Source organism: Triticum urartu, chromosome 1 (assembly GCF_003073215.2).
Source record: "Triticum urartu cultivar G1812 chromosome 1, Tu2.1, whole genome shotgun sequence".
Lineage (NCBI taxonomy): Eukaryota > Viridiplantae > Streptophyta > Magnoliopsida > Poales > Poaceae > Triticum > Triticum urartu.
Window position 1 is genome coordinate 205,624,490 of NC_053022.1, and position 144,179 is coordinate 205,768,668.

At 46.0% G+C, this 144,179-nt stretch overlaps 1 protein-coding gene across 1 annotated transcript; it reads left to right on the forward strand.

Moving 5' to 3' along the window:
* Positions 1-66,572: 66,572 nt before the first annotated feature.
* Positions 66,573-67,537, forward strand: LOC125554069 (probable calcium-binding protein CML18). Its single transcript, XM_048717686.1, has one exon. It carries the CDS (start codon positions 66,656-66,658, stop codon positions 67,172-67,174), a length of 519 nt encoding a protein of 172 aa, XP_048573643.1. The 5' UTR covers positions 66,573-66,655; the 3' UTR covers positions 67,175-67,537.
* The last annotated feature ends 76,642 nt before the right edge of the window (positions 67,538-144,179 follow it).

Below are 144,179 nucleotides of genomic sequence, written 5' to 3' on the forward strand. Positions count from 1 at the left end.
CTTTTGCATCGAAGTATGAGTGCGATTATCAGTATCTGCAAAATTCTTTGCAAATCGTGTCACCGGGCAATCAAATGACAGCTAATTTCTGCGTCCCGGATATTACTATCACGTTGGGCGACTACAAATTTCTAGCTTCTCCTATTGTTCTGGGCGACTCGGATACTGATCTTATTCTCGGGATGGATTAGCTTTCTAAGCACAAGGCTCATCTTGATTGTTCTGTCAGGCAGATTCAATTGACTCATTCGTCTAAGGATGTAATTGTCTTTGCCGCTCGTGATGATACCATCCGTCTGTTTTCTCTCAATGAGAAGGGTGAACTGGATGCTATCTCGCAAATCCCAGTTGTTTGCGAATATCAAGACGTCTTTCCAGAAGAGCTTCCAGGAATGCCTCCGCACCGGCCAGTTGAATTCGTCATCGATCTTGAGCCTGGCACGGAAGCAGTTTGCAAGCGTCCTTACAAGCTCGGACCTGAAGAGTTGAAGGAGCTGAAGAAGCAACTCGATATTCCAGAGCGAATGGGTCTCATCCGACCTAGTTCCTCTCCGTGGGGTTGTGGTGTTCATTTTGTGAAGAAGAAGGATGGAACGGACCGACTTTGTGTTGACTACCGTCCGTTGAACAAGAAGACTATCAAGAACAAGTACCCACTTCCCAACATCAACGAGCTATTCGAACAACTCAAAGGTGCCCAAGTATTCTCCAAGCTTGCTCTCCGTATGGGTTATCATCAGATTTGTATCCGTGAGCAAGATATTCCCAAGATGGCTTTCAGGACAAGCTATGGTTCATACGAATACACTGTCATGTCTTTTGGCCTCGTCAACGCTCCTCCAACTTTCTCTCGCATGATGAACTTCATCTTCAATGCCTACACCAATGACTTTGTTTTGGTCTATCTTGACGACATTTTGGTCTTTTCGAAGAACAAGGAAGATCATGCCAAGCACTTGCGTTTGGTACTCGATAAGCTCAGGGAACACCAGTTCTACGCCAAGTTCTCAAAGTGCGAATTTTGGCTCGATGAGGTTCATTATCTTGGGCATATCATCTCTGCCAAGGGCATTGCGGTGAATCCTGAGAAGGTGTCTGCAATTGTGAATTGGGAACCACCTCAGGACGTGAAGCAACCCTGTAGCTTCCTCGGTCTCGCAAGCTACTGTCGAAGATTCGTTGAAAACTTTTCTAAGATCACGAAGCCTCTCTTAAATATTCTCCAGATGCACGTCAAGTACGTTTGGTCTCCAGAATGTGACACCGCTTTCAACACTTTGAAAGAGAAATTGGTCACTGCTCCAGTTCTGACTCCTCCTGATGAATCCAAACCGTACGAGGTCTTTTGCGATGCTTCTCTCCAAGGTCTCGGTGCAGTGTTGATGCAAGAGAAGAAAGTTGTGGCTTATACCTCTCGCCAGTTGAAGCCCAACGAGAAGAACTACCCCACTCATGACCTCGAGTTGGCGTCAGTTGTGCATGCTCTTTTGACTTGGAGACATCTCTTATTGGGAAGAAAAGTGGACATCTTCACTGACCACAAGAGTCTCAAGTACATCTTCACTCAGCCTAATCTCAACCTCAGGCAGACTCGATGGGTCGAAATGATTCAAGAGTATAATCTGAGTATCGAGTATACTCCAGGCAAGGCCAATGTGATTGCTGACGCATTGAGCAGGAAGGCTTATTGCAACAATATAATTCTCAAGCCTTATCAACCCGAGCTTTGTGAAGCTTTCCGCAAACTTAATCTGCAAGTTGTTCCTCAAGGTTTCCTCACCAACCTTCAAGTCTCTCCTACCTTGGAAGACCAGATTCGCCAAGCCCAACTTCTTGATGCTATGGTGAAAGTGAAGATTGGGATTGCCAAGAGTCAACCCAAGTACAAATGCTACCGCCTTGACGACAAGGACACTCTCTTCTTCGAGGATCGTATTGTTGTACCCAAAGGTGACCTCCGTAAAGTGATCATGAACGAGGCTCACAATTCCCTCCTCTCCATCCACCCTAGGAGCACGAAGATGTATCAGGACCTCAAGCAGGCTTATTGGTGGACTCGAATGAAGCGCGAGATTAATCAATTCGTGAATGAATGTGATCTCTGCAGAAGAGTGAAGGCAGAACACCAAAGGCCAGCTGGTCTCCTCCAACCTCTTGCCATTCCAGAATGGAAGTTTGACCACATTGAAATGGACTTCGTGACTGGGTTTCCAAAGTCCAAGCGTGGCAATGATGCTATATTCGTTGTCATCGACAAACTCACTAAAGTGGCTCACTTTCTGCCTATCAAAGAGTCAATCACTGCAGCTCAATTGGCGGAACTCTATACCTCTCGAATTGTCTCTCCGCACGGTATTCCACAAGTGATCTCTTCAGACCGTGGCAGCATCTTTACCTCCAAGTTTTGAGACTCTTTTCAAAAGGCCATGGGCACCAACATCCGCTTCAGCACAACTTTCCATCCTCAAACTAGCGGTCAAGTCGAGCGTGTCAACCAAATTCTTGAAGATATCCTCAGGGCTTGTGTGATCTCCTTCGGCATGAAGTGGGAGGATTGTCTTCCTTATGCTGAATTCTCCTACAACAACAGTTTTCAAGCAAGTTCGGGCAAGGCACCATTTGAAATTTTGTATGGCAGGAAGTGCCGTACCCCTCTCAACTGGTCTGAAACCGGTGAACGTCACCTTCTCAGAAATGACTTAATCACAGAAGCAGAGAAAATGTGCAAAGTAATTCGAGATAACCTCAAAGCAGCCCAATCCCGCCAGAAGAGCTACTATGATAGTAAGCACCGTGATTTGGCCTTCGAGATCGGAGATCATGTTTACCTCCGCGTCTCTCCTATGAAAGGTACTCGACGCTTCGGTATCAAAGGGAAGCTTGCCCCCAGATACGTGGGACCTTTCAAGATCGTCAGCAAGAGAGGCGACCTCCCCTATCAACTCAAGCTTCCTTCAAACTTTGCAAATGTGCATGACGTATTCCATGTCTCTCAGCTCGGAAAGTGCTTCAAGACTCCTGACAGCACCATCAACTTCGAGGACATTGAGCTCCAAGAAGATCTCTCTTATCGTGAGCACCCCGTTCCTATTCTTGAAGAGACTGAACGCAAGACTCGCAATAAGTCAATCAAATTCCTCAAAGTCAAGTGGTCATACCATTCCGACCGCGAAGCCACCTGGGAACGCGAGGATCACCTCCGTTCTGAGTACCCGGCGTTCTTCCAGTCCTAGATCTCGGGACGATATCCTTTCGTAGTAGTGGAGTTTTGTAACACCCCGGATGTAATTTACCTATATGTACTCCAACTCTTGCCGTTTCCGGCGCTAAGTTATTTTATTTCCTCGGGTTCGGGTTTTTGTCTCCGTGTGTTCTTGTCGTTGTCATGAATATCATTTCATGTCATCATGTGCATTGCATTTGCATACGTGTTCGTCTCATGCATCTGAGCATTTTCCCCGTTGTCCGTTTTGCATTCCGGCGCTCCTATCTCCTCCGGTGGTCCTTTCTACCTTCTTTTCATGTGTGGGGGTTAAACATTTCCGGATTGGGCCAAGACTTGCCAAGCGGCCTCGGTTTACTACTGGTAGACCGCCTGTCAAGTTTCGTACCATTTGGGCATCGTTTGATACTCCAACGGTTAACCGAGGGACCGAGAAGGCCTCGTGTGTGATGCAGCCCAACACCCTTCCAATTTGGCCCAAAACCCACCAAAAACCTCTCCTTCATCTAGGGCGTTTGATCACGATCGCGTGGCCGAAAACTGTACCTCATTTGGACTCTCCTAGCCCCTCCTACCTATAAATATAGCTTCTTCCAGAAATTTTCGGATCTTCCACCCCAAAACCCTAGCTCCCCTTCCTCTCCGCGCGCCGGACACGTCCGCCGCTCCGCCTGGACCAACCGCATGCCGCCACGTGGGCAGCCGCGCCCACATCGTCGTCGGCCCGCCCGGGCCCAAGGCCGGCCCTCTCCTCCCGCGCCCGGGCCCCGCCTTCTTCCTCCCGAGCGCCGCCCGCGCCTGAAGCAGCCTCGTCGCCGACGCCGCCTCCGCCTCGACGTCGCGGCACCTCCGCCGCCCGCCAGTCACCGACCACCGCCCGGTCGCCGCCGCACCTTGGCGTGCCGGCGCCGCCACCTCGCCGCCTGAGGAGCTCCGGCAGGCGCCCTCCTCACCAAGTCCCCCGATGAACTCCGGCGAGCTCCCCGGCCAACCTCGAAGTGTGTGCGCCTAGATCTGGATTCGGTTGCTACAGTAAACCCTAGGGTTGACCCCGTTTTTCCCCCAAGTCTGCATATTATTTTGCATTCTTGTTCATGCCGTAACTCCGCATCCGTAGCTCCGTTTTGCGCGTGTAGAATATCAAGATGTTCGGCTCAGAGAGTACATCATTTCACCTCATTGCATCATTTTCATTTGAGCTCATCTCGATGCCCGAAATGCTGTTGGAAGGGAGCTATTTGAGATAATTGTCAGATCTGCTGCACCAAATAGCTATTTGTCATTTTTGCCATGATTAATGTGTGCATGATATGCTCCTGAGCTTTACATGTGTTTTGTTATATGCCATGCCATCTTTACAGAGGTGCTTACCATGTATTTTTGTGATATGTGTGGTGACTAGCACAAGCTTGCAAAGTAGTGCATTCGTTAATGCGGATTTCAGGGACTTAGAAATTTCACAAAGTCCTTGATCTGTTTTTATCAATATGCCATATGTTCATGTTGTTTCCTAGTGATCCGTGCCTCTTTTGAGGTTGATCAGTAAGGATGATTTGTTACTATTGTGGTGCTCTATCCGTCCATGTCTTTGTTTGCAATTATGGAGCACCCTAGCTTGAGTCAATCGAGCTCTACTTTTGCTATTTCGTGAATCCTGGTAGATTGTTGACTCGTTAGCGATTTTGCCGAGGATGTTGTTGTTGATCTGTGCATGCTATGTTGTTGTTCTTGCCCTGTAGAGCTTCTATGATATGTATTCTTGATGGGTGTATGCTTAGTTTGTCATGCCTTGCTCTGTAGTGAGTGCATCGAGCTCGTAAACATGCCTATTCGTTAACAAATTTGCATGTTCCAGTTTTTCTCTAAGTCTGTAACCTGATTATGTTTTTGCCATGTTCACATGCTTGCAATTGTATTTTCGAATCCCTTTTGGCTCAAGGTCACTAAGGGACTTTTGTTAAGTGCTTTGAGTAGCTTCATGTCATGCCTTTCTTTGCCTTGTTAAGTTCCTGTAGCACATAGTTTTCATGCTCCAAACCTGTTATCATTTGCATTTTTGCCATGCTTGTTTGAACCTATTAATGTATGAATTGGCCGTAGCTCAGTGTTCATATTTTGTCAAGAATTATGAGTGGATCCCTTCCATGTATTGTGTTGCCATGTTTGAGTGCTGTAGTATAATTATCTTGATGCATTTAGATGGCTACTTGTGTATCGCAGACCGGTGCCATATTTGTTTTGCTTGCCATTTCCAAACCGTGCATCCGATTCCGGTGGTCTTTATATCGATTTCAACCGAAATCACCTAACCTTTCCAGTGGCACTCTTGGATTTCCAGGTTGAGGCCAGGTTCAATCATTCCTTGTCAAATCTTGCATATGCATCACATATTGCATCCCGCATAGCATACCATGTTTGCATCTTGTTTTGTTTGAGCTTTCCACGTGGTTGATTGTGTTCCTTTTGCTTGTTTGTCTTGTTTGGGTAGAGCAGGGAGACGAGTTCGCTAATGAGGAGCCCGTTGAGTTTGCTTTCGAGGATCCAATCAACTCTGAGAACTTTGCAGGCAAGATGATCATACCCTCGAAATCACTTCTATCTTTGCTTGCTAGATGCTCGCTCTTTTGCTATGCCTATGCTACGATACCTACCACTTGCTTATCATGCCTCCCGAATTGCCATGTCAAACCTCTAACCCACCATGTCCTAGCAAACCGTTGATTGGCTATGTTACCGCTTTGCTCAGCCCCTCTTATAGCGTTGCTAGTTGCAGGTGAAGATTGGAGATCGTTCCTTGTTGGAACATTGGTTAGTTGTTGGGATATCACTATATTATCTTGTTATCTTAATACATCTATATACTTGGTAAAGGGTGGAAGGCTCGGCCTTTTTCCTAGTGTTTTGTTCCACTCTTGCCGCCCTAGTTTCCGTCATATCGGCGTTATGTTCCCAGATTTTGCGTTCCTTACGCGGTTGGGTGATAATGGGAACCCCTTGACAGTTCGCCTTGAATAAAACTCCTCCAGCAATGCCCAACCTTGTTTTTACCATTTGCCACCTAGCCTCTTTTTCCCTTGGGTTTCCGGAGCCCGAGGGTCATCTCCCCCGGGGCCAGTGCTCCTCTGAGTGTTGCTCCAAACTAGAGTCCTGTGCAGCGCCCCCTCAGGGAAACTCGAGGTTTGGTTTTAGTTGTATGGAGAGCTCATTTGAGTGTGCCCTAAGAACAAGATATGTGCAGCTCCTATCGGGATTTGTCGGCACATTCGGGCGGTGTTGCTGGACTTGTTTTTATCTTTGTCGAAGTTGTCTTGTAGAACCGGGATACCGAGTCTGATCGGAATGTCTCAGGAGAAGGTTTATCCTTCGTTGACCGTGAGAGCTTGTGATGGGCTAAGTTGGGACTCCCCTGCAGGGATTTGAACTTTCGAAAGCCGTGCCCGCGGTTATGGGCAGATGGGAATTTGTTAATGTCCGGTTGTAGATAACATGAACCTTAACTTAATTAAAATGAATCAACTGCGTGTGTTACCGTGATGGTCTCTTCTCAGCGGAGTCCGGGAAGTGAACACGGTGTTGGAGTAATGTTTGCCATAGGTTGTTCTTTAGTTCTTCATTCGTGCTTTGCCTTCTCTTCTCGCTCTCTTTTGCGAACAGGTTAGCCACCAAATATGCTAGTCGCTTGCTGCAGCTCCACATATTACCTTGCCTTACCTATAAGCTTAAATAGTCTTGATCGCGAGGGTGCGAGATTGCTGAGTCCCCGTGGCTCACAGATTACTTCCAAACTAGATGCAGGGCCCGATGATTCCGTTCCAGATGATGCGCTTGAGCTCAAGTGGGAGTTCGACGAAGATTCACGCTGTTACTATGTGTCTTTCCCTGATGATCAGTATTGGTGCCCAGTTGGGGCGATCGGGACCGTGTCGCATGTTGGGGTTGATCTTTTATTTTGGTACCGTAGTCGGACCATGAGTGTATTTGATGATTGTAATGCTATTTATGTACTTTGTGTGACGTGGCGAGTGTAAGCCAACTATGTACCTTTTTCCCCTATTATCTATTTACATGGGTTGTTGTGAAGATTACCTTACTTGCGACATTGCTTTCAATGCGGTTATGCCTCTAAGTCATGCTTCGACACATAGGAGATATAGCCGCGTCGAGGGCGTTACACATTACCTCAACCTGGGTACATGCACGTGGAGTTCAAAAAGTCAAGTCTCCCTGATAGGTAAAGAAACCCAAGTTCGAGTTTATCCCTTTTCGTCTCTTGCAGGAAAATAAGCAGGACCTATGCAGAAAGATATTAACCCTGGAGTGGGAGATTGATGATCTGAGGGATCAAAATGCCGTCCTCAAGCGCAAATTAAGGGAGAAGCCTAAGCCATCAACTAAGCCAACATCACCACCACCTTCTTCACCGACAAAGGAGACATAATCACATGGGTATGGGTACTCCCCTTGGCAACTGCCAAGCTTGGGGGAGGTGCCCCGGTATCGTATCACAATCACAACTCCTATCTTTACCATTTTTCTTAGTTCGATCCTAATAGTAGTATCTTGATCTAGTGGAGTAAAGTTTATGGCATGAACTAGTTTTGAGTTTGCTTTATGATCTCTCTTTGTAATCGAGTCCGTGAGCTATATATAATAAAGATTAGTGTTGAGTCAAGGGCTTGATTATTTTGCCATGATCTTGGGTGAATAAAAGAAAAGAGAAAAAGGAATAAAAAGAAACAAAAAGTTCATATTGATCTTATTGAGAGTAATGACTTCACATAGAAAGAGTATGATGATTAAAAGTTGTTGGGAGTTGGCAGACATAGCTTTGGTCATTTCTGCAATTAATAGGAAGTAATAAGGAAAGAGAGGTTTTCACATATAGATATATTATCATTGACATCTTTTATGATTGGGAGCACTCATTAAAATATGACATGCTAAAGAGTTGATGTTGGACAAGGAAGACAACGTAATGAGTTATGTCTTTTTTATATCTGAGATAAAGTATGTTGTCATGGATCCTCTAACTTGTTGAGCTTGCCTTTCCCCCTCATGCTAGCCAAATTCTCAGCACCAAGTAGAAATACTACTTGTGCTTCCAAATACCCTTAAACCAGTTTTTCCATGAGAGTCCACCATATCTACCTATGGATTGAGTAAGATCCTTCAAGTAAGTTGTCATCGGTGCAAAGCAATAAAAATTGCTCTAAATATGTATGATCGATTGGTGTGGGAGAAATAAGCTTTATACGATCTTGTGATGTGGAAGTAATAAAAGCGACGGACTGCATAATAAAGGTTCATATCACAAGGGGCAATATGAAGTGACGTTCTTTCGCATTTAGATTTTATGCATCCAACCATAAAAGCGCATGTCAACCTCTGCTTCCCTCTGCGAAGGGCCTATCCTTTATTATTATCTTCTACCTTATGCAAGAGTCATGGTGATCTTCACCTTTTCTTTTTCATTTTATCCTTTGGCAAGCTCAGCAGGTTGGAAAGAACATGATATATATATATATATATATAATTGGATGTAGGGGAGCATGAACCATTATTGTTGACATTACCCTTGCGGTAAAAGGTTGTGGGGCAAAACTATAAGCCCCTATCTTTCTCTGTGTCCGACTAAAACTCCGTAACCACAAGTATTGCGTGAGTGTTAGCAATTATGAAGGACTAGATGATAGTTGAGTATGTGGACTTGCTTTTTAGCTCTGACATAGACTCTTTCAGATGTTATGATAAATAGCAATTGCTTCAATGACTGAGATTATAGTTTGTCGGATCCCAATAAGGTTTATGATTTAAACTTTTGCATTGTGAATAGATCATCACTTGAACATAAGTAATCATATGACAAAATCTATATATGTTGCTGTTATGAGAATAATCATGATGCCTTCATGTTCGTATTTTATTTTTATCGACGCCTCTACCTCTAAACATGAGTACATATTTATTTTTATCGGCTTTTCGCTTGAGGACAAGAGAGGTCTAAGCTTGGGGGAGTTGATACGTCCATTTTGCATCATGCTTTTATATCGATATTTATTGCATTATGGGCTGTTATTTCACTTTATGTCACAACACTTATGGCTATTCTCTCTTATTTTACAAGGTTTACATGAAGAGGGAAAATGCCGGCAGCTAGAATTCTGGGCTGGAAAAGGAGCAAATATTAGAGACCTATTCTGCGCAACTCCAAAAGTCCTGAAACTCCATGGAACATCTTAAAATAAATAAAGAAAAATCCTCGCCAAAGATGAAGGCCAGGGGGCCCACACCCTGCTCACGAGGGTGGGGGGCGCGCCCGCCCTCCTAGGGCGCGCCCCCTACCTCGGGGGCCCCCTGGTGGCTCTCCGACGTCCATCTTCTCCTATATGAAGTCTTTCGATGAGAAAAAAAATAGGGAGGAACTTTTTGGGACGAGACTCCGCCGCCACGAGGCGGAACCTTGGCGGAACCAATCTAGAGCTCCGACGGAGCTGTTCTGCCGGGGATACTTCCCTCCGGGAGGGGGAAATCATCACCATCGTCATCACCAACGCTCCTCTCATCGGGAGAGGGCAATCTCCATCAACATCTTCACCAGCACCATCTCATCTCCAAACCCTAGTTCGTCTCTTTTATCCAATTCCTATCTCAAAGCCCGGGATTGATGCTAGTAGGTTGCTAGTAGTGTTGATTACTCCTTGTAGTTGATGCTAGTTGGTTTATTTGGTGGAAGATCATATGTTCAGATACTATATGCATATTATTACCCCTCTGATTATGAACATGAATATGCTTTGTGAGTAATTACTTTTGTTCCTGAGGACAAGGGAGAAGTCTTGCTATTAGTAGTCATGTGAATTTGGTATTCGTTTGATATTTTGATAAGATGTATGTTGTCTAGCCTCTAGTGGTGTTATGTGAACGTCGACTACATAACACTTCACAATTATTTGGGCCTAGAGGAAGGCATTGGGAAGTAATAAGTAGATGATGGGTTGCTAGATTGACAGAAGCTTAAACCCTAGTTTATGCGTTGCTTCGTAAGGGGCTGATTTGGATCCACATGTTTCATGCTATGGTTAGGTTTACCTTAATACTTTTGTTGTAGTTGCAGATGCTTGCAATAGATGTTAATCATAAGTGGGATGCTTGTTCAAGTAAGAACAGCACCCAAGCACCGGTCCACACACATATCAAATTATCAAAGTATCGAACACGAATCATATGAACGTGATGAAAACTAGCTTGACGATATTCCCATGTGTCCTCGGGAGAGCTTTTCCTATTATAAGAGTTTGTTCTGGCTTGTCCTTTGCTACAAAAAGGATTGGTCCACCTTGATGCACTTTATTTACTTTTGTTACTTGTTGCTCGTTACAATTTATCTTATCACAAAACTATCTGTTACCATTTATTTCAGTACTTGCAGAGAATACCTTGTTGAAAATCGCTTATCATTTCCTTCTGCTCCTCGTTGGGTTCGACACTCTTACGTATCGAAAGGTCTACGATAGATCCCCTATACTTGTGGTTCATCAGATGTATGTTGTCTCTCCTCTAGTGGTGTTATGTGAACGTCGACTACATGACACTTCACCTTTATTTGGGCCTAGAGGAAGGCATTGGGAAGTAATAAGTAGATGATGGGTTGCTAGAGTGACAGAAGCTTAAACCCTAGTTTATGCGTTTGCTTCGTAAGGGGCTGATTTGGATCCATATGTTTCATGCTATGGTTAGGTTTACCTTAATACTTTTGTTGTAGTTGTGGATGCTTGCAATAGACGATAATCATAAGTAGGATGCTTGTCCAAGTAAGGACAGTACCCAAGAACCGGTCCACCCACATACCAAATTATCAAAGTACCGAACGCGAATCATATGAGCGTGATGAAAACTAGCTTGATGATATTCCCATGTGTCCTTGGGAGCGATTTTCTCTATATCAGAATTTGTCCAAGGTTGTCCTTTGCTACAAAAAGGATTGGGCCACCTTGCTGCACCTTATTTACTTTTGTTATTTGTTGCTCGTTACAAATTATCCTATAAGAAAACTATCTGTTACCACTTATTTCAGTACTTGTAGAGAATACCTTGCTGGAAACCGCTTATCATTTCCTTCTGCTCCTCGTTGGGTTCAACACTCTTACTTATCGAAAGGACTACGATAGATCCCCTATACTTGTGGGTCATCATTCCACAGGATCGAAACCTGACTCTGATGTATACCCCTATTTCTAAAAGTTCTTCCTCATGCTTGGTTTCGTATGTAATCCACGAGCCACCTTCTGAGAGATCACCAATTCTGGTATCAGACAAAATACTTATTCCCGTCACTCTGAAACCCTTTCACACTCTGTTTCAGGCAACAAACTATTGCCTACCCGATTGGAGCTTCTTATTGCACCTGCTTACCTTGCTCTCGATGGCTTTCTTGAATTTCAAATCGAGAGATTCCTCTTTGCCACATTCACTGAGATAGTCCCCAGGTAAGTATCTTGTGTTGAGCTCCATCCTTCCCGAGTCTTTCCCCCTTACTCCACCCCTTAAATCTCGGTACAAGATTTGTTGTAGTGGAGGAGATTTGTAACACCCCGAGAATCATGCTACAGTAATATCCCCCTAATGGTGGCCATGTCATCGTGATTACTATGCAGCTTGCCGCTTGTCCAAAAATCAAAGCCTTTTTCAATTTTAAAATAAGTCAAATAAATTATTTTCTTTGAGCGGTAAAACTAAAATGTTCACCCTATCCTATAAATTTCCCCGATCACTGTCTTGTTGAAACCAACCTCTTCTGAATTACCAAAATTCCCATGGAAATTAATTCAGTGCTCCAGCAGCATTTAAATTGGCCTTTTCAATTTCTAAAATTGATTAGGCAACTCCCTTTGACCCCAAACTTTTTGTAGCAGCTCAAGGTATTGTGTTAGCTTTATGTGCCAAGTTTTATTAAAAACAAAACTCATTTGGTACTAAAAGAAAAATGCAAACCAGGAGCAAAGGCAAAACAGTTAAGTAAATAAGAAAAAGGGGGGAACCTATCACTCACAGGAGCAGGCAGGACAGCCGTGGCGCCATCTCCATGGCAGACGCCACACGTCGAGCATCCCCGGCTCCCATGCCCTATATGGTTGCGCTACAGCCCTCCCCGCTCGCCCTAATGCAGCCCGCATTTCCCGCTTCTTCCCAACACCCTTGTTGCTCTCCCCCGCCCGCGTCCGAGCTCAACAGAGCGTCACCGTCACCCCACCGTCGTCGACCATGTGCACGGATGACTCCTCATGCCATGGGAGGTTGTCCTGGAGGTCCACCGGTGTAAGCTTCATCGTCTCCACCAACGGATCGAGGCGTATTAACCGCATCGACGCCTATCATGGCCTCCTTCCCCGAGCATGGTCGCCGGACGCCGTCCTTCGATCCACTGCTCCAGGCCGCCGTCGAGCCACCTCGAGCTCGTCCACGACTCCTCTGGTGTGAGCCGCACCGATTCCCCCTGCTCACCCCCTCTTTCCATCGCTGTAGACCGTGTACGCCTCCTCCCCTGTTCGCCCTGCTCACTGTGGCCGCCCCCGAGCTCCTGCACACCTTAGGCGCCCCTACCCGTGTCTGTGGCCGCGCGGCGCACAACCTGTGTGCCCCTCGCCTGGCCACGCCCCCGCCGCTGCTCGCCAATTGCCGTTGATGTTGTTGTTCCCGCCGGCGATCACTGCGACTTCTGATGTCGCCCCTCGCTGCTGCTGATGCTCGCGCCGCCTAGCTCGCCGCTCCCCCGCGCCGCGCCGCAGCGCCCGCGCCCCCACCCGCCGCGTCTGCGCTCGTCATCGCCCAAGGCCGCGCCCCTGGCCGCCCCTTCCCCTCGCCGGGCTTCCCCGCCACCCGGTGGCCTCGGCCGCTGCCAGCTACGGCGCCTCGACCTCTCGCCCGCGCCGGCGTAGCCCCGGTCCGGCCACCGTGCACCCTGCTTCCCCTGCGCCTTGCCGCCAAGCCCCACGTCGCTCCGCTCACCTGCTCCGCGTGCCCGGCCCGCTCTGGCACCACCCTCCACCGGCGTCGCCCTCCGCCGGTGCCGCCGCACCGCCCACCACCGCTGCCGTCGTGGCCAGCACCTACCGGCGCTGTTGCGCCCTTCTGGGTAGGCTCCCCGTCGCCTAGGTGGGTTTGCCCGCACCCAGCTCCACTCCACTAAAGCCAGCGCCCGTTAGGCCCCTCGGGCCTATGACATATGGGCCCCACGCTGTTGTTTAGATAAAAAAAGAAATGTAAAAAACATATTAATAAAAATAATTAATTAATTAGTTAATTGCTTAATTAACTTAATTAATTAATATTAATTAAACTACTGAACTAGATTAGTAAATTTAAACAGTAGTTAGATAACGGTGTGCATGACAGGGGGACCCCACCCCGTGTTGACCAGTCAAATGTTGACTGGTCAACTGGGACCCCCTAGGCCACCTGTCAGCCACTGGGTACAGTTCTGTGTACCCTCTGCTGGGTGCATCTAGCATTTTAGCATTTATTTTCGAATTATTAGTAATTTCAGAATATTGCTAAAACTTCAGTAAATCGTAGAAAACAAACCGTAGCTCGGATGAAAAAGTTTTATATATGAAAGTTGCTCAGAACGACAAGACGAATCCAAATAGGCGGTCCGTTAATATGTCACATGCCCCTAGCATGCCGAACATGGAACATTCCCCCTGCGGTCCTCTGTCTGACACAGGTCCGGAATCGGGAAAACATTCCCGATTGACTTCCCTTTCACCGGTATCGTGTAGCACCGCGTTAGAACATGTCTAGCTCTGCCTATTGTCCTGTTATGCACTTGATTGCTATGTATTTACTGTATCTCCCCCCCTCTTCTCTTCGGTAGACCCCATGACGATGTTGATGCTCCTGTGACCGATGACCCCTCCTTCTCGTCTGAGTGACCAGGCAAGCAACCCTACCCCCTTGAGCATTCCAATATCGCCCATTTCTTTCACTCTCATGCTTGCATTAGAACTGCTACTTCTTTATGTATGATCCTACTCTGATGCATAGCCTGTTTTTGTTACCTGCTTTCTTACCTTACATGCTTATTCTAAACTGCTTAGTATAGGTTGGTTAGAGATCCATCAGTGACCCCATGTTGTCCCAGTTGCCTCGCTTTATGTTCGACGACTCGATCAACGTGATCGACGTCCAGGCCCCGACACCGCACATCACCCCCCTAGTTATACGACTCTGCAGAGTTACCATCGAGTGCCGAGGGTGGAACCTCTTACATCACTCCTGATGAGATCTCTGTATTGTAGCTATATGGTCGAAGTCATCGAGGGTGATTTCCTCCTTAACCACTTCTGTTACGGCTCTGTCGTGCAACCCCTCAAGTGTGAACCTCGAGGGTGGATCCTCTTACGTTCACCTTGATGACAACATCGAGTGGAATTCACCGGGGGTGATTCCTCGGGTTTTCCCCTTGGTGTTAGACACATAGTTGGTATGGTTACTATGACATTGCACTGAGCCATGTTACTAAAGATGGGTCATCCCTGAGGGGTACCCGCGCGAGCTTAATAGCGAGTGATGTGGAGTCGGGTTGACCTGGAAGGTGCTCGCAAGATACTTACGAGGCGTGGCCGGGCATTCTTAGCCCTTGCCGCAAGTACTCGAGACGAGGCAACGGGGTCACATCGATCGTGAGTCTCTGCTCGTTACCGCGTGCTCCTAATCCACTGCGGTTTGGATATTTGATCAGAGGGTACTCTGGCCTGATAGCACTAACCATCACTTGGGCATAGTTTGGGCGTTCTGCGTCGTATGCATCAGCCGATGCTTAATAGACGTCATGCGATTGAGCGGCGCGCGCCGGGTTGGACTGGTAAGCTCCTGCCTTTTTAAGGAGGTAGCTAGGTCTGCTCACCGGCCGCCCACGCAACATGCAGGAGTTCCCGGGGTGATCGCCCAAGACCCCTGGGGGCATAGGTTTAGTCCGGCGTGCTTGACCTCTCTATTAAGCCTAGGTCGGGTTGCGGCGTATTGTTTGGCCGAGGCCGGGCATGACCTAGGAAAGTGTGTCCAGCCGGAGTTAATCGAGCGTGGTGAGTAAGTTGGTGCACCCCTGCAGGGAAGAAAACATCTATGGATAGCCTGTCCTACGGTAACGGACAATTGGAGTTGTATCCTGATCGATACAACTAGAACTGGATACTTGTGATGAGAAATGAATGGATATGAGAAATGGATAGTATGGCTCTGGGATTGCTTTCTCGCAGGGAGTCAAGAAAGGATCTCTGGCCGAGGTTGATAACACTTCTACTACTTTACTTTATGCTACTCTACTCCCTCCTGTTGCTGGAAGATGGTTGGTTCCAGAAGATGCTAGTCTTCGATAGGCTAGGCTTTCCCCTTCTCTTCTGGCATTCTGCAGTTTAGTCCACAGTATAGCCCTTATCCTTTGATACAGATGCATACTTAGTTTAGATCTGATGTAAGTCTTGCGAGTACTTTGGATGAGTACTCACGGTTGCTTTGCTACCTCTTTTCCCCCATACCTGATTGTTGCGACCAGATGACGGATCCCAGGAGCCAGACGACACCACTGATGATTACTACTACCCCGAGGGTGCCTACTACAACGTGACGGCCGCTGATGACTTGCAGTAGTTAGGAGGCTCCCAGGCAGGAGGCCTTGCCTTTTCGATCATAGATGCTTTTGTGCTAACTTCTTAAGGAAAACTTGTTTAACTTATGTCTGTTCTCAGATATTGATGCTTCCGCTGACTCTTGTGTATTCGAGCTTATGTATTCGAGCCCTCAAGGCCCCTGGCTTGTAATATAAAGCTTGTATTATTTTAATTTGTGTCTAGAGTTGTGTTGTGATATCTTCCCGTGAGTCCTTGATCTTGATCGTACACATTTGCGTGTATGATTAGTGTACGATTGAATCGAGGGCGTCACACAGCCCCTACTTTTTATTTACGTGCACTTTATATTCTTGCAAACCTATCCAAAAACACCTACAAAGTACTTCTAGTTTCATACCTGTTTTAGGTAAAGCGAATGTCAAGCGTGCATAGAGTTGTATCAGTGGTCGATAGAACTTGAGGGAATATTTGTTCTACTTTTAGCTCCTCGTTGGGTTCGACACTCTTACTTATCGAAAGAGGCTACAATTGATCCCCTATACTTGTGGGTTATCATATGATTAAACAAGAAAACTTCAATGCTTATGTTGGTAGACAATTGATACGTAATGCTTATATGATTGAACACTTGAGTGATTATATGTCTAGAGTTAAAGGTGAACTGAAACTTATTAGTAAACATGCTTCTATGGTTACCACTCAAGTAGAACAAGTACTTAAAGCTCAGAATGATTTTCTCAATGAATTAAATAATAAGAAAAATGATAATGTTGTTAGAGTTGTGACTAGAGGGGGTAAAATGACTGAGGAACCTTTGTATCCTGAGGGCCACCCTAAGAGAATTGAGCAAGATTCTTAGAGAACTAATATTGATGCACCTAGTTCTTCTAAGAAGAAGAAAAAGAAAAATGATAGGACTTTTTATGCTTCTAGTGAACCTGTTGTTGACACATCTTGAGAATCCCAATGATATTTCTATTTCTGATGCTGAAACACAATCTGGTAATGAACATGAACCTAGTGATAATGTTAATGATGATGTTCATGTTGATGCTCAACCTGGCAATGACAATGATGTAGAGATTGAACCTGCTGTTGATCTTGATAACCCACAATCGAAGAATCAACATTATGATAAGAGTGACTTTGTTGCTAGGAAGCATGGTAAAGAAAGAGAACCATGGGTTCAGAAACCCATGCCTTTTCCTCCTAAACCATCCAAGAAAAAGGATGATGAGGATTTTGAGCGCTTTGCTGAAATGATTAGGCCTATCTTTTTGCGTATGCATTTGACTGATATGCTTAAAATGAATCCTTATGCTAAGTACATGAAAGATATTGTTACAAATAAAAGAAAGATACCAGAAGCTGAAATTTCCACCATGCTTGCTAATTACACTTTGAAAGGTGGAATACCAAAGAAACTAGGAGATCCTGGAGTACCAACTATACCATGCTCCATTAAAAGAAATGTTATGCCTCTATCTTTATCTCGTAGACTTGATTTGAATAAGTTGACACCTACTGAAATATCTTTGCAAATGGCAGATAAATCAACTGCTATACATGTCCGTATTTGTGAGGATGTGCCTATTGTGGTTGTAAAGGTTACTGTTTTAACGGACTTTGTAATTCTTGATATTCCCGAGGACGATGGTATGTCCATTATTCTTGGAAGACCCTTTTCGAATACTGCAGGGGCTGTTATTGATTGCGACAAAGGCAATGTCACTTTTCATGTTAATGGTAATGAGCATACGGTACACTTTCCGAGGAAACAACCTCAAGTCCACAGTATCAATTCCATTGGGAATATTCCAACAATTACTATTGGAGGTTTTGAATTTCCTCTTCCTACTGTCAAGAAGAAATATGATATTCTTATTGTTGGGGATGTGCATATCCCCGTTGAGGTAACCTAGTGTTATTAAAAAATTCTCCGGTTTCATGTTATTCGGAAAAGAGTTTGTTAACAAGACTTGATCAACCTTGTTAGTGGATTCCTTTCGACGAGCATGAGATGGATGAAGTTAGAAATCACAACTCTCTGTACCCTCTTTTTACTTTATGTAATTTAGATTAGATAAAGCAAAATTAGTATTTTCTGTCTGTTTTCTGAATTACCCTTGCAATAAAAAATACCCTAAAGTAAAAGTTCTCCAAATGTCATGAAAATTTAATATGATTTTTTCTAGAATATTTAAGAATATTTGGCACTGAGAACACACCAGGAGGACCCACCATATGCCCACGAGGGTGGAGGGCGCCCCCTGCCTTGTGGACCCCATGTGGGACCCCTCCACTTATTCTTTCACCCAGTTACTTCGTCTTCCTCCAGAAAAAATCAACCACCAGCTCAAACCCGAGTTCTAGCTCATCTTGCTGCCATTTTCGATCTCCTTGCTCAAAGCTCCATTCACAAAACTGCTTTGGGGGATTGTTCTTTGGTATGTGACTCCTCCAATGGTCCAATTAGTTTTTGTTCTAGTGCTTTATTTATTGCAAATTTTTGCTGCTTAGGTGACCCTGTTCTTGAGCTTGCATGTCAAATTTATGTGGTCAAAAGTAGTTTCAATGCATGATATGGCCTCTAGGCACTTGTGGGAGTAGTTGCTATCAATCTTGTTGAGTTTGGTTCACTTTTATTTTGAGTCACTAAAAATTTCAGAAATTTTTCAAAGGAAATGATGAAGAGATTGTCGAGGGGCTCTTCGAGCCGGAGCTCGAAGGATAAGCAAAGTGAAGAGAATAAGAAGCCCAAATATAATCTCCCTCGTACTGCGGAGGTTCAGCCGTGTGAATGGACTTGTAATGAATTCTTGAGATCAGCCGGGATTCATGATGACTTTTATTATTTGGTTGAGAATGCGGGCCTCATCGACTTCCTCCGCGACCACGCGAACAGTATCTCCTACTCACTAATATTTTTGTGCCAAATTTTCATTTCCATGCTAGGAGATCGCCACTTTTGGTGGATTTTTATTTATATTATGAGTTTAAGGAGATGTCACTTTATGATTTTTGTGCGGTTTGCAAGTTACCCTTTGCGGGCAGCATAGAGGAACCACATCGTAATGATGTGGAAAGATTTATTGATATGATTGTTGTAGGCGAAACGAGGAAATTTTCCGATGCAAGAATTACTAGCATACATTTTCTTGTTCTATGTTACTTTGCAATATTTGCTAGTAGATGCTTGATTGGTCGTGGGAACAGTGGAAACCTTAGTGCCCCTGACATTGTTATTTTGCGTCATGCCTTGTTTCGTGATGCTACTTTCAGTTCAGGAGCTATTGTTGCTAACCGGTTAAATCTGAACCGTACGAAGGGTCCCATCTTTGGAGGCATCTTTTCTCTGCGCCTTGTTGCACACTTTAACATACCTATTAGGCATTTTGAGAAAGAAGAAAAGTGGCTGCCTCCTATTTTTCTAGATTATAAGAGTATGGTAGCACATGATTTTATTGTTAAGGATAAGAAGAAGATGCTTAAATATATATTGATATTTGATAAAAATTATTGTGAGATTATTACCTTGCCTGCGCCCTCTTTGTTTAACATATTTTCAGGCACATACCTCATCTGGCCGGAGGCCGTTTATGCATACTGGAGCCTGACACCAGCTCCAGAGCCTGAGCCGGAACCACCACTTGACCCATATCGACAGTCTGTTTATCAGTGGAACCCGTAGGAGATCGCCAACCAGTGGCACCCAGACGACACTCCTCCGCACATCGGAGAGGGTCACTTTGATCCATGGGCATAGACCAACTTAGGCCAAAAGCCTAAGCTTGGGGGAGTACATATTTCTCACCGACATTACATTCATGTTCACACACTCATGTCAGTTGTCGGTTCTCATACTTTTTCATTGTACTATCCATGGTAGTTTATTTTATTTTTCATCTTTCCTCTTGTGTGTTTGAAAAACCTTAAGAAAAACCAAAAAAACTAAAAGAAAACCCAAAAAGATTTCTCATTCTTCTTTTGTTTGTTGGGAGTTTTCCCGTGTAAATAGTTTTGTTTCTTTTCTTTTCTTTGGGGGTCGAGAGGAGAAGACCATGATGAAAATGTTGAAGTGGCTCTCATATGCATTATTATTGATTTAACCAAGAGCCCATATTACCTTGTCTTCTCCCTTGTATCGAATGCTTGCAGATTCCAGCTTAGTCTAATGCACGTGCACTATTATTATTATTATCCACACCGTTCAGTCGTGCAAGTGAAAGGCAGTAATGACGATAGATGATGGACTGATTGAGATGAGAGAAGCTGGTATGAACTCGGCCTATCTTGTTTTTGTAAATATGATTAGTTCATCGTTCCTGATTCAGCCTATTATGAATGAAACATGTTTGCAATGACAATTAGAGATTATAGTTGCTCATGCAATGCTTAATTATCTAGGAGTGTATAACAGTTTACCATGCATGCCAACATGCTATTAAAATGGTGTAGGATCTAGAAGTAGATGTTTCTAGAGGGGGGGTGATTAGACACTTAGTGCTAAAGTTGCAATTTTTAAGCTTTTTCGGTTTAAGTGGAGTTTAGGCACAATTTCAACACACACAATACATATCAAGCAAGCATGCAAAGAGTATATGAGCAGCGGAATGTAAAGCATGCAACTTGCAAGAATGTAAAGAGAAGGGTTTGGAGAATTCAAATGCAATTGAAGACACGGATGTTTTTTCCCGTGGTTCGGATAGGTGGTGCTATCCTACATCCACGTTGATGGAGACTTCAACCCACGAAGGGTAACGGTTGCGCGAGTCCACACAGGGCTCCACCCAAGGGCAACGGTTGCGCGAGTCCACACAGGGCTCCACCCACGAAGGGTCCACGAAGAAGCAACCACCCACAAAGGGTCCACGAAGAAGCAACCTTGTCTATCCCACCATGGCCAACGCCTACACAGGACTTGCCTCACTAGCGGTAGATCTTCACGAAGTAGGCGATCTCCTTGCCCTTACAAACTCCTTGGTTCAACTCCACAATCTTGTCGGAGGCTCCCAAGTGACACCTAGCCAATCTAGGAGACACCACTCTCCAAGAAGTAACAAATGGTGTGTAGGTAATGAACTTCTTGCTCTTGTGCTTCAAATGATAGTCTCCCCAACACTCAACTCTCTCTCATAGGATTTGGATTTGGTGGAAAGAGGGTTTGAGTGGAAAGCAACTTGGGAAGGCTAGATATCAAGATTCATATGGTAGGAATGGAATGTCTTGGTCTCAACACATGAGTAGGTGGTTCTCTCTCAGAACATAAGAGTTGGAATGATGTGTGTGTTCTGATGGCTCTCTCAACGAATGAGAAAGAGGTGGAGGGGTATATATAGCCTCCACACAAAATCCAACCGTTACACAGTTTTCCAATCTCGGTGGGACCGAATTAATAAACTCGGTCGGACCGAAAATGTAAACCTAGTGACCGTTAGTGATTTCGGTGGGACCGACTGGATCAACTCGGTGGGACCGATGTGCTAGGGTTAGGGTAAATCCAAAACTCGGTTTGACCGATTACTCAAACTCGGTGGGACCGATTTGGGTAATAAGTGAAACTGAGATTTGGTCAAGCAAACTCGGTGGGACCGATTGCATATCTCGGTGGGACCGAGAATATTGCAATGGGTAACAGAGAGTTTGCAAGCCCATCTCGGTGAGACCGAGATCCCATCGGTGAGACCAAACTGATTAGGGTTTGGCAGTGGCTTATGACAAGTGAAACTCGGTGGCGCCGGATAGGAAGAATCGGTAGGACCGAGTTTGGCTTAGGGTTTAGGTCATATGTGGATATGGGAAAGTAGTTGAGGATTTTGGAGCATATCATTAAGCACATGAAGCAAGAGGCTCATTAAGCAACACCTCTTCCCTCCTTGATAGTATTGGCTTTTCCTATGGACTCAATGTGATCTTGGATCACTAAAATGTAAAAGTGAAGAGTCTTGAGCTTGAAGCTTTAGCCAATCCCTTGTCCTTAGCATCTTGAAGGAGTTCCCACAACCTTTAGTCCATGCCACTCCATTGTTGAACTTATCTGAAACATGCTAGATAGAAGTGTTAGTCCAACAAGAGATATGTTGTCATCAATTATCAAAACCACCTAGGGAGCACTTGTGCTTTCAATCTCCCCCTTTTTGGTAATTGATGGCAACATACATCAAAGCTTTAGATAAAGATATAAAGAACAGCAAGTAAAGCTTTGGAAGAACATGTAGCAAGCATAGGCTCCCCCTACATGTATGCACTCATGTAAATATGAAATATAGAGGCACTTGTGCTTTCAATCTCCCCCTTTTTGGTAATTGATGGCAACATACATCAAAGCTTTAGATAAAGATATAAAGAACAGCAAGTAAAGCTTTGGAAGAACATGTAGCAAGCATAGGCTCCCCCTACATGTATGCACTCATGTAAATATGAAATATAGAGGCACTTGTGCTTTCAATCTCCCCCTTTTTGGTAATTGATGGCAACATACATCAAAGCTTTAGATAAAGATATAAAGAACAGCAAGTAAAGCTTTGGAAGAACATGTAGCAAGCATAGGCTCCCCCTACATGTATGCACTCATGTAAATATGAAATATAGAGGCATGCGAGAGCATAATCATGACAGAGTAGGCAATGTGTTACATGTATCTTGGCCATATGCATCAGAGCAAAAGATTATCAAGGAAAATACCTTCATGCTCATGAGTCCTTCTTGCAAACAGTATGTACATAAGCAAGAACTCCTCATACTCATGATTTTGATGCATATACTTACCTTGTGGTCTCGAGTTGGCTTAGGATGGAATGAACCTGCACAAACAAGGTTAGATAACACAGGTACGTCCACTAGCCAGAGCAAACAAAAGAAACCACAAGAATACCAAGACTGGGATGACATGTAGAGAGTGAGTACAAGGTACCACATTGGATTCAACATGTCCCCAAGAATAAAGATATGCAATGAATTTGGCTGATTTCTTTTCCCTTAGGTGTCTTGCTCCCCCTGAATCTTACATGGGATATTGGGAGAAGATAGGAAACAGAAAATCAGAGCTGAAGGATATGAATAGAACTTAATTCAAATGAGTTCATATGAACATGTCTTTCCCCCAAAAAACATGGAACATGTCTTTCCCCCAAAAAGACATGTGGCATCTCTCCTCTTGAACATCAAGCATCTGGGATCCTTGAGTATTTTCTCTCCCTAGAAATCTCTCTCTCCCCCTTAACAACATCTGGGATCCTTGAGGTCTCTCTCTCCCCTTAATACTTTCTCTCTTGTAGGTTTGGTCCTTGAGACTGTTTCTCTCCCTTGATGTGATCTCTCTCTCCTACAAGCTTTGATGTGATCTCTCTCTCCCCCTTTGACATCAATTTCCAAGAAGGCTTTTCCTGGAATCCGTCGAATAGGTTTGGTCCTTGAGATTCAGCACAAAGCAGAGGATAAAATTGTGATGCTTGTGGAGGACAAGATTCATTGAGTGGAGCTGGATCAGAAGAAATGTAGAACAAGTGGCAAACTGTTTTTCTGATTGCAAAGTCGGTGGCACCGAGTGGCATATTTCGGTGGTACCGAAAAGATTCGGTTGGACCGAAATTTGCAAGTCGGTGAAACCGAGTTTACACAGAGAAAAACACTTGTCACCTCAGCTCACTAGTCAAGTAAGATCTCACAAAGATTTGCAATGAATTAGCTGAAGGATTTGCAAGGAATTTGATGCAGAAATATGCAGAACAAGAACAAAAAGGAAAAGAGTGAAAGTTTCTAGATGAAGTTTTTTTTTGTTTGAGAGAGAAGGAAACAAATATGCAAGGAACAAATGCAATAACTCAGAAAAGAACACAAGAGAGCTTCATCTAGAATTGGGCGGTGACATAGTCACCTATGTTAGAGTATATTGACTTAGGAGTCAAGTGAGGACACTTGATCATAGGTCATACTCATCGTTTAAGCTCAAAATGGGGTTACCATTTTTCGTTTAAGCATCTTGATGTATTCACATCTTGTTGAGTTGCTTTGACTCATGTCTTGGAGTAAAGCTTCTCTAAGATGGAATGACATACCTTGGGTGGTGATGTGGTTCTTGCTCATGTAGTTGAACTTGTGTGGGTGCTCAGGGTTGATGTAGTTCATCAAGAGTTGGGATCACCACTTGGAGTTTGAGTTCATCTACCTACATGGGTTAGTTCTTGCAAGGAAGAGCACTTGTGTATCCAAAAATGACAATCATGAAGCTTAATATAGAATTTGTCAAAGGATATGTTTGAATGGTTTTGTGCTTCCTTGTCTTCAACCACTATTGTGTAGAGTCTTGGTCTTGTAGAGATTGCTCAAGATGTGAGTGAGTCGCAATCTCATGGAATTAGATTCAACCAAGCACCTACATGGGTTAGACAACATGCAAGGTGCAAATATATCCAAGACATAAGATAGTTATCATAAGAGATACATCATGGATTAGTCATAAGCTCATGTCTTGCATGTATCCAATGGAGTTTCTACTCCAAGTTCGAAGCATCAATGATGTTCAATTCTCCTCTCAACCTGCAAAACACTTTCTCATCAAGCGGTTTAGTGAATATATCCGCTAATTGCTTATCGGTGCGAACATGCTTAAGATTGATGTCACCCTTAGCAACATGATCTTGAATGAAATGATGATGAACTTTAATATGCTTAGTTCGAGAATGTTGTACAGGATTATGACCAATTTTGATAGAACTTTCATTGTCACAAAGCAGTGGAACATGTTTCACATAAATCCCATAATCTTTAAGAGTTTGGGTCATCCAAAGTAATTGAGCACAACATGAACCAGCGGCAATGTATTCCGCTTCGGCGGTGGATAAGGATACCGAGTTTTGTTTCTTGGAAGACCAAGACACAAGAGATCTACCAAGAAATTGACAAGTACCCGAAGTGGACTTTCTATCAACCTTGTCTCTGGCATAATCTGAGTCAGAGTAGCCAACAAGATCAAAAGAAGACCTCTTAGGATACCAAATGCCAAAATTTGGTGTATGGATTAAATATCTCACTATCCTTTTCACAGCCTTAAGATGACAATCTTTAGGAGCAGCTTGATATCGTGCACACATGCACACACTTAGCATAATATCGGGACGTGAAGCACATAGGTATAATAATGAACCAATCATAGAGCGATAAACCTTTTGATCAACCGGTTCATCATCTTTGGTCAAATCATTATGTCCACTAGTAGGCATGGGTGTAGACATACCTTTGCATTCTTGCATATTGAACTTCTTGAATAAATCCTTGGTGTACTTTGTTTGAGAGACAAATGTACCTTCCTTAGTTTGCTTGATTTGCAACCCAAGAAAGAATTTGAGCTCACTCATCATAGACATCTCAAACTTCTCTGACATTAGCTTTCCAAACTTTTCACTAAAGAGAGGGTTAGTTGAACCAAATATGATATCATCAACATAAATTTGGCATACGAATAGTTCTCCATTAACCCTTTTAGTAAAAGGAGTAGAATCAATTTTACCAATTTCAAAACCACTTGTAGTAAGGAACTTGGTCAAGCATTTATACCATGCTCTAGGAGCTTGTTTAAGACCATAAAGAGCTTTGTGAAGTTTGTAAACATGATTTGGTTTCTTAGGATTGATAAAGCCGGGAGGTTGTTTGGCATAAACTTCCTCCTCTATTTCACCATTTAGAAAAGCACTCTTAATGTCCATTTGGTACAAGGTGATATTATGGTGATTAGCATAGGCAAGTACGATGCGAATGGACTCAAGTCTAGGAACGAGAGCATATGTCTCACCATAGTCCATACCTTCGACTTGTGTGTAACCTTGGGCGACGAGACATGCTTTGTTGCGAACCACTTGTCCATCTTCATCTTGCTTGTTACGAAACACCCATTTGGTACCAATGATGTTGTGGTTGTTGCCGGGCTTCTCGACCAATGTCCAAACTTGGTTTCTCTCAAAATTATGTAGCTCTTCGTGCATAGCGTTTATCCAATCCGGATCTTCCAATGCTTCTTCAACCTTCATAGGTTCAATGCTAGAGATAAATGAATAGTTTTCACAAAAGTTAGCTAAACGAGTTTTTGAGCGAGTGATTCTCCCGGTTTGTATATCATTGAGGATTTGCTCGACGGGATCATCTTTGGCAATTCTTGCTCGAACTCGTGAGAGCTTTTGCTTGGGTCTTCGTTGAGCATCTTCTTCATCTTGTTCTTCTTCTTGGCCTTCTTCATTGTTGACGTCGTCGTTCTCTTGTCGTGGTGGAGAAGGAGGTTGTTGATGTTCATCTTGACGTACTTCCTCGTTTTCTTCATCTTGGTGTGTCCCACTTGTGGATGCTTCCGTGTCGATTCTTGGTTCACCTTGTCGTGAAGTAGAAGCTTCCACTTGGACGGATGAAGTACTCTCCTTCACCTCCGTTGGACGAATTTTGCCAATGGACAAGTCTTGAATTGCTTCTGAAGGGTCTTTGTCTCCTACATCAATTGGCAATTGCTCTACTTGCGAGCCATTAGATTCATCAAACTTCACATCTACCGTCTCTTCAACCTTTCGGGTGAAATTGTTGTAGACACGGTAAGTGTGAGAGTTTGATCCATAACCAAGTAGAAAACCTTCATGAGATTTAGGAGCAAACTTTGAACGATGATGCTTATCAAGAATGTAGCACTTTGAGCCGAATACTCGAAAGTATCCAACTTGAGGCTTGTTACCGGTGAGGAGCTCGTATGTCGTCTTGCCGAGTAGCTTGTGAAGATATAAGCGATTTGTTGCGTGACAAGCTGTCTCAACCGCTTCTGCCCAAAAGTGCTTTGGCGTCTTGTATTCATCAAGCATCGTTCTTGCCATTTCGATGAGCGTCCGGTTCTTCCTCTCAACAACTCCATTTTGTTGAGGTGTGTATGTAGCCGAGAACTCGTGTGAAATCCCTTCTTCGTCAAGAAAGGTGTCCACATTTGCGTTCTTGAACTCCGTTCCGTTGTCACTCCGAACCTTCTTGATCTTCACATCAAACTGATTTTGGGCTTTCCTAGCGAAGTTTCTGAAGATCTTCTGGACCTGCGACTTGTCATTAAGAAAGGACACCCACGTAAATCTTGAAAAATCATCAACTATAACTAGACCAAAAGAATTTCCACCGAGACTCTTGTAGGCATTGGGACCAAAAAGATCCATGTGAAGCAGCTCGAGTGGCCTCCTTGTGGTCATGATGTTCTTCACGGGATGTCTTCCTCCAACCTGTTTACCTGCTTGACAAGCACTGCAAAGTCTATCCTTATCAAATATGACATCGTTAACTCCAAGGATATGATTTCCTTTAATAAGCTTGTCAAGGTTTCTCATGCCAACGTGACCTAGTCGTCTATGCCACAACCAACCTTTTGAGGATTTAGCAACAAAGCAAGTTTTAGGTTGTGCCTTCTTAGAGAAATCGACAATGTAAAGATCACCTCTGCGCATACCCGTAAAGACCATTTTGTGATTGTCTCGACGAAATACTTGGCAATCTACCTCAGTAAATAGGACATTCAAACCGAAATCAGCAAGTCTAGATACTGAAAGTAAGTTGTAGCCAAGAGATTCAACGAGCATGACATTTTGAATGGAACTATCATGTGAGATGGCCACCTTACCAAGGCCAACCACTTTACCCTTTGAATTATCACCAAAGGTGACATATTTTCGAGGGCTGTTGTTTTCAGCAAGCTCACGAAACATCTCTTCATCTCCGGTCATATGATCAGTGCATCCACTATCAAGAACCCATTCCTTTCCTCCTGATTCATATCCCCGAAGATTTGCCATAAGACCAAAATGTCTCATTGCATCATCAAGATCGAAGTCACTATCATCATCATCATAATATTCATGTTCATCATGATCTTGTGACTCATCATTTCCTAGAGAGGGTAATTCATTAGATAAATGATCAAAGTGGTTACTTTTATGAATTCTTATAGCTTTGAATATGATATCATTAATGATTCCAACATCTCCTTTAGCATGCTTAAGATTGGCAAGTTCAAAAAGACATTTACCAAAACTAGGATCACTAGAGTTCATCTTACTCAAGCCAATAGATTTATGGAGAATTTCATCCAAAGTTTTCAAGGAATAATTGGGAAATCGTTCCTCAAGAAATTTCCATATGGTATAGGCACAATTGTGAGTAGGCAAACTAGCAATCAAATTTTTGGGCAATCCTCTAATGATGAGCTCAATAGTTCTAAGATTGCGAATCATGTCAATATCTTCATCTAGGGTAGGATGCAAGGGATCAATATGGGGTGCACAAGGGCTAGCAATATACTTGTTCAAATGATATTGATTGAAGATTACAAGCATCTCATTTTTCCACTCATGAAAATACTTTCCATCAAGAATAGGCACTCTATGTCTAAGACTCCCTAAAGTAGACACATCCATCTTCCTCCAATGGTGATTAAACCAAGGCAATGGAGACCAAAGCTCTGATACCACTTGTAGGATCTAGAAGTAGATGTGTCTAGAGGGGAGTGATTAGACACTTAGTGCTAAAGTTGCAATTTTTAAGCTTTTTCGGTTTAAGTGGAGTTTAGGCACAATTTCAACACACACAATACATATCAAGCAAGCATGCAAAGAGTATATGAGCAGCGGAATCTAAAGCATGCAACTTGCAAGAATGTAAAGAGAAGGGTTTGGAGAATTCAAACGCAATTGAAGACACGGATGTTTTTTCCCGTGGTTCGGATAGGTGGTGCTATCCTACATCCACGTTGATGGAGATTTCAACCCACGAAGGGTAACGGTTGCATGAGTCCACACAGGGCAACACCCAAGGGCAACGGTTGCGCGAGTCCACACAGGGCTCCACCCACGAAGGGTCCACGAAGAAGCAACCACCCACAAAGGGTCAACGAAGAAGCAACCTTGTCCATCCCACCATGGCCAACGCCCACACAGGACTTGCCTCACTAGCGGTAGATCTTCACGAAGTAGGCGATCTCCTTGCCCTTACAAACTCCTTGGTTCAACTCCACAATCTTGTCGGAGGCTCCCAAGTGACACCTAGACAATCTAGGAGACATCACTCTCCAAGAAGTAACAAATGGTGTGTAGGTAATGAACTTCTTGCTCTTGTGCTTCAAATGATAGTCTCCCCAACACCCAACTCTCTCTCATAGGATTTGGATTTGGTGGAAAGAGGGTTTGAGTGGAAAGAAACTTGGGAAGGCTAGAGATCAAGATTCATATGGTAGGAATGGAATGTCTTGGTCTCAACACATGAGTAGGTGGTTCTCTCTCAGAACATAAGAGTTGGAATGATGTGTGTGTTCTGATGGCTCTCTCAACGAATGAGAAAGAGGTGGAGGGGTATATATAGCCTCCACACAAAATCCAACCGTTACACAGTTTTCCAATCTCAGTGGGACCGAATCAATAAACTCGGTCGGACCGAAAATGTAAACCTAGTGACCGTTAGTGATTTCGGTGGGACCGACTGGATCAACTCGGTGGGACCGATGTGCTAGGGTTAGGGTAAATCCAAAACTCGGTTTGACCGATTACTCAAACTCGGTGGGACCGATTTGGGTAATAAGTGAAACTGAGATTTGGTCAAGCAAACTCGGTGGGACCGATTGCATATCTCGGTGGGACCGAGAATATTGCAATGGGTAACAGAGAGTTTGCAAGCCCATCTCGGTGAGACCGAGATCCCATCGGTGAGACCGAACTGATTAGGGTTTGGCAGTGGCTTATGACAAGTGAAACTCGGTGGTGCCGGATAGGAAGAATCGGTAGGACCGAGTTTGGCTTAGGGTTTAGGTCATATGTGGATATGGGAAAGTAGTTGAGGATTTTGGAGCATATGATTAAGCACATGAAGCAAGAGGCTCATTAAGCAACACCTCATCCCTCCTTGATAGTATTGGCTTTTCCTATGGACTCAATGTGATCTTGGATCACTAAAATGTAAAAGTGAAGAGTCTTGAGCTTGAAGCTTTAGCCAATCCCTTGTCCTTAGCATCTTGAAGGGGTTCCCACAACCTTTAGTCCATGCCACTCCATTGTTGAACTTATCTGAAACATTCTAGATAGAAGTGTTAGTCCAACAAGAGATATGTTGTCATCAATTATCAAAACCACCTAGGGAGCACTTGTGCTTTCAAATGGTTGTGATATGGTATGATAGGGTGGTATCCTCCTTTGAATGATTCGTGTGGCTTGACTTGGCACATGTTCACGCATGTAGTTGAAACAAAATCAACATAGCCTCCACGATATTTATGTTCATGGTGGATTATATCCTACTCATTCTTGCATTCAGTGTTGATTAATTTTAATGCATGCTCATGACTGTTGTCGCTCTCTAGTTGGTCGCTTCCCAGTCTCTTTCTAGCGTTCACTTGTACTAAGCCGGAATACTTCTTGTGCATCCAACTCCATAAACCCCAAAAGTTATTCCATATGAGTCCACCATACCTTCCTATATGCGGTATCTACCTGTCGTTCCAAGTAAATTTGTATGTGCCAAACTCTAAACCTTCAAATGAAATTATGTTTGTTATGCTCGAATAGCTCATGTATTTACTAGGGTTGTCTATATCTTCCATTCTAGGCGGGTTATTCTCAAGAGGAGTGGACTCCGCTCCTCACTCACGAGAAAATGGCTGGTAACCAGGATGCCCAGTCCCATGCTTAAATTAAAATAATTGCAAACAAAACTCCCCCAAGATTGTTGTTAGTTGGAGGCACCTGTTGTTTCAGATAAGCCGTGGATTGATGTTTGTTGGTGGTAGGGGGAGTATAAACTTTACCATTCTGCTTGGGAACCGTCTATAATGTGTGTAGCATGGAAGATATCGAGATCTCTCGGTTGTTATGTTGACAATGAAAGTATACCACTCAAAATATTATTTATCTCTATTTCAAAACTGAGCTCTGGCACCTCTACAAATCCCTGCTTCCCTCTGTGAAGGGCTTATCTATTTACTTTTAGGTTGAGTCATCATCCTCTTATTAAAAAGCACCAGTTGGAGAGCACCACTGTCATTTGCATGCATTACTATTAGTTTACATTGAGTATGACTGTGACTGGATCTCTTTTACCATGAATTACAATTTCCAGTCAGCCCTTGATCTTCAGAGGTGCTCTGCATTTATGTTTTGCGGTCTTAGAAAGGGCTAGCGAGATACCATCTTGTTATATCATATTATGATTGTTTTGAGAAAGTGTTGTCATCCAAGATTTACTATTATTGCTCGCTAGTTGATTATGTCATTAATATGAGTAAACATGAGACCTAAATGTTATTGTGAATATGGTTAGTTCATAATCTTTGCTGAAACCTTGAATGCTGGCTTTAAATATTTACAACAAGAAGAGAAAACAGAGTTTGTAAAAGTTTTCTTTATCACTTTTAGTTTATCAACTGAATTGCTTGATAACAAGCAAAGGTTTAAGCTTGGGGGAGTTGATACGTCTCCATCGTATCTACTTTTCCAAACATTTTGCCCTTGTTTTGGACTCTAACTTGCATTATTTGAATGGAACTAACCCGGACTGACGCTGTTTTCGGCAGAATTGCCATGGTGTTATTTTTGTGCAGAAATAAAAGTACTCGGAATGACCTGAAAATCAACGGAGATTATTTTTGGAATATATAGAAAATACTGGCAAAAGAATCTACGTCAGGGGGCCCACACCCTGTCCACGAGGGTGGGGGCATTCCCACCCCCTAGGGCGTGCCCCCTGCCTCGTGGGCCCCCTGGTGCTCCACCGACCTCAACTCCAACTCTATATATTCACATTCAAGGAGAAAAAAATCAGAGAGAAGGATTCATCATGTTTTATGATACGGAGCCACCGCCAAGCCCTAATCTCTCTCGGGAGGGCTGGTCTGGAGGCCATTCAGGGCTCCGGAGAGGGGAATCCGTCGCCATCTTCATCATCAACCTTCCTCCATCACCAATTTCATGATGCTCACCACCGTGCGTGAGTAATTCCATCGTAGGCTTGCTGGACGGTGATGGGTTGGATGAGATTTATCATGTAATCGAGTTAGTTTTGTTAGGGTTTGATGCCTAGTATCCATTATGTTCTGAGATTGATGTTGCTATGACTTTGCTATTCTTAATGCTTGTCACTAGGTCCCGAGTGCCATGATTTCAGATCTGAACCTATTATGTTTTCATGAATATATGTGAGTTCTTGATCCTATCTTGCAAGTCTATAGTCACCTATTATGTGTTATGATCCATTAACCTGGAAGTGACAATAATCGGGATACTTACCGGTGATGACCTTAGTTTGAGGAGCTCATGTATTCACTAAGTGTTAATGCTTCGGTCCGGTACTCTATTAAAAGGAGGCCTTAATATGCCTTAGTTTCTAATAGGACCCCGCTGCCACGGGAGACAAAAGATGTCATGCAAGTTCTTTTCCATAAGCACGTATGACTATATTCAGAATACATGCCTACATTACATTGATGAACTGGAGCTAGTTCTGTGTCACCCTATGTGATAATTGTTGCATGAGGAATAGCATCCAACATAATTACCCATCACCGATCCAATGCCTACGAGCTTTTCACATATTGATCTTTGCTTAGTTACTTTTCCGTTGCTACTGTTACAATCACTAAAAAACCAATACTGTTAATTTTGCCACCGTTACCGTTACTTCCATACTTGTTTGCTATAAAATACTTTGCTGCAGATATTAAGTCTTTCAGGTGCGTTTGAATTGACAACTCAACTGTTAATACTTGAGAATATTCTTTGGCTCCCCTTGTGTCGAATCAATAAATTTGGGTTGAATACTCTACCCTTGAAAACTGTTGCGATCCCCTATACTTGTGGGTTATCACTCCCTCCTCCTTCCTTCCCCCTCAGGAAGTTATGGTAAGGGGGGCCGAATTGCACTAGGGCCCCAAGTACGATTCCTCCTACTTGGGCGCCCCCTTGGCTGCTCCCTCTCCCTTCCACCTATATATATGAGGGGGCAGGCGCCTAGAACACACAACAACATCTGTTAGCCGTGTGCAGCGTCTCCCTCCACAGTTTATGTCTCCGGTCATATTCATGTAGTGCTTAGGCGAATCCCTATGCAGATCACTTCACCGTCACCACGCCATCGTGGTGACAAAACTCTCCCTCGACACTTTACTGGATCAAGAGTTCGAGGGACATCAGCGAGCTGAATGTGTGCAGAACTCGGAGGTGTCATACCTTCGGTGCTTGATCGGTCGGAACGAGAAGAAGTTTGACTACATCAACCGCGTTGTCAAATGCTTCCACTTTCAGTCTACGACGGTACGTGGACACACTCTCCCCCTCTCATTACTATTCATCTCCTAGATAGATCTTGCGTGAGCGTAGGATTTTTTTTGAAATTGCATGCTACGTTTCACAACATCTTATAGGCAAACAAATTATCAAGACAAGCAAAAACTAGCATATGCAACGAAGAAGAAAGAAGCAATAGCAATCTCAACGTAACAAGAGGTAATTTAGTAACATGAAGATTTCCACAACCATATTTTCCTCTATCATAATAATTACATGTAGGATCATAATCAAATTCAACAATATAGCTATCACATAAAATTTTCTCTTTATGATCCTCATGCATGCAAAGTTGGCACTCTTCCAAAATAGTGGGATCAACATAAAACAAAGTCATTACTTCTCCAAGCCCACTTTTATCAAAAATTTCATAAGATTGATCAATCTCCAAAGTAGTGGGATCATTAATTCCTAAAGTTGACACTCTTCCAAACCCACTTTCAATATTATAGCAAACATATTCAACATGAGGCTTAAAAAAATTCAAGGTCATAAGAAGCATTATCACCCCAATCATGAACATTGCAGTAAGTAGCGGACATAGAAAAACTAGCATCCCCAAGCTTGGGGTTTTGCATATTATTAGCACAATTGACACTGGTAGAATTTATAACAACATCATTGCAATCATGCTTTCGATTCATGGAACTATCAAGTATGGCTGCAATAGCAATAATCTCATGTTTAACGTAAGGAACTATAGAAAATTCATCTCCATAAATATTGCCATCATGGCCATAAGAATAGCAAGCATCATGTTCATCAAGGGATATTTCAATCAAATCATCGAAATCATAATTATCTATAGATTCATGCATATCATTATTTTCTTCCAAAGCAATGGTCATTCTCTTAATAAATTCTTTGACATAGACATTATGAGCATAGTTTTCATAGCAATATTTAAGTATGACAAAATTTTCAGATTTGTCGACTAATATCGTACTTTTGAATCAAAGAAGTAACTTCATAAACACCCTTAAAAGCAACAAATTCTTCAATTTGTTCGATGTCATAGTAACTGTAAACACCCTTTTCATAAGGAGATAAGATTTCATTATCATTAAACTCACATAGGTAGGGAAGGTGTTTTTTAGGGTTCTTAGAGCAACAAGTAAAATCACAAAGTTCATAAAGATTCCACTCATAACATAGCAAACAATTTATTTGATTCCATAAGAGTCTCCCTTTTTCAGACAAATGATGACGCACAAAATGAGCATGCTCATCTAAAGATTTTACCTCAACTAGACTAGTTGGGGTCTCAGCACGAGCACATATGGATCAAAGATGATCCAAATAAAAAACTTTAAGTGGATCCATATCAATAGATTTTTAGCAAGCAAATAGAAGGCACATGGCAACATGAGCAAAGATAGCAAACGAGCAAAAAGGCATACGGAAAGAACAAAAATCTTTTGTGAAAATCATTTTAGAAGTGGGGGAGGGGAAAACGAGAGGCAAATGGCGAATAATGTAATGCAAGAGATGAGAGTTTATTATGGGTACTTGATAGGCTTGGCGTATATCTCCCCGGCAACGGCGCTAGAAATTCTTCCCGCTACTTCTTGAGCGTGCGTTGGTTTTTCCCTTGAAGAGGAAAGGGTGATGTAGCATAGTAGAGATAAGTATTTACCACGGTTAAGAACCAAAGTATCAATCCAGTAGGAGAAACGCGCAAGTCCCCAATCAATGCACCTGCACAAACAATCAAACACTTGCACCCAATGTAATAATGGGGTTGTCAATCCCTTTACAGTCACTTGCAAAGGTGAGATCTGATAGAGATAAATAAAACTAAATAAAAGATAAAATAGTTTTGAGTTTTTTGGTTTATAAATCTGAAAATAAAAGATTGCAAAATAGTAGGTCAGAAACTAATATGATGGAAAATAGACCCGGGGGCCATAGGTTTCACTAGAGACTTCTCTCATGAAGGCAAATAATATGGTGGGTCAACAAATTACCGTCGAGCAATTGATAGAAAAGCGCAAAGTTATGACGATATCCAAGGCAATGATTATGTAATATAGGCATCACGTCCGTGTCAAGTAGACTGACTCCTGCCTGCATCTACTACTATTACTCCACACATGCATCTAGAGTATTGATTTCATAAAGAATGGAGTAATGCCTTAAGTAAGATGGCATGATGTAGAGAAATAAACTCATGCAATATGATGTAAACCCCATATTTTTATCCTCGATGGCAACAATTCAATACGTGTCTCGCTACCCCTACTTTGTCACTAGGTGAAATCACGCAAGATTGAACCCAAAGCTAAGCACCTCTCCCATTGCAAGAAAAACCAATCTAGTTGGCCAAACCATACTGATAGTTCGAAGAGAAATACAAAGATACCAAATCATGCATATAAGAATTCAGAGAAGATTCAAATAATATTCATAGATAAGCTGATCATAAATCCACAATTCATCGGATCTCGACAAACACACTTCAAAAGAAGATTACATCGGTTATCTCCAAGAACATCAAGGAGAACATGGTATTGAGAATCAAAGATAGAGAAGAAGCCATCTAGATACTAGCTATGGACCCGTAGGTCTGTGGTAAACTACTCACGCTTCATCAGAAGGGCAATAGAGTTGATGTAGGTGCCCTACGTGATCGAATCGCCCTCCGGCAGGATGCCGGAAAAGGACCCAAGATTGGATTTCACGGGAACAGAAGGTTGTGGCGGTGGAAAAGTGTTTTCATGGATGCCTCTAGTGGTTCTGGAATATATGTGAATATTTTGGAGGAAGAACTAGGTCAGGAAGGTCACGAGAGGCCCACAAGGTAGGGGCGCCCCCCTAGGGCGCACCCTCCACCCTTGTCGCCGCCTCGTGGCTCTTCTGACTTGCACTCCAAGTCCCCTGGGTGTCTTATAGTCCAAGAAAAATTATCGTGAAGTTTTATTGCATTTGGACTCCGTTTGGTATTCCTTTTCTGCGAAGCTCAAAAATAAGGAAAAAACAGAAACTGACACTGGGCTCTAGGTTAATAAGTTAGTCCCAAAAATAATATAAAATAGCATATTAATGCATATAAAACATCCAAAACTGATAATATAATAGCATGGAACAATCAAAAATTATAGATACGTTGGAGACGTATCACACCCCCGGCAAAGATATGGGCCTTATGGGCCAAGAGAGGTAACACACGAGCCCACAAGGGGCTGGTGCACCCCTATAGAGGCCGGCCCTATGAGGAGGAGAAGGAAAGAGGGACTGAAAGGAAAGTGTGGAGTAGGACTATCCATTCCTTTCCTCTCCCCTCCTCTTTCCTTCCCCTTCTTCATACAAGGAAAGGGGGCGCAGGAGGGCAGGAGCCCTAGGGCCGGCGGCCAGCCCCTTGGGGTGCGCCCCCGTCCACTGTTTACTCCCTCGGTCATATTTTCGTAGTGCTTAGGTGAAGCCCTATGGAGATCACATCACCATCACCATCACCATGCCGTCGTGCTGCCAGAACTCATCTACTACCTCGCCGTCTTGCTGGATCAAGAAGGCGGAGGAAGTTACCGAGCATAACGTGTGCAGAACATGGAGGTGTCGTGCGTTCGGTACTAGATCGGTTGGAGCACGAAGAAAGTTCGACTACATCAACCGCATTGTGAAACACTTCCCCTTACGGTCTACAAGGGTATGTAGACACACTCTGCCCTCTCATTGCTATCACTACTAGGGAAAAGCCTAGCAGCAGCGCGGGTTTTCGGCCTTTTAGTAGCGCGGGGGCGGCGCTACTAATAAGGCGCTACAGCTAACGTATAGCAGTAGCGCTGGTCCACCCGCGCTACTGCTACACAAGTGTTGCAGCAGCGCGCTTAAAGGAACCTCGCTGCTGCTAATAGCTATAGCGCGCTTCCCCTGTGCGCGCTACTGCTACAACCGCGCTGCTGCTAACTTTTCTCCACTCGCTACTGCTAATTTTAGTAGTTTTTTGTTTTTTTCGGCATATTTGTTTTGTATTTGAACAGGCTTTATAGAAGAATCTTTAGCACATACAAATGTCATCATGATACACATACAAATGCCTGCGAGACCACAAATGTAATCATAGCATATACATACAAATAGTCTCGTCATAATCATCATCCAACACAAAGTGGTATCTTGTCATCATCTCGAAAATAGCGATACATGCAAGTCTCGAATACTTACAACTACAACGTCATTCATCTAAACAAAGGTATACGCGAGAAGAGCTATCACTATGAGTGAGAGCAGAACTATGCAGTACATGAGATGGCGGTTACGAGTCCTCTCTCGCGCTAGCGTGAACCTCAAGTAACTAGCTTCTCCTTCTTGTCTGCTTTTGAAGCCTTTATGGCTGGCATCCGAGAACCCATTCACTTGCGCCTGACACTCATGCCACTCGTTGTACACCCCCGGAACCTTCCCTTTGTACACGACATAGCAGTTCCATCTCGCCATCAAGAAACTAGGTACCTGTTAGAGATGCATGTTCATGAAGAGGATGTACAATCATATATATGCAACAAAATATACTAGAGAACACCGAAAAAGAAAGGGTTGGCAACTAGATGCAACATACAGTATGCAAATTAATTAACTAGAGGTACGCAGGTCATCGTACGCAAACTAACAAAGTAGCGTTATGCAAGTTCGGCAGGGATCGTGGACATCACAAAGTTGCATCGCTACAAATAGTATACAAGTTCAACCGACACATATCATCATCATTGGCATCATAAATCACTAGAAGTTCCATCCTTCCATATCATCAAGGATGGACCCTAGCTTCTTGAACGGCGTGAGGTCTAGACGTTGCATGCCTATGCGAGTTCGGACGTAAGCTCGCGATATAGGGCCGTGGTGGAACATCCCCTTCTCATCGACGACTTCTTTCATGATGATTGTCGCAATGTCGCTTTGGATGCGAAAGAAGTCATCTCTAAGTTTATAATCCGCTTCTCCATGAGATTCTAGCCACTTGTGGATATGATCATCATTTCTGCTTCTCATGCGAAGCTTTTGGTGATCCGTGTTGAACTGAATCATGAGATGGAGGATGTACAATCCATCCTTCTTGCTTGGTTTTGGGACTTGGATGCAGGAGAAGTTAGTTTTATGCGCGAAACCCATCTTCTTGTTCCTTTGTTTCCTGATCTGCATGTGGCCACCTCTAAAGCTGAAGCCTTGGAGAGCATCATCTAGAATATTCATTATGTGGGTGTAGTCTTTTTTCTCGTAGTCTCTGGAAGGGTCAAAATACACGGCATGGGAGACTTGCGGATAAAGAACGATAAGGACGGCGTGCCCGTTGCTGCGGGGAAAAGACACCTCAAATTATTCCCCATAGAGAGAGAAGGAATGATTGAAATGTATGAAAGGGTTGTTCAAAACTGACTTACTTTGGATGATAAGGCACGAGGACAATTTCCCGGTCCTTATTCTGTACCATGAAGTTTTCGAGGTAGTCCCTAGCAGTTTCACGCTCAAAGTCACCGAGATTCAAGAAAGACTCGTGCATGTAGTACGGATCCGCCACACAGATTTGTGAGACTTCTTCACTGTTCATGATAGAGCTCATATGTAGCGCAAAAAGGCAAACGATTGTAAAATCGAGCCGCCTTGTCAGAAACATCTCAAAGATATGGTCAAACCGCAGGAAGAACACCTACGCGGGTCGTGTCTCGACGTAGCACTTCCCCTCAGGCACACGAGCCGCGTATGTCGGATATCCTGGATCCTTTGAGGCTAGTAGGCTTTTCTCAGTCGACAGCACATGGTCGTGCAGTCTCCTGAGATCCCCTGATAGTGCCTCCAGCGGTTTCGGCGGTAGCATCGGCTCGCCCGTGAGATGGAACATGGCCGCACCTTTCACGAGTACACGCTCTTCAGAATGCATCGTTTGGCTGCTATGTGCTTTGGCTTGTTTGGAGGCAGCTATCTTCCCCGATCTCTTTCTCTCCTTTTTCTTGGGCACACCTTCTAGACCCTTCCTTAACCCCTGCCCTAGTGTTCCCGGGCTAAGTACTGTACGACCCTCGCGCTGGGATAGTTGAGCCTGTGTTGAGGCGGCATCTTCAGGCGTGTCCTGTGAGGATTTCATGAAGAGAGACTTTTTGCAATCCCTGCTATGACCTTCCTGCCCGGGCATATCATCCATATCCTCATTAGCAAGCTGATAGCCCGATTCGTCATATGGTTGACTCATCAATTCTATGTCACAGTCATACGCGTTTGTATTGAGGAAATCCATAGGGTCGACCTCCGTCTCATCATCCATTCTCTGTTCTACAGGACAAATTACATCAGCCAGCACTATTGCACCCCCTTCATCATGTCGTCCGCCGCTCTCACCCGGCACTACAAGAGCTGGTAATTGCGTAGGCGGGGTGGTGGTCTCCGCACATGCTTGTTGATGTGTGGTTATTGGTGTGCTCTCGGCCGGCTCCAGACGAATAAGATTCTTCGGCCATAGCAGCACCCAACCCTTGCAGCTTCCAATCTGCGGCGGGGTCTCGTCGTCCGCTCCCACATGCTGTACTGGAGGAGGCAAATCCTCGTGCCCCGATTTCACACTGGACAAGCTAACCCTGAAGTGCCCAGCAGGGACCGGCTGGTTGTGGAACGTGGGTTGCAAGGGGTCCATTATCATCCCCTTTCCCACGTCCACCTTCTGGCCTTTGATCAAGTAGAGTATGGTGCACGGGGTTTCTTTCGCCTGCAAACACATATGTCTGTGGCATAAAACATCCGAAAGGCAACAAAAATGGAATATTATATATATATATATGTTGGTGCGACATGTAATTACCGTGACGGCGTCGAGCTCAACCAAAGACGAAGGCCCACCAAGTGCACCAGAGACTGAGGACGGGCTGCTATGAGCGGGAGCGGCTGCGAGACGAGGCCCAGTTGCGTGAGCAAGTGATGGTGCGATGGTGTTGTTGTTCATGGAGTTGCTCCCGACGAAACTGGGCAACGGGAAATCATGTACCGTCTTGTCTGGATTTTCCTTCGTCCAGTTGATGATAACTGGAACCAAGTTAGTAGCGAAATCATTTCTGCAGGCAGTTACAGCTGCATTGACTACCTGCTGTAGCAACTCATATTTGTCCTCGGCTGCTTTTTTCGCGTCCTCAGCTGCTTTTTTCTCGACCGCAAGCTTCACCTTTGCGTCGATGTCCGCCTGACTAAACTTCATTTTCTTCTTCTTGGCCTCTGGGCCCTCGTTGTAAAACACCTTCCACGTGATGCCATCTCCAGCGCCGTGCACACGACCATATTGCGGCCGCTGGCCCAAAGGGGGTCCCTTAAGTTCGTTCAAGGCCCGGTTGAGAGGGGTGTCCCACTTGGGCCTCATCGGAGAAGTAGGGTTTTCGGCTGCAAGCTAGTGTTGCTTCTCCAGTAGTCTAATCAATTTCCTCGTGATCTTGTCCGTGTAAAAAACCTTTTTCTCCTTGTCCCACTTGTAGCGGGCCCTGATGAAGTCATGCTCCAAGGGGTTGGTGAACTTTGCGAAGGGGTCTGGGAGACTCGCGGCTTCACGTTCCGCGTCCTCCTTATCCCATATGGGCCTTTTACCGAGGTAGCCACGGCTTCCGAGGCGATGCTTCCCCGTGTTCCTTTGCTGAAGGCTCTTGAATTTCGCAGCCTTAGCCTTGGCGTCCTCGGTAGCGCAAGTGTCCTTGAACTTTTCAAACTCCTCTGCCGTAAGTGTTGGATTTTCCTCCAGAATCTTGGACAGGGGTTCCTCAGCCTCAATAGCTCGTTTCACCCTCGATTTCCAGGAGGCCAAATCATTGCTGAACATGCCCATGGCATGATTGTTAATCTTTTTCATCTTCGGATCATCCCACGGTTGTTCTATGTTATCATCCCGATCGGGGAACTTGAATCTCTTGTGCAACTTCGCTAGGAGCAACTGCGTCAAATGTTCTTTACTACTTAAGTCATCGTCATTGATGCTCGCGCATTCCCGTAGGATGCATCCTACTTGGTTCCCATAGCACTTGCGAGGTTCTTCCGGCTCTAATGGCTCAAACTTGCCAGGTGCCATCTTTGTGATCACAAGTCGTCCAATCCCTAGTTTGTTAGGTTTTCGTATCATCTGCTTCTTATGCCTCTTTTCGGTACCGGCATCGGCGCCGGTATCTTCCCCGGCGGTACCTTCCCCACCGGTCTCGGCGCCACCATCGGTGTCGGTGTCAGTACCATCATCGAGGCGGACCTGCAAACCTTGCTTAGCAGTCAAAAAGTCGAGGTAGTCTTGTTCACCCTCATAATCCATCTCGTCTGCATTTTGGTCAGAAGGCCCAGTTTCTTCGTTGTTCGACATGTTTCCTATGATTAAGTGTCCTCATTTATTTCTAAAAGTATGAATGAATGAGAAATGAGATAAAAAAGAAATATATGTTCCAGCACTCGATATGCCAACTATGTAGCAAAAATCAAGCCTTTATTCAGGGGAAATTTTGGCATGACCTTTGCTAAAAAATGGACATATCGAGCGCCTGAAATTCACCGGAACGGAAATGAATCAACATTCCGGCGTAACATAGGCAACTCGGATCATTTACCAAAACATGACATGTCCAAAACATGACATATCCACATATCACATGTCCAGTTCAAATTTGCATATAAATTCAGCAAATTTTGAAACCTATCTAAATTCATAACTAAATAGATAACCTAATTAACATAACTAAAACCTAAGTAAATTAACCCTAGCTAGCAGAGAGAGAGAGGGGGGTGGTTTACAGAGGGTGCAGGGCGAGGAGGCAGGCCCGACGACGGCCGAGGTTGGGAGGGGAGGAAGCAGAGGAGGGAGGCGAGGGCCGACGGGTCGGGGGCGAGCGCCGGCGCCGGGGGCGAGCGCGCCTGGGTCGGGGGCGGCGGGGTCGGGGGAAGCGCGCCGGGGTCGGGCGCGGCGGGGTCGGGGGCGGCGGGGTCGGGGCCGAGCGCGCCGGGGTCGGGGGCGAGCGCACCAGGGTCGGGGGCGAGCGCGCCGAGGTCGGGGGCGGGCGCGGCGGTGCGACGGGGCCGGCGAAGAGAGAGTGGGGATTTGGGGGAAAAGAGGCGGGATGAAGCAGGGAGAGGGAGAATTTTGGGTTAAGTGGACGTAGCAGTAGCGCGTTTACACGAAACGCGCTACTACTATTACGAGCAGCTATAGCGATTTTCTGCAGAAACCGCTACTGCTACCTTGACTAGCTGTAGCTCTTTTTCACTAAAACGCTACTGCTATAACCAGTTTCCCTTTTTTCTTTTCCTCAGCATAATAGGAACATATATATTACATCATTGGACCCTTGCATAATAATGGCTAAGTGTGTATACAAAATAGGAACATATATATATATTACATCATTGGACCCATGCATAATAATGGCTAATTAAGTGTGTATACAAAATAGGAACATATATATATATTACATCATTTGACCGATTCCTCAGCACTGATGTTTTCGTTTTTGAGTCAGCTTCTTTCCCTTCTTGTTCGTCGAAGAATAATTGAGCCCCTCATTGTGACTTTGCCTTTTCCATGGAGTACGATTTTTCTTTGGTAATGTAGTATTGATTCTTCTTTTGACGTATACTTCATCATCATCGTCATCTTCCCTCATTGGGTTGCCATACTGATCATAGTCTTCCTCGTTGGCGACTCCATCCATTCCAATGATGTTTCTTTTGCCTTTCCTCACGACAACACGACTGGGATTGCATGGGTCGGTTATGAAGAAGCATTGTGTCACGTGCTTAGCGTGTACCCATGGCTCGTTTTTTGCGATAGCGTTCACGGTAGCGCTCTTGGCGTCGGGTATAGTCATGGTAGTGAAAATCCGGCTTTCTCTTTCAACATTCTTAGCCCATCTGACACGGAACATCGTCGTGTTGTGCAGTCCAGAGTAGTCAAGCTCCCAGATCTCCTCGACCCTTCCATAAAATCGTTTAGTTGCGCCGTTGTCGCTTCCGGTCATGCATTCCATCATCACCCCTGAGTTCTGATATTCATCACTGTCCATATCTTTGGCCTCCGTGTAGAACGTGTATCCGTTGTTATCATATGCCTGATAGGTTACGAGGTTGGGCGAGGGGCCATGTGCTAAGGCGTATATGAGCAATCCGTCCTTAGAGCCCTCCTCCGGGGGATTAGCAATAATATGCTCTTTGAACCAATGCAGGAAAGTGGAGTTGTGCTCTCTAGTAACTTCGGCGTCCGTCCTGCATACCCCCCGGTCACGATACTTCTTTGCGATAATTTCTTTGTACAGTGCCACGAAAGGATCTACCTCGTCTAGGTGTTGTAGCACTACCAAGTTTGCTCTGTCAAAGTCGCTGCGTCGATCTGAGTATGCCATGTGCAGTTCCCTGCGACCGTTGCAGTGACCTTCTCCTTCGAGCCTCCCATCGTGCTTGTTAACGGGCAAACCAACACTAACACCAGGCGGCTGGTCTGCGCCATATAGAAAATTCTCACAGAAAGAGATGCACTCTTGTGTCAAATAGCCCTGGACGATGCTTCCATCCGGACGGGACATGTTACGAACGAATCCTTTGATGATCCCATTCATCCTCTCAAACGGCATCATGTTGTGTAGGAATGACGGCCCCAGGTCTATTATGTCATCCACAATATGGACACACGGATTCACCATCACATCAAAGAACGCGGGCGGGAAGTACATCTCAAGCTCATTCAGTATCACAATGATCTCTTCCTGTAGCCTTCGGAGCTGCTTCACACTGATCGACTTTCGAGAGATGACGTCGAAAAAGTTGCAGAGACCAACAAGCGTGTCACGGACGTGCTTGTCCATTATCCCTCTAAGGGCAACAGGTAATATCTGCGTCATCATCACATGACAGTCATGAGACTTCATCCCGCTGAACCTTTTCTTGTTCGTGTCTAGATATCTACTTATCTTGCCACAGTAACCGGAACTAACTTTGACTCCGGTAAGGCACTTAAAGAATTGATTGATCTCAGCCTGACTTAAGGTGAAGCAAGAAGGGGGGCAATAATCCTCATTCTTTATTTTCTTGCACTTCTTCTCCCGTGCCTCTGTCTCCGTCTCTGTCTCGTCTGACATTTTACGTGGCGGCATGTGCAGATCTTCCCTGATTTCCAAATCTTGCAAGTCTTTTCTTGCCTTTGGCCCATCCTTGGTCTTATCCGGCATGTTCATCAGTGTTGCAAGCAAGCTCTCAAGGACATTCTTACAGATATGCATTTGATCAAGGCAATGAGGTGTATCGAGTTTGTGCCAGTACTCCAAGTCCCAGAACACAGACCTCGTCTTCCATACCTTCAGCAGCGGCTCTGGTGCCTTTCTCATCATCTTTCCCGGCGCGGGGCACTCCTTCCAGTTTTTCAACAGCTCATCGATTTCCGCACCGCTCCGCTTACGTGGAGGTCCTCGATGCTCAGCGTGACCATTGAATAGATCTCCACGGTTTCTCCACGGGTCGTCCTATTCGAGCCATCTTCGATGCCCCATGTACACGATTTTCCCAGACCCGCCATCTTTCCTTGACGTTAGCTGCTGAGACGTCGTATCATCCATGCACCGCGTGCATCCGCAATATCCATGGCACACCTGGCCTGCCACATATCCATAACCAAGATAGTCGTGCACTGTCGTGATCAGCGCGGCTCTCATGTTGAAATACTCGCCTTTGCTGGCGTCCCATGTCTTGGCCGGTGTTTTCCATAACGTGTCTAACTCCTCCTGAAGTAGCCCCAGATACAAATTAATATTATTTCCTGGTTGTTTCGGCCCTTGAATAAGCATGCTCATGTGAATGTACTTCGATTTCATGCACAACCAGGGGGGAGGTTTTACATCCATACAAACACGGGCCATGTGCTATGGTTGGTGCTCTGCTTGCCAAACGGATTCATGCCATCGGTACACGCGCCGAGCACGATGTTCCTCGCATCACATTCAAAATACCGATAGAAGTTGTTCAACGCTCTCCACTGGCATCCATCCTTGACGTGTCTCAGCTTCGGATCATCTCCATCATCGGGCTTCTTCCTCTCCGCGTGCCAGCACATTAGCTTTGCTTCCTTGGGATCTACAAAATACCTCTGGAGACGGGGAGTGGTCGGTAAGTACCATACCACTTTCTGGGGACATTTCTTCCCGGCCTTCTTGTATCGAGAAGCATTGCACACCGGACAACTTGTTTTTTCCGCGTGCTCCTTCCGATAAATTATGCAATCGTTGATGCATGCATGGTACCTAACGTGTGGCAGATCAAGAGGGCACACGATCTTCTTGGCCTCATCAACACTACTAGGACATAGATTACCCTCGGGAAGAACATCCTTTAGGTACTTGAGATGCTCATCGAGGCTAGTGTCGGTCCATTTGTTTTTAGCCTTCGTCTTCAGCACTTGGAGCGTGAAACTCAAGCAGGTCACCTCAGGATTGCAACCATCATACAATGGAGTGTTCGAGTCTACCACCAGTTGCTCCAGCTTAGCCTCCTCTCTAGAAGCAGCTCTCTCAGTACTCGTCTCCTTGCGAAGCAATGCTTGAACATGAGGGTCCCACACGACTGAACTTAGTACCGACGAACTCTGCTGCATGGAGTCCATGTCGTTCTCTCCGCCGCCATGTCCGGCCCCTTCTCCGCCGCCAAGTCCGGCCTCTTCCCCGCCGCCATTATCGATCATCTCTTCGTCTTGCCCCGTGTCATCATTGCCTGCCCCGTCGGCATCCTCAACATCGTCATCCTCATCTTTAGTTATCCACCGAGTATAGCCATCCATGAAACCAGTCATGAGTAGGTGCGCTTCGACACGACCATTGACATGGGGGTCAAGCCAAACTATTCCTTTGCATTTTCGACACGGACATAAAACCTCTGTCAGGTTATTTCCCTTCATGTCCTGCACCGCCGGCCGCAACCACCTGTCCACCATCGTTCCACTGACCATCGTGAACTCTGCACGGTAATAATAAACAAACTGATTATAAAAATGCATGCATTCATCAAAGTCATACAAAAATTCGGCATGACCTTCCTTAAAAGTAGGACATATATAGATCTAGAGTTTGCCCGGAATTCGCCGAAACGGAAATAAATCGACATTTCGGCAAAACATAGGCAACTCAAATGCACAATTTGGTGTCAACTCATGCCACACACACAATTTCCATAAAAATATCACACACACATGCATAAACATATTTCCATTTTGCAAAAGCATGAAATATTAATCACATATCTATCTCGAGATCGAGCACACGGTGGAGATGATGATGTAGGGAGGTCAAAAGTGCACAAAGCTCTTCTTGACAAAGAAAGATCTAGTTAGGGGGCAAATAGGTCACTTAACTAAATGCTACATCTACCTAGCTAGCTATTTTGGGAGGAGACAACTTCAACTAGTGGAGGGGGGAGGAAAAAGAGAAAGGAGATGAATTAATGGAGGTGGTGTAGTTATAGCTAGGAGTAATGAAGAGAGAGAAAGTTAGGTAGAAGAGGGAGAGTAATGGGGGAGAAGTATTGAGGAAGAAGAAGAGTGAGAGAGTGAGGATATGGGAGGTAGGGGAAAGGGAGGAGAGGAGATGGGGAGGGGGAGGTGGAAAAGGTGGTGGGTGCTGCGTCTTAGCAGTAGCGCGGGAGAGAAAGCGCGCTGCTGCTAAGAGCGTAGCAACAGTGCGCTTTCCTATCACGCGCTACTGCTAAACGGGCCAACCCTGTGCACAATTTCAAAATTAGCAGCAGCGAGGTGACAAAAAGCGCGTTGCTACTATGGCATTAGCAGCAGCGCGCTCCCTGGCGCCGCGCTACTGGTATACTTATGTCGTTGTGTACTGTCGGTGGATTTTTGTAGCAGCGCGGTTTAAGCGTCACGCGCTACTGCTAAGTTTGCACCAGTAGCGAGCTTTCTGTAGCCGCGCTGCTACTACTTAGCAGCAGTGCATGTTTTTATGCCGCGCTGCTGCTAAGATTCTATGTATAAGGTTTTCCCTAGTAGTGTATGCATCTCCATGGATAAATCATTGCATGTGCGTAGAATTTTTTTATTTTCCATGCAACGATTCCCAACAGATAAGTGCGAAACTGATTAGGGTACGGGTCGTAATACAACCCGAACTTTGTTAAGCCCAGGGCCTCAACCTGTATATAAAGGGGAGCCCCTGAGGCAGAAAATTTTAGGTTACAAGCTCTCGAGTACTAGGATAGCCAAGTTGCACCCTTGTAATCGAGATCCTACCCAATAATCAATCAAGCAAGAGTAGGCCTTTAACTCCACTGTGAGGGGCCGAACCTGGTAAACCCTTGTCTCTCGATTCCGATCAACCCTATTCAAGATACTACCTCACGGCCATAGCCTCGTGACTAAGTCCTTTCACGACGACATCTGTTAGGTCAAAACCACGATAGAATCGTTCACCCTGGCCAGGTCCACCTCACCGTCAGCAGCAACCACGATGAGGTCCCGGGTTTGGGTGGCTCCTTCGTCCCTGCCAAGTCCTGGGTCCACACTCTCCTCCAGGCTGCCCCCAGAATGATGTTCTCCTACTCTAGGTGGGCAACGCTGACTTCCCCTGGCGGCACATCCACTAAGGGAGTGAGAACACCACGCAGAGGATTGTGCGTAGGCCTAGTAGCCGCTGCCATCGTCCTCTCAGGTGATTGCTCCATCGTAGAAGGTTCCTCGCCCAAACCAGACCCAAGAAAGGTCGTCTATGTTTCTGGGACAGAGGCAGGAAAACCCACTAGAACAAAAAGGGGATTCTATAAGACGACCATGTAAGCTCTGCAACCCAAGAAACCAAACTAGGCAAAAGAACTGAATTGGTTTCTTAGGGTCTCTAGGCGAGACCAAAGCCTCGAGACTCCCACCAGGGCTAGTGGCTGCTATCGGTGTCAAAACCGGCGGATCTCGGGTAGGGGGTTTCGAACTGTGCATCTAAGGCGGATGGTAACAGGAGGCGGGGGACACAATGTTTACCCAGGTTCGGGCCCTCTCGATGGAGGTAATACCCTACTTCCTGCTTGATTGATCTTGATGATATGAGTATTACAAGAGTTGATCTACCACGAGATCGGAGAGGATAAACCCTAGAAGCTAGCCTATGGTATGATTGTTGTTGTCCTACAGACTAAAACCCTCTGGTTTATATAGACACCGGGGGGGCTAGGGTTACACAAAGTTGGTTACAAGGGAGGAGATCTACATATCCGAACGGCCAAGCTTGCCTTCCACGCAAAGGAGAGTCCCACCCGGACACGGGATGAAGTCTTCAATCTTGTATCTTCGCAGTCCAACAGTCCGGCCAAAGTATATAGTTCGGCTGTCCGAGGACCCCCAAATCCAGGACTCCCTCAATAGCCCCTGAACCAGGCTTCAATGACGATGAGTCCGACGCGCAGATTGTCTTCGGCATTGCAAGGCGGGTTCCTCCTCCGAATACTCGATAGAAGATTTTGAACACAAGGATAGTGTCCGACTCTGCAAAACAAATTCCACATACCATCGTAGAGAGTATAATATTTCCACAAATCTAATCTGCTGACAACTTTTCATAACGTGACATCACGCCCTGGCCTCGGTCATTATTCGAACCGTTTTTCCCAACCAGCCACTACATGTGTTGCGAGGCAGATTTATTGGCACGTCTTGTCGAAGCAGAGATCGTGTCCCCTTATCACGGGATTCTCATCAATACGGGTGTGGGTTACCCAATCATGCTCGTTAGTACGAATCCTCAATTTTAGGCAAGTTCCAGACGGCCACGTGGAGGACGCTTGATATTCGCCCTCTTTATAAAGGGGCCAAAGCATGTCCTTTTCTTATCGCGCTCAATCCCTCCCTTCCCTCACCCCGAGTTCCAACACCCAAGGCTCAGGCGAACCGCTTCGGACCTTCAATCATTTCCGGATCCAACCTTCAGTGCCGGTGGATGGCTTCCTCTATCACAGAGGAGGACATCAAGAAGCTAAGGGAGGCCAGGTATCTGACCGCCGAAATCTCGCACAGGCTGCCTGCCCGAGGACAGGTCATCCCCACTCCCGAACCCAACAAGAGTGTCGTATTTGTTTCCCACTTCCTCCGAGGGCTAGGCTTTAGTCTTGATCCCTTCGTCAGAGGGCTCATGTTCTATTATGGGCTCGACTTCCACGATTTAGCTCCGGATTCCATCCTTCACATCTCGTCGTTTATCGTCGTATGTGAGGCTTTCCTCCGCATCACCCCACACTTCGTCTTATGGCTCAAGACCTTCAATGTGAAGCCGAAAATGATCGATGGGCGACACGCAGAATGCGAAGGTGCCACAATAAGCAAAGGCGTCGATGCCCCATGGCCAAAGGGTTCCTTCCCGGAGATATCCAACTTATGGCAGCGGGAGTGGTTTTACATCACAGCTCCCCGAAGCACTAACTGGGTGGCTGCCCCCACCTTCCGTTCAGCCCCCCCACCACAACTGGCATCATGGGTCAACAAGGGGCTATACTGGGGGCCGGTTAATGACGTGCCGACATTGCAAAGTCGCATCCAGGATCTCCTCAAGAGGGACGTCGGTCTCGTCAAAGTAATGCAAGTTATGCTAGTTCATCTGGTCCTGCCATGCCAAAGTTGATCTCTTCGTATGTGGGAGTTCAACCCAGAAGGACCGCGAACTATTTAGCAGTTCTTTGGCGGGACGCTTGAAGAGATGTATAAATTGTTCTTCGGACCATGAATAAAGTGTCCGGACACCACCAAGGATGCGGGCCTCAACTGTAATCGTCCAGATACCCAGGTAAGTATTTCCACGACCGAACACACTGTCTTTCCATTTGTCATAACATAATTCTGAAAGAATTGCTCTTGGCCAGGACTGGGTAAGAAAGGCAAAGATGATCAGGTGTTCGGCCCCCCTTCCCGAGGGCTCGCCGGATCCTGTACTAGCCAGGATACTGGAGTACGCACCTTATCAAGTGCCCTCCGGGGAAGATAAAAGGAGAGATGAAGAAGCCAAAAGCGAGCCTCACGTATTACTCATCCAAACTGGGGGAATTAGTACCTGCATGAAGGAGGATAACGGGGAGAAGAATCTGAAATTCCCTCTTCCAAAGGAAGGAAAAGGACTGCTCCTAAAGACTTGGAAACAAAGATTTCCAAACAAGAGAAGAAACGCTCACCAGGAGGCCCTGCCTCGGAGGGCGTCCTTGCCGCCAAGTGCCCGCAAGGGGGTCAGCCCTCCACCGAGCTGTAAGTGAACAAAAGTACTTTTGGTAAATATATTTTGCCTTATCTCTGCGGACAATAACCGAGACGTATGTCTTGCGGTCCGGATCGTAGCCCTTCCCGACAGAGTTCATCTTCGGGGGATCTTCTTCCGGAGATGATGGAGAGCGAAACGCCTCCCCTTGTCTCCCCGTCTCCGGGGGCGGATGACCCTGAGGTGTCATCACGGAGGATTTCTCCTGATCCGCCAAGGCCAGAAGGTATCCCTTCGGCTACCTGAAGTCTGGAGTATTCGGCTCCTAAGGGGAGCGACAGAAAGAGTCTGGAATTGTCCGGTGCGCAACCAGACGCACTGATGAATCTTTTGGAGCAAGCGACAATCTCAGAGGAGCATCGTACCTTGATGGGTACTGTGATCGAGAGGATCTCATCCACCAAAAGTGGGTTGCATGAAGCTTTTGCGAGCCTGCTAAGAGGCTTTGAGGTACGCAAAGTAATGTATAAATATTTGACGGTACCACACTCGCTAGGTGTGCTCTATACCGATAGTAGCCCCTGAGACTCTGGTTGCTGTCGAGAGGCGGCAAACAGAGAATCATAATCCCAGGTAATGATCACGCTTCTACCCTATGCAGGCGGCTGACGGTCCAGTGGCTGGCTGGACTGCCGAGCTTGCCGGACTAAGCCGGCAACTTGACGCAGCAGATGCCGATATTGTGCTTGTGAACAAACGGCTTGACGAGGCACATGGTATGTATTTTCGGGTGGTCAACAGATATTAAGAGGAGCATGATGCTAGTATCTAATGTATGATGTGACTGTAGATGGAGCTGCCGCCGTGGAGACCCTTCGGGCGGAACTTGCCCAAGCCAAGGAACAAGCCAGGAGAAGTGATGCGGCCGCCCTAAAGGCGGCCGAAGACTTAAGAGCCGAACAGGCTGCTCATCGCAAGAGCAAAGATAAAATAGCCAAGATGGTTGTTGAGCTGAAAGATGCCGCCGGGCGATATGAGCTTCTTGAAAAGGAAAGCCAAGTGAGAGCGGCTGACCTGAAGAGAGTCGTGGAGGCAGCGAAGGAAACCCGTTCTAAAATCAGAGCGGCAGAGGAGGAGCTCTGTCAAGCCGGAGATATCACGGCTGGGAAGCCCTTTTTGTTGCGGACGAAGTTCGGAGATCCAAAGTATGCCCCTCCGGATCGATTATGGAGTGCTGCAGACGCGTATGCGTACTTGGCAATGAGTGATGCTGATGTGACTGCGCTTTTCAAAGATCAAGAAGATCATGAAGTGGAGAAGTTGTTCTGGTCGCAGTTCAGTGCTCTGACGCGTCCGCTGCTCTTAGATGAGCAAATGGCCGAGTGGGCTAAGCTCCATAGGTTGTCCGGGCTTGCCATGAGGTCTGTCGTGGATCATCTTTGGCCGGAAGGACCAAAGCCGAATAGTTATTTGGGTTTAGTGCAACGATTCCTTAGTGTTGTGCAGCATATCGATGCCGTAAAGAGGTCGGCGTGCATAGAGGGTGCGCGGATGGCTCTTGCCCATGTTAAGACATACTGGGCAGAGATGGATGCTACCGCTATTGCAACCCAGGGTCCGGCCGTAGGCCAGGTCTTGACCGAGCACTATTTAGGAGAAGTCCTAGAAGGCGCTCGGTTAATAGAGGCGCAGTGCTCGAAGAATGTCATGTTCGAGTGACATGTGTCCCAATTGTAAAAACAATATTCTTTGAGTTATAAAGGCTATGTTTATAATTTTGCGTGAAAGTATTATGATGCCTCCTGTGCGGCCGTTTTATGTATGTATATAACCTGAAAGTTTGCAATCGTCGGCTTCAGCCCCCACGCACATAATGCGGGGGTTTTCGGAAAAGCATGTATTCACACTTGATCCAACGTCTTGGTCCATGAAGGAGGTGATAGCGCGGCGAACAAGGCAATCGGACTATATTACTTTAACACTTCCACTTAGCCATAGGAGTTTGACAGTGGGGCTACTATATAGCCCCTGGTACCTCCGCGCTTATCCGAATACGGTGCGCGTACATACATGACCGGGAAACCGGTCCTTCGTTAATGCAGAGGAATCGCGAAGATTTCGCTGAGTCATCGAGTGGTTGACCAGTCTCGCGCTTTATCATGACAGTTAGTTTTCGGCTTTCTCTACTGAGGTGCTCACCCAGATGATCCAGGGCACAATCGCAGTAGTTCTCCCGTTGCCACCTTAGCCGATAGAGCGGAACGTAAGGTAGCAAAACACGGGAGCCGGGCAAACCCAACATTTGACCAAAGACATGATTCAGAGCTAATGCATATAAGGCCAAACTCGTGACGCCGAACACTCCCTAAGGTATTCGGACTTTACAACATATACTGGGCTGAGCAAAGCCCTTGATAATGAACCCTGAATTTCCAGGTACGTGCATTAGTCTGACGTGGCGAAAATGCCAATAAAGTCATCATCCCTCTCAGTTGTGTTAAGTATCCGGAGGGCGTAAAGCAACAAGAGACAGTGAGAAAGGTTTACAAAGGGTCTTAATCTAAAAAGAAACCTTTGAGCGGGGCTCTGCTGCACGTATGCGCCTGTGTCTCCGTTGTGCCGTGCCCTGGAAGGGTGTAGCACGATTGTCATCTGCAAAAGAGAGAGAAAACCCAGGTGAAAGCCTGCATGTGGAAAATTGGTTATTATTAATAGACCATTGAAATTCAATCTAAATAAGGTCAAACCGAACTATAGTCCTTTTTACATGCGGGAAGCCCCTAGCGCCACCTATGGGGATATATCCATCGACCCAATCTCGGGTTTATCCGAATTGTTACAACGAGGGGGGTGCCGGACTTGTCTAGCCGTGTCCGCGGTCTTGATGACTGATCATTTATTCTGGTTGGAGAGGTCGTTCAGTGTTTGGCTGCAAAAGCCACCGTACATTCCTCCGCATGTAAGGAACGCTCTGAGTTTCCGCTAACTATGATGATGCCACGTGGACCGGGCATCTTGAGCTTAAGATAAGCATAATGCGGTATTGCGTTAAAACGAGCGAAGGTTGTTCTTCCGAGTAGTGCTTGATAGCCGCTTCGGAATGGAGCGATGTCGAAGGTTAATTCTTCGCTTCGGAAGTTGTCAGGAGAACCGAATACAACCTCTAGTACTATAGAGCCCGCGCAGCGGGCCTCTGGGCCTGGTACTACTCCTTTAAAGGTAGTATTGCTTTGGTTGATTCTTGTTGGGTCTATCCCCATTTTGTGGACTGTGTCTTGATATATCAGATTAAGACTACTGCCGCCGTCCATAAGGACTTGGGTGAGATGGTATCCGTCAATTATTGGGTCTAGTACCAAGGTAGCCGATCCTCCGTGCCGGATACTAGTCGGATGATCCCTGCGATCAGAAGTGATTGGGCAGGCCGACCAAGGGTTGAACTTGGGGGTAACGGGCTCTACGGTGCATACGTCTCGGAGCGCGCGTGTGCTCCTCCTCTTCATTACGTTAATCATGTTCACTGTTTTGACTTCTGGTGGGAATTTTTTCTGTCCCCCAGTGTTTTGTTTGTGAGGCTCATCCTCGTCTTCACTTGGTGTCTCCCTCCCCTTGTGTTCGGCGTTTAGCTTGCCGACCTGCTTAAAGACCCAGCATTCTCTGTTGGTGTGATTTGCAGGTTTATTGGAGGTGTCATGAATCTGAGATAATCTATCGAGAATCTTGTTTACGCTGGACGGTCCATCGATCTCTGCTGCCTTTGAGTGGCTTTTTCCGTTGACCGGGTCGAGAGCCCCTGAATCCGGCATTTACCATCGTGTTGTCTGGGCTATCTTCATTGCTTCGATGCTTGCTTTTATTGCGTCGTGGTTTTCCATTGCCATCCCTCACTTCGGATGTGCTTGGGTCACTGGTGCCGCTGCGGGCCAGCCAGCTATCCTCGCCCACGCAAAAGCGGGTCATAAAGCTTCTTAGGGCCGCCATTGTCCTTGGTTTTTCCTGGCCGAGGTGTCTGGAAAGCCATTTGCCCCGGACACTATGTTTGAAAGCCGCTAAGGCTTCGGCATCCGGGCAATCGACAATTTGATTCTCCTTAGTGAGGAATCTGTTCCAAAGCTTTCGGGCTGACTCTCCGGGTTGCTGAATTATGTGACTTAAATCGTCTGCATCCGGAGGTCGGACATAGGTCCCTTGAAAATTAGCCCTGAAAGCGTCCTCGAGCTCTTCCCAACTTCCAATTGAGTTTTCGGGGAGGCTTTTCAACCAGTGCCTAGCTGGTCCTTTCAACTTTAAGGGCAAGTATTTGATGGCATGGAGATCATCTCCATGAGCCATGTGGATGTGAAAGATAAAGTCCTCAATCCAGACCCCAGGGTCTGTTGTTCCGTCGTATGACTCTATGTTCACGGGTTTGAATCCTTCTGGGAATTCATGGTCCAGTACCTCATCAGTGAAACATAGGGGGTGCGCGCCACCCCTATATTTGGGTGTGTCTGATGGTTGAAGTGTTCGCTTTTGATTCCGAACTATTATTCTGTTAGTATAGTCATTTGGGCGGTGATGATTCTATGCCGGAACGCGCTTCCTAGGTCCGTAAATGGACCTCGTCAAACCGGCTTTTTTGTGTAGGTCCTCACGTAGGTCGTGTGCTGACTTGTGTACGTCATCGTTAGCCGCCCTGTCGCGACCACGGGGTGGCCTGTCTGTTTGATCGGCCGTTTTATTTTCCAGCTGAGTGTGCTCTAAGGCCTCATCGTCGAATTCAGGCAACAGCTTGCGCTTTGGATAGCTTTTGTATGGCGATTACCGCCGTAATTTTCTTCCGTGTCAAGCACTTTATTCCATCTGCTGTTGAGTGTATGTTGCACGGTCTTAAGCCTTTGCTTCTGCTTCTTCAGGCTCTGCACGGTTCCAATGAGCCTTTTATGAAGGTTCTCTTGTTCCAAGTGTCTTTCAGGGATGATGTGTGCATCGTCGTCCGGACTATTCATGTCTCCGGAGATAGGTTGATGAGTTTTACCCTCGGGGTCGTCGTGACCTGACAGCGGCTCCGTACTATGTTCGTCGTCCGCTGGTTCACCTTGCTCCACCGCTGGGTTCATGTGGTCATTGTCTCCTTTGGAGTCGACCAGGGTGTTACTCTTTCTTTCACTATTATCACTGTTTTTGCTGGGGTGGGATTTGGAACGGCGCTTACGCCGTCGCTTTGGTTGCTTCTCGAGGGAACTGTCCTTCGCTGCTTCCTCCGTTCCTCGTCATCATTTTCTTGGGGTGTATCCACCATGTATATATCATGTGATAAAGTGGCAGTCCAGCGCCCTGCGGGAAATGGTTCCTGTTCATTTCCCGCATCGTCGTCCATACTGTCGATGTCTTCGGATCCAAAATCAAGCATATCGGTTAAGTCGTCGACAGTGGATATTAAGTGGGTGGTGGGTGGGGAACGAATTTCTTCGTCGTCCGCTTCCCACTCGAGCCGAACACAGTTCGGCCAAGGGCCTCCTGACAAGGAGAGAGACTTTAATGAATTTAGCACATCGCCCAAGGGCGAGTGCTGAAAGATATCCGCAGAGGAAAACTCTGTGATCGGCGCCCAATCAGATTTGATAGGTACGGACGCAGGCGGTTCGGAGACCGTGGCCGGGGACGAATCCAAAGGTCCGGCAACACGGGTCTCGTAGGAGGTGAAGTCAGTATTCGGCTCTATCGCCGTTGAGTGTGTGGCCTCTAGGGCGGGGTCCATCCACCCGTCCTCGAATGACGCGATCTATTCCGGATTGAGGGCCGGAGTAGTTACAGGTGTGATATCCCGAACACTGTCCGATGGCAGAGCTAAATCATGCTCATCGTGACTGTGCGGCGTACCTGACATGGGTTCGAATCCGTCGAAGGTCAAGTCTCTGCGGATGTCGGCGGTATAGTTCAAGCTTCCAAACCTGACCTGATGGCCAGGGGCGTAGCTCTATCTGCTCCAGATGGCCGAGCGAGTTGGCCCGCAGTACGAAGCCGCCGAATATGAAGATCTGTCCGGGGAAGAAAACCTCACCCTGGATCGCATCGTTGCCAGTGATCGAAGGAGCCATCAAGCCTTATGACGACGACACAGTGGAACTCTCAATGAAAGCACCAATGTCGGTGTCAAAACCGGCGGATCTCGGGTAGGGGGTCCCGAACTGTGTGTCTAAGGCGGATGGTAACAGGAGGCGGGGGACACAATGTTTACCCAGGTTCGGGCCCTCTCGATGGAGGTAATACCCTACTTCCTGCTTGATTGATCTTGATGATATGAGTATTACAAGAGTTGATCTACCACGAGATCGGAGAGGCTAAACCCTAGAAGCTAGCCTATGGTATGATTGTTGTTGTCCTACGGACTAAAACCCTCCGGTTTATATAGACACCGGAGGGGCTAGGGTTGCACAAAGTTGGTTACAAGGGAGGAGATCTACATATCCGAACGGCCAAGCTTGCCTTTCACGCAAAGGAGAGTCCCACCCGGACACGGGACGAAGTCTTCAATCTTGTATCTTCATAGTCCAACAATCCGGTCAAAGTATATAGTCTGGTTATCCGAGGACCCCCTAATCCAGGACTCCCTTAGCTTCTAGGTTCGCTCCCATCACCAGGACCAAGCTTTCACCCTTCCCAGAGCTGTCATTTCCCACTGACCACCTGGCCTTATTGGCTGAGGGATAGTTGGCGCATGATGGGCTGCACACTAGGCAAGAAGGATGAGCGGCAACACAGGGATAATACAGCACCAAAATCCTGAACAACTACTTACTCATCCTTGGTGTGCCATTGCCTCTTCAGCAGGCCTCACTTGAAGGAGGGAACTGAAGGTGTCGGTCGCCCGCTTACCTCCGTCCGGCTCGAGGAAGCTCCCACCTCGCCATTTGGCATTTCCCTTATAATTTGGGTTGGGGCCCGCGCTAGGGTCATAGATCTCTTTGCAAGCACTCCGGAAATGCTGCTGGTGGCCCGAGGTGGGGCCACCTCCGAAACCACATCCGACGAGCCCCCTGGGTTGTCTGCAAGAAGGGGTTAAAAATGAATTGCTCCTATGGTGGAAGTGGGGACAAGGTTCAACTCAAGCAAGATACTTACTCGTTCAAGCCGACGGTGACAATTCGACGCTGCCGCTGAGCACCCCCGGCGTGCTCCGAGTTCACCAGTGGAATGACCCCCTCTTACTATTGATTGATGGGGGCACGACCTATGCGGGTGGAGCCAAGGAAGTGTTGGAGAACGTAGTAATTTCAAAAAATTTCCTACGAACACGCAAGATCATGGTGATGCATAGCAACGAGAGGGGAGAGTGTTGTCTACGTACCCACGCAGACCGACTGCGGAAGCGTTGACGCAACGTAGAGGAAGTAGTCGTACGTCTTCTCGATCCGACCGATCGAAGCACCGTTACTCCGGCACCTCCGAGTTCTTAGCACACGTACAGCTCGATGACGATCCCCGGGCTCCGATCCAGCAAAGCGTCGGGGAGGAGTTCCGTCAGCACGATGGCGTGGTGACGATCTTGATGTTCTACTGTCGCAGGGCTTCGCCTAAGCACCGCTACAATATGATCGAGGTGGAATATGGTGGCAGGGGGCACCGCACACGGCTAAGGAACGATCTCAAGGATCAACTTGTGTGTCTATGGGGTGCCCCCTGCCCCCGTATATAAAGGAGTGGAGGAGGGGAGGGCCGGCCCTCTCTATGGCGCGCCCTAGGCACCGGGAGTAGGATTCCCCCTTTCCTAGTCCAACTAGGAGTCCTTCCATGTATTAGGAGTAGGAGTCAAGGCAAGGAAAAAGAGGAGAGAAGGAAGGAGGGGGCGCAGCCCTTCCCCCTAGTCCAATTCGGACTAGGCCTTGGGGGGGCGCCCAACCTCTCCTATCTCTTTCCCCTAAAGCCCAATAAGGCCCATATACTCCCCGGCGAATTCCCGTAACTCTCCGGTACTCCGAAAAATACTCGGATCACTCGGAACCTTTCCGATGTCCGAATATAGTCGTCCAATATATCGATTTTTACGTCTCGACCATTTCGAGACTCCTCGTCATGTCCCCGATATCATCTGGGACTCCGAACTCCTTCGGTACATCAAAACTCATAAACTCATAATATAACTGTCATCGAAACCTTAAGCGTGCGGACCCTATGGTTCGAGAACAATGTAGACATGACCGAGACACGTCTCCGGTCAATAACCAATAGCGGGACCTGGATGCCCATATTGGCTCCTACATATTCTATGAAGATCTTTATCGGTCAGACCGCATAACAACATACGTTGTTCCCTTTGTCATCGGTATGTTACTTGCCCGAGATTCGATCGTCGGTATCCAATACCTAGTTCAATCTCGTTACCAGCAAGTCTCTTTACTCGTTCCGTAATACATCATCTTGCAACTAACTCATTAGTTGTAATGCTTGCAAGGCTTATGTGATGTGCATTACCGAGAGGGCTCAGAGATACCTCTCCGACAATCGGAGTGACAAATCCTAATCTCGAAATACGCCAACCCAACATCTACCTTTGGAGACACCTGTAATGCTCGTTTATAATCACCCAGTTACGTTGTGACATTTGGTAGCACCCAAAGTGTTCCTCCGGCAAACGGGAGTTGCATAATCTCATAGTCATAGGAACATGTATAAGTCATGAAGAAAGCAATAGCAACATACTAAACGATCGGGTGCTAAGCTAATGGAATGGGTCATGTCAATCACATCATTCTCCTAATGATGTGATCCCGTTAATCAAATAACAACTCTTTTGTTTATGGTTAGGAAACATAACCATCTTCGATTAACGAGCTAGTCAAGTAGAGGCATACTAGTGACACTTTGTTTGCCTATGTATTCACACAAGTATTATGTTTCCGGTTAATACAATTCTAGCATGAATAATAAACATTTATCATGATATAAGGAAATAAATAATAACTTTATCATTGCCTCTAGGGCATATTTCCTTTAGGAAGAACCTTCGGCGACATCATCTTCCTCCCCGTTACTTTCCTCCTCCACCGCCATGGCTTCGCTCGAGCTAGGACCGGTGGGGCTAAACCGCTGCGACAATGGATTCGGGTGGTTGACATCGCCCGCACCCTTGGCCATGACCCCCCACCTATCGCAATTTGGACTAACCCTCCAGGATGACCTCACACACGCCATCGTTGTGTAGTATCCATATGGAGGGCGAGAGACCAGGGGTGTCTTTGGAATGGAATATGTTATTCATGATCCACTTTAATTGCTAGTCCCCATAAGGCAACGCAAGCTGCCACGTGTCAAGGCATCGGTGCTATTAGGCCCCATCTCCCTCCCCGTGATTGCTAACCAATGCGAACGAAGATGGGCCCGAGGGCTATTGTTGGCCCAATAGGAACCGGGGTACCACAAGCCTATGGACCTAGGGCTTGATTGTGCCCCCCAATACAAGACCATTCCTAGAACAACATTGCCAAAGTTTTGACTTCCAGATGTTCAAAGCACATGCCATCCAAAAACAGCGTTGGGCACTTCATGGACTTCTCAGCTCCGGGAAACGCCTCCCGGAGCCCCGGGAAGCATTTCCACAACACATCCCATCTCCTCATCAGGGACGAGAATCTCGTTGTCAGAGGCATTAAATGCGGCTCATGCCTTCTCTAGTGCAGCCCGCATCAGCAGGCTTTGAGAGGACGAGTCAGAATCGTCCCCGACGCATGGGCTCCGGGAAGGCAAGGTCATCAATAGTGGCACCCTAAGATTCACCTGTTCCACACGCGGCTATGGAAATAGTGCCCCAAGCCACCTGCTCTATACGAGTGGGGATATATCTGGTTATCCACAAACCAATGCGCTGCTCTAGAAACCATCATTCTTGCATAGATAGGTGTGCCCCAAGTCATAACGCCACGCTTGTACTGACTTCTCTACCCTTTCCTTTGTTTATACCGGACCAATGAGAGCCCCTGGGGGAGATAGAGACCCTTGAAGTAGTATAAATAGGAGAGGGATAATACCTTAAGGTCGGACTGATTCACGACACAACATATACATTGTAGCCAACTCTCAAAGAAATATCAAATCAGAGCAGGAGTAGGGTATTACACCACAATGGTGGCCCAAACCTAGGTAGTTCTTGTGTGTTCTATGTCATGTTCTTTTTCCACCGGTGATCGATGACCTAGGAAATTAGACGTGTTCCCGGGCTGAACTCACAAAGGGTTGTAGCAGACAACCCAACACTACTGGGAAAGGGCTTATAGGTGAACACAAATGAGTGGCCGGCGTAGTGTATCACCCGCCACAACTAATTTGGAAATACAATAGTGGCGGGTAATAATACATGGCCGCCACTTCTACATAGTAAGCTGTGTTAGGCAGAAAAAGCAGCCTGCCACAGGTAAGCCTTTTCAGATATGGCCGCATGTTGAAACCTAATAGTGGCGGGCAGCCAAAACCGACCGCCACTGCTTGGTCGGCCAACTATGGCGAGCGAGCCTTCCTTCCCGCCACAGCTGAAATTGCGGTACCCTCCAAAAGGAGGTCATCTTAGCAATGACGGGTGCTACGGACCGCCCGCCAGAACTTCTCGATTTTCAGGTGGCAGGCACTATCCTGCACCCATCACTGTTATCCACACATCACTGGCAGTTCAATTATCACCGAAAAAACCGATTCGCCCCCAAAACTGGCACCCCCGCTCTGTCTCCTCCCCCCTCAAATCTAGCCCGAGTCACCGCCACGCCCCTTGTCCACACTGTCACTCTTCGCGGCCGTGCCCCTTGTCATCGCCAAAGCTCCTCGCGCCGCCATGGGCATGGCCACCTCCTCCAACACCAGAGGAGGACAATCGTCTTCGTCGTCGCCACCGCCGTCACCGCAGAGCTCTACCCCGATGGATTGGCACCCTACAGCCTTGCCATCTTCCCCCGCCAACATCGGAGACCTTGTGCCGCCTTCGAACATCAAGACTCGCACCTCTCCGGTATGCATGGTCAAATTTTTATATGGGGTAAATACTAGTAGTTCATAAATACATGCAAATGTTTCTTAGTGTTATGTGTCTTTAGGGTAAATAGAAGTACATTTTGATCGATATTTAGCATGGATTATATTTGAGTAGTGTGTATTAGATCTGTTGTATTATCATTGCCTTATAGTCGCAAGTTATTACATGAGTGCCAATGTTTTCAGGAAATGCCGACTAACTTCTGTTTTGCCGAATTTCTGGCACTAACTATGTCCTCTTCTTAGCAAAGGTCATGTTGATTTTTTTTCTTTCATTTTGTTCTTAGGATCACTTCTAATGTGTTGGCTTATAGTCATAGTTTATTACCTGAGTACCGATGTTTTCACGAAACGTTAATTAACTTTCGTTTCGCCGAATTTCTGGCACTCACTATGTCCTCTTGTTAGCAAAGGTCATGTTGAATTTTTCTTTAATTTTTTGCCTAGGATCCCTTCTAGTGTGTTGGCTTATAGTCGCAGGTTATGACATGAGTGCCAATGTTTTCGTGAACCGTCGATTAATTTTCGTTTCACCGAATTTTTGGCACTCGCTATGTCCTCTTGTTAGCAATGGTCATGTCGAAATTATAGCACTAAATTTTTTGTTTTTATGCTTTATGACTCATAATTGCCACACTAAATTTTAGCAAACGCAACAAATGGATTCCAAAGAAGCATCTTCTATGGACCCCTCAACTCAACGTCGTAAAAATGGCATAAAGAGAAAGAAGAAATTAGCTAATGGACCTACCGCCAATAAGGCACCAGAAGAAAATGTGGTGAATGTTCGTACTAGTTCACACTTATGGCAAATGTTTACGTCTGGTGAACAGATGTTACCGGAACACAAGTTGAGAGAACTAAGCATTGAAATTCAGCTTCTACACAAAGACGTAGTAGCTAGGTCACGAAAAGATGAGATGTGTTACACCGCTAAAGTTAAAGAGGTTGTTGGATTTGTCAATGCGTTCGCTGCTGATAAAATATATCTTGCGTTTGATAATGTTGTCCACGACAATATTTTCAACGTCGACGTAGTCAATCCATCTTTAATGAGGCTTTGGTCACTATGGCATGCTACAAATCCATTACTTCTGGCATGCAAATCCATTACTCCGGAATGAAGAAGTTGCCTTCCTCGATCCGTATATGATGCATTCTGGCAATGTTGATTCTAATAAAGGTCAATGTGTTATGGTGAATTACCTGCACAAGATAATTCTTCAAAGTCCTCGGCACAAGCACAACTTTGTCGTGCCTTACTTCAAAACGTAAGTTCATTCCTTTATGCTTGCACATATACACTTGCGTACTTTGATGTCAATCTCATTCTCATGTTACATCGTTGAACATTTTTGCGCATTAGTGAACACCAGATCGTCGTCGCACTAACTCCCTTGGACAACCGAGCTTATTTCTTTGATTCCAGGAGAGACCCAAAGAAGCCCTGGACAACTCTAAAAACAGTTCTGAATGTTTCAAATTTCACACTAGCTTGTATTGTCGGCAACAACCAAAATATGAAACCATGCACATGTCTAGCTACTATGCCATGTTCCTCATGGATGACTATATGCGCGCGGGACCACTTTTGGGACATGATTCAATGTTGGAGCAATGGTCCGAAGAGAATGAGAAGAAAGTTAAGCTAGCTCACTTTTTGGACAGAGCATGAGCGCCTTCAAAGGGTTCTCACGTATATCATCAATCGCCATGTAGTGAGGGATGAGGGGATGTTCTACTGCGACGCGGAGAGTGAAGAAGAACGAGAGTTGAGAATTAAACATCAAAATGTCGTGGTATATATCCCAACTGATATTATGGCGAAAGGATGGATATATGTGCTTTCTAGAAAAATGTCAAACATTAAATTATATCAGGTCACAATGCTTGTTACCTTCTGATCTCTACTTTATATGTATGTGTATCATATGTTTATATATTTACCTTGTGATCTTTTCTATATGTATATATTTTGAATGTTATTGTGTACTAAAATAACAGATGAGTCCAGGAGAAGAATTGTGGGAGGGCGTATCTGTGGCGGACATTGAGAAGCACTGTCTATGGATACGGAGAAGTATTAGGCATAGTACCTGAGGGAGGTGATGTTCGCCTGATTTAGAAGTGTTCCAATGGCCCAGTGTTCTCTACGAGCGATGGAGAAGATAACAAAGAGGCGGTTCAGTCACCTCGTGGTGTGCATCCTGACAGAGGCGACTCCGGATGAGAGGCTGAGGATCTGGTCAGGTCTGAGTCCAGCCACCATACCCATGCCAGGTGTGGTAGTTCAATTGGCCTTTCAAGAGGCCAAATCTCCTATTCTAGAGCAAGCGGCCTGTTGGTCCCCGTTTCGTTCCATCCAATAGTTACTCATGCAGTTGTTCGGCTTCTACTAATGATCTACATGTTGAACATCGTCCGACACTCTTTTCACTCCTAAACAACTCATGGAACCATTAGTTATGTGTGATGAGCGACATATATATGTTTATCATTATAATGAACTTGTGATATTTTCTTTATAACTACTTTTCGTTAATCAACCATCATTGTAATGTGATGTGTGTATGTGGATCAATGTTAAAACTAGAATTTATGTATCCGATGCAATCTCATGATCTGATCCAGCCGCAATATGTTGTAATAGCATCAATTTCGTATCGATTAATAAATAGTGGCTGGCAATAGAGAGAGCCTGCCATTGCTACACAAAACTTCTTTGGCGGGCGGCCTAAGCCACCCACCACTGCTGATGAGCTACCATTGGCGGGCAGGCGCCCGCCACTAATGGCATGTTAGTAGTGGCGGGAGGTCGGTGACGGGTAGCCCTGGGAGCCTGGCCCGCAACTGCTGGCCTTTTTGCACCACCACTGCAAGGCATTCCTGCAATAGTGCAATGTCAGGTTCTTAGACACCGACACTAGTAATGGACCCCCCCCTCCTGTAGAGTACCTGAGCTAGCCTCTAGATCGGATCTCCTCGGAATAAAAGCTTGCGACGGTGGAAAATTCAGAGAAAAATCTTGCGAAAGGTTTCACAAACTATGGAATTTATTGGTGGAAGAACGACCGTAAGGCAGTGGACAACGCCTGACACGACCTAGGGGTGCGACCAAGGCCCTAGCCATGCCTGGTGGACGTGTGGAGCCCCTGTAGCTCCTCTTGTTCCCTTCCGGTGCTTTTCTCAAACTTCCGTGAATGGGAAAAAATTGTATTAAATCCTCAGGTTTTTGACCTCCATAGATATTGATTTTCTATAAAGTCAAAAACATGCACAAAACAGTAACTGGCATTGTGCATTGAATTAATATGTTAGTCCATAAAAATAATATAAATTGGTATGAAAAGTATATAAAAGTGATAATATAGTTGCATGAAGCAATCGAGTCGGGCCATCTAGGTTACTAGGATCACCCAGCCATTGCCCGGACAATCCGGGTAGCTACCCAGACAGTCTAGCCATGCATGTGCGCATCTTGGCCTTTTGAGGTCATGTAAACCCCCTCTCTCGCCCCAAATGCACTTGTACTATAAATAGTCGCCCCTACCTCCATTCTATGGTTAGTAAAGTATATTGATCTAAATTGAGAAAACAATGCGCCTTGAATCCTAGAGGATCAAGCCCACCTAAGGGAGAAGAATCTCTCAAGATTATCACAACCCTCCTAAGGGAGAAGGATCCATATCATAGGATTACCAAGACCTCCCATGGGAGAGGGATCCCTTGAGATCATCCAGCTCTCATCTCCTTAGGATTTGGGAAGTACTACCTTGCCACTCTTTTCCTCTTGTTGACCTTGTAATCTTGTGGATCTTATGTGTTTGCAAATTTAGTGGATGTGTGATTTGGATCTTGTCTTGAGTGAATTTCCTTCTTGTTCTCGAGTGTCCGGCTAGACCCCCTCCAAGTGTGAAAGATTGGGCAACTTAGGGTCCCTACCCTACATCAAGGCTCATCGCCACTAGCCGCCCACAACACAGGTTTGCAGCGGTGGCAACACATCCACTGTCGCCTTGTCGCAATCCACCTTCGCCATTGCTGTAATCATTGGCCTTCCTGGTGAAGGATGTCCGATGAGCTGGGAGAAGAGAAGGGGTGGGCTCTGCATCTGATCAGTCATTTAGGAAGAGAAATGTCGATGTGGCGAAGAGGGCGGTGTGTGCTGCTGAAGTAGGACCGGGAGGAAAAATATAGAGCTGACTAAGAACGGGTGGACGGAGAGATGGAAAGATAAGAAAAGATAAGGTAGAAATGATTGGTGGGCCCACGGGCCGCTTGAGTCCGTATAGGGTGGCCGAAGTGTGTGTTGTATCAGCAACCTGATACGATCTTGTACCTTAATTATTTATCAAAAAAGAAAGACCTTGTACCTTAATTTAATTGGCAGCTAGAATTCATTTTCAATATGTAATCATATTAACAATGAAATGATATGTGAATCACAGTCATTACTACATGCCTCCCTTGCAACTTCCTAATAAAAAGATAAAAGGAAGAAGAAGGTTATTCGAAACTTTCTTTTTATGCGACTTTACTCTAAACCGTTGTATATATAATAGTAACTTTCTAACAAGAAGAAGAAGGTTATTCGAAATTTGGGACGCCACCATCCTCACTTTGCTGAGCCTGTGGGAAAATTATGGCGACCCCATTCATACTCGTCTATCTGTCCTGAGCAGAGTGGAACCATCCTCGGCGTTTGCTGTTCCACTGCAGTGAGGAAATCCCTACGCGGTGCCAGGCCGCGTGAAGCCATCATCAATCACTCTCGCTCTGATTGGCAACGCCCACCAATCAACGCAACCTTCCGAACACGATACGGTCGGCGGACACCTTTCGTACTCCTATTTCCCCTCACAGTCGTTGCACAACTCGACGGCGCATTTCTTCCTTTCGGGGCCCTCACTCACTCCCGGACGCTCGGGTCCCACCGCCAGCAAGCCACCTGGCCCCGCAAGCCAGTCGCTAGCAAACGCCTCAGCGTCCGCCTCCGCTGTACGGGCTGCGATTTTTTGCTTCCTTTCTCCAGACGACTCCCTCACGAGGGCGTCGCAGTCGTACCTACGCGCTGCACCGCTTTTCTGGCACCCGTCGTTGTTAGACCCAGTTTACATGTGGGCCGATATGCGCAGACGGTGGGTGGGAGGCCCACGCGTCTGTGAAATTACGTGATATTTCGGCCAAGAATCTACCTACGCGTAGTTCTGCCGCACGTTACGTGGATAATAAAAAGGCAGGACCGTTCGGGGGGCGAAGAATTGCGCACAGCAACCAACGTGTCAGGGAAGGAATTGAGGCGAGCGAGAGAGAACCCCACATCACATGGCGAACGGCGTGGGCTCGGCGAAGGCGGAGATCTGCGCCGGGCTGGGCATGCCGATGGCGGAGCTGGAGCAGGTGTTCCGGCGCTACGACGCCAACGGCGACGGCAAGATCTCGGCGGACGAGCTGGCGTCCGTGCTGCGCGCGCTGGGCGCGCCCCCGGGGCCAGGGGAGGTGCAGAGCATGATGGAGGAGATGGACGCCGACAGGGACGGCTTCGTCGACCTCCACGAGTTCGCCGCCTTTCACTGCGGCCCCTGCAAGGGCAGCGCGGCCGCAGACGCCAAGGAGCAGGAGGCCGCCACGGAGGCGGAGCTCAAGGAGGCCTTCCGGATGTACGACGCCGACCGCAACGGGCTCATCTCCGCGCGGGAGCTTCACCGTGTGCTCCGCCAGCTCGGGGAGAAGTGCTCCGTTGCTGACTGCTCGCGCATGATTCGATCCGTCGACGCCGACGGCGACGGCAGCGTCAACTTCGAGGAATTCAAGAAGATGATGGGCAGCGGAGGTAGGAGCTAGGTTGGTAAGGGCCGGCCATCAGCAAACAATGTTGCATCTACATGCCTCGTTGAGGGTTTTGTTCCTCCATGGTGCTTAATTTAATTTATAATTAATCTCAAAGTGAAAGGCTTAGGCTCCCCGTAATGCGAATACTGATGATGATGCGGGTGAAGTGATTAATTATGTAAAGCTAATCTGCTAGTAGTACTACTAATGATGATGGGTGTACTAAGAAATTTGGTTTGGGATTGTTTGCAATGAATTAGAACTCGTTTGAAACTCTTTGTTTTTCTGTTTGAAACTCATGCAGAAACAATAACTATATTGTAATGGTTGTGAAAATCGGGCCCGCAAGTTCTTGGGGATGTCGTTGAATCTGTATATCATTTGTTGTACTCAAATTACCACAACCTTTTTACAATCTACTTATTATACATTTTCGGACATTTTATTTTGAATCTGGTCCCACTTGTCATGTTGATCTCATAACTGGTCCCACATGTCAAAAATTTCAAAACTTGTCACCCATTTTCATAAGCGGATCCCTTGATCAGGTTTCCATTTCACATGTATCAAACAGACCAGAGAGCACAAGAAATTCGTCGAAAACAAATACTAAATTAGTCTATTACAATCTTTACAACCTAGATATGTCTACTATTACAATATATAATATGCTACTCTTTCTTGAGCAATGCTTCATGGTTTCACACTTCCAAACTCCTTTTATGCCTGAAGCTATAATACAAGAACTGATAAAAACAAGGCACAACAAGTAATTCGCTAGCACAACTCCTAGCTAAAAGTGGCTGTTAACAAAATACATTATGGAACAAAGGTGCTCCTAGTGTAGCACATTGCAATGAGCATAAGAGTCTCCGGTTCTATTTTTCTAAGCTAAATACACCAAGTCCCAGCGTTTTGAAACAATATGTCTGTCTATATTTTGATATGGCCATTCATATCGAAGGGCCTGAATTCAAATACGTCGAATAAATGAAATTTAAATGCCGACAGTCATAGCTGATTGCAAATAACATGCAATCCCAGAATTTAAATGCACAACATCAAAATTTATGCGTTTCTAACCTTTACTGACAACATTTGCTAGCAAGAACGTGCAGATAATGATTGAATTGCACACAATCACAAAATATACAACCCAACATTTTTCAGAGCTGCTGAAATCATCACAGAAGAACCAAAAATAATATCTAAGACATTGCATAACTGAACTTGCCTAATCCAATCGCTTATTGCGCCAAAAAGGAGACCATATCCTCAACAGTTCGCATGTGCCAATGCATCAACCTGAAGCACTCAAACTGAGCAACTGAGACCACTATTTACATCAAACAGATGTTTAATGTGGCGTCACATAGCTACAGAAACCATATCATGAGTAAACTAAACTTTTGCAAAAGTAGAGCCAGGTTCTCTCAAGGATTGTAGCCATTCATATATTTATGGTACCTACTTCCTACATGATCATTTCTCTCTAATCCCCTACCTGACTAAACTAACAAGTGCTCAGATTACTAGTAAACTCGCTGTAAATTTATCCACTCCATATGACAGTAAATCTAAGAGGTGGCAATCGATTGGTTCAACAATGCAATATAGCAGCTCAGTCGCAATAAATAACTACAGGCCTACAACAACTCAAAGTGGTAGTAGCTCAAAAACAAGCATGGGTGATAGGTCAATGGATAAGTTCCGTGACGACCTTGCAACGGCAATTGCTGAATCTACAAGCTAGATGTTGTGAATAAAAAACTAGACTTGTTCATACAAATCCCTCTTACTCGTGCCGCATGCCGTGGTGCACCATCTTACTCGATCCGGCCTCAAGGAACCAGCAGCTTTGCTTGCTCCCTTGGCCCAACTCCTTGCTGTGCAGGATGACCGAGACTCGGATGCGGAGCTCCCTGCACATGACATATTGTATCAATGCTTCCAGCAACAAAAGGAACTCACATACCATAGAACTTGCACAATAGTGTATCAGCATGCACGATTCATATAGTATAACAGATAAACAACACAAACCTTTTTGTTTTCTGCGATGACGCTGAGCAGAAACGCGAGGAGACCAAAACAAGGAGGCGGTGAGGGCGACCCCCTTCGCCGAAGTCAAACCCATGGCTCCTGCATAACAATGCCCAAATACCGCCAGGAGAGAGACAAAATCAATAGCAATGCAACATGGACAAATGCGTCATCACAATGGCATAACAACAACAGTAAATAAATGCAACTCACTACTGCAGGATGGTCCAAACGCGACACTACGATCAGAGACCCTTCGACGAAACTGTGTGCGATGTCATAATCGCAAACGGTGGTGTAAAAACTATCAAAAAAGGTGCAAAACGTTTGCGATGACAGATGCATCAAACACGGTTCAGAATTTAGTTGCGTGTGCGATGCAGGGCATATGGTTCAGCTCAGTTAACTGTTTGGGATGAGGAGGCACAAAAGAAATGGGCATCCAGATGAAGGCATGTGCGATATACAACATACGGTTCACTGGGATGAACTGTGTGTGATTAGGCAACATAATGAAAACGGTTCAACTGAACAAGATGTGTGTGTGTGTGATACGCGGCAAACAGGTCCGTAATCTGAAATGTGTGCGAAGACCAATAATAACACAGACGATTGCTACTAATAAGCCGTGTGAATTGCTCTGTCTACAGTAGAATAACATGTATATATAACTGAAATAAACATCCGATTACATAAGTGACTATACAGATCATTTGCACACACCTCAATAAACAATTGCATGCATTCTAAAGTAGGAGAAATGATCGTCTAGTCATCTACTTCTTGTGACGCTCCCGCCACTGCTATGTGGCTTGATCCCTCATCTGGGTCAGGAAGAAGACAGTTCCTCATGTCAACGATCCGCCTGTACATCTCGTAGCTTGTGTACGCGTCCATGGCTGCGTACTTGACATGTTGTTCGTCCAGTCTCTTATGCCACACACTGTGCCAGGCATTCTTGTCCTTATTGCTCTCTTGCTTCATCTTCGCGTAGTAGGGATCAATGATGGCCGAGGCGAGGTCAACCAGGGAGTTCAGTTTGCTTTTGTCGCTGCCCCAGACCTTGTAGTGGTGCTGGATGTTGACAAGATTTGGGCATTTCAAGTCCGAAACCTTGAGCGCTTTTAGATCGTTGGTGGTGTCCACCGTAGCGAAACTGTAGTCGGAGCTCTTGATAAACCTGGAGAAACGCTCGCAAGGCCTTGTGGCAAGGTGGAAGTGGTAGATGAGGATGTCATGTCGCACGCACAACTGAGCGACGACAACCTTCTGATCATGCCCGGCATGACCCATGGTGTACTCGAGGTCGACGCCGACCACTCGGTACTTGTCCTCGGTAAGGAACCGCTCCATAGTTTGGATGGAGCTCTCCACCGAGACCAGATCGTTCGTGTACACCACCGAGAGGGCCTTCCCCCTCAAGTGGGTGTCCACTACATGATGCGTGGTGAACTTCCCGTCGTTGTCGTCGTCAGCCGTTGCTGTTGTCGTTGTCGGCCGCTGGCCACGGGGAGCGCCATTGGAACCGCTGGATGTCCTATCTGTATGTGTCCTTGTGGGTGTGCTTATTGTGTCGTGTGAGACGAGAGATGAATGTAAATGGCCGCACGAATAAAAGGGGGCCGGGCGGCGTGGATTCTCGGCGCGTCCGCATGGCAGTTTTTGCAGCGGGTAACTGCATCGTCGCGTCGCGCCCGGCGCAACCGCTTGCACACGAACGTGCGGATCATGCACCGAGCACCCGGAGTGACGCGAGAGCAGAGCGCGTGTAACGCCCTCGATGCGGATATATCTCCCACGTGTCGAGGCACGACTTAGAGGCATAACCGCATTGAAAGCAATGTCGCAAGTCAGGAAATCATCACACATCCCATGTACATAAATAATATAAAGGGGAGGATAACATAGTTGGCTTACACTCGCCACGTCACATCAGAGTACATAAATAGCATCCATCAAACAAACACTCATGGCCCGTCTACGGCGCCAAAATAGAAAAGAACCCAACATGCGACAAGGCCCTGAATCAAACCCCAACTAGGCACCACTACCGATCATCGGGAAAAGAAACATAATAACGCTGAGAGTCCTCGTCGAACTCCCACTTGAGCTCGTACTCGTCACCTGGAGCGAAATCACCTAGACCTGCATCTGGAATTATAGTATCTGTGAGCCACAGGGACTCAGCAATCTCGCACCCTCGCGATCAAAACTATTTAAGCTTATAGGAAGGATAAGGCAAGTATATGGGGAGCTGCAGCAAGCGACTAGCATATGTGGTGGCTAACTTATCCGCAAAAGAGAGCGAGAAGAGGAGGCAAGGCGCGAGCGAGAATCTAGAGGAATAACCTGCGCAAGCATAACTCCAACACCGTGTCCACTTCCCGGACTCCGCCGAGAAGAGGCCATCACGGCAACACACGCAGTTGATTCGTTTTAATTAATTAAGGTTTAAGTTATCTACAACCGGACATTAACAAATTCCCATCTGCCCATAACCGCGGGCACGGCTTTCAAAAGTTCAATCCCTGCAGGGGAGTCCCAACTTAGCCCATGACAAGCTCTCACGGTCAACGAAGGAATAGACCTCCACCCGAGACACACCGATCAGACTCGGTAACCCGGTACAACAAGACAATTCGACAGGTTAAAACAAGACCAGCAACACCGCCCGAATGTGCCGACAAATCCCGATAGGAGCTGCACATATCTCTTTCTTAGGGCACACTCAGATGAGCGCTCCATACAACTAAAACCAAACCTCGAGTTTCCCCGAGGGGGCGCTGTACAGGACTCTAGTTTGGACCAACACTCAGAGGAGCACTGGCCCGGGGGGTTTAAAATAAGATGACCCTTGAGTCTGCAGAACCCAAGGGAAAGGAAAAGGCTAGGTGGCAAACGGTAAGACCAATGTTGGGCATTGCTGGAAAAGCTTTAATCAAGGCGAACTATCAAGGGGTTCCCATTATAACCCAACCGCGTAAGGAAGGCAAATCCGGGAACATAACACCGATATGACGGAAACTAGGGCGGCAAGAGTGGAACAAAACACTAGGCGAGAGGCCGAGCCTTCCACCCTTTACCAAGTATATAGATGCATTAAGATAACATAACAATATAATGATATCCCAAAAAGTAAATAAATGTTCCAACAAGGAACGGCTCCTATCTTCACCTGCAACTAACAACGCTATAAGAGGGGCTGAGCAAAACGGTAACATAGCCAATCAACGGTTTGCTAGGACATGGTGGGTTAGAGGTTTGACATGGCAATTGGGATTCTGACAAGCAAAAGGTAGGCATCGTAGCATTGGCATAGCAAGAGCGAGCAAACTAGCATAGCAAAGATAGTAGTGATTTCGAGGGTATGATCATCTTGCCTGCACAGTCGTCAGAGTTGACTGGATCCTCACAAGCAAACTCAACGGGCTCCTCGGTAGCGAACTCGTCTCCCGGCTCTACCCAAACAAGACAAACAAGCAACAAGGATACAATCAAGCACGTGCAAGACCAAGCAATATGATGAAATGATGATATGCTATGCGGGATGCGATGCGGGATGCAAAATGCAAGATATGACAGGAAAGGCATGAACCTGGCCTCAACTTGGAATTCCGAGGGTGCCACTGGATAGAGGGGATGAAATCGCTTGAAAACGATATAAAGATCATTGGAATCGGAGCTACGGTTTGGAAATGGTGAGCGTTTTACGAAACGAACCGATCTGCGATATACAGTAAGTAGACTTCTAAATGCAACGAAATGAACATGCTACAGCCACCAAACATGAAAAAAAATACATGGCAGTGATGTACACAAGATGGTTAACAAAACACTAGAACTGAGCCATAGGCAAATTCATCCATTAAGAGGTTCAAACAAGCATGGCAAAAATGAATATGCAAAACAGATTCCAGACTTAGTGAAATTAACACTAGCCTGAAATTTCAGATCACGAAGCCCTCTTCGGAGCAGCAAAACAACATGATAGATGACCTGAACATGACAAGTAAGAACATGGCGTGGAGCTACTCAACAAGCTTAACAAAACACCCAAAGTGACCTGGGGCCAAAAGGGTTCACAAAATACTCTACCGAGCTCACGGACATAGCTCGAACACAATCAGTTTTCAGACTTAGTGAAAACTGAGACACGCAGAAATTTAACTCACGAAGGCATGTAAACGAGCTTGATGCACTCACCATGGTGCAACTCATAGCAAGGCAAGCATATAACCAGCAAGAAGGCACAATATGCTAGCTACACATGGCAAGAACAAAGGCATAGCATGCATGGAACACTAACGGTAGCATCGGCAAAGTCGCAAACAAGTTGACGATCTGCCCAGATTAACAACGAAGCAAAAGTTGAGCTCGATTGAGTCAACCTAGAGCACTCCACATATGCAAACAAAGACATGGATGGATAGAGCATAACATAAATATCAAAACTCCCTTACTGATCATCCTCAAAAGAGGCACGGATCACTACAAAACAAGCTGGACATATAGCATCATGAACTAAAATATCCCAGACTTAGTGAAAATCACTAAGTCCCTGAAATCTGCAATCTCAGGTACCTCTCTTCGCAAGCTTGCACAAGACAACACACATATCCTAAAAATTCATGGGTGGCACATCTGGAAAGAAGACAAAATTCTTATCAATTCATCCCAAAGGGGCACAGGCATATCATGCACGAATTAAACATGGCAAAAATGACAAAAGTGCATGATGAACTAAGGGATCTGCAATTTAACTCACGAAGCCTCCTTCTAACAGCATTTTGGGCATCAAGATGAACTCAAATGCAAATGATGCAATGGAATGAAATGATGTACACGTCGAGACGAAGATTTTTATATATTATATGTCCAAAACGGAGCTACGGATGCGGAGATACGAGTAGTCAAACATAGCACGAAAAATTAGGGTTGGAGGGGAAAAGTCAACCGAAACGACCCAGATCCAGATCTGGTGCGCTTTACGGAGTTCGCCGGAAACACTGTAGCTGCTCGCCGGAGTTGCGCCAGAGAGGCCCAGGAGCTCGCGGGAGCTCGGGGGAGAGGCCGGGGAGGTCGGGGTCGCCGGATCCGGCACTCCCGCGGCCGGATCTGGCCGGAGACGCGGCGAGGAGGCGGCGGCCGGTCGGAGGTCGGCGGCCAGAGCGCGGCGGCGGTGGGGCGCCGGCGACGCAGGTGGCGGTGGCCCGGCGACGAGGGAGAAGAAGCGGGGCGCGGCGGAGGTGAGTGGCCCAGTCGGGCGAGGAGGCGGGCTCCCCGCGGGCTCGGGCGGGCCGGCGCGGCGGCGGCGATGTGGGCGCTCGCCCGGGACACGTGGCGCGGCGGCGTTGGCTGAGGCGGGCGGCGGACGATGTCCGGCCGGGGCGGACACGTCCGTCGGCGGAGGTTTCTGACGGGGGATGTTTTTTTTAGGAGGAGGACGGGGAGGAAGACGAGATCCGAAATGGGGGGTGTTTAAATAGGCATAAGTGGAGCTAGGAGAGTCCAAATGAGGTGCGGTTTTCGCCCACGCAATCGTGATCGAACGCTCTAGGACATGGAGCAGAGTTTGGTGGGTTTTGGGACAAATTTGGGGGGTGTTGGGCTGCGACACACACGAGGCCTTTTCGGTCCCTCGGTTAACCGTTGGAGTATCAAACGAAGTCCAAATGATACGAAACTTGACAGGCGGTCTACCGGTAGTAAACCAAGGCTGCTTGGCAAGTCTCGGTCCAATCCGGAAATGTTTAATCCCCACACACGAAAGAAGGCTAGAAATGGCCACCGGAGGAGAACGAAGCGCCGGAATGCAAAACGGACAACGGGGAAAATGCTCGAATGCATGAGATGAACATGTATGCAAATGCAATGCACGAGATGACATGATAAGAGATGCACGAAAAAGAAAAACAACACACGGAGACAAAGACCCGAACCCGAGAAATAAATATAACTTAACGCCGGAAACGGCAAGAGTTGGAGTACAAATTGGGAAAGTTACGTCCGGGGTGTTACAGCGCGTGCGGAGGCATGCGAGCAGAGCGCGCCGCGGCCGCCTGGACTGCAAGAAACCACACACATAGAGCAGTTGAACATGCAGGAAATGGTCGCCTACAAGCCGACCGACAGTTGCGTTGCTGCGTAGATAGCGGCCGTGTGGTACCACCTCCGTCTAGTCTATAGTCTCCTTTATATTCCGTGCCATACTTTGCCCTCAAATTTAACCAACAAAATGTTAATGCATGTTTTAAAAATTATACAATCGGAAACTATGTTCAAATACAAATCCAACTATATAATCTTTAGTTACATGCATTCGTATTTTATTAGTTATATCATTCTTATAAACCAGGACGGTGGTATAGTAGGTAATTAAATCGCAAACGTTTTTTTATTAACCGTATGTGTACGTGGCCTTTCGTCCTCCTCTCGCACGTCTTGTTACCCCGCTGCCGTAGACGGCTTACAGCGCAAGCTTGCGCAGAGCGCTGGGGCGTTCTTTTTGTCAAACGGTGGCGCCAATGAATCATCGGCGAGCCCGTTCCCGCGCAACCTCGCAGATTCCCGTGCAAGCTTCCCGCCCGACTCAGTGAAATCCCCCAAAATCCCAATGCTTATCGGCCTGCTATAAAAACCCTCACGGCCGGTGAGTCCTACGTCGCATTTTCCCCTCCATCCCTGTAGCTTATCGCGTCTACTTCTCCCACAATCTTCAATGTCATCGGTCCATCATCGTCGCTCAGCCACTCCGCCATCATCAGATGATAGCTCTAGCTGGGAGGCTACACCGCGGCGGCGGCGCAGTCCTCGACATAGTGTAGTGCGCGTGGCATCCCTGTTGGGTGTGCGCGGAACACCCACCACACGCTCTGCCGCCGGTGCCCGTCGGCAGCTGCTGCCGGCCGCCGTTGCCGCCACACCACCGTCGAAAGCCAGGGCCATCGCCTGCTCCGCCACCACGGCCCAAAGGCGGGAGATGGCCATCGAGGCCGCCACCCAACTGTTGGCCACTGTGGCCATCACCCGCTCCGCCACCGCGACCCGAAGGAGGGAGGTGGTGGTCGTGGCCGCCACCCTGTCGTCGGCCGCTGTGACCGCCAGCCCACCGTCTATCGCCAGGGTCATCACCCGCTCCGCCACCATCGCCCGAAGGCGGGAGGCGGAGGTGGATGCCCGCACGTGCGACAACGACCTTGCGTGCTACACCGAGTTCCTGCGGGAGGAGGAGGAGCGCCTCGTCGAGCACACAAAGAGCCTTACCGCCGCAGTGGCCGTGTTACACGCTGCCTCAGAGGCGAGGAATCAGAAGATCTATGAGGAGAAACACCGCTTCGAGAGGGGTTGTCTTGAGTGGCAGAGAGCGTTCGAGGTGAGTATCGCTGAAGCTACATTAGCGGCAGGCACCGCACTGCGATTGCCCAGCTCGTCAGTAGGCTCCTCCTCCTCTGCCTCTTACCGAGCGTGCAAGGCGGAGGAGAGGCAGCCGGAAGTAGTACAAAGCCCCTCCGTAGTAGTAGTATTTAGGGGCTATTTTTTTAGTTCATCTGACTATAGATTTGGTGGAACTGTACAATGTACTTAAAATTAGCTGGTATATAGAGTTGAACTAGCTATTTCAGTACATGGTTGGCAAAAATTGGGGAAAAGTTTGGTCGGTTCAGCTATCGAGTTGAACTGTTTGTATAAATTAAGAACGACTGATTAATCTATGAATGAAATCTATGCTTAATGACTGAATCTTAGTTGCAAAAATTAGATACTGCTAGTGATTTTTAGCTTCATATTTTGACAAATCGCAGTGTTACAAGGATTGACAAATTACACCAAATTGTTTGTACGGGGTTGCACACGGGTCATCCAAAACAACCGTTTGCGTTGAAGGGGTGCACAAATCCTGTGCTGCTCTCACTTTGCATACAGGTGTTCTATCTAAAACATTTGCAATCAATAGCTGCAGAAATCCTACTTGGCACATTTTCTCTTGGCTTCCCGGGGAAGCTGTCGGTTTACATACGGGTGTTCTAACTAAAACGTTTGCGATGAGTGCTTTATATTTAAAAAGCGAATTAAACTGCGGCTTGAGAGCCATTAATGGAGAGGATGCGAGCAAGGCGGGCGGCCATGGAAGTCAAAGGGCTCACTTCCCAGTGAGCCTGCGCAGCATACAGCTCGCCGGTGAGCCTGCGCACTCGAGGACAGCTTGCACGCCTCTCGGTCAGCCTGCGCACCGAATGGCGCTCGCACGCCTCCCATTCAGTCAAGGTCAAGCAGCTGTCCGCACGACACCTCCTACAACCATTAAAACCAAGACACGTGGCGTCACGTGAATGGTTAACAGAATTTTGGATTCACTAGAATTTAAAAACCAGGCATCTCAATGTTTTGCCGGCAATCAACGGTGCCCTAGTGTTTGAAATTCATTCCCATTTCTTGCGTGGGACCTAAGCATGCACCCAAGGACACATGTTTGATTTTTTCAACCAATTTATATGCACTGGAGCATGTGCATGTAATTCAAATTTGAATTATGCACATAAATGCATTGAAAACTCAGTTAATGTATAAAAATGTCCAAACGAACCCCGAAGAATCACAAAAATTCACATAACACTCCTGTTGTTCTATGTTGACACGAGAATTTTTTTGAAAGCAATAAGAGGCAATGGACATTGCTTCGTCCCCAAAGGTGGGACGTTCCCTACCGAAAACCATCATGCTTGTTGGGAGAAGCTCCGGTTTGTGAGAAGCATATACCCAAACCTGCTCCAAATGGGATAAAATTTGTACCACAGCATGTTGATGCCTCTCCATGATAGCGTGCCAAGTTTCATGAATTTCAGACGAGTTTGGATTTAGTAGAATTTAAAAACCAGACATCTCAATGTTTTGCTCGCAATTAACGGTGCCCTAGTGTTCGAAATTCATTCTCATTTCTTGCATGTGACCTAAGCATGCACCCAAGGACACATATTTGATTTTCAACCAATTTATATGCACTGGAGCATGTGCATGTAGTTCAAATTTGAGTTATGCACATAAATGCATTGAAAACTCAGTTAATGCATAAAAATGTCCAAACGAACCCCGAAAAATCACAAAAATTCACACAACACTCCTGTTGTTCTATGTTGAAACAAGAAAAAACTTTGAAAACAATTAGAGGCAATGGATATCGTTTCGTCCCCAAAGGTTGGACGTTCCCTACTGAAACCATCATGCTTGTTATGAGAAGCTCCGGTTTGTGAAAAGCATATACCCAAACCTGCCCCAAACGGGACAAAATTTGTACCACGGCATGTTGATGCCGCTCCATGATAGCATGCCAAGTTTCATGAATTTCAGACAAGTTTTGGATTTACTAGAATTTAAAAACCAGGCATCTCAATGTTTTGCCGGCAATCAACGGTGCCCTAGTGTTTGAAATTCATTCCCATTTCTTGCATGGGACCTAAGAATGCACACAAGGACACATATTTGATTTTTCAACCAGTTTATATGCACGAGAGCATGTGCAAGTAGTTCAAATTTGTATTATGCACATGAATGCATTGAAAACTCAATTAATGCATAAAAATGTCCAAACGAACCCCGAAAAATCACAAAAATTCACACAACACTCCTCTTGTTCTATGTTCACACGAGAAAAAATTTGAAAGCAATCAGAGGCAATAGATATCGTTTCATCCCAAAAGGTGGGACGTTCCCTACTGAAAACCATCATGCTTGTTGTGAGAAGCTCCGGTTTGTGAGAATCATATACCCAAACCTGCCCCAAATGGGACAAAATTTGTACAACGACATGTTGATGCCGCTCCATGATAGCATGCCAAGTTTCATGAATTTCAAACGTGTTTTGTATTTAGTAGAATTCAAAAACCAGGCATCTCAATATTTTGCCGGCAATCAAGGGTGCCCTAGTGTTTGAAATTCATTTACATTTCTTGCATGGGACCTAAGCATGCACCCAAGGACACATATTTGATTTTTCAACCAATTTATATGAACTGGAGCATGTGCATGTAGTTCAAATTTTAATTATGCACATAAATGCATTGAAAACTAGTTAATGCATAAAAATGTCCAAACGAACCCCAAAAAATCACAAAAATTCACACAACACTCCTGTTGTTCTATGTTGACACGAGAAAAAAATTTGAAAGCAATAACAGGCAATGGATATCATCTCGTCCCCAAAGGTGGGACGTTCCCTACCGAAAATCGTCATGCTTGTTGTGAGAAGTTCTGATTTGTGAGAAGCATATACCCAAACCTGCCCCAAATGGGATAAAATTTGTACCAAGACATGTTGATGCCACTCCATGATACCATGCCAAGTTTCATGAATTTCAAATGAGTTTTGGATTTACTAGAATTTAAAAACCAGGCATCTCAATGTTTTGCCGGCAATCAACGATGCCCCGGTGTTTGAAATTCATTCCCGTTTCTTGCATGGGACCTAAGAATGCACACAAGGACACGGATTTGATTTTTCAACCAATTTATATGAACTGGAGCATGTGCATGTAGTTCAAATTTGAATTATGCACATAAATGCATTGAAAACTCAGTTAATGCATAAAAATGTCCAAACGAACCCCAAAAAATCACAAAAATTCACACAACCACTCCTATTGTTCTATGTTGACATGAGAAACAAATTTGAAAGCAATAACATGCAATGGATATCGTCTCGTCCCCAAAGGTGGGACGTTCCCTACCGAAAATCATCATGCTTGTTGTGATAAGCATATACCCAAACCTGCCCCAAATGGGATAAAATTTGTACCATGGAAAGTTGATGCCGCTCCTTGATACCATGCCAAGTTTCATGAATTTCAGACGAGTTTTGGATTTACTAGAATTTAAAAACCAGGCATCTCAATGTTTTGCCGGAAATCAACGTTGCCCCAGTGTTCAAAGTTCATTCCCGTTTCTTGCATGGGACCGAAGCATGCACCCAAGGACACACATTTGATTTTTCAAGCAATTTATATGCACTTGAGCGTGTGCATGTAGTTCAAATTTGAATTGTTCACCTGAAATGGCTAGAAAACCAATTTAATGTATAAAATGTTCAAACGAACCCTGAATAATTCCAATTATTTTAGGACACACATATAGTTGCATGTTCACTCCAGATAAAAGGTCTAGCAATTCAAACACCGTCCATTGCCGTTGTGACCCCATTATGTAATTCAAATCAAGATGAAAAATCAAGTAGATCGGACACAGTTTATTATCAGCAACCGTGTGAGATGTAGTACAAAATATCTTGAAGCACCGTCGGTGTACAGTACGCCTATGGCTTACGCGAGAAGGTGCATCAGCTATAGTCCACAGCCGGCATCTCAAGCACACTAGCTCGCTCCCCAAATATCATTTCACCGTTCAATCGCCGCTGGTGAAAGATGGGCACGTGGACCCGCGTCGTGAGGGCAACTTCGGTGGCCCACTCTAGTGAGAGCGCGGCCGCAACCGCCATGCACGTGCTAACGAGGTGCATGAGCGTGGCCGCAATTTGCGACCGGGCGGCAAATGCGGCCCAAACGGCCGCTGTTGCTTCTCAGGTGGCGGCAGCAACATCTGCCTCGGGGATAGCAACTGGAGAGAGCGGCACAACAGCTGTCTGTTCCACAGCGGTAGCGTTAGCCCTGATGTAGGCCGCCCACGACCATGTCGAGGCTGCCCACGCCCAGCTCCTGGCGGCCACCGCACAAATCGAACGAAGCTTCTCCGACAACGGTCGGCAACCCACGGCCAAAGAGCTAGCAATCACTGAGAGCGTTCGAGCAGCCGTCCGTTTCTCCGCCGGATACCTTGCGACGAGGGAGCCCGTCCAAGCCCAGATCGCGTCCGCCCACGCCCAGCTCATGGCGGCCTTTTCCAAAGAGATGGCGGATGCGGATGGCAAGATGCTTGCCGAGTATGGTGCGATGGATGCCATGGAGCCCCTTCCCCAGGTGACCGTCGGGCGTGAGCTGGACATGGAGGCGGCTGCGGAGGTCGACGAGCACCAGCCGTAGTAGTACTCTTTGTTTTGTTTAATTAAGAGCACCGGTCTTTAATTTGTTAGAGTAATGTTTTGGTCAGCTCACTCTGTTTAATTGCTAAACTTGCTCGATTAATAAGTGTGGGTGTGCTGTAGTCTCCTTTGTGTACCCAAAATATGCAATGACGTGGATGACGACTGTAACCATGGAAATTCGAACCAAAACTTTTGACGTTCAAACTCATCACACACAGGTTAAGCTATCTGAATCATTTGTGATGTCCACATATCGTACACAGTTTTGAATAAGGGACCGTGTGTGATGACACTTTGCGCGCCAGTTTTTTGGCTGAAGCGATTCCAAATTTTCGGGCTTCCGCGGAAATATCTACCTCCCCGCCCCCTCCCCCTACCAAAAGCCACATTTCCCCTCTTTCCGCCTTCCTTTCCAAGTTGAAACCTTCACTCCTTGCTTGCAGCACCGCCGCCTCCTCACCGGCGACCCTCCTTCACGCTACTCGGCCTCCTCTATCCAGGCAGGTAATCCACACCCGACCTCCATCCTCCTCCTCCTTCCACATCCCACATGCCCCGACCGCCGGCGCGAGTATGACACCTTCCACCCAAATCACCGAACCCTCCACCAAAAAAGCACCGGCCTAAGCCATGGTGCACGCAGTATAGCCAGGACCTCAAGGAGCATTTGGCAGCAGAGAAGCAAATTGCGGCCGCACACGTGGATGACGTCGCGATGGCTGCCATTCGTGCCAACCCCCAGATCTTGAAGGAGCACCTTGCCAATTGCTAGCTACGCCGGTTAAGCATGCTCAGTTTACCCGTTGTGTCTGCTGCTCCTTCCTTTCCTTCACAAATTCTAGTGAATTGTGCTATCTAATTTCACCATGCAATCTGTTGCTCTAGTGTATATGTTCTATATGTCATGCAATATGGTGCTCACTTATTAACTGTTTTGTTAATTAGTTGTTGTCTTCAGTTAACTGTTTGGTTCAATTCTGCAAATGTGATGTTCAATTCTTCAGGCTGCAATTTTGTATTGTCTTCCATGTGAGAAATAAATCGAATTTATCTTTACAAAATTGTGGGTGCATTCTGTTATTGTATACCATGTGAGGAATAAATTGAATTTGGCTATAGTAAATACATGAGAAACAAATACAATTGCTACAATTGACTGTAGTTAATTGTTTGGTCAACTCTCGGATCTTCTATTAGGAGTATGTTATATTGTGCAATGTGGTGCTCAGTTAATGTTTGGTTCCTTTGTTGTGGTGTTTAGTTAACTGCTTGGCTCAATGTTATATTATGCAATGTGGTGCTCAGTTAATTTTTGGTTCATTTGTTGTGGTGTTTAGTTAACTGCTTGGTTCAATTCTGCAATGCGATGTCCAATTGTCATGGGTAGAATTTTGTATTGTTGTGCATGTGAGGAATAAATCGAATTTGGCTGCACTTAATACATGACAAACATATACAAGTGCTATATTTCCTAGTTCTTAATCATGCTTGGTTTGGGTAAATGGGTGTCCTGTGTGGCTTCAGTTAATCCGATGAATCTCAATGTGCTTATTTTTCATCAACATATTTTACTGAGCGACTGTGTGGGATGTGCATACGAACGGAAACATTTAGCGGGGACTGACCGTGTGGGATGTACTTGCGACCGGAAACAATTTTGCTGTATAATTGTATATTTTAGCTCTACTATACGTATTTCCGTATTTGAGTGCTCGCCGGTCGCACACGACCTTATTTTGCCGAACGTGTGTGCCAGGACGGCATATCCCTAACGGTTTCTGGGTCGTGTGGGAAGGACCCGCTATCGCCCACACTCACTTGGCGACGGTTCCAAATGCCATCATGGAAAGGGGTTTTAAACCGTTTGTTTAGGACCAACGCGCACCAGTGACTAGTTGATCGACTGTAAATATAGCAAAGTGAATCGCCCACAAACAATTGATGTCGTTTCTCCTCAGGGACTAGATTGTCAGCGATGATGCTCGGCTAACACAAAGTACTACAAATTGAAAACATTTAAATCACAGAAACAAAGCTAACACAAGTACTACAAATTGAAGTCCTTTATTCAACAAGTGCAGAACACAAGTGACAGGTGTAACTAATTACAACACATAAGAACAGAGAGTCATATGCCATGATCCAGTTCATGGATTAGCAATTTAAAACCACAGAGCACAAGTCTAAAACTGAACATATCATATCGTTATACAATACTAGTTCTATTGAATTACACACACACAGAGAGAGATAGGGAGAGAGAGAGAAGCAACAGTAGTAGGGGGTTCAGACTTCAGAGATGATCAATTGCTAGGTTAGGAAAAGAAGAAGCAAGCGTGGGGATGGAGAGTGGAGTAGCAGTGAGCAGCAAGAAAGAGGTTCGAAGAAGAAGTGCAACGACAGGTTTAGTGGATTCAGAGAAGAGGTAAGCAGCAGGAGGTGTAGCTATAGAGGAGCAACAACAGGGTTAGCAGCAGCAGCGTGGGGACTTAGAGAAGAGCAACAACAGTTTGAGGTTCACAAGAGAAGCAGCAACAATGGAGGTGAGGAAGCAGAGCAGCAGCAAAGATGTGGGAGAGAGATACAGCAGCAGGTGAAGAAGAAGGACGGCAGCCGGGAGAGGACTCGTGCGAGGGATCAGACGCCTCCTCCCCACTGTCTGGTTGGGCACGCGAGTGGTGGAGCTTGAGATGGTGCTGGCTGGCAGCGCTAATGGATGGAGGGGTTGCAGCGGTGCAGTGGAGTGGTGATGATGACACTCCTACCACGCCGGCTTGGCCGTGGCGGCGGACCTAGACCTGGATGGCATCCGAGTAGTGGTGGAGCTGCATCCTCCATGGCATTGTGTCGGGGCAGGGGAGGAAGCAGCCTTCCCGCCCATGGTGTCCCAGTGCTCGAGCTTGTTGAATTTGTGAGGGGCACGATATGAGGTGAGGAAGAGAGGAAGGGATGTGATGAGGAGGAGTGGAAGGACTCACCTGAGTCACCAGAGCAAAGCCGGAGTCACGCTGATGACGTGTTGGACCAAACCCTAGCCGGTGCGCGGGGTCACACTTGGCCACTGGAGGATGCGCGCGCCCGATCTGGCCCGATGGGAGGAAGGAGTGAAGGGATGGGGTCACCGTGGTGTGCTCGGCGCCGCCAGAGGACACCAGATTCAGGCGGGATCAGGCGCCGTAGGATGGTGGTGATGGCGATGGCGAGGAGTGGTGCGGGAGAGAGGGAGAGACGAGGGAGAGAGGATCTCGCATTGGTGGGTGGGTGGGTGTGCCGCCGCCAAGGACATGGTGCTAGGGTTTGGACGAGGGGAATGAGACGGAGGACTGGATCGGGAGGGGGCGGGGACATGGAGGAGGTGGTGGCGGCGAGGAGATGGGGATGAGGGAGGAGGGGTGCGATGGGGGAGGGGTCGATGGGATCTGAGATAGGGTTTGGGCTGCGGGTGGGGGGTATCTCTTTTTCATTTTCTTTCTTTTTTTCTGTAGATAGATGGATGTGGGATGGAGAGATGGATGGATGGATGGGCGCCATGTCATCGATACGTGGGAAGAGTTCTGATTGGTTCGAAAAACCAGTGATTTAAAATAGTTTCCAAGTACTAAAAATAGAGGGATTTTGTGAAGTAGCTATGAAAAATATTTTGCAAAAAGGCACCACACAAATTTTCACTAGAGTTAGACCACATTTTATGGATAAGGACCAATTTGTATGCATTTCTGATCTTTCTAGCTCTTTTTAATCGTTTTTCCAGTGGCAAGAATGGTTTTTTGTGAAGAACCTACCAAATATTTGTTGCAAAATTGCACTCCATCAATTTTCTAAAATACTAGTCCATATTTAATATACAATTGACCAAATTGTTGGTATTCAAAAGCTTTGATCCACCTCTCATGAAAAAGACAAATTTCTGCCAATTTGGTTGGAAGCGGGTCAAATTTGAACTGCAGCTGCCTCATAGTTTGCTCTTTATTTTTTTCAAAAATCATTTCTAGGTAAAAAAATTATCTATTTCTTCATAGATAGTCGAAAAGATTTGCAAAAATCAAGCCCTAGCTATGAACGGTCATACCCACTGTTTTGACCGCATTTTCAAATGGGCATAGAAAATTAAAAAAACAAAAATATCAAGAAACCTTCGCATTGTGTCATTATATGTGACCAAGTTACTAGGAAAAATAATAAACTTGTAGTAAGGAAATTATTTTTAAAAAGTGTTCTCACAAAGGAGGTATCATGTGTGAAGATCCATGGTTTTCAGGCCAAATGATCAATATTATGGTAGCATTCATGGCATAGTTTATTAAAATGATATTATATTGTGCACAAGGGTGCATCTTGGAATGGGAAACAATCTTTCCTAAGGAAGTTTTCATTTTTATTTTCAAGAAAAAATGATTTTCCATTTTCTGAGTGCCCAAAATGAGTTTTTTTTGTGAAGGACCTAGCATATATTTGTTGCAAAGTTGGACCAAATCATTTTTCTAAAGTATTAGGCCATATTTAATGTACAATTGGACAAATGGTTTGCTATCAGAAGCTTTGATCCACCTCTCATGATTCGTGAAAAAGAAAAATATCTGCCGATTTAGTTGGAAGCGGGTCAAATTTGAACTACAACTGCCTCATAATTTGTTCTTTATTAAAAAAAAATCATTTCTGGGTACAAAAGTATCTATTTCTTCATAGATGCTCCAAAAGATTTTCAAAAATCAAGCTCTGGCTACGAACGGTCATACCCGCTGTTTTGACCACATTTTGAAATGGGCACAAAAATTCAAAATAATAATAAAAAAAACTTCACATTGTGTCATTATATGTGACCAAGTTATCAGGAAAAATAATAAACTTTTAATACGTAAATTATTTTAAAAAAGTGTTCTCACAAATAAGCTAATCATGTGTGAAGATCCATGGTTTTCAAGCCAAATGATCAATGTTATGGTAGCATTCATGGCATAGTTTATTAAAATGATCTCATATTGTGCACAAGGGTGCATCTTAGAATGGCAAACAATGCTGCCTAAGGAAGTTTTCATTTTCTTTTCACGAAAAATTCATTTTCCATTTTCTGAGTGCCCAAAATGAGTTTTTTTTGTGAAGGACCTACCATATATTTGTTGCAAAGTTGGACCAAATCATTTTTCTAAAGTATTAGGCCATATTTAATGTACAATTGGATAAATGGTTTGCTGACAGAAGCTTTGATCCACCTCTCGTGAAAAAGACAAATTTCCGCCGATTTAGTAGGGAGCGGGTCAAATTTGAACTGTAGCTTCCTCATAGTTTGCTCTTTATTTTTTTTAAAAAATCATTTCTAGGTACAAAAGTATCTATTTATTCATAGATACTCCAAAAGATTTGCAAAAACCAAGCCCTAGCTACGAACGGTCATACTCGCCGTTTTGACCGCATTTTGAAACGGGCATAGAAAATAAAAAAATCAAAAAATAGAAAAACCCTCGCATTGTGTCATTATATGTGACCAAGTTACCAATAAAAATAATGAACTTGCAATATGGCAATTAGTTTAAAAAAGTGTTCCAAAAAATGAGCTATCATGTGTGAAGATTCATGGCTTTCAAGCCAAATGATCAATTTTATGGCCGTATTCATGGCATAGTTTGTTCAAATGAACTAATATTTTGCACCAGGGTCATATTGAAATGGAAAAAAAAAATTCCTAAGCAAGTTTTCATTTTCTTTGGACGAAAAATCAATTTTCTATTTTTTGAGTGCCCAAAATGAGTTTTTTATGAAGGACGTACCATGTATTTGTTGCAAAATTGTACCAAATCAATTTTATAAAATACTAGGTCATATTTAATTCACAATTGACCAAATGGTTGGGTGTCAAATGTTTTGATCCACCTCTCGTGAAAAAACAAATTTATGCGCATTTAGTTGGAACCAGGGCAAAAATGAACTACAGCTGCCTCATAGTTTGCTCTTTATTTTCTCCAAAAAATATTTCAAGGTACAAAAGTATCTATTTCTTCAGACATACTCCAAAAGTTTTGCAAGATTCAACCCATAGCTACAAATGGTCATACCCGCCGTTTTGACCGCTTTTGAAACGGGCATAAGAAATAAAAAAATTGAAAGAATTTGAAAACCTTCGCATTGTGTAATTATTTGTGACCTAGTTTTCAGTAAAAATAATAAACTTGTAATGATAGAATTATTTTAAAAAAGTGTTCTCAGAAACGAACTATCATATATGAAGAACCTTGGGTTTCAAGGCAAATGGCCAATGTTATGCCAACATTCATGTTATAGTTTGTTCAAATAATATCATATTTTGCACAAGTTTGGATCTTCGAATGACAAACAATGTTGACGAAGGAAGTTTTCATTTTTATTTTTTTCTTTGGTTGTTTTGTTTATTTCTTGGTTTTTAACAGTATTTTATTATTCTTTGTGTCCATTCTTTTTTGCAGTAATTTCTTCAGTTTTATTTCATTTCCTTTTTTCTTTGGTTTCGTTTGTTTCCTTTTTGCTTTTCATTTTCCTTTATCACTTTTGGTTTTGATTCTACATTTTTCGTATACATCACAAACATTTTTCTAATACAGGTTTAACATTTTTAAAATAAAGTTTAACATTTTTTAATACTTGTGCAACAATTTTTCTATGCACTTTCTAAAAATTCTACAAATGCTTGATTAACATTTCTCCAATAAAATGTTATTTTTTCAATACATGATCAATAATTTTTTATACACATTTTTAAACATTTCCCAATGCTTGATTAATATTTTTAAATACGAGATTAGTATTTTTTATATATGGCCAACATTTTTAACATTTTTCAAATACTTTATTATAAAAATTCAAATAGAAGATTTTTTTTAAATAAATGGCCAACATTTTTTATCTATACACATTTTAACATTTTCAAATGCTTGCTTAAAATTTGAACTCCTTTTATTTATAGGGACTCAATCTTGTGCCAGCTCACGTTTTCCACCACATACACCTTATATCAGCCTATGGGTTGTTGGCCCGCTCGACAGAAAAAAAGAAAAAAATAGCCTTGTCCAACCGAGGCCTAGGCCCAGCAAGGAATTACAGGTTTAAAAGGAGCCATCTATGTTGTATATCACAAAGCGTGTTGTGGCCTGGTTGTTAGCCTAGACATGCTATGCGAAGCAAAGGGCGATGTCCCGGGTTCGATTCCCCTCCCCGTCTATATTTTTGCTAGATTTCTGGATTACTATGGCAAGATGATGGGTCTCACTAGTCAGCATGGCGGGTCCAAAATGTCAATAGGGCGGGATCCACATTGATGTCCCCTCGCCGACTATATTTTTGCTAGATTTCTGGATTAATATGGCAAGATGATGGGTCCCACTTGTTGGTGTACAAAAAGAGGGATACGCTTTTTGTACCCCTATAACTGTGCATGGGCAGTCTGAGCCACGGGCACCACCACACTGAGCAAGGCAAGGGAGGCGAGCCAAGGTAAGGCCGAATCTCAGGAGAAGCAGAACGACGCATTGATGTCAATAGGGCGGGATCCACATTGATGTCGCCTCGCCGACTATATTTTTGCTAGATTTCTGGATTAATATGGCAAGATGATGGGTCCCACTTGTTGGTGTACAAAAAGAGGGATACACTTTTTGTATCCCTATAACTGTGCATGGGCAGTCTGAGCCACCGGCACCACCACACTGAGCAAGGCAAGGGAGGCGAGCCAAGGTAAGGCCGAATCTCAGGAGAAGCAGAACGACGCCAAGACCAAGACCACAAAGAGCGAAGGGGACGAAGCGGACCCCCCGGCAAGATCCTTGCCGGGAGGCGGTTTTGGCAAACCCGACAAGACCCTTGCCGTGGCAGCTCGCCCCACACCTACGGAGTGAGTCACCCTTGAGTCCACTGCCCCCATGGGGCAAGGATTCGGGGAGACATCCCCGTGGTGGCATGCAGATCTTTGTGAAGACATTCAAGATCAGATACACCCTTTAGAAGATGATGATCCTTGGCGGGATCCCAGCCAAGGAGGACCACAAGGCCCCCGGCAAGAGCCTTGCCGGGGATGACAGCAGGCGCCACGGCAAGACCCTTGCCGGGCCCCCGGCAAGTCCCTTGCCAAGAACACCCATAGGGCCACCATCAGGCCCACGCCAGTCAAACCTCCACCGCCGTTCGCATGCAGCTGCCGACCCAACCAGCTGGGCAGGCACATGCGTGGTGACATGCAGATCTTCGTGGAGACCCACCACTGTGCCACCTCAGCTGCCTGCCTGCCTACATGGCACCGCGGGCGCCGCTGGCCAGGGCGCGTGTCGATGCGAGAGGGAGCGACGACGGACAAGACATGGCTCTCCCTCGTCCCCGATAAAGCAAGGACACCTGGGCAATACGCATTAAATGCGCCTTGTCATGTAATGCGAGGGATAACCTCACATCACTGTTCTCTTTCCACCTCCTGTGTGCCACTGTGGCAACCCCTTTCTTATAAAAGGAGGCCCGAGGCGACCAGGAGGAGGATTTGGATTTTTGGAGCTCCTCACGCCCCATAGCTAGCTCAAGAACACAGATATACAATCCACCAAAGCAGGAGTAGGGTTTTACGCATCCCCGTGGCCTGAACCTGGATAAACGAACCGTGTGCTATCTGTTTGATCCGCTCTTCTCACGACCCCACGCCCCGCAACCGTAGTAGGGATTCTTGTGATCCCATAGGTGTCGTTCCCACCAACATCTTTGGCGCACCAGGTAGGGGTGCAGTTGTGAGAATCGGCTTTAGCAGTTAGTTCGATGCTTCTTCATCGTCATGGCGCCCAAGAAGAAGACGACGGTGGCGGTTGGCCCGTCGGAAGCCGGACATGAAGGAAATATGCCCTAGAGGCAATAATAAAGTTATTATTTATTTCCTTATATCATGATAAATGTTTATTATTCATGCTAGAATTGTATTAACCGGAAACATAATACATGTGTGAATACATAGACAAACAAAGTGTCACTAGTATGCCTCTACTTGACTAGCTCGTTAATCAAAGATGGTTATGTTTCCTAACCATGAACAAGGAGTTGTTATTTGATTAACGGGATCACATCATTAAGTGAATGATCTGATTGACATGACCCATTCCATTAGCTTAGCACCCGATCGTTTAGTATGTTGCTATTGCTTTCTTCATAACTTATATATGTTCCTATGACTATGAGATTATGCAACTCCCGTTTACCAGAGGAACACTTTGTTTGCTACCAAACGTCACAACATAACTGGGTGATTATAGAGGAGCTCTAAAGGTGTCTACAAAGGTACATGTTGGGTTGGCGTATTTCGAGATTAGGATTTGTCACTCCGATTGTCGGAGAGGTATCTCTGGGCCCTCTCGGTAATGCACATCACTTAAGCCTTGCAAGCATTGCAACTAATGAGTTAGTTGCCGGATGATGTATTACAGAACAAGTAAAGAGACTTGCCAGTAACGAGATTGAACTAGGTATTGGAATACCGACGATCGAATCTCGGGCAAGTAACATACCGATGACAAAGGGAACAACGTATGTTGTTATGCGGTCTGACCGATAAAGATCTTTGTAGAATATGTAGGAGCCAATATGAGCATCCAGGTTCCTCTATTGGTTATTGACCGGAGACATGTCTCGGTCATGTCTACATTGTTCTCGAACCCGTAGGGTCCGCACGCTTAAGGTTATGATGACATGTATATTATGAGTTTATGCATTTTGATGCACCAAAGGTTGTTCGGAGTCCCGGATGTGATCACGGACATGACGAGGAGTCTCGAAATGGTCGAGACATAAAGATTGATATATTGGAAGCCTATGTTTGGATATCGGAAGTGTTCCGGATGAAATCGGGATTTTACCGGAGTACCGGGAGGTTACCGGAACCCCCCGGGAGCTATATGGGCCATAGTGGGCCTTAGTGGAAAAGAGAAGAGGCAGCCCAAGATGGGCCGCACGCCCCTCCCCTCCCTTGGTCCGAATAGGACAAGGAGAGGGGGCCGGCCACCCTCTCTCTTTTCCCCCCTCCGTGAATCCTATTCCAACTAGGATTGGGGGGGGGGAATCCTACTCCCAGAGGGAGTAGGACTCCTCCTGGCGCGCCTCTCCTAGGCCGGCCGCACCCCCCCTTTGGTCCTTTATATACGGAGGCAGGGGCACCCCAGAGACACAAGTTGATCCACGTGATCTTATTCTTAGCCGTGTGCGGCGCCCCCAGCCACCATAGTCCTCGATAATATTGCAGCGGTGCTTAGGCGAAGCCCTGCGGCAGTAGTACATCAAGATCGTCACCATGCCGTCGTGCTGACGGAACTCTTCCCCGACACTTTGCTGGATCGGAGTCCGGGGATCTTCATCGAGCTGAACGTGTGCTAAAACTCGGAGGTGCCGTAGTTTCGGTGCTTGATCGGTTGGGCCGTGAAGACGTATGACTACATCAACCAAACGCTTCCGTTGTCGATCTACAAGGGTACGTAGATCACACTCTCCCCTTGTTGCTATGCATCACCATGATCTTGCGTGTGCGTAGGAATTTTTTTGAAATTACTACGTTCCCCAACAGTGGCATCGGAGCCTAGGTTTTATATGTTGATGTTATTTGCACGAGTAGAACACAAGTGAGATGTGGGCGATATAAGTCATACTGCTTACCAGCATGTCATACTTTGGTTCGGCGGTATTGTTGGACGAAGCGGCCCGGACCGACATTACGCGTACGCTTACGCGAGACCGGTTCTCCCGACGTGCTTTGCACATAGGTGGCTTGCGGGTGACAGTTTCTCCAACTTTAGTTGAATCGAGTGTGGCTACGCCCGGTCCTTGCGAAGGTTAAAACAGCACCAACTTGACAAACTATCGTTGTGGTTTTGATGCGTAGGTAAGATTGGTTCTTGCTTAAACCCGTAGCAGCCACGTAAAACTTGCAACAACAAAGTAGAGGACGTCTAACTTGTTTTTGCAGGGCATGTTGTGATGTGATATGGTCAAGACATGATGCTAAATTTTATTGTATGAGATGATCATGTTTTGTAACCGAGTTATCGGCAACTGGCAGGAGCCATATGGTTGTTGCTTTATTGTATGCAATGCAATCGCGCTGTAATGCTTTTCTTTATCACTAAACGGTAGCGATAGTCGTGGAAGCACAAGCTTGGCGAGACGACAACGATGCTACGATGGAGATCAAGGTGTCGCGCCGGTGACGATGATGATCACGACGGTGCTTCGGAGATGGAGATCAAAAGCACAAGATGATGATGGCCATATCATATCACTTATATTGATTGCATGTGATGTTTATCTTTATGCATCTTATCTTGCTTTGATTGACGGTAGCATTATAAGATGATCTCTCACTAATTATCAAGTAGTGTTCTCCCTGAGTATGCACCGTTGCGAAAGTTCTTCGTGCTGAGACACCACGTGATGATCGGGTGTGATAGGCTCTATGTTCAAATACAACGGGTGCAAAACAGTTGCACACGCGGAATACTCAGGTTATACTTGACGAGCCAAGCATATATAGATATGGCCTCGGAACACGGAGACCGAAAGGTCGAGCGTGAATCATATAGTAGATATGATCAACATAGTGATGTTCACCAATGAAACTACTCCATCTCACGTGATGATCGGACATGGTTTAGTTGATTTGGATCACGTAATCACTTAGAGGATTAGAGGGATGCCTATCTAAGTGGGATTTCTTTAAGTAAATTAACCGAACTTAAATTTATCATGAAACTTAGTACCTGATAAGTATCTTGCTTGTTTATGCTTGTTTGTAGATAGATGGCTCGTGCTGTTGTTCCGTTGAATTTTAATGTGTTCCTTGAGAAAGCAAAGTTGAAAGATGATGGTAGCAATTACACGGACTGGGTCCGTAACTTGAGGATTATCCTCATTGCTGCACAGAAGAATTACGTCCTGGAAGCACCACTGGGTGCCAGGCCTGCTGCTGGAGCAACGCCGGATGTTATGAACGTCTGGCAGAGCAAAGCTGATGACTACTCAATGGTTCAGTGTGCCATGCTTTACGGCTTAGAATCGGGACTTCAACGACGTTTTGAACGTCATGGAGCATATGAGATGTTCTAGGAGTTGAAGTTAATATTTCAAGCAAATGCCCGGATTGAGAGATATGAAGTCTCCAATAAGTTCTATAGCTGCAAGATGGAGGAGAACAGTTCTGTCAGTGAGCATATACTCAAAATGTCTGGGTATAATAATCACTTGATTCAATTGGGAGTTAATCTTCCAGATGATTGCGTCATTGACAGAATTCTCCAATCACTGCCACCAAGCTACAAGAGCTTCGTGATGAACTATAATATGCAAGGGATGAATAAGACTATTCCTGAGCTCTTCGCAATGCTGAAAGCTGCGGAGGTAGAAATCAAGAGAAGGAGCATCAAGTGTTGATGGTCAACAAGACCACTAGTTTCAAGAAAAAGGGCAAAGGAAGAAGAAGGGGAACTTCAAAAAGAACGGCAAGCAAGTTGCTACTCAAGAGAAGAAACCCAAACCTGGACCTAAGCCTGAAACTGAGTGCTTCTATTGCAAGCAGACTGGTCACTGGAAGCGGAACTGCCCCAAGTATTTGGCGGATAAGAAGGATGGCAAGGTGAACAAAGGTATATGTGATATACATGTTATTGATGTGTACCTTACTAATGCTCGCAGTAGCACCTGGGTATTTGATACTGGTTCTGTTGCTAATATTTGCAACTCGAAACAGGGACTACGGATTAAGCGAAGATTGGCTAAGGACGAGGTGACGATGCGCGTGGGAAACGGTTCCAAAGTCGATGTGATCGCAGTCGGCACGCTACCTCTACATCTACCTTCGGGATTAATATTAGACCTAAATAATTGTTATTTGGTGCCAGCGTTAAGCATGAACATTATATCTGGATCTTGTTTGATGCGAGACGGTTATTCATTTAAATCAGAGAATAATGGTTGTTCTATTTATATGAGTAATATCTTTTATGGTCATGCACCCTTGAAGAGTGGTCTATTCTTGTTGAATCTCGATAGTAGTAACACACATACATAATGTTGAAGCCAAAAGATGCAGAGTTGATAATGATAGTGCAACTTATTTGTGGCACTGCCGTTTGGGTCATATTGTGGGTAAAGCGCATGAAGAAACTCCATACTGAATGGACTTTTGGAACCACTTGATTATGAATCACTTGGTACTTGCGAACTGTGCCTCATGGGCAAGATGACCAAAACACCGTTCTCCGGTACTATGGAGAGAGCAACAGATTTGTTGGAAATCATACATACAGATGTATGTGGTCCGATGAATATTGAGGCTCGTGGCGGATATCATTATTTTCTCACCTTCACAGATGACTTAAGCAGATATGGGTATATCTACTTAATGAAACACAAGTCTGAAACATTTGAAAAGTTCAAAGAATTTCAGAGTGAATTAGAAAATCATCATAACAAGAAAATAAAATTCCTACGATCTGATCATGGAGGAGAATATTTGAGTTACGAGTTTGGTGTACATTTGAAAAATTGTGGAATAGTTTCGCAACTCACGCCACCCGGAACACCACAGCGTAATGGTGTGTCCGAACGTCTTAATCGTACTTTACTAGATATGGTGCGATCTATGATGTCTCTTACTGATTTACCGCTATCGTTTTGGGGATACGCTCTAGAGACGGCCGCATTCACGTTAAATAGGGCACCATCAAAATCCGTTGAGACGACGCCTTATGAACTGTGGTTTGGCAAGAAACCAAAGTTGTCATTTCTGAAAGTTTGGGGCTGCGATGCTTATGTGAAAAAGCTTCAACCTGATAAGCTCGAACCCAAATCGGAGAAATGTGTCTTCATAGGATATCCAAAGGAGACTATTGGATACACCTTCTATCACAGATCCGAAGGCAAGACTTTTGTTGCTAAGTTCGGAAACTTTCTAGAGAAGGAGTTTCTCTCGAAAGAAGTGAGTGGGAGGGAAGTAGAACTTGACGAGGTAACTGTACCTGCTCCCTTATTGGAAAGTAGTGCATCACAGAAAACTGTTTCTGTGACACCTACACCAGTTAGTGTGGAAGCTAATGATGATGATCATGAAACTTCAGAACAAGATACTACTGAACCTCGTAGATCAACCAGAGTAAGATACGCTCCAGAGTGGTACGGTAATCCTGTTCTGCAAGTCATGCTACTAGATCATGATGAACCTACGAACTATGAAGAAGCGATGGTGAGCCCAGATTCCGCAAAATGGCTTGAAGCCATGAAATCTGAGATGGGATCCATGTATGAGAACAAAGTGTGGACTTCGGTTGACTTGCCCGATGATCGGCAAGCAATTGAGAATAAATGGATCTTCAAGAAGAAGACTGACGCTGACGGTAATATTACTGTCTACAAAGCTCGACTTGTCGCAAAAGGTTTTCGGCAAGTTCAAGGTATTGACTACGATGAGACCTTCTCACCCGTAGCGATGCTTAAGTCTGTCCGAATCATGTTAGCAATTGCCGCATTTTATGATTATGAAATTTGGCAGATGGATGTCAAAACTGCATTCCTGAATGGATTTCTGGAAGAAGAGTTGTATATGATGCAACCAGAAAGTTTTGTCGATCCAAAGGGAGCTAACAAAGTGTGCAAGCTCCAGCGATCCATTTATGGACTAGTGCAAGCCTCTCGGAGTTGGAATAAATGCTTTGATAGTGTGATCAAAGCATTCGGTTTTATACAGACTTTTGGAGAAGCCTGTATTTACAAGAAAGTGAGTGGGAGCTCTATAGCATTTCTGATATTATATGTAGATGACATATTACTAATTGGAAATGATATAGAATTTCTGGATAGCATAAAGGGATACTTGAATAAGAGTTTTTCAATGAAAGACCTCGGTGAAGCTGCTTACATATTAGGCATTAAGATCTATAGAGATAGATCAAGACGCTTAATTGGACTTTCACAAAGCACATACCTTGACAAAGTTTTGAAGAAGTTCAAAATGGATTAAGCAAAGAAAGGGTTCTTGCCTGTGTTACAAGGTGTGAAGTTGAGTAAGACTCAATGCCCGACCACCGCAGAAGATAGAGAGAAAATGAAAGATGTTCCCTATGCTTCAGCCATCGGCTCTATCATGTATGCAATGCTGTGTACCAGACCTGATGTATGCCTTGCTATAAGTCTAGCAGGAAGGTACCAAAGTAATCCAGGAGTGGATCACTGGACAGCGGTCAAGAACATCCTGAAATACCTGAAAAGGACTAAGGATATGTTTCTCATATATGGAGGTGACAAAGAGCTCATCGTAAAAGGTTATGTTGATGCAAGCTTTGACACTGATCCGTACGATTCTAAATCACAAACCGGATACGTGTTTACATTAAATAGTGGAGCTGTCAGTTGGTGCAGTTCTAAACAAAGCATTGTAGCGGGATCTACATGTGAAGCGGAGTACATAGCTGCTTCGGAAGCAGCAAATGAAGGAGTCTGGATGAAGGAGTTCATATCCGATCTAGGTGTCATACCTAGTGCATCGGGTCCAATGAAAATCTTTTGTGACAACACTGGTGCAATTGCCTTGGCAAAGGAATCCAGATTTCACAAGAGAACCAAGCACATCAAGAGACGCTTCAATTCCATCCGGGATCTAGTCCAGGTGGGAGACATAGAGATTTGCAAGATACATACGAATCTAAATGTTGCAGACCCGTTGACTAAGCCTCTTCCACGAGCAAAACATGATCAGCACCAAGGCTCCATGGGTGTTAGAATCATTAGTGTGTAATCTAGATTATTGACTCTAGTGCAAGTGGGAGACTAAAGGAAATATGCCCTAGAGGCAATAATAAAGTTATTATTTATTTCCTTATATCATGATAAATGTTTATTATTCATGCTAGAATTGTATTAACCGGAAACATAATACATGTGTGAATACATAGACAAACAAAGTTTCACTAGTATGCCTCTACTTGACTAGCTCGTTAATCAAAGATGGTTATGTTTCCTAACCATGAACAAGGAGTTGTTATTTGATTAACGGGATCACATCATTAAGTGAATGATCTGATTGACATGACCCATTCCATTAGCTTAGCACCCGATCGTTTAGTATGTTGCTATTGCTTTCTTCATAACTTATACATGTTCCTATGACTATGAGATTATGCAACTCCCGTTTACCAGAGGAACACTTTGTGTGCTACCAAACGTCACAACGTAACTGGGTGATTATAAAGGAGCTCTACAGGTGTCTCCAAAGGAACATGTTGGGTTGGCGTATTTCGAGATTAGGATTTGTCACTCCGATTGTCGGAGAGGTATCTCTGGGCCCTCTCGGTAATGCACATCACTTAAGCCTTGCAAGCATTGCAACTAATGAGTTAGTTGCGGGATGATGTATTATAGAACGAGTAAAGAGACTTGCCGGTAACGAGATTGAACTAGGTATTGGAATACCGACGATCGAATCTCGGGCAAGTAACATACCGATGACAAAGGGAACAACGTATATTGTTATGCGGTCTGACCGATAAAGATCTTCGTAGAATATGTAGGAGCCAATATGAGCATCCAGGTTCCGCTATTGGTTATTGACCGGAGACATGTCTCGGTCATGTCTACATTGTTCTCGAACCCGTAGGGTCCGCATGCTTAAGGTTACGATGACAGGTATATTATGAGTTTATGCATTTTGATGTACCAAAGGTTGTTCGGAGTCCCGGATGTGATCACGGACATGACGAGGAGTCTCGAAATGGTCGAGACATAAAGATTGATATATTGGAAGCCTATGTTTGGATATCGGAAGTGTTCCGGATGAAATCGGGATTTTACCGGAGTACCGGGAGGTTACCGGAACCCCCCGGGAGCTATATGGGCCATAGTGGGCCTTAGTGGAAAAGAGAAGAGGCAGCCCAAGATGGGCCGCACGCCCCTCCCCTCCCTTGGTCCGAATAGGACAAGGAGAGGGGGCCAGCCACCCTCTCTCTTTTCCCCCCTCCGCGAATCCTATTCCAACTAGGATTGGGGGGGGGGGGGAATCCTACTCCCAGAGGGAGTAGGACTCCTCCTGGCGCGCCTCTCCTAGGCCGGCCGCACCCCCCCTTTGGTCCTTTATATACGGAGGCAGGGGCACCCCAGAGACACAAGTTGATCCACGTGATCTTATTCTTAGCCGTGTGCGGCGCCCCCGGCCACCATAGTCCTCGATAATATTGCAGCGGTGCTTAGGCGAAGCCCTGCGGCAGTTGTACATCAAGATCGTCACCACGCCGTCGTGATGACGGAACTCTTCCCCGACACTTTGCTGGATCGGAGTCCGGGGATCGTCATCGAGCTGAACGTGTGCTAAAACTCGGAGGTGCCGTAGTTTCGGTGCTTGATCGGTCGGGCCGTGAAGACGTACGACTACATCAACCAAACGCTTCTGTTGTCGATCTACAAGGGTACGTAGATCACACTCGCCCCTCGTTGCTATGCATCACCATGATCTTGCGTGTGCATAGGAATTTTTTTGAAATTACTACGTTCCCCAACAGGACATCCCGTCCCGATGCGGGCGAGCAGCGGACCGGTCGCAGAAAGGACCCGGGGCGCCGTTCGCGAACACCAACACCGTCCCAGCAGTCGGAGTTTGGGAGGCGGCGATGTTCGTGCGCCTGGTAATGGGCCGCACGCCGCCAAATCCAAAGACGGAGCCAGGCCCTCCGCGGGTGGCGCGGGGACTTCCAAGATTGCTACCGCCCCGCCCGAAGGCGATGCAAGGGCCTCCAAGACTCCCACGCCGACGCCGATGGTGCGCTCCTCTCAAGTGGCGCGGGACGAACGGCGCAATCATGCCAAAGACCCCGGGCGTCGCCGCGGGAAGAGCCCCGACCGCCACTCTCGGGAGGTAGAAGACCTGCCCGCTCGCCGAGGCGCTGGTGAAGATGGCATGCGACCGCGGGGTCGTGATAGAGCTCCTTCTGACATGGTCAGAAGTCGAAGCGTGTCACGATCCGTGCAGGTTTCGTTGCCACCAATGCCAGCAGAAGCCCTGGCGCACGCGCAGTTGCTCCTCGATTTTCCTCCCACTACGTGGAAACTCGACGAATGGAGAGCCACTATCCGAAGCCTTGTTGCGGTGGCCAACAAAGACGAACCGAGTCCGGTGGAGCCCCCGGGTCGACGCTCCGACGGAGTCCCACGCACCAGTGGTAGGAAAGCCGGCGGCGCCGCAACCACGGTGCACTCGCCTCCTCCTCGCCCGGTACCATGGACACCAGCCCGTCGCGACGTTGCGGGCGACGAAATCTCCATAGCGTCGTCCGACCCGCGGACCCACTATGACCAGCGCCAAGTCCTTCGGGAACGAGAACATGAAGACGCTCGAACCACTATCGAGCGCAGGCGCGGAGCGCGCCACCAGTCAGAAAGGCGAGCAGGGCCTGCTGCGAACCACCCAACATCGGAGAGCCCTGAAGGCCTACCTTACGAGGTAGGCTGTCCGGCTTTTACCCATGAGCTGCGGCAGTTCCAGTGGCCCACTCACCGCACCTTCAAACCTGACGTGGGCGAAAAGTACAGCGGCAAGACCCACCCGTCCAAGTTCCTCAACATCTACACCATTGCGATGCAAGCTGCCGGAGCCCACGACGATAAGGTGCTTGCGAATTACTTTCCGTTGGCTCTTAAACCCAACGCCATGTCATGGTTGATGCACTTGCCGGTAGACTCTATTTCCTCCTGGTCGGATTTGTGCCATGAGTTTGTGGGCGCCTTTACTGGAGGCCACCAAGCCCATGGCCAAGCGAGCGACCTGCACGTCATTCCCCAGAAGGGAGGCGAGAGTCTCCGCAAGTATATACAGAGGTTCAGCCAGATACAGTACAATATCCCTGATGTTCACCCTGCCGCCATCATCAGCGCGTTCCATCAGAACGTGCGTAACCGCAAGATGCGCGAAGAGCTGGCAACGAACAAGGTGAAAGATGTAGCAGAACTCTATGTTCTTGCTGACATATGTGCCCGGGCTGAAGAGGGAAGGAAGTACCCCGGCGAAGACACCGGCGTGGAAACCGACTCCTCAGATGAAGATACTGCCGCCCCGGCGAAGAAGGGCCGGCGCCGCAACAGGAAGCGCAAAGGTAAAGCCGTGCTTGCCGTCGAGGGATATGATGACACTGGCTCCACCAAGAAAACCAAGGCAGATGACCCCGACAAGGAAATTGCCGGATGCGTCGCTTGCCGGGCCTTGGCGGTTGCCGAGAAGCCAGGAAACTCTGACAAGCGATACTACAAGATCCATCTCACCAAAGGCCATGCTCTCCAAGACTGCCGACAGGTTGAGCTCCCCGCTGAGAAGCAGAGGGCTGAATATGAGAGGTGGGACAAGGAGAAGGGCCAAGATGGTGCTAAGGGGTCCGGCAAGAAGCGTGATGGCCAGGCGGGCCGTCACGGTAAGGATAAACAACAGGAGAGGCCCGCCCGGGGCCGTGACAAAAAGCTAGAAGATGACGATCACGAAGAGGACGGCGAATCCAGCGACCAAGCGTTTCAGAAAGCTATAGAGGCCATGTGCGTCGACGGCGGTGCCTTGCTGCATACTTCTCATCGCCAGCTTAAACAGTGGGCGCGAGAGATTACAGCGGCAGAGCCGTCGTTTGATGCCCAAAGGCCGCTGAAGTGGTCCAGCACACCTATCATTTTTGACACTGAGGATCACCCTGATCGCACTACTGCGGTCGGGTGCTTGCCATTGTTGGTTTCACCAAAAATACGCAACCTCCAGGTGACAAAGATGCTAGTCGATGGCGGGGCCGGTCTGAACTTGATCTCGCCTGCCGTGATCGAGAAACTTCAGATTCCTGATGGAGACCTCGAAGAGACGGGCATGTTTCAGGGGGTCAACCCGGGAAGAAGCCAACCTAAGGGAAAGGTCACGCTGCCCGTGACTTTTGGAAGCGATCTGAACTACAGGACGGAGAGGATCGTGTTTGATGTTGCCAAGATCCCCTTGCCCTACAACGGGATCCTTGGCCGCCCAGCGCTGGCCAAGTTCATGACGGCGTCACACTACGCCTACAACACCCTGAAGATGCCAGGACCTATGACGAGCATCACCATCCCCTCCGATAAGAAAGATGCGCTGATTTGCGCTGACCAACTATACCAGCAAGCAGTTGCAGCAGCTGCCGCCACTAGGGCACTTACTCCTACCGCTAGGACCCCGGGAGGGAAGAAGAAGAAGAAGACCGGTGAGACCTTGGACACCCACTCCGGCAAGCGCCCCTCTTCGGAGTGTAGCGCTCCCGTCGAGGACGTGCCAGAGAGCTCCACCGGCAGAAACAAGAAGCCTATGGCCATACCGCCGGGAACCAAGAAGGTTTCTGTCAATGAGGACGGCACGGGAGGGACTTTCACCATAAGCTCCACCCTTGACGACAAATAGGAAGACGCGCTCATCACCTTCCTGCGGGCGAATGTCGATGTGTTTGCATGGCAAGCTTCCGACATCCCCGGCGTTCCCAGGGAGGTGATTGAGCACCACCTTGCTGTCTGTCCTCATGCGCGGCCCGTCAAGCAGAAGGTCAGAAAGCAAGCTTTGGAACGACAAGAGTTCATCACAGAGGAGATCCAGAAACTGGAAGCAGCGGGTTTGGTAAGAGGAGTGCTCCATCCAACGTGGTTGGCCAATCCGATTGTAGTGCGCAAGGCTAATGGGAAGTGGAGGCTGTGTATTGATTACACAGATATCAATAAGGCTTGTCCTAAGGACCCCTTCCCGTTGCCGCGCATCGACCAGATTGTTGACTCCACAGCTGGGTGTGATTTTTTGTCATTCCTCGATGCCTACTCCGGCTACCACCAGATCTTCATGACAAGAGAAGACGAAGAGAAAACATCATTCATCACCCCATGTGGTACGTATTGTTTCATGCAGATGCCTTTCGGGTTGAAGAGTGCTGGTTCGACGTTTGCAAGGGCGATCCAGATTGGTTTTGAACCCCAGCTCCATAGAAATATGGAAGCTTATATGGATGACATAGTGGTCAAAACCAAGGATAGGGCAACCCTCATACCGGATTTGCAAGAAACATTTGCAAACCTGCGCAAGATCAATCTCAAGCCGAACCCTGAGAAGTGCGTCTTTGGCATCCCGTCCGGCAAGCTTCTCGGGTTCTTTGTGTCACAGCGTGGGATAGAGGCCAATCCGGACAAGATCAAAGATATAGAGCAGATTGAAGCACCCAAGCGAATCAAGGATGTGCGTCGGCTTGCTGGTTGCGTCGCCGCCATGGGAAGATTCATTTCAAAGTCTGCCGAGCACGCCCTTCCCTTTTTCAAGATCCTGAAAAAGGCGGGCCCGATGGAGTGGACGCCAGAAGCCGAAGCAGCATTGCAAGATTTGAAGAAGTACCTCTCCTCCGCGCCAATACTAGTTGCGCCTAGGCCACAGGAGCCGTTGCTACTATACCTGGCGGCAACGAACCATGTGGTCAGCGCCGCACTAGTGGTGCAGAGAGAGGTTGACGACGAGGTAATGGCAGCGACAGAGCCCGACACCACCAATGCAGAGACGACACAGCCAGTTGAAGTGCCGCCGAAGAAGAAAATGATGCAGCACCCGGTCTACTTTGTTAGTTCCCTCCTGCAGGGAGTTAGATCAAGGTACTCCGGCGTGCAGAAACTGCTCTTCGGCCTTCTTATGGCCTCGAGGAAGCCGCGTCACTACTTCCAGGCACACGAGATCACTGTCGTCACTCGCCTCCCTCTGCAACGGATATTGCACAATCCAGATGCAACGGGAAGAATTGTGGAATGGGCACTGGAGCTGTCCAGCTTTGGCCTCAAGTTTGAAAGTACTTCGACGATTCAGAGCCGAGTCCTGGCGGAGTTCATTGCAGAATGGACCGCAACGCGTGACGAAGAAGCCCAAGAGTCTGCTCTCCCCGGCAAGGAGGCAAGTTGCAGTTGGATCATGTACTTTGATGGAGCTTTCTCCTTACACGGCGCCGGGGCTGGCGTACTGCTTGTCGCGCCCACCGGAGAGCACCTCAAGTACGTGATCCAGATGCACTTCCCCAGGGAGGTGTCAACAAACAATACGGCAGAGTACGAAGGGCTGCTCGCCGGTCTTAGGATCGCGGAGGACCTCGGAATCAAGAAGCTCATCGTCAGGGGCGACTCGCAGCTCGTCGTCAAGCAAGTCAACAAGGACTACCAGAGCCCGTTGATGAAGGCCTACGTCGATGAAGTGAGAAAGCTAGAAGAGCGTTTCGACGGTATACAGGCTGAATATGTTCCCCAAGCGGAGAACGATATCGCCGATTACCTGTCAAAACGCGCTGCCCTCAAGCTACCTGTGGAACCAGGTACCTTTGTGCTCCAGCTAACTCAGCCATCCATTGATCCATCAATAGAGCTGAACAAGAGAAGGAAATCAGGACCCCGCAAGTACTTTCCCGCCGAGCTCCCCGGAGCCGCCGGCAAGGATGTCGCCGGGGACACTGAGCCCGCCACGGGACGGCTAGCTCCGACGGAGCGTCAAGCTCTTGCCATCGAGACAGCCGCTCCTATAGCGGAGGAAATGCCTTTAGTCCTCGCGTTCGAGCCCCAGGCTCCAGCGTGGGCACACCATACCGTCCGATTCCTCCAAACAGGGGAACTTCCTGAAGAGTAGGAAGAAGCGGAAAAAGTAGCTCGTCGCTCTACCATGTACCAGTTCGTCGATGACGTCCTCTACAGGAAGAGGCCGAACGGCGTGAAATTGAAGTGTATCCCTCGGGAGGAAGGACTGGAGCTGTTGGCGGAGATACACGGAGGCATATGTGGATCCCACATCGGGTCAAGGGCCCTTGCCGGCAAGGCATTTCGGCAAGGTTTCTTCTGGCCTATCGCCCTTCAGGATGCGATGACACTAGTCACCAGGTGTGAAGCGTCTCAGTTCCATTCAAAGAAGCTTCATCAGCCAGCTCAAGCCCTTCAAACCATTCCTCTCTCCTGGCCCTTCTCGGTCTGGGGGCTCGACATACTGGGCTCTTTCCCCCGCGCTGTAGGGGGCTTTGAGTACTTGTACGTTACAATCGACAAGTTCACAAAGTGGTCGGAAGTGGAGGCAGTGAGGAAGGTCACAGCTCAGTCAGCCGTCAAGTTCTTCAAAGGACTAGTGTTCCGTTTTGGTGTACCCAACAGGGTCATCACCGACAACGGCACACAGTTCACAAGCCGCACCTTCATGCAATATATCCAAGACCTCGGCAGCAAAGTCTGTTTCGCTTCCGTTGCTCACCCACGAAGCAATGGTCAAGCTGAGAGGGCAAACGCTGAAGTACTGCGAGGCTTAAGGACCAAGACCTTTGACAGGCTGCACAAGAGTGGAAGGCGCTGGATTGATGAGTTGCCGATGGTTCTTTGGTCGATCAGGATGACGCCAAATCGAGCCATCGGCCAGACACCCTTTGCCCTGGTATACGGGGCAGAAGCAGTTCTCCCCACTGAACTCATATACGGATCACCTCGAGTGCTCGCTTATGATGAGCTTGAGCAAGAGCAACTGCGGCAATATGACGCAATGCTCCTTGAGGAAGATCGTCTTCGGGCGGCTGTGAGAGCAGCACGCTACCAGCAAGCCTTGCGCCGCTACCATAGCCGCAAGGTTCATGCCCGAAGCCTTGAGGAAGGCGACCTTGTCCTTCGGCGCGTTCAATCGGCCAAGAATTCCAACAAGTTGACGCCAAAGTGGGAAGGCCCTTATCGGGTAATACGAGTCACCAGGCCCGGCGCAGTCCGCCTGGAGACCAAAGATGCCGTTCCAGTGAGTAACTCCTGGAACATTGAGCATCTTCGCAAGTTTTACCCGTGAGGCGCGGCTTGCCGGGCCCCCCGGCAATCCACATTTTGTACAAGCATTGCCGATGATGCATGTAACCCTTTGTACAAAGCCAGGCGCAGACCCTGAGCACAAGTAAATGAAGCGCTGGCGCCCTAAGTTATAGCATGCATGCTAGGTCGAGTCTCGTCCTTGGTTAGGGTTGACAGTGCTTAGCGGTGACTAACCCCTAGCTTAGAGGTCGAGTGTGCGTCTCTTTGTCTTTCTTTTGTCTTCTTTGGTTCACAGGACACACAGATATCCGTGCCGAACCACTTGGGGAGGAAAAGAAGATGAACAAACCAGCATCTAGCCCCCGGCAAGCCAGCATTGCCGGGGGCTGCAAGAGCAAAGATTCACCCATGGCGAACCAGAGTTGCCGGGGGCTGCATCTTTAGATAAGTTCTTCATCCCTTATCATGCATTCCATTATGGACTGAGGTATGTGAAACCTCGTTTTCCCCTAAGCTACCGTGCTCCCATAACTCTAGGACCTAGGGCTCGTTCCTGGGGCCAAGTTTGGTCATAGTCGCGGCAGCGAAAGGATGAAACAAGGAGCCAGAACCCGCCTCATCCTACCTCCGCCAAAGGCGTGAGGAAGGTCGAGCGAAGTGGGAAGACGGCAAGGCCTGTTGCCGGGCAAGGAAATGTTTATCTTGAAGATATCAAGGATTTACTCCTTGTCGAGGGTTCTACCCACAAACAAATGACCCGGCAAGCATCCCTTTTTCATTAAAAACATTCCACTCAGGTATAGTCCATAGGGAATGAAAAACATGAATGATGGGATTACAAGTTTTAAATTCAGCTAAGGCCCGAAGGCTTACAAACTAAAAAGAGATAAGGTGCCCGTAATCCCTTTCTTGTCCCTCTCCTCAGGAGGCAGGTCAAGGAGGCGAAAAGGGCAAAAGGGGCGCCTAGGAGAGCTACGGGTGGCAGAAGACACCAAGAGAACATCTTGGTGGCCGTCCGAAGGCTGGATGGTGATGGCGGCGCCGGAAGCAGAGCTCGAAGACGAGGCGGCAGGACGTCCGCACGCGTCAAAGGCGTCGGTGCCCGCGTACTCCGACTTGACGGCCTTGCCGCCCGCCCTCTTCCCCTTCCGCAGCCTCCCAACGCCAGCCGCCCAAGGAGACGACCCCGGGAAGTTCAGGGAGCCGGCAACGCGGATGATGGGGTCGCCGGTGCCGCACGGAGCGGCACCCGACACCTAATCGGACCTGTCATCCTGCCGCCTACTACCTGTAACACCCCGGATGTAACTTTCCCAATTTGTACTCCAAATCTTGCCGTTTCCGGCGTTAAGTTATCTTATTTTCTCAGGTTCGGGTCTTTGTCTCCGTGTGTTTTTATCGTTGTCATGCATCTCATATCATGTCATCATGTGCATTGCATTTGCATACGTGTTCATCGCATGCATTCGAGCATTTTCCCCGTTGTCCTTTTTGCATTCCGGCGCTTCGTTCTCCTCCGGTAGTCATTTCTACCTTTCTTTCGTGTGTGGGGATTAAACATTTCCAGATTGGACCGAGACTTGCCAAGCGGCCTTGGTTTACTACCGGTAGAACGCCTGTCAAGTTTCGTACCATTTGGACTTCGTTCGATACTCCAACGGTTAACTGAGGGATCGAAAAGGCCTCGTGTGTGTTGCAACCCAACACCCCTCCAATTTGGTCCAAAACCCACCTAAACCCTCTCCATCATCTGGAGCGTTCGATCACGATCGCGTGGCCGAAAACCGCACCTCATTTGGACTCTCCTAGCTCCTCCTATGCCTATATATAGACCCCCTCCGAAATTCCCGTTCTTCTTCCTCCGAAACCCTAGATCCACCCCTCGCGCGCCGCCGGACATGTCCGAAGTCCGCTGGATAGAGCGCTGCCGCCACTCGTAGAATGCCACGTGGCAGGTGCCGCCACCTCGCGCCCCGGCCCGCCAGCCCCACGTCGGGCCCCCGCAAGCCCGAGACCGCTGTCTCCCAAGCGCCGCTCGCCCCGCCGCCAGGGTGCCCGCGCCGCCTCCCTTCGCTCGATGCCGCCGCGCGCCGTCACCGGGCCGCCTCGCTGGCCACCGCGGCTCCTCAACGCCGGCGACTCGGTCGCGCCTCGCCGGCTCGTCGTTCGGCTCCAGCGGCCCCGCCGCCCTCCGCTGTCCTCCTTGTCTTCTCTGGCCTCCCTCAAGTCCGGCCGGCGTGCCTCCCCTCGCCAAGTCCGGCGACGAACTCCGGCAAGCTCCCCGGCCATCCTCGGGAACCGTGTTCCCAGATCCAGATCCAAAAAATTTAGGGTTGACCCCGTTTTCTTCCCAAGTCCCTAATATTTTTGCTCCTATTCACCATGCCGTAACTCCGCATCCGTAGCTCCGATTTGCACGTGTAGCATATCAAAATGTTCGTCTCAGAGAGTACATCATTTCATTCCATTGCATCATTTTCATTTGAGCTCATCTTGATGCCCGAAATGCTGTTAAAAAGTGCTACTTGAGATATTTGTCAGATCTGCTGCTCCATTTAGACATTTGTCATTTTTGCCATGAATATTGTGTGCATGATATGCCCATTGAGCTCTACATATGTTTTGTTAAGGGTTTTGCCATCTTTCCAGAGGTGCAACCCATGTATTTTTGTGATGTGTGTGGTGACTAGCACAAGCTTGCAAAGTGAGGCACTTGGTAATGCTAATTTCAGGGACTTAGCATTTCCACCAAGTCCTTGAGCTGTTTATCTCATATGGCCATATGTTCATGTTGTTTCCTAGTGATCCGTGCCTCTTTTGAGGATGATCAATACGGATGTTTTGTTAATATTGTAGTGCTCTATCCATCCATGTCTTTTTTTGCAATTATGGAGCACCCTAGCTTGAGTCAATAGAGCTCTACTTTTGCTACTTCGTGAATCTCGGCAGATTGTCTACTTGTTAGCGATTTTGTCGAGGATGTTGTAGTTGATCCGTGCATGCTATGTTATTGTTCTTGCCATTTCTAGCTTGAATTTTGTGTATTCTTGATGGGTGTATGCTTAGTTTTTCATGACTTGCTCCATAGTGAGTGCATCGAGCTTGTAAACATGTCTACTTGATATCTGTTTTCAGCATGCTCCAGTTTTCACTAAGTCTGAGAACTGACTATGTTTTTTCCATGTTCACATGCTTGCAATTGTATTTTCTGATCCCTTTTGGCTCAAGGTCACTAAGGGACTTTTGTCAAGCTCTTTTATTAGCTCCATGCCATGCTTTACTTTGCCATGTTCAGGTCCTATAGCATGTAGTTTTGTTGCTCCGAAGTGTGCTACCTGATCTGAAATTCCAGACAAGTGTTGATTTCACTAAGTCTGAAATCTGTTTGTCATATGCATTTTTGCCATGCTTGTTTGAACCTGTTGATGGATGATTTGGCCGTAGCACAGTGCTAGACTTTTGTTAAGCATCATGAATGAATCCCTTTCATGTATTTTGTTGCCATGTTTGGGTGTTGTAGCATGTTCATCTCGTTGCATTTAGATGGCTACTTGCTGTAAATCGCAGACCGGTGTCGTATTTCAATTGCTTGCCATTTCCAAACCGTAACTCCGATTCCGACGTTCTTTATATCGTTTTCAAGCGATTTAATCTCATATTTCCAGTGGCACACTTGGATTTCCAAGTTGAGGCCAGGTTCATGCATCCCTTGTCAAATCTTGCATATGCATCCCGCATCGCATCCCGCATAGCATACCATCTTTGCATCATATTGTTGGTCCTTGCACGTGGTTGATTATGCTCCGTTTGCTTGTTTGTCTTGTTTGGGTAGAGTCGGGAGATGAGTTCGCTAATGAGGATCCTGTTGAGTTTGCTTTCGAGGATCCAGTCAACTCTGACAACTTTGCAGGCAAGATGAACATACCCTCGAAATCACTACTATCTTTGCTATGCTAGATTGCTCACTCTTTTGCTATGGCAATGCTACGATGCCTACCACTTGCTTTCAAGCCTCCCAAATTGCCATGTAAAACCTCTAACCCACCATGTCCTAGCAAACCGTTGATTGGCTATGTTACCGCTTTGCTCAACCCCTCTTATAGCGTTGCTAGTTGCAGGTGAAGATGGGAGACCGTTCCTTGTTGGAACATCTATTTACTTGTTGGGATATCATTATATTGCCATGTTATCTCAATGCATCTATATACTTGGTAAAGGGTGGAAGGCTTGGCCTCTCGCCTAGTGTTTTGTTCCACTCTTGCCGCCCTAGTTTCCGTCATATTGGTGTTATGTTCCCGGATTTTGCGTTCCTTACGCGGTTGGGTTATAATGGGAACCCCTTGATAGTTCACCTTGATTAAAGCTTTTCCAGCAATGCCCAACCTTGGTTTTACCATTTGCCACCTAGCCTCTTTTTCCCTTGGGTTTCCGGAGCCTGAGGGTCATCTTATTTAAACCCCCCCGGGCCAGTGCTCCTCTGAGTGTTGGTCCAAATAGAGCCACTTGCAGCGCCACCTCGGGGCAACTCAAGGGTTGGTTTTAGTTGTACATAGTGTTCATCTGAGTGTGCCCTGATAAAGAGATATGTGGAGCTCCTATCGGTATTTGTCGGCACATTCGGGCGGTGTTGCTGGATTAGTTTTAACCTGTCGAAGTGTCTTGAAGAACCGAGGTACCGAGTCTGATCGGAACGTCTCGGGAGGAGGTCTATTCCTTCGTTGACCGTGAGAGCTTGTCATGGGCTAAGTTGGGACTCCCCTGCAGGGATTTGAACTTTCGAAAGCCGTGCCCGCGGTTATGGGCAGATGGAATTTTTTAATGTCCGGTTGTAGATAACTTGAACCTTAACTTAATTAAAATGAATCAACCGAGTGTGTTACCGTGATGGCCTCTTCTCGGCGGAGTCCGGGAAGTGGACACGGTGTTGGAGTAATGATTGCGCAGGTTGCTCTTTAGTTTTTCGCTCGCGCTTTGCCTCCTCTTCTCACTCTCTTTTGCGAACAGGATAGCCACCATTTTTGCTAGTTGCTTGCTGCAGCTCCACATATTTACCTTGCCATACCTATAAGCTTAAATAGTCTTGATCGCGAGGGTGCGAGATTGCTGAGTCCCTGTGGCTCACAGATTACTATTACACCAGATGCAGGGCCTGATGATTCCACTCCAGGTGATGCGCTCGAGCTCAAGTGGGAGTTCGACGAGGACTCTCAACGTTACTATGTTTCCTTTCCTGATGATCAGTAGTGGTGCCCAGTTGGGGGTGATCGGGACCGTGCCGCATGTTGGGTTATCTTTTATTTTGGCGCCGTAGTCGGGCCATGAGTGTTTGAATGATGTAATGTTATTTATGTACTTGATTGATGTGGCGAGTGTAAGCCAACTATGTTATCTCCCCTTTTATTATCTATATTACATGGGATGTTGTGAAGATTGCCTAACTTGCGACATATGCCTTCAATGCGATTATGCCTCTAAGTCGTGCCTCGACACGTGGGAGATATAGTCGCATCGAGGGTGTTGGAGTAATGATTGCGCAGGTTGCTCTTTAGTTTTTCGCTCGCGCTTTGCCTCCTCTTCTCACTCTCTTTTGCGAACAGGATAGCCACCATTTTTGCTAGTTGCTTGCTGCAGCTCCACATATTTACCTTGCCATACCTATAAGCTTAAATAGTCTTGATCGCGAGGGTGCGAGATTGCTGAGTCCCTGTGGCTCACAGATTACTATTACACCAGATGCAGGGCCTGATGATTCCACTCCAGGTGATGCGCTCGAGCTCAAGTGGGAGTTCGACGAGGACTCTCAACGTTACTATGTTTCCTTTCCTGATGATCAGTAGTGGTGCCCAGTTGGGGGTGATCGGGACCGTGCCGCATGTTGGGTTATCTTTTATTTTGGCGCCGTAGTCGGGCCATGAGTGTTTGAATGATGTAATGTTATTTATGTACTTGATTGATGTGGCGAGTGTAAGCCAACTATGTTATCTCCCCTTTTATTATCTATATTACATGGGATGTTGTGAAGATTGCCTAACTTGCGACATATGCCTTCAATGCGATTATGCCTCTAAGTCGTGCCTCGACACGTGGGAGATATAGTCGCATCGAGGGTGTTACACTACCCTCGTCATCGCTGCCGCTGTCCTCCTCGTCACTCCCGCCGAAGGAGGAGTCTTCACTATCAGAAGAGCTCTCCACGCAGCACCTCGCACGAGTCCCAAAGCACCCGAAGACCTTGACGGAGAGAAGGCCACCCTCCATCAGCTTAAAATGGAGAGTGAGCCCCTCCGTCAAGCGGTGGATATGGGCAAACGTCTTCCATCCCTGACGGAGATACATCACGTGAGGGGTGGGGAAATCGACGCGGGCCCGCGTGCCACTGATCGCGCAGCCCCTCATGTGCAGCCACAACGACTCCGGCGGATCCAGCTCCATCTCCCGCACGAATGGAGTCGGGAGACGAAGGCGACGGCGAGGCAGCCGGCGTAGCCTGACGAAGAACTCGCAAGGGTCATCCCCAACGTGGCCCTCCACGGGGGGAAGAACTGCTGGCGGAGGCGAGGCCCGCGCCACCCCGTCCTCCTCTTCCCCGAGCGCCTCGGCCTCGCCCACAGCCACGCCCCCTCCCCCTTCCCCTCGCGTATGGCTCTGCCACCGCGGGTGCAGGAGAAGGAGGGATGCGTTGTCGAGCGGCGACCCTCGCCGCCACCGTTGAAGGACCAGGATTCCCTCTCTCCATGACGGATGGAAGGGGGGAGAAGAAGCTGAAGAAAGGAGGAGATGAAGGAATGCGGGACGCCATCCCCCCTCCTGCTCTTTATAAAGGAACGGGGTGGGGGCTCGGCCGCCCCGTCAGCCAATCAAGATGCGAAAGGCGCAGGGAACTGGGACCGACCCGCCGCCCCAGCCCGCGGCGGCCCGGTTTCCCGCCTCCACCGTTCACCACCCCAAGCGCATGAGAGCCACATGGCGGGCGTGCAGGACCGAGGCGACGGGTGAGGCGACCTCTCCCCACCCCGTGATCGTGGGGAGTGGACGCCTTGAAGACCACGCCTCGGCCCCGTTCAGTAAATGGGCCGCGCCTCCACGCCTCCCTCCGTTTATGGGGAAGGCGCAAACCGCCCCCTTTACTACGACGTGACGCATGCATGCAGAGCTCAGCCCCACGCATGCCGCCCACGTCACACACGCCTCCCCACGCCGCGCCACACGCGGGAAGCATGGGAAGCACAGCGCGCGAAGAGACTTACCGCGGTAAAAACCACCCCGCCTGCCCGCGCACCGTTTTTGGGCCTAGCCCAACGACGCGATTGCGCTTACGTGTGGCCCAGGCCCGGGGGGTCCTGTCGGTGTACAAAAAGAGGGGTACGCTTTTTGTACCCCTATAACTATGCACGGGCAGTCTGAGCCACCGACACCACCACACTGAGCAAGGCAAGGGAGGCGAGCCAAGGTAAGGCCGAAGCTCAGGAGAAGCAAAACGACGCCAAGACCAAGACCACCAAGAGCGAAGGGGACGAAGCGGACCCCCCGGCAAGATCCTTGCCGGGAGGCGGTTTTGGCAAACCCGGCAAGACCCTTGCCATGGCAGCTCGCCCCACACCTACGGAGTGAGTCACCCTTGAGTCCACTGCCCCCATGGGGCAAGGATTCAGGAGACATCCCCGTGGTGGCATGCAGATCTTTGTGAATACATTCAAGATCAGATACACCCTTTAGAAGATGATGATCCTTGGTGGGATCCCAGCCAAGGAGGACCACAAGGCCCCCGGCAAGAGCCTTGCCGGGGATGACAGCAGGCGCCACGGCAAGACCCTTGTTGGGGCCCCGGCAAGGCCCTTGCCAAGAACACCCGTAGGGCCACCATCAGGCCCACGCCAGTCAAACCTCCACCGCCGTTTGCATGCAGCTGCCGACCCAACCAGCTGGGCAGGCACCTGCGTGGCGGCATGCAGATCTTCATGGAGACCCACCACTGTGCCACCTCAGCTGCCTGCCTGCCTACATGGCGCCGCGGGCGCCGCTGGCCAGGGCGCGTGTCGACGCGAGAGGGAGCGGCGACGGACGAGACAGGGCTCTCCCCCGTCCCCGATAAAGCAAGGACACCTGGGCAAGACGCATTAAATGCGCCTTGTCATGTAATGCGAGGGATAACCTCACATCACTGTTCCCTTTCCACCTCCTGTGTGCCACTGTGGCAACCCCTTTCCTATAAAAGGAGGCCCGAGGCGACCAGGAGGGGGATTCGGCTTTTTGGAGCTCCTCATGCCCCATAGCTAGCTCAAGAACACAGATATACAATCCACCAAAGCAGGAGTAGGGTTTTACGCATCCCCGCGGCCTGAACCTGGATAAACGAACTGTGTGCTATCTGTTTGATCCGCTCTTCTCACGACCCCGCGCCCCGCAACCGTAGTAGGGATTCTTGTGATCCCATAGGTGTCGTTCCCACCGACACCACTAGTCAGCATGGCGGGTCCCAAATGTCAATAGGGCGGAATCCACATTGATGGTCCCACACATGGTCACTAGGGTGGGTCCCATAGGTCAACTTAGTGTGTTTTAAACCATGTGTAGAAATTGACACAAATGTGAAAATGACAACTAAGCATGACACATCTACAAACTGATAAACGAAACTGACAACTAAGCACGACACATAGACAAAATTGATGAAGTGGCGCCCAGTCATAGAAATGCATCGTAATTTATAAGGTCATGACCATTTTAAATTCATCATAATCGACGAAAATAAGGCAGTAGACCAGTGTTGTTTGCTTTACGACCATTTCATGTAAAGAAATAATGACCTTTCTGACCAAAATGGTCGTTATGATTTAGGATTTGGACCCTCCCAAATAGCTACGACCAATTGGTTCGAAATGGTCGTAGATTTACGACCAATTCACCCATGGTCACTGAGAGAAGGTCACAAGTTGACCTATTTCTTGTAGTGCATCTAATACAAGAGTAAATTTAGGTGAACTATTTGAGTGATGTTCCTGGTAATAGTCTGCTAGTGATTATGTTTGTAATGCTTTTGTGTCTGCCTTACCCATGACCGTTTCCTATGTAAATAGATGACTTGTTGCGCCAATTGCTGCAAAGACCAACTGCAAACTAGAAGTTAAGCTAACTATTTGAAAGATTTTTTTCTCAACTATCTGCAAATGATTATGTTCATACTGCATTCCTATTTGCCTTGACAATGATCATTGCCCATAGCTTTCTTTGCAAATTGTTTTTAATGACATGAGACTCTATTCGTCATAAAATTTCGTTCCGAACTATCTGCAACTACGCAAAGACGAAATACTACCATAAGTTAAGAAAGTTATGGGCGGCACATATAGCAGCCGATTGTTCAATAAATCATCCCAAAGGGTGATTAAGAAGGTGAATTGACTATATGTTTTATTCTTTAATGTTCCAGCCGGGTTAACAGAAAACTCGAAGATATCCCGACCGATCCTCCATATTCTTGAGTTGGTCTTCAGTATTAACATAATCAATCTCCACCTTCCATTCCCCCAAATACACTTCACTAGGGAAGCTATGTCAGTTTGTGCCGGGTCTGACATTTCTGGGGTGCTTCGCTGTGTAAGCTAGCCGGCTGAGCCTGGCCATGCTTCATCCTAGATACCGAGTATGGGACTACATGCCTGCGTAGGCGAATCGACCAGACGACCGATGGTCCCAGAAATAGGGTGAGTAGCGAGACCGTGAAGCATACATGGTAGTTAGGTAGGAAACAGGGGCAAAGGACCAGAAGAGATGGAAGACTATGCCATCCGGCCAGCCGCAGCGGTCCAGTGCTGGGCTGCACAACATGTGATTCGTTCAGCCGCAAGGGTCTCAAGGTACGGGCATCACTCAAAAACCACACCCAAATCGCAAAACACATCTTTTGGTCAAGAGGACACGATGGCGAGAAGCCATGACACAGACCGACAATCCGCCTAACAGAACACAAGTAAAAGAAGGCCAACGTTCACATCGCATTTATATCAATGACCATTCAATGGAGCGCAAGCTATGGCCGAACCATATAGCAGGCGTTCCTTCAAAAAATCTTCCCCAAAGGGAGATTGTGAAGGTGAATTGACTATATGTTTTATACTTTCATGTTCCAGATGGGTTAGTAGGAAACCAAACCACATATCCCATGGCAAATGACCTGAGCGATTCAGAATCCCACTTGGGATCACATGAGAAGAAAGCAACCAGGTGTACTGACCAGATGATCGATGGGCCAGGAACAAATTGACGGGTAAGCAAGCATGTGAAGCAAACACGCCAGTCGGCCTGGAAGTAGGGGGTGAAAGGGCGGGTGTGATGGCAAACAGGGCAGCCACCAAGGAGGGAAAGACCCTCCTTGGGGCGCGGACCAAGGGCGAGGAGTAGGACTCCTTCCCTAGTCCAATTCGCCCCCTATATGGCAAGGGGTTCCACTTCCTTATGGGCCCCCGTGGCCCATAATTCCTTCCACCTCTTGGCCTTTTTAGGCCCGTTGATATTTAAATTAAACATAAAATGTTCTGAATACTTCTAGACCACTATATATATTAACATCTTCGGAAACATTTTCCACCTATAAATAATTTATCGGTAATACCCGATATTACCCGATATTCACTGAAACCCTTTCGGTGACCCCGAAATGCTTTCGGATCCTCTCGAAACTATTCCAAATATGTAGGATCGAAAGTATGTCTAGGGGGTGATTAGACTACTTGACCAAATAAAACCTAACATTTTCCCAATTTTAGTTGTAGGCATATTTTAGCAATTATGACAAGTCAAGCAACACCCTATACATGCAATTCTAAGAGTATAGAAGTGGGAAGTAAGACATTGCACATCTAAGTAAAGGGAAGGGTTTGGAGAGGGCAAACGCAATGGGGACACGGTGATTTTTGGCGTGGTTTCGATAGGTGGTGCTATCTTACGTCCACGTTGATGGAGATTTCAACCCACGAAGGGTAACGGCTGCGTGAGTCCATGGAGGGCTTCACTGATGAAGGGTCCACGAAGAAGCAACCTTGCCTATCCTACCATGCCCATCGTCCACGAAGGACATGCCTCACTCGGTAGATCTTCATGAAGTAGGCGATCTCCTTGCCCTTACAAACTTCTTGGTTCAACTCCACATCATGTCGGAGGCTCCCAAGCCACACCTAACCAATCTAGGAGATACCACTCTCCAAAAGGTAGTAGATGGTGTGTTGATGATGAACTCCTTCCTCTTGTGCTTCAACTTATAGTATGACCAACACTCAACTCTCTCTCACATATTTGGCTATGGTGGAAGAAGGATTTGAGTGGAAAGCAACCTGGGAAGGCCAGAAATCAAGGTTCAAATGGTAGTAATGGAATCTCTTGATCTCAACACATGAGTAGGTGGTTCTCTCTTACAAAACGAATAGTGGAAGTGTAGGCATGTTCTAATGGCTCTCTTACTAAGTAAGAGGGGGTGGAGGGGTATAAATAGCCTCCACACTAAATCCAGCAATCACACACTTTTTACCCAACTCGGTGGCACCAATCAAAAATCTTGGTGGCACCGACCTGTGTAAAAGATATGAACGTTGGAGGTCTCGGTGGGACCGATTGGAAACAACTCAGATGATCCGATGTGCAATGGTTAGGGCAAACCTCGTTTCGGTGGCACCGATTGCATCAAATCAGTATGACCGAAGTGAAGCAACAAGGCAACAAAAAGGTTGGCATGCCGTCTCGGTGGGACCGATTGCAAAACTCGGTGGGACCAAAATAATTGCAACAAGTTGCAGAAGGTTCGACAAGCCATATTAGTGGGACCGTTTGCAAAACTCGATGAAACCAAAATAATTGCGACTGGTTACACAAGGTTGGGCAGGCCAAATCGGTGGGACCGAGAATCATAATCGTGACTCCGGTTTGTTAGGGTTTGGCTGTGGTAGTGTCCAGATGAACTCGGTGGGTCCAGATAGAGAAATTTTAGTGGGTCCGAGTTAGAATGTAGGGTTTTGGGCAGATTTGGATAGAGAAAGTGGTTGAGGGTTTTGGAGCAATATCACTAAGCACTTGAGCAAATAGATCATAATCAAAACCTCAACCCATTTTAATAGTATTGGCTTTCTTAGGGACTCGATGTGATCTTGGATCACTTAACCAAAAATGTAGAGTCTTGAGCTTCCGCCAATCCATGTCCTTAGTATTTTGAGGGGTCCACAATCACTAGTACTTGCCATGCCAATCATTGAACATCCTGTAATCTTTAACTTGAATGGATATTAGTTCAGTGAGATATATGTTGTTATGAATTACTAAAACCACTCAGGGTTTAGTTGCGCTTTCAGAATACTCATTAAATAATTTCACAAATGTATTCTCATGACTCCCGTCCCACTGATACTCAGCAGATCCTGTATCCTTTAAGCTTGTGACCCCGTAGGTTTGGTAACTCACAAACATGAACGAAACCGTTTGTTCAATGACTGGCGGCGGGACCGTGGACGTCCATATTGGTCCCTGTGAGTACACGAATGATATTCGAGTGAACCTTTGGTTATCATCTGATGTTCCCTTTTCTTCGTGATACTTCACAAAACCACGGATGCATCAGTATCCTCCTGAGTGATCACGATGCTCACTATACCGAAATCCTCGTTACCAGTTTTGTTCTTGTTTCTCGTTATTGTGTTCCGACATCCCTATGGAAAATTCACCTATGTATGGATGGATGATAATCGATGCCGTCATAGTGAAATGGTCCTAAGAATATATCTCCATCGTCGGAGGAGCAAACCCTAGCCTTGAGCTATCTGGCCACTTGTCAAACTTTCCAATGTGCCTGTAAGTTGTCGTTATGATCACCGTGTTACAGACGATGTTTGAGCAACCCCAAAGCCCACCGTATGGTAATATGTGATCGTGATACTCTCATGGTCTAAGGAGTAAGATCACATATTAACACTCGATGTTATTACAATTGAATACACACGATATCAGTATGATTCACAATGAACAAGTTTGGGTAGATTTAATATGATTCTTTTTGCAACGTCATAATATCATTGTTGTTTTAGGACTATCGTTACACATAACGATATCCTAAGATCCAGGAAACGTGATCACCAACAACACTTGAGCTAGTCCTAGAGGAAAGACTAGAAACCTTTTATTTAACCGTTTATCATTCCACACGTGCATATGAGTTTTCCAACATGTTAACACTCAGAGCATATTTTTAGAACATTGGTTTCCATCAGATACGAAGGAAGATGGGGATTTTATATTTCACCTCCCAACTTATTTATCTTAGGGATAATGTCAACAATAATAACTTATGATCACCTACATCCAACTGGATATATGTGCCTAAATCTTTCCCTACCACATGATGCTTGCCTTGGAGCAGCAGCAATTCATTGCCGAAGAGATAAAGAAACTAGAAGCAACAGGGTTGGTTAGAGGTGTACTCCATCCCACATGGTTAGCAAATCCAGTTATTGTGCGCAAGACGAACGACAAGTGGAGGATTTGCATTGATTATACATATATCAATAAAGCTTGCCTGAAAGACCCAGTTCCCTCGCCGCCCATCCACCAGATTGTTGACTCCACTTCTGGATGTGATCTGCTATCATTCCTTGATGCCTACTCTGGGTATCATTAGATATTCATGTCAAAAGAAGATGAGGAGAAGACCGCATTCAGCACTCCATGTCGCACATACTGTTTCATACGTATGCCTTTCGGATTGAAGAGTGCTGGTTCGACATTTGCAAGGGCAGTCTAGATTGGTTTTGAACCTCAGTTACACAGGAATCTGGAGGCCTATATGGATAATATAGTTGTCAAGACCAAGAACAAGTCGACACTAATACAAGATTTGGAAGAAACATTTGCTAATATATGCAAGATCATCAATCTGAAGCTCAATCCGAGAAGTGTGTGTTTGCTATTCCATCCGGCAAGCTTCTCGGTTTCTTTGTTTCTCAATGTGGAATTGAAGCCAATCCCGACAAGATCAAAGCAATTGAGCATATTGAAGCACCAAAGCGCGTCAAGGATGTGCGCCGTCTTGCCGGCTGTATTGTTGCACTTGGCAGGTTCATCTCCAACTCTACTGTGCGCGGCCTACCATTTTTCAAAATCTTGAAAATGGCTAGTCCAATGAAATGGACTCCAGAAGCGGAGGCAGCGCTGCAAGACTTGAAAAAAAACTTTTCTTCTACACCAAAACTAGTTGCACCAAGACCGCAGGAGCCATTGCTACTGTATCTAGCGGCAACAAATCAAGTGGCCAGCACTGTGCTGGTTGCAGAAAGTGAAGCCGAAAATGAAGAAGTAGCAGATGCAAGCCCACAAGTGACAAGTTGGAATCTTCTCCGGCAAGTCATGGTGCTGACATGTCAAGTGTGGAAGAAGTAGATGGGTCGGAACAACAAACTGTGTAGAAGAGGAAACTGGTTCATGATAACCCACAAGTATAGGGGATCAATTGTAGCCTCTTTCGATAAGTAAGAGTGTCGAAACCAACGAGGAGATAAAGGTAGAACAAATATTCCCTCAAGTTCTATCGACCACCGATACAACTCTACGCACGCTTAATGTCCGCTTTACCTAGAACAAGTATGAAACTAGAAGTACTTTGTAGGTGTTGTTGGATAGGTTTGCAAGATAATAAAGATCGTGTAACTAAAAAGTAGGGGCTGTTTAGATGAAGACACAACTAAGTTAGTTTTAGTAGAGAGCTTGTTCTCACACAAGAAAGTTATTTGTCCCTAGGCAATCGATAACTAGACCAGTAATCATTATTGCAATTTTATTTGAGGGAGAGGCATAAGCTAACATACTTTCTCTTCTTGGATCATATGCACTTATGATTGGAATTCTAGCAAGTGCAACTACTAAAGATCATTAAGGTAAAACCGAACCATAGCATTATAAGGCATCAAGTCCTCTTTACTCCCATACACAAACAACCTACTTACTTGGGTCTGTGCTTCTGTCACTCACGCCACCCACCATAAGCAAATCATGAATATATTGCAAACCCTACAGCAGGGATCCCTCATGCCTGTGCGACACGGAGAGCACCATAGGAGAACACCAATAATAAAACATGCAACTCAAACTAACTACGATCATCAATTAACCCATAAGATAAAACAGATCTACTCAAACATCATAGGATAGCCATACATCATTGCGAAATAATATATAGCGTTGAGGAACATGTTTAAGTAGAGATTACAGCGGGTAAAATCTGGGTTACACCGCTGCATAGAGGGGGGAAGAGTTGGTGATGATGGCGGTGAAGTGGTTGGTGTAGATTGCGGTGATGATGATGGCCCCGGCGGCGTTCCGGCGCCAACGGGAGAGAGGGGGAGAGAGCCCCCCTTCTTCTTCTTCTTCCTTGACCTTCTCCCTAGATGGGAGAAGGGTTTCCCCTCTATTTCATGGCCTCCATGGCATGAGAGGGGCGTGAGCCCCTCCGAGATTGGATATGTCTGTCTGTCTCTCTCTGTTTCCGCGTTCCCAGATTCTACCCTTTCACTGTTTCCTAAATTCTTGGAGATCCGTAACTCCGATTGGGCTGAATTTTGGACACGATCTATATCCGGATATTGGCTTTCTTGCGGCGGAAGAAGGCCGCCAACCGCCTTACGGGGAGGCCACGAGGGCCCAGGGCGCACCCCTTGCCTCGTGGCCCCCTCGGGCATTGTCTCAGGTTGATTCTCCTTCCCAAAAATCACATATATTCCAAAAAAAATCGCGTTAAGTTATTATCCTGTTTGGACTCCGTTTGATATGGATTTTCTGCGAAACAAAAAATATGCAACAAACAGGAACTGTCACTGGGCACCGGATCAATATGTTAGTCCCAAAAATAGTATAAAAAATTGCCAAAAGTATATGAAAGTTGTATAATATTGGCATGGAACAATAAAAAATTATAGATACGACGGAGATTTATCAGCATCCCCAAGTTTAATTCCTGCTCGTCCCCGAGTAGGTAAATGATAAAAAAGATAATTTTTGATGTGGAATGCTACCTAGCATAATATTGATCATGTAATCTAATCATGGCATGAATATTAAGACACGAGTGATTCAAAGCAATAGTCTATCATTTGACATAAAAACAATAATACTTCAAGCCTACTAATAAAGCAATCATGTATTTTTAAAATAACAAGGCCAAAGAAAGTTATCCCTACAAAATCATATAGTCTGGCTATGCTCATCTTCACCACACAAAATATTCACATCATGCACAACCCCGATGACAAGTCAAGCAATTGTTTCATACTTTTGACGTTCTCAAACCTTTTCAACTTTCACGCATTACATGAGCGTGAGCCATGGATATAGCACTATGGGTGGAACAAAATATGGTGGTGGAGGTTGTGTGGAGAAGACAAAAAGGGAGAAAGTCTCACATCGACGCGGCTAATCAACGGGCTGTGGAGATGCCCATCAATTGATGTCAATGTGAGGACTAGGGATTGCCATGTGTAGGATCGGAAGTATGTCTAGAGGGGGGGGGGTGATTAGACTACTTGACCAAATAAAAACTTAACCTTTTCCCAATTTTAGTTCTTGGCAGATTTTAGCTATTTTGGGACAAGTCATGCAATCATCACATAATTCAAGCAAGCATGCAAAGAGTATATTGGCAGCGGAAAGTAAAGCATGCAACTTGCAAGAATATAAAGGGAAGGGTTTGGAGAATTCAAACGCTATTGGAGACACCGATGTTTTTCCCGTGGTTCGGATAGGTGGTGCTATCCTACATCCATGTTGATGGAGACTTCAACCCACGAAGGGTAACGGTTGCGCGAGTCCACACAGGGCTCCACCCAAGGGCAACGGTTGCGCGAGTCCACACAGGGCTCCACCCACGAAGGGTCCACGAAGAAGCAACCACCCACAAAGGGTCCACGAAGAAGCAACCTTGTCTATCCCACCATGGCCAACGCCCACACAGGACTTGCCTCACTAGCGGTAGATCTTCACGAAGTAGGCGATCTCCTTGCCCTTACAAACTCCTTGGTTCAACTCCACAATCTTGTCGGAGGCTCCCAAGTGACACCTAGCCAATCTAGGAGACACCACTCTCCAAGAAGTAACAAATGGTGTGTAGGTAATGAACTCCTTGCTCTTGTGCTTCAAATGATAGTCTCCCCAACACTCAACTCTCTCTCATAGGATTTGGATTTGGTGGAAAGAAGATTTGAGTTGGAAAGCAACTTGGGAAGGCTAGAGATCAAGATTCATATGGTAGGAATGGAATGTCTTGGTCTCAACACATGAGTAGGTGGTTCTCTCTCAGAACATAAGAGTTGGAATGATGTGTGTGTTCTGATGGCTCTCTCACGAATGAGAAAGAGGTGGAGGGGTATATATAGCCTCCACACAAAATCCAACCGTTACACAGTTTTCCAATCTCGGTGGGACCGAATCAATAAACTCGGTCGGACCGAAAATGTAAACCTAGTGACCGTTAGTGATTTTCGGTGGGACTGACATGCAACTCGGTAGGACCGATATGGTTAGGGTTTGGGCATAACGTAATCTCGGTGAGACCGATTACACAAACTCGGTGAGACCGAATTTGGTAATTAGCTAACCAGAGAGTTGGTCAGGCAAACTCGGTGGGACCGATTTGCTCTTTCGGTGAGACGAGTGGAACTCGGTGAGACCGAAAAGTTACAAAGGGGAAACACTGAGTTTACATTGCAATCTCGGTGGGACCGATTCGCTCTTTCGGTGAGACCGAAAAGTTACGAAAAGGGAAACAGAGAGTTTGCAATCCCATCTCGGTGAGACCGAGATCCTATCGGTAGAACCGAATTGCTAGGGTTTGGCAGTGGCTAATGACAAGTGAAACTCGGTGGCGCCGGATAGGAAGAATCGGTAGGACCGAGTTTGGCTTAGGGTTTAGGTCATATGTGGATATGGTAGGAGAGAGTAGTTGAGGGTTTTGGAGCATATCACTAAGCACATGAAGCAAGAGGCTCATTAAGCAACACCTCATCCCTCCTTAATAGTATTGGCTTTTCCTAAAGACTCAATGTGATCTTGGATCACTAAAATATAAAATGAAGAGTCTTGAGCTTTTGAGCTTGAGCCAATCCTTTGTCCTTAGCATTTTGAGGGTTCCACTTTCACATCCATGCCATGCCAATCATTGAGCTTTCCTGAAATAATCTTATTGGAATAGCATTAGCTCAATGAGCTATATGTTGTTATGAATTACCAAAACCACCTAGGGATAGTTGCACTTTCAATCTCCCCTTTTTTGGTAATTGATGACAACATATAGATCAAAGCTTCGACAAAAGATAATAATCATGAAATATATCATCGCTTTGAGAAGTATGTGATAAGTAAGAGCTCCCCCTAAATTTGTGCATATTTAAAATTTGCTTTGGACTGCAAATGCACAAAGAGTTAGAGTCATGGGTTACTCTTCCATGTCACATACATCTTGGTGGAGCGCTTAAAATGATAAGAATGAAATACATGCACTCATCACCAAGAATAATGAATGATCACACAAGATAGATAGGATAACAGTATTAAGAAAGCATTAAGTGTAGCTTATGATCAAACACATGATCATCAATGTCTCACAAATAATGACGTAGTATCTCAAAAGCACACAAAAGCAAACAAGTGTTCGAAAAACCACCAAATAAAGCAAGAGAGAAAAGCAACACTCTCTCTCTCGAAGCCTATGATCTATACATCTTCTCCCCCTTTGGCAACAAGTTACCAAAAAGTTCCTAGAAAATGCATAGCACTAGATCGACGCTCAGGCTTGATCTTTAGGTGGTGGTGGAGTCCGGATCACTCCAAGGACGAAGGCTTCGGTAGATGCTGAAGTAGTCGCTGGAGTTGGAGGTGAAGTAGATGCTGGAGCTGAGGCTGTAGCTGGTGCTGAAGTGGTGGCTCTTGTGTCAGCAACTGGCCTGGCAGATCACCTTGGGCCTCTTGGCACTCTGGAAAAGGCATGAGTAGTAGTCCTGCCTCTCCTCTCCTGCATGTCCTCCTGGAGCTGCTCCACTGCAAACTGAACTTCCGTTACCTTGACATCCAAGTCATAGAACTTCCGTTCCATGATTCTCTCTAGGCTCTGCTGATTCTGAGTGAGGGTGGCCAGACTTTGCTCAATCCTCAGCGTGGATGAAATCAACTAACGAAGCTGCTCCTGTTTGGTCTTCAAGAAGTATTCAGATGCCTCCTCTTGAGTAGGCATCTTGGCAGCTTTCTCCTTCCTCGCCTTCTCCATCTTTGCATAAGCTTGTGCAGATGATGGCTCGTTCTCTGTCATCACAACTTCATTGTTCTCAAAATCTGGACGGATGGGCAAATGTTCCTTGTCCAATAGATATATGCCCGTGCCCATCTTGGAGTTGATGAGCTCCTGAATCTGAGGGGCATATCCGCAACTCCTCTTCTGATCTGCTGCAGTCCTCTTGATCGTTTCCACTATGAGGCTCATCACCTTGAACTTCTGAGGCACATCAAACACATGTAGCAAGTTGATAGCATGGCCTCTGATCATCTTGTGATCTCCAGACTTGGGCAGTAAGGTGTGCCTTAGTATCCAATTGATCGTAGGTAGTCCTGACAGAAGGTAATGCACAGAGCCAAACTTGAAGGTGTCAAGAGCTTCATTGGGAATTTCCTTGTACATATTGGACATGGAGTTATGGTCCATCTTCTTCTTGGCATAGATATCCAAGTCTTCATCTTGCTCCTCTGGGGCATTAATGATCTATGCCCACTCAGCCACTGTAGATTGGTACCTTGTACCCTCAGACATCCATGTGATCCTCCCATCTGGATAAAAGTGAGCCGTGGAGTAGAATTGCATGATGAGTTCCTCGTTCCACTTTGTGAGCTTCTGCCCAACAAAGTCAGCTACTCCACAAGCTATGAAGCTGTCTTGCACTCCAGGATAGTGCTCCTCATTGTCCTTGATGTATGTCCAATCAACCCAACGCATATCACAGACAATGGGCTTCTTATCTAGCAGCACTGTCTCATAAAAGTCTTGCTGCTCCTTGGTGTGAAATCTATAGTCCACTGCTGTCCTTCTCCTTGAAGCATACGGGTCTGCTTCTCTCCATTTCCTTAGCCCTGAATCTCTCCTGAGCTTCATGTCCTCAACCACAGGATGAGCATCGTTGTGGTCTGGGATCTTGGGCATTAGCTTTCTTAGGACATTTTCTTCTTCTTCTTCTTCTATAGCAACAGTCTCAGGCACTGGGGCCTTGTTCTTTTCAGCTACAGGGATGCTCCGTGTATTCCTCTTGGGCTTTGGCTTTGGAGCTGACTTGGCCTTGGAAGCAGCTCCCCCTGATTTTATGGCATCTCCCATAAGCTTGGGTGCCTTGGGCGCTGGTGCAGCTGCCTCTTCTTGTTCTTCCTCTTCCATGATGGAAGCTTTGCCAAGCACTCTAGCCACAGTCTTCTTCACCCTTTCCTTTCTTTTCTTGCCCTCATCTGCAACTGGCTCTTGGGGAGTGGGCTTCTCAGTTGACGCTCTTGCCTTTGAGATGGGCTGCCTGCCTGCTGGCCTTTTGATTTTCAGGCCTGGCTTAGTGCCTTGAGTTGGCTCAATTCTCTTGGAAGTGGCCTATTCCTCTGCCACATAGTCCTCATCTTCGGAATCTGAAGTCCTCTTCTTCCTTTGTCTCGTGGCAGCCTTTGGCAAGTTACTAGGAGTGCTCCTGCTGCCTTCATCAGATGAACTGGAGGGACTAGTGCCCTCACTCATCACTACTTGCTGCTCTGACATGTTTTGGCTATCACTCTGGTCTTACATGCTGCGAACTGACTGCTGACCGTGTGAATAGATTATAGATGAGATAGAATGGATGAGCATCACAAAATGCAGAGATTTTTGCAAAAGGAATGATCCAAAAACTTAGTTTTAGTTTCCCACTGAAATCATCTCGGATCTACCAATTTTCAAACTCGGTGATACCGAAGCAGTTTTGGAACCTAAACTAGTGAACTCTGTAGGACCGAGTCACAGTTCGGTGGCACCGAGACTGCTAGGGTTTCACTGAGTTCAAAAATCGGTCACACCGATAAGTAATTCTCGGTCAGACCGAGTCTCACTTGTGCAATGGCATAAGCCAAATCGGTGGGACCGAGTTTTTCAACTCGGTGGGTCCGAGATAGTTTCGGCGGAAACCTAAACCTAGAATTTTCGAATCAAACCTAATCTATGAGCGTTTTGACTGGATAGAAGTTTATCAAACATGGCTAGAAACAATATGATCACAATGTACTAGGAATCATATTGAGGAATAGCACAAAGATCAAGTCCATACCCTAGTTCGGCGGGGACTTGCTACGGAGGCAACGGCGGGGCAGAATTCCCGTTGACGGTGATGGAGACTAGCGACTGGAGGCTGCTGGCGGCGAGAAGACGATCCAGAGACCACGAGGGCAGAGCAGGCTATCGCGCGGGCGAAGGGGTTCGGAGAAATTTCCAAATTTTGCCCGTGACTATATATAGCCCGACCCTGTCGGTGTGACCGAGTGGAACGACTCGGTGGCACCGAGATTCATAACTGCGTGCAGTTACTGAAACTCAGTGTGACCGAAAGATTCAAATCGGTTGCACCGAGATCGAAAACCTAGATCAACTTAATGATCTCGGTAGGACCGAAAGTAGAGTATCGATCAGACCGAGAATCATAAAGAGGTTTTGGAAGTTTAAGTCTATGACGAATCGGGGACTCCGAGCGCTCCTCACATAGAGTGGTTTGAATCTGACTTGATCAAATTTTGTGATGCAGCATGAATAGAGTTTGAGACGAGAAAAGCATAGATAGCTAGAGGAGGTTCTTAGGCATTCTTGTCCATCCACTTGGCAAAATAAGATAAAACCGAACAATCAAAACAACAAGTCGATGTCCTCGAATGAGTAAAATATGCAATCAGCATGCTCACACAATAAGATGGCAAATGAAATATGTGACAAGGCATGCACAACCAATTCTAGCATCTATCAAGAAATTTGCGATGACTAGGTCATCTATATATGAGTATATTGACTTAGGAGTCAAGTGAGATCACTTGATCATAGCTCATACTCATCGTGTAAGCTCAAGTGGGGTTACCACTTTTACATAAAGCATTGTTGTGTTCACATCTTTAGAGTTGCTTTAGCTCAAGTCTTAGAGTAAAGCTCCCCCTAGATGTGATATCCCCCCTAAGAGGGATGAACTAACCTTGGGTTTTGTCGATGATGACTTCATGTAGATATTGAAGATGTGGATGCTCAATGTTGATGTAGATCTCTTGGAGCTATCCATTTGAGTGAATTGCACTTTCAATACCTTGTCCCTTGTCTTACCAACAAGAGGGTTTGTCACTCCTTGAACTAGTGCAAGATGTGGAAGTTGATTGCACTTGTTCTTGCCAAAATGATAAGAGTGAAGTATGTTGGCGGAGTCACCCTCAAGAACTCTCTAGTTCTTCTTCTTTTGGATCCACATCATCTTGATGGGAATCCTTGGAGTTGTAGTCGTACTTGATGAAGTGGAACTTGAAGTAGTCTTCGGAATCCACTTGACTAAGGTCTTAGGAGCTTCTTCAAATGCATCAATTTCCTCTTGAAGCTTGTCCTTGCCTTTTTGCTCGTAGTCTTGTGGTGGAAGATCATCTTGAGCTTGTGTCCCCTTGAAAGAAGTATACTTCTCTTGTTGAGGGACAAACTTTGTCTTGGGGTATTGATCTTCTTCCCACTCAACTCCATTGACATTGAACTTTCGTTCAAAACAAACACCTTGATTCTTCCGGTGCATTCCTTGCTTGCGCACAATTTCCTCGAATTGCTTACTCCCGGCAAGGCTTTTGTACACTCCTTTCTCTATAATTCCCTTCAATAAACTATTTTCTTGCTCAAGTGTAACTTGGCTAAGAGAATCATTAGTGGAATCAAGAGAGCTACTAGAAGCAACAATATTGGATTTAGCATGATCATTGTTACTACTAGAGGAAGAATCTTTCTTGTTAGACTTGACTTGAGGCATGTAAGTAGATAAGAGTAAACGCTTGGCAATGTAAGAAGAACTTTTCTTGCGGAGATCATCATTGATTGCCTTTAAGAACTCATGCTCTTGCTCAAGATTGAGCTTTTCAAAGCATAATTTCTCATGAGCTCTTAAAAGTTCTCGATGATCTTCGAAGATAGTGTCATGAGCTAACTTAAGAGTTTTTAGTTCTTTAGTTAGAGCCTCAATCTTCTCCTTATCATTGTCATTCGTTTTATCTTGATTAGCATGTTTAATTGACATTTCATCATAGTATTCATCACTAGAGTTGTCACCAAGCAAATCATCACCTAACAAGTCATCTTCATCACTATTGAAATCAACATACTCGGGGTGTGTTACCTTAGGACCTTTGGCCATGAGGCATCTTCCAATTCCTTCATTTGGTGAATCAAATATGTCGTAGGAGTTGGTTGACACAAGTGCTAGACCGGCAACACCTTCATCTTGAGTATCTTCGGAGTCGGAGTGATAACTTCTCCCGGAGTGGCTGTCAGAGTCGGAGCCGGATACCCATTCACTAACATGAGCTTGATGTCTTCGTTTTGTGTAGCTCCTTGATGATTTTTCCTTCCTTTCTGAATCCTTGCTTCTCCGTGAGTATCTTCGTTCATAACGATCATCTCTACTCCTTCTCTCTCTTGGTGGTGATCCTTTGCTTCTTCTTTTTGGAGAATCTTCTCTTCTCTTGTAGGGAGCCGTACACTCATTGGAATAGTGTCCGGGTCTTCCACAATTGTAACAGTTTCGCTCTCGACTAGAAGATCTTTTGTCATTGTAGGACCTTGACTTGGAGCTCCTATCTTTGCTTCTACTCTTGTAGAACTTGTTGAAGTTCTTCACCATTAAGCTCAATTCTTCATTGAAGTCTTGTTTCTCACTTGATGATGTAGGGGCTTCACATGAGGCTTTATAGGCACCACTTGATTTGTTGTGAAGTTCCTCTTTATCCTTAAGTGACATCTCATGAGCAACAATTCTTCCAATCACCTCCGTTGGCTTGAGATCTTTGTAATTGGGCATCATTTGGATCAATGTGCACACGGTATCATATTTTCCATCCAAGGCTCTTAGAATCTTCTTGATGATGAATTTATCGGTCATCTCTTCACTTCCTAAGCCGGCAATCTCATTTGTGATGAGAGCAAGCCTAGAGTACATTTCAGCGACACCTTCACCATCCTTCATCTTGAACTTGTCAAGTTGGCTTTGAAGCACATCCAACTTGGATTCCTTGACGGAGTCGGTACCTTCGTGCATATCAATCAAAGTGTCCCAAATTTCCTTTGCATTCTCAAGGCGGCTGATTTTGTTGAATTCTTCGGGGCACAATCCGTTGAAGAGAATATCACAAGCTTGAGCATTGTATTGCAACATCTTCAACTCATCCGCGGTAGCTTCACGGTTTGGTTCTCTCCCATCAAAGAAGTCACCTTGCAAACCAACACACACAATAGCCCAAACGGCGGGGTTATGTCCAAGAATATGCATTTTCATTTTATGCTTCCAACTAGCAAAATTAGTACCATCAAAGTAAGGACCTCTACAGTGATAATTTCCCTCGCTAGACGCCATACTCTCCTAGGTTGTGAAACCAAGGCTATGACCACCAAAAGCTATGGAGATCAAGCAAATGGAGACCAAAGCTCTGATACCACTTGTAGGATCGGAAGTATGTCTAGAGGGGGGGTGATTAGACTACTTGACCAAATAAAAACTTAACCTTTTCCCAATTTTAGATCTTGGCAGATTTTAGCTATTTTGGGACAAGTCAAGCAATCATCACATAATTCAAGCAAGCATGCAAAGAGTATATTGGCAGCGGAAAGTAAAGCATGCAACTTTCAAGAATGTAAAGGGAAGGGTTTGGAGAATTCAAACGCTATTGGAGACACGGATGTTTTTCCCGTGGTTCGGATAGGTGGTGCTATCCTACATCCACATTGATGGAGACTTCAACCCACGAAGGGTAACGGTTGCGCGAGCCCACACAGGGCTCCACCCAAGGGCAACGGTTGTGCGAGTCCACACAGGGCTCCACCCACGAAGGGTCCACGAAGAAGCAACCACCCACAAAGGGTCCACGAAGAAGCAACCTTGTCTATCCCACCATGGCCAATGCCCACACAGGACTTGCCTCACTAGCGGTAGATCTTCACGAAGTAGGCGATCTCCTTGCCCTTACAAACTCCTTGGTTCAACTCCGCAATCTTGTCGGAGGCTCCCAAGTGACACCTAGCCAATCTAGGAGACACCACTCTCCAAGAAGTAACAAATGGTGTGTAGGTAATGAACTCCTTGCTCTTGTGCTTCAAATGATAGTCTCCCCAACACTCAACTCTCTCTCATAGGATTTGGATTTGGTGGAAAGAAGATTTGAGTGGAAAGCAACTTGGGAAGGCTAGAGATCAAGATTCATATGGTAGGAATGGAGTGTCTTGGTCTCAACACATGAGTAGGTGGTTCTCTCTCAGAACATATGAGTTGGAATGATGTGTGTGTTCTGATGGCTCTCTCAACGAATGAGAAAGAGGTGGAGGGGTATATATAGCCTCCACACAAAATCCAACCGTTACACAGTTTTCCAAGCTCGGTGGGACCGAATCAATAAACTCGGTCGGACCGAAAATGTAAACCTAGTGACCGTTAGTGATTTTTGGTGGGACTGACATGCAACTCGGTAGGACCGATATGGTTAGGATTTGGGCATAACGTAATCTCGGTGAGACCGATTACACAAACTCGGTGAGACCGAATTTGGTAATTAGCTAACCAGAGAGTTGGTCAGGCAAACTCGGTGGGACCGATTTGCTCTTTCGGTGAGACCGAGTGGAACTCGGTGAGACCGAAAAGTTACAAAGGGGAAACACTGAGTTTACATTGCAATCTCGGTGGGACCGATTCGCTCTTTCGGTGAGACCGAAAAGTTACGAAAGGGAAACAGAGAGTTTGCAATCCCATCTCGGTGAGGCCGAGATCCTTATTGGTAGAACCGCAATGCTAGGGTTTGGCAGTGGCTAATGACAAGTGAAACTCGGTGGCGCCGGATAGGAAGAATCGGTAGGACCGAGTTTGGCTTAGGGTTTAGGTCATATGTGGATATGGGATAGTAGTTGAGGGTTTTGGAGCATATCACTAAGCACATGAAGCAAGAGGCTCATTAAGCAACACCTCATCCCTCCTTAATAGTATTGGCTTTTCCTAAAGACTCAATGTGATCTTGGATCACTAAAATATAAAATGAAGAGTCTTGAGCTTTTGAGCTTGAGCCAATCCTTTGTCCTTAGCATTTTGAGGGTTCCACTTTCACATCCATGCCATGCCAATCATTGAGCTTTCCTGAAATAATCATCTTGGAATAGCATTAGCTCAATCAGCTATATGTTGTTATGAATTACCAAAACCACCTAGGGATAGTTGCACTTTCACCATGCAACAGATGCACTAAGAGCTATAAGTGTATGAAAGCTCAAACTGGAAACTAAGTGGGTGTGCAACCAACTTGCTTGCTCATGAAGACCTAGGGCATTTGAGGAAGCCCATCGTTGGAATATACAAGCCAAGTTCTATAATGAAAATTCCCACTAGTATATGAAAGTGATAACTCAATAGACTCTCTATATGAAGAACACGGTGCTACTCTGAAGCACAAGTGTGGTAAAAGGATAGTAACATTTTTCCTTCTCTTTTTTTTCTTTTTTTGTAAGCTTCTTTGGCCTCTATAATTTTTTTGGGGGGGGGGCTTCTTTGGCCACTTTTATTTTGATCATGGGACATGTTCTAATAATGATGATCATCACACTTTTATTTACTTACAACTCAATATTACAACTCGATACTAGAACAAAGATATGAATCTATATGAATGCCTCCGGCGGTGTACCGGGATGTGCAATGATCTAGCGTAGCAATGACATCAAAAAAGAGACAAGCCATGAAAACATCATGCTAGCTACCTTACGATCATGCAAAGCAATATGACAATGATGCTCAAGTCATGTATATGAAGATGATGGAAGTTGCATGGCAATATATCTCGGAATGGCTATGGAAATGCAATGATAGGTAGGTATGGTGTCTGTTTTGAGGAAGATATAAGGAGGCTTATGTGTGACAGAGCGTATCATATCACGGGGTTTGGATGCACCGGTGAAGTTTGCACCAACTCTCGAGGTGAGAAAGGGCAATGCACGGTACCGAAGAGGCTAGCAATGATGGAAGGGTGAGAGTGCATATAATCCATGGACTCAACATTAGTCATAAATAACTCACATACTTATTGCAAAAATCTATTAGTTATCGAAACAAAGTACTAGGCGCATGTTCCTAGTGGATAGATTGGTAGGAAAAGACCATCGCTCGTCCTCGACCGCCACTCATAAGGAAGACAATCAATAAATACCTCATGCTCCAACTTCGTTACATAACGGTTCACCATATGTGCATGCTACGGGAATCACAAACTTCAACACAAGTATTTCTATGATCCACAACTACCACTATGATGACTCTAATATCAACATCTTTATATCGCAAAACTATTGCAAGGAATCAAACACATCATATTCAGTGATCTACAAGTTTTATGTAGGATTTTATGACTAACCATGTGAATGACCAATTCCTTCCATCTCTCTAAATAGATATAATTGAACCAAGAGAGTTTAATTCTTTCTACAAAATATATGCCCACACTCTAACAAATATAAGTGAAGCAAAAGAGCATTCTACAAATGGCGGTTTTCTATGTGAAGAGAAACAGGCAATCCAAACTTCAAATGATATAAGTGAAGCACATGAAGCATTCTATAAAGCCATACTCAAAAAATATAAGTGAAGTGCAATGAGCATTCTATGTATCAACCAAGGACTATCTCATACCAGCATGGTGCATAAAATAAAAGTGAAAAATAAATGCAAAAGACGCTCCATGATTTACGCATATCATGTGACGAATAAAAATATAGCTCCAAGTGAAATTACAGATGATCGTTAGAAGAAAGAGGGGATGCCTTCCGGGGCATCCCCAATCTTGGTTGCTTGGGAGTCCTTGAATATTTCCTTCGGGAGCCTCGGGCATCCCCAAGCTTAGGTTCTTGCCCATCCTTATTCCTTCATCCATTGTGATCTCTCCCAAAACATGAAAACATCAATCACACAAAACTTAACGGAAAGTTCGGTAAGATCCGTTAGTATAATAAAGCAAATCACTACTCTAAGTACTATTGAAAACTAATTCACATTTTGTTTTTGCATTTTAGCTACTGTAATATAAATTTTCCATGGCTTAATCCACTGATAGAAATTGATAGTTTCATCAAAACAAGAAACTATGCATCAAAAACAGAATCTGTCTTAAACAGGATAGTCTGTAATAATCTGAACATTCACCATACCTATGTTACTCCAAGAATCATGAAATAATTAGGAAAAATAAACAATTTGTATAGAAAGACAGTGAAAAAAGTTTCAGAACTGTTTGACGTTTCAGTAAAAAAATGTAAAATCGCTCACTACAGCCAAAGTTTCTGTTCTGCACTGCACAAACCAACAAGCAATGTAAACATCCTAAAGGCAAACCATGGAACATTATTTTGATAATACAATGGAATTGTACAAGGGGATAATTATTTTTGTTGAAAAGTTTCTGTACTTAAGATTCACAAAGTTTCCATGGGCATGAACAAAGTTCAAGGACGTCCCCCACTTTCATAATGCTCGTCTATCTCACTTTCACTTTTCTTTTTGAAAAGTTTTGGGTTCCCCTCTTTATTTTTTGTTTTTAAACTATATAAAAGCACTCAACAGAAATAAATGACTCTCTAAAACTTCCGGGTTGTCTCCCTGGCAGCTCTTTCTTTAAAGCCATTAAGCTAGGCATATAGTGCTCAAGTAATGAATCCATCCGGATCCCAAGGTATATCAAAGCCAATTTTAATTAACAATGATTTCTCATTTAGTAGTGACCACAAGGTAACATATATAAAGTAACAATGAAGTCTAACTCTCTTCCTATGCATCGACATGTCATAAAATAACAATTCATGCACACATAGTAAAGGCCAATGCATAGTATAAACTGTTTCTTGCAATTTTATCGCATTGGAAACATAGAGAGGTGGAGATATAGTTCCTCTCTCATAATAATTGCAAGTATGAGCAGCAACCACATGCATATTATATTCATCAAAATAATCATGTGTAAAAGTAAAACGCAACCCATCAATATAATCCTTAATAAGTGCAAACTTCTCCGGTATAGTGTACTCGGGAGAATTCAAAAAGATAATAGGACTATCATGCGTGGGTGCAGTAGCAACAATTTCATGTTTAACATAAGTAACTATAGAAAGTTCATCTCCATGAGCATAATTTATACTGGCATGTTGGCCACAAGCATAGCAAGCATCATCATAAAGGGATATTTCAAGAGAATCAACGGGATCATAACAATGATCATAGCAATCTTCCTTCGGTAAGCACGAAGGGAAATTAAACAATGTATGAGTTGAAGAGTTACTCTCATTAGAAGGTGGGCACAGGTAGCTAATCGGCTCTTCCTCCTTTTGTTCTTCGCTCTCCTCATCATCTTTTTCATCCAATGAGCTCATAGTTTCATCAGTTTCTTCTTCCATAGACTCCTGCAAAATATTAGTCTCTTCTTGGACAACGAAGGAGTCCTCAATATATGGTTTAACATAGGCATTAGAAGCATAATTATCATAACAATATTCAAGTATGGCAATATTTTCAGACTTGTAGAGAGTAGCATCATACTTTTCAATCAAAGAAGCAATTTCATAAGCACCCTTAAAAGCAACAAATTCTTCAATTTGTTGAACATCATTGTAATTATAAACACCCTTAGCATAAGAAGATACGGTTCCATTATCACTAAACAAACATTGGTAGGGAAGGTGTTTCTTAGGGTCTTCAGAACAACAAGTATAATCATATATTTTGCATAAATTCCAAGCATAGCATTGCAAACGATGAATTTGATCCAGTAAACGTTTCCATTTTTCAGATATACGGTGTCGCACATAACAAGCATGCTCATCTAAGGATTTTCCCTCAACTAAGCTAGTTGGGGATTTAGCACGAGCACATAGGGATCAAAGATGATCCAAGTAATAAGCTTTAGGAGTGTGATAGATTTTTAGTGGTTCTTCAACCATTGGTTCAGTAGGTAGAACTAATTTTTTTTGTATTTTGCATTTCCTACCCATGACTAAAGATAGAAAATAACTAAGAACAACAAATAAAAATTACCTAGTGATAAAGCAAACAAGCACACACGAGAATATTCACCCCACCCTATGACTCCCCGACAACGGCGCCAGAAAAAGGTCTTGATAACCCACAAGTATAGGGGATCAATTGTAGCCTCTTTTGATAAGTAAGAGTGTCGAACCCAATGAAGAGCTAAAGGTAGAACAAATATTCCCTCAAGTTCTATCGACCAACGATACAACTCTACGCACGCTTAACGTTCGCTTTACCTAGAACAAGTATGAAACTAGAAGTACTTTGTAGGTGTTGTTGGATAGGTTTGCAAGATAATGTAGCGACCCGAACTCAAACGGTCAAGTCTCTATGCTTCAGTGTCATCCCTGGATCGGTAATGCTGACACACACAGTACTCGAAGGATTTATAACAGAGTAGCAATCACACACTTATTACATCGAAAGTCTCAAAAGAGAACTTATTACAATAATATGGCTTAAGGCCATCTAACACGATAACAACAGAAGGCTTGGAAGATAAAGTGAGTCCATCAACTCCAACGGCATGGCTGAGCTCCACGACAACGACCCAACAAACCTTACTCCTCATCTGAAAAGTCTTCAACATAATACGTTGTAGCCCGAAAATGGGTCAACACATGGAATATGCTAGCGAAGTAACACAGTGGAGCAAGAACAAAATAATACTATCACTACATGCATATTTGGCTGGTGGAAAGCTCTATGGTTACAGTTTTGCGAAAAGCCAATTTTTCCCTACAACAAAGGAATAGATCTTAAATTTACTATCATGGTAGTTGAAACATCATTGAGAAGGTTCCTCCAACTTAATCCCAATTAAAGTGATTTACAACCCAACAATATTAATTTAGAGTGATGAGATACTTAAGATACTCCAAGTACTTGATCCTCAAGATTGTCCATAACCGGGGACACGACTAACCATGATTAGTTTATACACTCTGCAGAGGTTTGCGCAATTTTCCCCACAAGACTCGATCACCTCCGTTAGATTTCTCGCACTGCATGATGTTTGAGAAACGGATGACCGAGACACAGTCTTTCAGAAACATTAACTCTCTACTCCGGGTAGACCATACCAAACCTACAAACCCACTACCTGCTGATGTACGTCTTCAAGAGCTTCACGTAACTTACTCAACTATGCTAGAGCCCATAATAGCTTGTGGCTGCACGCGGAAGTTTCCAGCATGAATAATCTCAGTTCCCTTTTAGCCTGGGTGGCGGTCCATGGGAAGATCACACGGGTACTCCAGGATTTCCAAAAATACAGGCAACACTGGGTACTCCAGGTGCCTCAATCGACCCAGATGTATATTTAAGTTGCCACCTTAAGTTGAACCATTAACTAACAATCTCACATCTGTCATGGATTTCACTCACCCAAACCACGTCTATGAGCATAGCATAGAAATATAAGCAACACTTAGAAGTAACTCCCAAAGGATTGAATGTAACAAGGTAATAGGTTCTACCTCATCAACTAATTTCCCAACCCACATGTTAATGACATCCTAACCATGCAATGTTTGGGGATTGGAACTAATGCATAAAAACTGGGTGGTAAAGGTATATGATCAATGTGTTACTTGCCTTGGTGACGATCCATGAAACCTAGAGACTCCAAATAACATGCTTCGCACTCCGGGAATTTTATCGTAAGCAAACAATAGCATACATAAGCAACAATCAAAGAAACACGGGTGAAACTCAAATAAGAAGATCTAACCAAAAAGTTCAACATAAGATCTCTGGTTTGCAAGAAGAATCAAACCAAATGGAGCAACGAAACTCAAACAGCGAAAGAAACAAGATCCGTTTACTAATCTGAACTAGGGTCAAATTTTACAGTACCAAAATCTTGTTCAAGTTGGTTAAGTGGAAAGACGGTCTTGAGACGAAGATCTAGGCGCTTGAATCGCCTGATTCCGACTAACGAGCGAAAAGATAAACAGAAACGAAAATCGAATCAGAAATCGCGATCGAGAATAATCGCAGAAAAATCGGATAAAAGAAAACTGACGAACAGGCTAACGAACGAGCGTTCATTATTTGTAACTAACGAGCGAAAACCGTACGTTGAAACGAACGAACGAATGAATGTCCGCTCAATAGAGGAACCAGAAAAAACCGGTGAACCGATCTAAAAAAACGAACTAGGGTTTTCTTAAAAAAACCAAATCGGTTTTCTTAAAAAAAACCGGGCGGCGGCGTAACGGCGCGTTACCTCTTCGGCGAGGCTCCGGTGAGGCGGGGCTCGGCGGCGGGGCGACGGCGGCGCGGCACAGCGAAGCGGCGGCGACAGCTGCGGCTCGGGTGCGGGCTGCGGCGGCGGCGGCTTGCGGTGGTAGTGGCGGGGGTCGGGGCGGCTTATAAAGGGGCGGGACGGGGTGGCTTGGTGGAGGGGCAAGGCGGCGGGGAAGAGGAGTCCGGCTCGGACTCTGGTCCGAGTCGGCGGCGGCGACGCGCGCGGCTCCGCGCGAAAGACGACGACGGTGGGAGTTGGGCTGGCGGCTGGGCTTCGGCCCAGTCGGCCTAGGCGCGGTTTTTTTTAAAATAAAATTCCGCCAAACATAAAATAAATCCTAGAAAAGAAAATAAAAACATAAAAATGCCAAAACAAATTTTCACCGTCTAAATAAAATATTTAGAATGAGATGAACATTTTCTTGGCCCTAAAATGCAATTTTGAAAACGTGCAATTTTTCTAATGCAAATAAAATCCAAATAAAATCCAATATTTGATTTTAATATTTTTCCTCCAATATTTGAATTACTTTGGAGAAGTCATATTATCTCCTCTCATATATTTTATTATGAAATATTTTTCGCAGAGAGAAATGATCAAAATAAAAAAAATCCTCGTTTCATTATTTGATAAAAATCAAATATGAAAACCGGGAAATCCCCAACTCTCTCCGAGGGTCCTTGAGTTGCTTAGGATTTTGAGGATTGCGGAACGAAAATGCAATAAAATATGATATGCATGAATGATCTATGTATAACATTCCAAATTGAAAATTTGGGATGTTACAAACCTACCCCCCTTAAGATGAATCTCGCCCTCGAGATTCGGGTTGGCTAGAAAATAGGTGTGGGTGGTCTTTGCGAAGATCATCCTCTCGTTCCCAGGTGGCTTCATCCTCGGTATGGTGGCTCCACTGAACTTTGCAAAACTTGATAACCTTGCTACAGGTGACTCGGCTTGGCAAACTCAAGAATCTTAACTGGCTTTTCCTCATAAGTCAAATCACTGTCCAACTGAATCGCCTCCAAGGGTATTGTATGTCTTAACGGTATATCAGCCATCTCAGCATGACACTTCTTTAACTGCGAAACGTGGAACACGTCATGAACTCCTGACAGTCCTTCAGGTAACTCCAACTTGTAGGCAACTTCTCCCATCCGTTCCAAAACACGATACGGTCCTACAAATCTCGGGGCTAACTTTCCTTTAACTCCAAAACGTTTCACTCCTCGCAAGGGTGATACTCGTAGATATGCTTTGTCTCCAATTTCATAGGTTACCTCCTTGCGTTATGAGTCTGCATAACTCTTCTGCCTAGACTGAGCAATCTTTAGTCTATCACGAATCATCTTAACTTTCTCTTTAGACTCCTTGATCAAGTCTGGTCCAAACAACTGTCGGTCTCCTACTTCATCCCACATCAACGGCATCCTGCACCTTCGTCCATACAGGGCTTCAAACGGTGACATCTTCAAACTGGCTTGGTAGCTATTGTTGTATGAGAACTCTGTGTAAGGCAAATTGTCATCCCAACTAGATCCATATTCTAGTGCACAGGCTCTCAACATATCTTACAGAATCTGGTTGACTCTCTTAGTCTGTCCATCTGTCTGCGGGTGAAATGCTGTACTGAACTCCAATCTCGTACCCAAAGTCTGGTGTAACTGATGCCAAAAGTTTGAGGTAAACTGTGTTCCTCTATCTGATACGATAGTCCTCGGAACTCCATGCACACATACGATCCTGGACATATATATCTTGGCCAATTTCGCACTTGTATAAGTGGTTTTCACTGGGATAAAGTGAGCCACTTTGGTCAAGCAATCAACTACTACCCATATGGAATCATATCCTGATTTGGTCCTGGGCAATCCGGTGATAAAATCCACGCCAAGTTTATCCCACTTCAATTCGGGTATCGGCATAGGTTGCAACAATCCTACCGGCTTTTGATGCTCTACCTTCACCCTCTGACATACATCACATATGGCTACATACTCGGCAATATCCTTCTTCATACCCGTCCACCAGAAACGTTCCTTCAAATCCAGATACATCTTGGTGTTTCTGGGGTGTATCGAGTATGGTGAGTCATGGGCCTCCTGTAGTATTAACTTCCTGATTTCTGTGTTATTGGGTACGTATATCCTGTCCTCAAACCATAGGGTATCATGCTCATCCTCACGAAAACCTTTGGCCTTTCCTTTGCTCATTTTCTCCTTTATCTTGGCAATCTCTTTGTCATCCTTCTGAGCTTCCCGAATCTTACCCAACAACGTCGACTGAACTTCCATTGTTGCAACAAAACCTCTAGGAACAATCTCTAATCGAAGTTCCATGATATCCTTTGCTAACTCCTTTGGCATTCCCTTACTCACAAGGATATTAGCATAACTCTTCCGGCTCAAAGCGTCTGCTATGACATTGGCCTTTCCTGGATGATAGTGTAGCTTCATGTCATAATCTTTTATAAGCCCCAACCATCTCCTCTGCCTAAGGTTCAGTTCCTTCTGTGTGAAGATGTACTTCAAACTCTTATGATCCATGTACACATCACAATGGTTTCCAATAAGGTAATGTCTCCAAGTCTTCAATGCATGCACTACTGCTGCTGGCTCCAAATCATGAGTGGCATAGTTCAACTCGTGAGGTTTTAGTTGCCGTGAGGCATACGAAACAACTCCTCCGTACTGCATAAGCACACTTCCAAGTCCTAAGCGAGAGGCGTCACAATACACTTGGAAATCCTTATGTATATCTGGCAGTGTCAGCACTGGGGCTGTAGCCAAACGTTTCTTCAACTCCTGGAAACTTGCCTCGCAATCTTCCGTCCATTTAAACTTAGTATCCTTCTTCAATAACTCCGTCATTGGTTTCACAATTTTGGAAAAATTCTCAATGAATCTCCGATAGTATCCTGCGAGTCCAAGAAAACTGCGGGGTCTACTACTATACCTTCTCCTGATATAACATGTCCAAGGAATCCGACTTCCTTCAACCAAAACTCGCATTTGCTGAACTTGGCATACAACTGGTGTTCCCTGAGTTTCTCGAGAACTAATCGCAAATGCTCCTTGTGCTCCTCTTCATTCTTCGAGTATACCATAATATCATCAATAAACACCACAACAAACTTGTCCAAATATTCCATGAATACCTTGTTCATCATGCTCATGAAATAGGCAGGGGCGTTAGTCAGTCCAAACAACATGACCGTATACTCATATAATCCGTAACGCGTGGTGAATACTATCTTTGGTATATCTTTCTCTCGAATCTTCAACTGATGGTATCCTGATCGCAAATCGATCTTTGAAAACACCTTAGCTCCTTGCAGCTGATCAAACAGATCATTCATCATCGGCAGTGGGTACTTGTTCTTGATCGTCACTTCATTCAAGGGTCGATAATCAACAACCATTCTTAGGGATTTATCCTTCTTCTCAACCAAAAGCACCAGGGCTCCCCAAGGTGATGAACTCATTTGAATGTATCCTTTCTCCAATAACTCCTTGATCTGTTTCTTAATTTCCTCCAGATCATTCACGGGCATCCGATAGGGTCTCTTGGATATTGGCCCGGTCCCTGGCAATAGCTCTATCAAAAACTCGATGTCTCGATCCGGTGGCTTGCCTGGTAACTCCTCTGGAAAAACATCCGGGTAATCCATCACTACAAGCACTTCCTCCGGAACAACTCCCATGAGGGTATTCACTTGGCTCCTCCTAGGTACATGCCTAGATACATAGTTAATCCTTTTTCCCTCCGGGGTGGTGAGATAAATCGACTTACTAGCACAGTCAATACTTCCTCCATACTTTGACATCCAGTGCATGCCTAATATCACATCCAATCCTTATGACTCCAAGATAATTAGGTTGGACGGAAAAACATGGGTGCCAATGGTTAAGGGTATCTGGTCGCACCATCGACTAGCCATATACTCTGCTCCAGGTGAACTTACTAACAAAGAGGTCCTAAGGGTTTGGGTTGGTAGTTTAAACTTATATGCAAATCCCCTTGATATGTATGAATGTGATGCACCAGTATCAAATAGAACAAGAGCGGTAAATGACTTAACCAAAAACTTTCCTATTACCGCGTCCGGCTACTCTTCAACCTCCTCCACGTTAACATGGTTCACTTGTCTTTTGTTGAATGGATTGGGCTTCTTCCCAGCGCTCCCATTTACGTTTCCATTCTTTTCTTCAGGGCACTCCATGGCATAGTGTCCAGTCTTCCCGCACTTGAAGCAAGTAACGTGACTTAGATCTCTTTTGGCAGGTGTGGCTGGATTGGGGCGGTTCTGATTGTTATTAGCTCCGTTCCCATTCCCATTTTTAGAACCATTGTGTTTATGCGATCCTCCTCCGGTGTGGTTATGACCTCCATGGTTATGAATAAGTCCTCCCGAGTTCGGGGTTAGGCGAGGCTTCTGCTGAGCTCCTGAGTTATACCTCCCTTGTCCATACTTCCTATAATGGCTCTCAGTCTGCTGCTACTTCCCTTCAATCATAAGAGCCTTATCTACCAATTCCTGGTAGTTGGTGAATGTTGCCACCATCAACTGCATGCTCATCTCATCATTCAGCCCTTCCATAAACTTCTCCGGCTTCGCGGCATCTGTGGCCACATCGTTAGGGGCATAGCAAGATAACTTGCTAAACTCATCCACGTACTGAGCCACAGTACGGTTCCCTTGGCCTAAGTTGTGGAACTCACGCTTCTTCAGATTCATGGCTCAAGTTGAGACATGAGCTGTACGGAAAGCTTGCTGAAACTGGTCCCATGTCACCGTGGCTATAGGGTAGGTGACAGTGTAATTCTCCCACCATGATGCTGCTGGTCCATCCAACTGATGTGCGGCAAAACACACCTTCTCAGCATCAGTACATCCTGCAGTGGTTAACTCCCTTCCAATCCTCCGGAGCCAATCATCTGCTACTATAGGCTCGGTGCTACTGGAAAACACCGGCGGCTGTAACCTTAGAAAACGGACTAGGTTGTCCACTGGCGGCGGGTGGTTGTTGTTGTTGTTGTTTGCCCTGGTTCTGAACTAGCAATTGCATCAAGGTGTTCTGCTGCTGGATCAACTGAGTGAGCTCCGGTGGAAAAGCAAATCCGGGGTCACGTCTTGGAGGCATCTGATGGGTTTAGATGGAAGAGATTAGAATAGAATTGAGGTCTAATGAGAAGGCACTACCCATATGCACATGAGACAAGCACAATCATTTCACTCAATCAATCAAGCAAGGGCATACAAGTGGTCTAGAACTATCGCAAAAGTGCTCAACTACTACTGAATACATGGGGGGAATACTACTAATCATTGGGTGGTCATCTAGAAATTTTGATCGGTGGAGGACTCCATGATATCTGCTCCAGCTTCGTCTTCAAAGTCATCATCACTAGGGTCGGAGTCAATGTCGTAGATGATGATGTAGTCCTCCAGACGAATCTCCTTGGGTTCTTCATCTTCTTCTACTGGAGTGGGGTCTCCCATGAATATTCCGATCTTCTTAATCAGGTCGTCATTCTTCTCCAGTAGTGTCACAAATTCCTCCTCATATCCACCGCGTGTAGACTTAAGTTCTTCTTCCAGCTCGATGATCCTTGTCTTTGCCTTCTTCAGATCTATCATGTCTGCGCACATCTGATTCTCCTGGCGTCGAATGTGTTGGTTTAGTTCTTGGATGAAAGCTGCAATTGATCTATCCTTCCTGGTGCTGATCATCTCCCATTGCTCATCTTGGCGCCCACATATCTGGTAGATAGTGTCTTTAAGATCCTTGTGATATACTTCTCCAATGCGTCCCATGGTGATGTGAGCTGCCATACTCTTTCCTAAACTCCAGGTGGGTGCGTTGAAGGAAAATTCTATAGGCTTAGTGACTGGCGTGAATGTCCTTCCTGGAACTTGAACTTGAATCATCGATCGCTCCTCTTCAGGTAAAGTGGCGTTGTATGTCCCGGTGAAGCTTGGTATTCCTATGTTCAAGTACCTAGTGACTTCCTTCAAGTGTCGTCCAAAAGGTGCGTCTTCCATCCTAAAGAGTAGAAAATGGAGAGGAGTCAGAAATGAGAAGAGAATAGTGATCTAGGGCTTTAGCTTAGTGGTCGTGTCCTACACTCAGCGTGTGCTTTGGTACCATCTTTGTAGCGACCCGACCTGAAACGGTCAAGTCTCTGTGCTTCAGTGTCATCTGTGGATCGGTAATGCTGACACACGCAGTACTCGAAGGATTTATAATAGAGTAGCAATCACACACTTATTACATCGAAAGTCTCAAAAGAGAACTTATTACAATAATATGGCTTAAGGCCATCTAACACGATAACAATGGAAGGCTTGGAAGATAAAGTGAGTCCATCAACTCCAACGGCATGGCTGAGCTGCACGGCAACGACCTAACGAACCTTACTCCTCATCTGAAAAGTCTGCAACATAATACGTTGCAGCCCGAAAATGGGTCAGCACATGGAATATGCTGGCAAAGTAACACAGTAGAGCAAGAACAGAATAATACTATCACTACATGTATATTTGGCTGGTGGAAAGCTCTATGG

Excerpts from the sequence above, each read along its gene's own strand:
- LOC125554069 (XM_048717686.1), top strand. The coding sequence starts at position 66,656 with ATGGCGAACGGCGTGGGCTCGGCGAAGGCGGAGATCTGCGCCGGGCTG.